Genomic DNA, 132088 nt, shown 5'->3' with positions numbered 1-132088 from the left:
CTGTAGTCTCAGTGTTGCCCTTATAAAACATAGGAACAAAGCTTAAGATGAGTTGGCTCCACTAATTATTGAGTGTACTGCTGTCTGGCCTCCCTGCCTTCTGCTTTACCAGTCTCAGTGGACAGATGAGACTGCTGCTGGTGGCTATTTTGCACTTTTTAAAAACATAGAATCATAGAGTTGGAAGAGACCACAAGGGCCATCCAGTCCAACCCCCTGCCAAGCAAATAAGTAAATAATAAAGAAGATGTCTAGAGGAGCACTGGGCTTCTTTTGGAGGAAGCAAGCGCCAGAGAATGAATGAATGGATGAATGAATGAAAATACTGCTCAATGTTTTTGGCAACAACAACAAAACCTATGTAGTTTACAAAAGTTATAAAATCAAAATATAGTAAATATGATAAAATACAAATAAATATCAGAATAGAATAAACAAAGTCCATTGTTTTAAAGTGCAAGTCAACAACTCAACAGACTTACCAAGGCCATTTTATGTTGGAAAGGACTTGAGGTCACCCATTTCAGCCTCCTGCTCAGTACAGGAATATTTGTTTATATTAGTTAATTTATATTAGTTAGAATCTTGTATATTTGTATTTGTAGTAAACAATGCTTGTATACCACTATTCATAAAAGAAAATCACATCAGCTATAGCATGCTTGACATGACCAGTTTCTGCTTAAATACCTTCACTGAACATGATCCATCTCCATCCTACTTTTCTTCGTGCTACAAAAGTACTGGTAGGTTTTACTTTACTATGTGTGGTATGTGCGTGGAATATTGCTGTGGATTCAGGCTTGTGGGTGTACTATGCAGAATGTAACATGTGACTGGGACACAAATTTTATTGGGGGTGTATATGTCTTGCTTTAACAGGATGCAAGGTGAAAACGTCAGAGATTATTTGGACCCCGATTTTCCTATCTTCCAACTTTGTTTTTACAGCTGTGAATGAGAGATGCAGAGTTGAGTTAAACCTTCCTCAGTTAAGGTTTATCAGCCACACAGGAAAGAAGATTAGATTATGCCAGAGAAGGCTCTTTGATCTAAACAGACATCTTTCTCTCGGGGTTTTTTTTTCTTGCACTGCTCTGGCTACATGGGGTTCCTCTTTAAAAACTTAGCCATGTATACAAAAATGAATTTTCGCACTTAGCAACCAAGTTGGGGCCAGTGGGTCCACTTAGCTGAATACCACCAACTGGGTAGAAATCACAGGGAAACAAGATTTCGCAGTTGTTGGACAGGAAAAAAAGTGCCTTGGGAGGTGGTAGGCTCTCCTTTGCAGAGCAGCTTTAAGCAGAGGCTGAATACCAGCTGATAACTGAAGTTGCTCCCTGCATTGAGCAGAGAGGGTTGGACTTGATGACCTCCAAGGTGCCCTCGGCCCTATGAGTCTATGAAACCTCCCATGTTTATTTGAAAGAGGATAAAGATAATGCCTCAGCCCGGTTTCACATAAGCACGTTAAAACCACAGCATTCAGCAACTTGCGTTTGCTTGCTCTCTTTTTCTTTCTCTGAATGTCATTTTCAGCTCTCTTGAGACTGCAGTGATACACATGAAAGCAGGCAAGGAGCATCCCTTTGTGGGCAGCCTTCTAGGAGCTGCAGGTGAGTGGTGGGCAGGACAATGGATATGACTGTTTCATTTATGCAGTAGGCTACTTTCCTAGCTATGCAAACTTTAAGAGGCTCCTGTGCCTCAATTTCTCCATCCTCTTATCCACACAAGCAGAAGGTGTTATCACAGTTCAAAGCCCTCAAGGAGACCTTGAAGCAGAGATGGCAAAGGAGTATGGCTTGGGCCCTGGCCCGAGATACCCTACCCTCTGATGTAAGTGTTCATTATTCAAAAAAGGGCACACGTGGAACTTTGTTTGGATCGGAGTAATCAACAAGTCAGAATTCATTCTTTCCTCTTTTTTTTGGTGCAGTTGCATGTTTTATTTCTCAGCAGAGAGCACAACACACATCACATCGGCATCTCATTCCCCGTTCTCATCCGACACACTGATGTACCCACTTCTCTTTGTTGAGGTGGCAGAATCTAAAAAGGGGGGGGGACATACTCTCTGCACCACCCACAGCCAAGAGATGATCTGAGAATTCCTTCTCACGCCAGACCAACTACTGACTGTCAGCTGTGGCAGAAGATCCACCTCTCCCCCCCCCAGCCCCACTACGGTTGCCTTGGCGCTCCATCGCATGCCCACAGAAATTAGCTGCTTTGCATACAGCCTGGGGGAAAATTGATAGCTGGAAATACTATTATCAAGGGTGCAACAGCAGCAACAGGCCCAGCCCCTTGCACTGATGCTCCTGCTGGAAAACCCTATTGTAAGCAACAAGGCTGTTGGTGTTCTGTAGCTTGGGCGCTAAAATATGTCCTTGACGGTTCGAAATTGAAGGCCTGTTAATCTTCAGTCCTATGTATGCTCACCCGTTGCTTACCTCTGAATAAACACACAAGGGATTATGCAGTTCATCTCCAAACTAGAGCCATCTAGTCCTTCCAGATGCAACTGGAGACCCGACAGAACCTTAGTCACTGGACTAGACTGCTAAATCGCTTTTGGCATGGCTCATACGGCGAGCCGAGAAAAATGTTCTCGGGCACCATTGACATACCCCAAGCAAGGCTGTGCTGGAAGCTAAGGAAAATGCACTTCCATGGCAGCGTTTCAGTTTTGACCCTTTTTTTAATCCAGTGGAAGATCTCCAAGTTAAATATGCCAATGTTGAGAGGCTATAGCTCAGTAGTAAAGCACATGCTTTGCAGGTACAAAGGACCCAGGTTCTATCGCTGACTTCTCCAGGGAAATCCTCCACCTGAAGATCAACCTGGAGGGACCTTGCCAATAGCCTTGTGGGCCACAACTCCCAGCATCCTTGATCACTGTATTTGTTGGCTGAGGCTGATGGGAGTTGGAGTTTAACATTTGGAGGCACCATGTTGGCTAGAGTAGATAATAAAAAAATAAAAAAATTCCTTCAGTAGCACCTTAAAGACCAACTAAGTTTTTATTTTGGTATGAGCTTTCGTGTGCAAGCACACTTCATCAGAGATAATAACAGACACTGTAGCAATTGTGTCTATTCAGTACTAGGCATTTTTGTGCGTTTACTTACCATTCACAGGTTGACACAGAGGACCTATATTACTTATTTACATGTTCAACCATTTGGAAAGTGCTTGATTCTTTCCCCCTAGTTCCAGAGAACTTTTTTAAAAAAAATCTTTTATTTTACAACATGTGCTTTGATTAGCAAACAATTATATCAACATTCCCACTTGGGCCTGTACGGCAACCAGAATAAGGAAGGAGTCTTGGATGCAGAGCTGTTCTTTGGGGAGTTGGTTTATTATGTTATCTATTCGGTTCTTAGCTTAACGTCCTTTCGGCTTGGCATGCAAATAAAAGAACGAGCACCTAATTTGTGAGTTCCTTTCCTCCTTACACGCAGCATGACTCACATGACATCTCACATGTATACTTGTACCACACACAATAATTTATATGAAAAGACTGTCAACCTGCATGGGCCAGATCCAGTGCGGTAGAAACCTCATGCATTCGCTTCTCCTTTTACTTCCTGTGCAATATTATGCAGCTGTAGGAAACAAACCCTTGAGAAACTAGAAGCAACCATCCTTGATGAACAAGAAGCAGCTATTTGCTCTGTGCTAGGAGTATACGCTGCGAAATGAATGAGTGAATCTATGCTAAGGACAAGACGCACGACATTGCATGAAATGACATTTGGGCTGGAAAAGCTGCTCACTCGTTCACCCTGCTGTGTTTTTTTTTTCATGGGCCCAGTTGGGATCCTTGAAAGAGCTTTGGACAGACACGACATCCCCGTGGCCGTTGTGTCTGCTCGCTCAGCGGGAGTGATCGTGTCATTCCAAAGCAATTTCTTCTCCTGAACTTCCCTGCGCATGTGAGGCTTAAGATATCTGATCCACTCTAGGTGCATCAACACACACTGGACTCTTCATGCCTGGGCACCGAGAATTTGTTTTTGTTTTGTTCTTGGAACATCTTGCAGGGAAGAGAAATGTCTCTTAGAGAAACTGGTTGAATACAGGAACATCATCTTGAAGCCAACCTGCCTCTGTTCCAGTGGGTGCCTTCTGCAATTTGACATGACCAAGTTCAGCCAGTCACCAGCTTAGGGAGGAGAGATTTGCAGGTAAGGGTGGTGGTGGTGCCCTAGGAACATTCCCAGGCACCAACAGTGTTAAAGCATTCACAGGGTAGGGCTTGGAAAGTCCCCTGCTCCTGAGCTGGATGAGCTTCCATAGGAGCACAATAAGAGCCTTTTGGATCTGCCCAAAGGCTCATCTAGTCCAGCGTCCTGTTCTCACAGTGGCTGACCAGATGCCCAGTGGAAACACACAAGCAGGATCTAAGCACAAGAGTATTCTCCCCTCCTGTGGTTTCCAGTAACTGGTACAGTGGTGCCTCTACGTACGAATAACTCTACTTACGAATAGAGCTCCGTCCGCCATCTTGGATGCGGTTTAGATAGGATTTTTTCTACTTACGAATTTTTAGATAGGGTTGCTTCTACTTACGAATTTTTTCTCCCAATGCATTCCTATGGGATTCGACTTACAAATTGTTTCGACTTACAAATGTGTGTTCGGAACGCATTAAATTCGTAAGTAGAGGTACCACTGTGTTCAAAAACATTACTGCTTCCGACCATGGAGGCAGACCGCAGCCATTGGGGATAACAGTCATTGACGGCTAGTAGGCATTCCACTATAAGGCAACTCCTCCTTGGATAAAGGCGCTGGAAAAGAAGAGTTTACTGCCTGTAATCTCTCTCTGGGTCAAAAGAGCAACCGATTGGGAAGATGTGTCACTCCTAAGGCTTTCCAATCTTCAGCGCGTCACTTCAATATGTGCCCAGCTGTAAATTACCCTGTTTCCCCTATTTTAAGACGTAGTCATAAAATAAGCCATAGCAGGATTTTTAAGCATTCAAGGAATATAATAAGCCATACCCCGAAAATAAGACATAGTGATAGGCGCAGCAGCAATGCCAGCCGCGGCAGGAGGAGGAGGGGGGAAAAATCAGACATCCCCTGAAAATAAGCCTTAGTGGTTTTTTTGTTTTTTGAGGAAAAATAAATATAAGACGGTGTCTTATTTTCGGAGAAACACGGTTACTTCTGGCAGAATCAAGAAACGGTTTAGGTCCCAGTTTAGTATACGGTGAAAACTGAAAATGTTATTTATAACAGTTATGTTCTGATAAGGGAGACTGCAGCAAAATGTTGCAGTGCATCTCCTTGCATCCTAACAAGAGTGCTCCTGTTCAGGGTTCCAGACAGCAAGGCAGCTGAGCGTGCTCAGTTCTCATTAGGCTGCTGTTGTTAAGTAGGGGTGGGGCTACCCCTTTAAGTGTTTTTTCCCCAAAAATATCTTTGTTCTGCTACAAACTCCAGGGTTCCCCCAAGCAGGCTGATACTGTACTTCACACTTTTGTGTGCTCCCCTTTTGGCTGCTGTTTTGTCAGCACTTCACCATATAAGTTTGCTGTTAGGAGCAGGGATGTCCTCCAGTTCATAAATGACCTCCAGAGCTACAACTCTCAAGAGCTCCTCCAGGAGAGGGATTGACTGTTAAATCACTATGATAATTATAGCTTGGGGGGGGGTGTTCCTCCCAATGGCCCTCAGCACCACTAACAAACTAGTTTCCATGATTCTTTGAAGAAGGGCATGGCAGCTGAAAGTAGCACGGCACCGAAGCTGTGACCGTTTAAAACGTTAGGATACAAGAGCTACCAATAACAGTCTCTTGACGTGAGCTGAAGACTGATATGATAGAAAAAGGAAGCTCTCTCATCCTTCTCTCTTGATACGGTATATCAGGCACCCCCAAACTGCGGCCCTCCAGATGTTTCGGCCTTCAACTCCCATGATCCCTAGCTAGCAGGACCAGTGGTCAGGGAAGATGGGAATTGTAGTCCAAAACATCTGGAGGGCCGAAGTTTGGGGGTGCCTGCGGTATATCAATCTTTAGCCTCAGTAGTTAATGATCTTTCAATCCAACCATGCTGAAAACCCTCGCAGTTTTAGGAATACAGTATATCCCCCCCCCTTACACCACAAGAGATAACAGCAGCATCCAGGCATTTTTTAGCATTAGGAGCCCCGTCATACTTTTATGTGGCTATTGGGTGCGCTGGTTTCCTCCCCCATTTTGTTGTGGTAAACGCATAACCTGCTTTCAATCCGCTTTAGAATGTTGGTTGTTTTTTTGCTTGGTTTCCATTTTTAGATTGTGTGTCTGTTTGCTGTGCCACGGGGAGGAAGGGGGGGGGCGATTTCGTGCACAAGGGACAACTTCAGTCCTCCAGGCTTCTCTGCCTGGCCTGTGGAAATCTCCTCAAGGGGCAATTCTTCACCAGGCCTGTTCTGCATCCTCCTCGAGTGGTTCTGCTTGGCTGGGAAGTTTCCCTGAACTGTTGAGGACATATCTTGCTCTCTCCTATGTATGGATTGGAGAAACCCCTGGGCTTGTGTGGCTGGAATATGGCCTACTACAGAAATGTAAGAGAAGGGGGTGTCAGATTGGGAGCAGGGAGAGAGAGAGAGAACCTCAAAAAGGATATTGTAGAGCTGGAAACGGTTCAGCAACCGATACGTGATCAAGGGAATGGAGGAACTCCCCTACAAGAGAGCTTGCAGTGTTTGGGACTGTTTTTGTTCAGATTCCTCACCTGCAATACTGTGTCCAGTTCTGGGCACCACAGTTCAAGGATACTGACAAGCTGGAACGTGTCCAGAGGAGGGCAACCAAAATGGTCAAAGGCCTAGCAACGATGCCTTATGAGGAACGGCTTAGGGAGCTGGGCATGTTTAGCCTGGAGAAGAAAAGGTTAAGGGGCGATATGATAGCCATGTTCAAATATATAAAAGGATGTCATATAGAAGAGGGGGAAAGGTTGTTTTCTGCTGCTCCAGAGAAGCGGACACGGAGCAATGGATTCAAGCTACAAGAAAGAAGATTCCACCTAAACATTAGCAAGAACTTCCTGACAGTAAGAGCTGTTCGGCAGTGGAATTTGCTGCCAAGGAGTGTGGTGGAGACTCCTTCTTTGGAGGTCTTTAAGCAGAGGCTTGACAGCCATCTGTCAGGAATGCTTTGATGGTGTTTCCTGCTTGGCAGGGGGTTGGACTGGATGGCCCTTGTGGTCTCTTCCAACTCTATGATTCTATGAAAAGGTGACTAAGTGGTGACATGATAGAAGTTTAAAAGCTTGTGTGTTAAGTGAAGAAGAGAAGTGTCTCTCTCCCTCCCTCTCGCAAGACTAGAACTCATGGACATACATAGAAGCTGAATGCTAGACTATTCCAAGGCAGGTGAAAGAAGCTACTGTACTTCTTCACACCGCCAAGCTAAGGAGCTTGCTCCCACAGGAGACAGAAATGCCCCCCAACCTAGATGGCTTTAAAAGAGAATTAGAAGAGATGATGGCTGTACTCTGGCTCCACAGCTGGAGCCAGCAACGCTTCTGAATACCAGTTTTCTGGAAGCCACAGGAGGGGAGACAGCTCTTGTGCTCGAATCCTGCTTGCTGGTTTCCGCCCAGGCATCTGGCTGGCCACTGTGAGAACAGGATACTGGACTAGATGGGCCTTGGGCTCTCCTTATGACCTTTATGAAAGTGTGACAGACAGACAGACAGACAGACAGACAGACAGACAGACAGACAGACAGACAGACAAGCAGTAGGCCTGCCCACTTTGGTTCCAGCCCTGTTTCGGTTCGTGACCAATGACCCCTGAGGGAATGCGGCCCTTGGCAGAAGAAAGGTTGCCCACCCCTGTCCAAAGGGCCTTTCCTGTCCAAAGGTGTTTCCTGCTTGGCAGGGGGTTGGACTGGATGGCCCTTGTGGTCTCTTCCAACTCTATGATTCTATTCAACCGAGGCTGGACCTTCAGAGCCAATGGGGCATTGCCTCACCAATCTCTGTCTGTCTTTAGCCAGCCCCCATCTGTCTGCCTTCTTGCATACAGCTGGGGGGTGCGGTTTTGGGTGGCGGCAATGCATGCCAGCTTCCCCCTCCTCTGTATCACGGCTGCCCTTGCAGAACTCCGCTGGGTGGAGGGAGAAGCGTGGGGGAAAACTAGCACTGAATCGCTTGCCTCTGACTGCCATTAACTGTGGCTCCACCCATTACTGGGCTCCCACTTTACCACTCACCACTGCCCCTACTGTGCACCACCCTCGCAGCTTCTAGATCTGGAGAACACGGGGCCTCTCAATCCCAACCCTGCCAGTGCTGTACCCAGAACAGGAAGTTCATGCCCACATCGCGTGATTGGGCCCTTCCTGCCCCAGATCGCAGATGGCCTTATCCACTTCGTGGCTGGAAGTGCTTGCTAACTGTAGCACATCGACAGACCCAGATCTAGTGGTTTCCCCACCAGGAAACAGACCACTATCTTTAGAGGACAGAGACGTGAAGAAACCCACGGACTCTCACCTCCACGGTGCTGCCAAAACAGCACACCATTCCAGCATTCCCTCCTTAAGCTCGCCCCCTTAAGGACTTCTACCTCAAACCCTAGCCGCCTCTGGGGGTCAAAATATACCCTCTCCCATGCTGTGAGAAAGCTCCCTTGTTACAGGTACATAACTTGAAAATTGTCTTTCCAGACTGGACTCCTCAATATATTGTTGGACTCCCAACTCCCATCAGCCTCGAGCCAGTATGGCCAATGGTCAGGGATGATGGGAGTTGTAGTCCAACCACATGCTTAGAGATTCCCACTCCCCAAGACGCTTCCAGACCATCGTAGTTTTCAGATGGGGTTTTGCATGTGAAGCTGATTTAGTGACCCTGCATAACAAACCCGCTTCCTCCAAAAGATAGGGGGGCTTGTGAGAAGGAAAGCAATTTGGGAAATGCCGTGGGAAATGCTGGGTAACCCTTGCTTTCGTGCAATGCCATTGAACCTCCCCAACCAACAAACCAGAGTGAAGGCTCATGAAGCAGCCAGTGCTGTCTATTCTCTCCCCCCCCCCAAATAAAGTGTTGGAGACACCAAGATGTAGATTGTGCAGCAAACCAAAGTGGCCTAGTTAGATGCTCTTTGGAAACCCACATGGCAGAGCATATCCAGCCCCTCTTGTTTATTCTGGCAATTAGAGGAAGTTCTATTCTCAGCTGTTCTAGCAAATAGCCATTGATAGACCTATTTGCCATCCTCTGGTTTAATATTTTTTAAAAAACAAAACAAAACACTATACATAGCAGCTGTCATTACAACACCCCTTTGCCAATAATTCCATAAGCTGATTATGCAGCACATGAAGGTGCAAACAAAAACCAACTAGTCCTCAGAATGCCACCTGGCTATTTTTTCTAAACAACCTAGGATTTCCCCCCGCTTGCTTTAGGTTTTTCATTTACTACCTGGCTATTAAAGTTGCACCGTTGCCTCAACAATTAACCGGTTAAGGAAACCCCCAGTCACAATCATTTTGCACAGCAATCGCATCTCTTGCCACCTAAGGAGTCGGCTGCGAATGGAATCTGCATCCCGTTTTCCTCTTCTATATAGCTCAAATGAAAAGCTAGCTGAGCCAATTGACAACGGGTGGCATCTGCAGGATCCTGAGGATCTTTGCCGTGATTTGGATTTCTAGCTCTCATGATTAGGGAGAGCAGAATCTTTAGCTCTGCGTGCAAAACCCCTTGTTCCTTTCCAATAGCCCCACCGCCAGAAGCCGCAGCCTCTTTCCCATGTCTCAAGTTAAGGAGGAGACCAAACCAACTCCAGAAGACCAGAAGAGCGGAGCGGGAGAGCAGGGAACGAAATCCAAGTGCAGCTGGAATGCTCAGAGAAAAACAGCTGCTTTTGGGATTCCGTTGCCCGCTAACACGCTGTCGTCGTTGTCGTCGTCATCATCATCATCGAAGAAGCTGGCTGGCTGCAGAAGGAAGGCAAGGTGGTACTGAGGCCTGGGCAAAGAGGCAGGCTCCATCGCTGAAGGGAAGAAGGTCACACACCGTCAACCCCCATGAGCTGAGATTTATGCAAGGAGCGCGAAGACAGTTCCAAGAGCAGCTATGGGCTGGCTTCTGTGCGGAGGAGCTGCTACAAGTCCTGTAAGGAGAGAAAACCCAGCCAGGGTCATTAAGTCCTCCAATAAGTCAGCAACACGGAGCACATTTTTCCAGACGTCCCTCTTTAGTTCAAGTTGCTGTTGTGTCCTGACTTGGTATCAAATGCTACCTGCCCGATTGTACTTATTTGTCTGACTTTATTTGCCTGACTTTACGACCTCCGCTGTTGGAGGCACTGAGTGGCTGATCCAGTGAGGTTAGTCTTATGTTCTTATATTTTCTCCTGTGCTTGTCTACAAAGGAAAATCATGGGCACCCTGACCTTTTTACACAGAAGCTAATTTAACTGCAAGTGGAACTTAAGCCCACGCAATCAAATAATGATGCCCTGGTTAAGAATGTTGGGCCTTGGAGACCTCGGTTCTACGAAGCTCCCTGCATGGCCTTGGAAAAGTCTCCATCTCTCAGCCTAATCTACTTCGCAGGGTTGTTGTGAGGATAAACGAGAGAGGGATGCTGCCTTGAGCTCTTTGGAGGACAAAAGTATCAAATAAGATAAAAGCGTTTAGGTTCATTGAAGAGACTGCTTAAGGAGACTTGGGGGGGGGGGGCGTGTTTAACAAATTGGGCCGGATGGCACTAAGGTTTTGCACAATGCTTGCGGTCCTTTGTGCTGTTTCTCCTGTATCATCTGCACTGATCCTGCAACTCTGTTTGAACTAAGAATATGCAAATGGGTTAGAATTATTATTATTATTATTATTATTATTATTATTATTAAGCAGTAAATAGATCATAGAATCATAGAGTTGGAAGAGACCACAAGAGCCATCCAGTCCAACCCCCTGCCAAGCAGGAAACACTATCAAAGCATTCCTGACAGATGGCTGTCAAGCCTCCGCTTAAAGACCTCCAAAGAAGGAGACTCTACCACACTCCTTGGTAGCAAGTTCCACTGTCGAACAGCTCTTACTGTCAGGAAGTTCTTTCTAATGTTTAGGTGGAATCTTCTTTCTTGTAGCTTGAATCCATTGCTCCATGTCCGCTTCTCTGGAGCAGCAGAAAACAACCTTTCACCCTCTTCTATATGACATCCTTTTATATATTTGAACATGGCTATCATATCACCCCTTAACCTTCTCTTCTCCAGGCTAAACATACCCAGCTCCCTAAGCCGTTCCTCATAAGGCATTGTTTCCAGGCCTTTGACCATTTTGGTTGCCCTCCTCTGGACACGTTCCAGCTTGACAGTATCCTTCTTGAACTGTGGTGCCCAGAACTGGACACAGTATTCCAGGTGAGGTGTGACCAGAGCGGAATACAGTGGTACTATTACTTCCCTTGATCTAGATGCTATACAGTACTCCTATTGATTCAGCCCAGAATTGCATTGGCTTTTTTAGCTGCTGCATCACACTGTTGACGCATGTCAAGTTTGTGGTCTACCAAGACTCCTAGATCCTTTTCACATGTACTGCTCTCAAGCCAGATGTCACCCATCCTGTATTTGTGCCTTTCTTTTTTCTTTTTGGCCGAAGTGTAGTACTTTACATTTCTCCCTGTTAAAATTCATCTTGTTTGCTTTGGCCCAGTTGTCTAATCTGTTAAGGTCATTTGGAAGTGTGATCCTGTCCTCTGGGGTATTAGCCACCCCTCCCAATTTGGTGTCATCTGCTACTATTACTAGATTTGCATTTATAGTATAAGGAGAGCACTGCAGGATCAGATCCAAGTTCCGTCTACAGTACTCCTAATTTCCTTTTTCTACAGTGGTGAACCAGCTGCCCCTATGGAGCCCACAAGCAGTATCTGAGTGAAATAGCCCTCCACTGCTGTTTGTCCCCACAACAACTGGTATATTCAGAGGTACACTTCCTCTATTTAGGGGGCTCTATTTAGAAAACATGGCTTATGGCCATGGGTAGAGCACAGATTTCTTGAAAGAGAAAAATCATTTGAAAGTCCCCCATCCCACGCCAATCAGCTGGTGCCACATCTCCTCTCTGCAATTTCTGTAAATTAATTAATGTGTCGTGTGAAGAAGAAGCACTTCCTTTCAGAAATCAGCCCGGCCCAGGTGAGAACAGCAAGGTGGGGGTGGAGGGGGGCAGAGAAATGAGAACACCTCCCAGCCTACAATGCACTGTGGCTTGTGAGTGCTGCTAAGCAATGCAGGAAGGTGGAAGGGAGTTGGTTGTGAATGGACCCTGCAAGGGGAGCTATGGTAGAGGAAAAGGCAAACAACAAACAAAACCCCAACCAATTTCAACATCACTTGTGCAAACAGCTTCGCTGGTAATTCCGCCTGGGCATACATTAAATACTTTCCCTATTACCATGCCCCACCTTGGCAGGTGTCCATTTCTCCACCCACCCTCTCTCCACTTCCTAGTCCCTTGCTGGCACACACACTCCGCAAGGAAAGGTGGCATTCCCACCCCCACCCCTTGATCTTCCTTCTGGCTGTTGTGCCACACAACTCCCCACTGTTATTATGCCCCCTGGGATGCAGCCAGGCTTAAAGCTCAAACAAGAGGAGGTAGATTTGCCAGGGTCAAATTTCAAATCTTTTATTGTTATTCCACTTCCTTGTAACCCTTTCCTTTGCAGAGCAGATGCATGCATTGTACTCTAAGCAGAAAATTAGAGAAGGAGAGAATCAAGGTTGGGGGGGGGGAGAGAGAGAGAGAGACTGTCATAGGAAAAGGGGTGGAAGGAAAAGACCAATTTGCATTAGAGTCCGGTGGATTTTGCAACCCACACCTGTTGTTCGTGCTGAAAACACGAAGGCCAACCATTAAAATAATCCGCAGAACAAACTGCCTTCTCTCGAATTTATTTATTTTTTAAGAACCTCCTACAGGGTAGGGTGCCACACAGCAAACCCAGCATCTACACTGCCCACTGGGTAGACTGGACCCAGCAAAACTATTTCCCATGCATGTATTTGCCAGTTAGCAGTGCAGGAGGGAGGGAGGCTGCCCCCCACCCCACCCCTTCTGGTGATTCTGTCCTGCAACATTTCTCTCCTTCTCCTCCCTGGGGCCTTTTTGCAAGCCTCACACTCAGCTGGAGAGGAAGGGTAAGAGGTTGGGGGGTGGCGGACCCTCCCTGCTGCTGAATGTCCCCTGCAGGTATTCCTTGCCCAGCAAAAGAAAAAGAAAACTGTTGCACACAGAGACCCACATCACTCACAATTCCCATCTTTTTCTTGGCAAATAAGCCCAGATGGCCCAGCAGGGGAAATAGTAAATGGGCGCTGCCAACGAGGGCTAAAGGAACACATTCTTCTTCCCCTGCTCTGTTGCCTCTGCTGCCTCCTCTGTGCTGAATCCTAGAATGTAAGCAGCTTGGGGCAGAGACCTCTCTTCTTGTTGTCCCCCTGTAAAGGCACAGTGCACATGGATGGAACTAGCTAGCTAAATAAATAAATAGGCAGGTGGTTTAGACCACAGCACCACCCGCGTCCCGTGGGAAGTGTAGTACAACAACACCCACAGGGTCACACAGGACACACACACCCCATCTCTGTTCTAGCTTGCGTCTGTCAAGGCCCCTAGGCTTCCCTAGGCTTCTTCCCAGACCTCGGCCTGTGCCACAAAGACACTCCTGTCTCTAGATACTGGAAGAGATGTTAATCCCACCCAAAATGACAATGTTCTGCAAACAATCCAGCACCTTTATTCTGCAAGCAGTTTGAAAGATCATGGGCTGGCCATAACATAGAAAGGGAAATGGAAGCTGCCTCATCCATCTAGCTCCTTATTGTCTACACTAAGGGCTTCTCCACACTTAGCTTTTGCCCTGTTCTGACCAGGAGCTCTGGAGCTTTCCCCGCAAAAACCTGCTCTTTAAAGCTGAAATGCAGCCAACAGCAATTTGGGTTTTCTGCTGTTTGCTCTGATTCAACTTTAAAGAGTAAGTTTTTGTGGGGAAAGCTAGCAAAAAAAAGGGGATGGCACTCAGACACATTCTGCCACTGAGCTACGACCCTTCCGTACAACTGGCTTTAGCAGATACGACAACTGACCTTAGCAGTGGTGCCTAGTGGACATCAAAGCTGATGGGGTGACCATTGAAAATAAACACACACTTTTTTTCTGTGTAAAGGCAGTGCAGCGCTGTGGTCTTTTAAGTCAGGGCAAATGTACCTGCACCATTTATCCCATTCTCATGTGACCACTGGTAAACAGATTAAGGGAGAGTACCAAGCACGTTGGGACGCGGGTGGCGCTGTGGGTTAAACTACAGAGCCTAGGGCTTGCTGATCAGGAGGTCGGCGGTTCAAATCCCCGCAACAGGGTGAGCTCCTGTTGCTCGGTCCCAGCTCCTGCCCACCTAGCAGTTCAAAAGCACGTCAAAGTGCAAGTAGATAAATAGGGAGCGCTCCGGCGGGAAGGTAAACGGCGTTTCCATGCGCTGCTCTGGTTCTCCAGAAGCGGCCACATGACCCGGAAGCTGTACCCCGGCTCCCTTGGCCAGTAAAGCCAGATGAGCGCCGCAACCCCAGAGTCGTATGCGACTGGACCTAATGGTCAGGGGTCCCTTTACCTTACCAAGCACGTCAGCCATGCTTCTTACAGCGAATAGTTGGCGGACTCTTCCACCACCTAAGAAAAGCAACTCCCTTCCAGCCAAAGGTCCAACTTGTATTCCTCAATAAAAACTGGCCAGACTCCTTCAGGGAAAGTTTGGCAGCAGTAACTTCACTGCGCCTCCTTTTCTTTCTTCCATTTTGGACTAGAGTGATAGCCATCCCTCCCTCCATAGTCCCTAGGAAGTCAGTTTGCTTTGTGCTCTACATACAATATCTCCTGGTGGCAGGCTCTGGAGTAGGAGGTCGGCTGTCACTTTTGTACGCCAGGAGATTCTAACACCTCTGGAGCCTGCCCTGCTGATTTATATTTTTTACATTGATATCACACCTTTTTTTCTCCAAGGAGCTCAAGGCGGCATGCATGGTTCTCTCCCTCATCGTCAAATCCCCACAACAACCCTGTGAGGTTGAGAGGCAAGTGATCGCTGGCCCCAAGGTTCACCCAGTGAACTTCACGGCCGAGTGAAGGGATTTGAACCCTGGCCTCCCCCACTCTGTTGCTGTGCTGGTGCTTGCATGCTTTCAGGGGAGACGCTACCATTTGGGCCTGCCTCACAACCAAGCCCTTCCTAATTTAAGCGCTACAACGCACACCGCAAGCCTCCCTTCTGCTTCCTACTGCGCTGGAGCTGTGGTTTCCGTTGGGGGCAGGGGCGGCCTAACTCGAAGAACACAAAGGGTGCTGCAATCCTGTGCAGGGTTATTTGGGGGCGAGGCCCACTGAGCACCTCAGCCCTTTCCCCTTAAGTAAATGAGCATAGGATTAGGCTAACTAAAGTTTGTCATAGGTATGAGCTTTCGTGTGCATGCACACTTCTTCAGATGCATGCACACGAAAGCTCATACCTATGACAAACTTAGTTGGTCTCTAAGGTGCTACTGGAACGATTTTTATTTTTTTTACTACGTCAGACCAACACGGCTGCCTACCTGTAAATAGGATTAGGCTGCAAGTAGTGGGTGGGTCAGATGAGGGACAGAAAGGAACCCAGTCCTCATCTTTCCATCCACCCCTCCACCTGCAGAACCATCCGCTTGCCTCCCAAAGCCATCTCAGACAGTGCCCAAACATCTCTTTAACACCCCCAAGATCAAAAGTTAGTTTTGGCTGCGTGTGTGTTCAAGTGTAGGGGGGGGGGGACTTCAGAGGGACAAAAATACACATGTCAGCAGAACAGCAAATGCCGATTCCCCATCCCCCCCATTTCCTCTTTTTTAAAATAAAAAAATGAAACCATAGCAGATCTCTAAACTGCTTTTTGAACCTGTGGAAACACAACCAACTTGTTGCAGCCATTGTCCTCAGAACCCACCAGGTCACCTCATTTTGTTGTTACAGATCGAAACCATTGGCCGCACTTCTGAAAACATAAACCACCCCGATCGGAAGTCTCGGTTGTGCCTCTGAATTCCGATTCAGAGAACCAAGCATGTGATCCAAATACAAGGGTCACACTGGACTGACTGCTGTGTAGGTTTGCCGCTTTTTGCTACAGGACTCTGGTAACCTGAACAGCCACCAGAAACTGAGGCATTGTTTAACAGGTGGCATTTCCCCTTCTTCCCCGCCCTCTCTCTCTCTCTCTCTGCTGGACATGTTTCCCCTCCTATATTCCTGTGTGCCAGCCAGCCACTGAAGGCACCAGAACAGATCCAATTAAAGCAGGGGGATCCCACGAATTCTCGTTTGGAAAAGGAGCAGCTCGCCAATATTTGAAACCCAAAGGGGTTGCTGAAAATAGTGGGGGAGAGGAATCATCTCTCTGTGTGGGGGTCCCAGCTCATCCAGTGGGGGCTTTCCCAGGAAGCAAAGCAGTCCAAACGACTAGGCAACTAAGGGTGGCCTTCAACTCTGAGCAGACACGTTGAAATGAACAGAGCTAACTTAGTCATGCTCATTAGTTTCGGTGGGTCTGCTCTGAACGAAATGATAGCTGAATCCCACCCTAATGCATCAGCCATGGCTGAAAGGATCTGCGCCATTAGCCACTGCATGCCCATGGCATGGTCCAAAGGTGCAAGAGGCAGGTCCAAGTCTGGTCAGTGACAGAGAGCATGTGGGAACCACATGTAATGCTGCCTTGGTTTCCACGGTGGAAGAAAGGCAGGAAGTAAGTAAATAAGCGACAACTTCAAACAGCGAAGCTATTAAAAACAACAACAAAGGAGCAGTAACAGCTTTCCTTGGCAAGGAAACTCCAGGGCGGGGGAAGTTTCACCTGTGGATTTCTGCCTGCTATGCAGGTGTTGAAAAGCTCCAGGACCTCAGTGCACATTTTTTTTCAAAGGACTGGTAAGTTTACCCAAATGGGGTGCAAACAGAAGCGACTTCCACCTGTAAACAGCAGAGAGGGGGATTTTTTTAGGGCCAGTCCAGGAGTTTTCCTTCAGCTACTGCTGCCCCATTCGTTCTCTTCCAGAGATTCTCTATGCTCTGAAAATCCTAATAGGAGAGCTGCAACGACACCACAGAAAAGCTCCGGATTTGTTTACCCGAGAACAAAAAGAGTGGAACAGCAATACTTGGAGAAGGGCACATGAAAGAGGCACAAGAGGTTCACAATCCACAATAAGCCTGCGGTGTGGATGGGGCCCTGAGTTATTCTAGGCTTCAATGTAATTTCAAGATTACTGTGCTGTGCAGGAAGTTGGACTTCATCCCCTCCACGGAGCACCTCTAAAATTATGGTTCTTCTGAAAGGGCAAACCTCCTCTTTCCCCCCATTTCTGGTTCAGATCCCCACCATCCCTCAAAGAATGCCGAGAAAGAAATATAGAAAACCTGATCATCCGACTCACAACATATTGTTTGGCCCTCAACCCTGAAAATTATGGAACAAAGAGGACTATTTTTGGAGGGGGGGGGTGTACCTTCAGTTCTTGCAGAAATTCAGACTTAGCCCAGAATATTTTTCCTGCTAATTTAGATACCTTGGAACATCTTGCGCCATGGGGGAATAAGAGTTGTAGGAACATTTCCTTCTTCCAGTCATCTTTTCCTCAAACCCATTGCCATTATCCCCAGTTTTACAGATGGATAGACGGGGGGGGGGGGAGCAGGACCAAAAGGTTGTGGGCTGCCTGAGACCACCCAGCAAGCTCCTGGCAAAATTGGGATCTCCTTGTTCCTGCTCTCCCATTCTTGGCACCAGTTTGGGTTAGGGAGGGAAATATTTTGTGGCGTGGAGAAATGCAAGGTTCTTGGGAGGAAACTGCCCCCCTTGCTTCCTAGCCACCACACCCAATTCCCGAGGAAAGGTGATTTGCAGTTGGGGAAACCTGGCTTGATGGAACCAGAGGCAGTGACAAGGTAAAGGAGCTACCTGTTGCATTTCTGCCTGTTGCATCTCTTAAAAGCACAGTATACCCAGTGGGGGGGGGGGGCAGAAGGTGGTGGCAGCATACTGGGTCTTTGGCCCGGATGAAATAAGGCCTAGTTTCGCCTCTGCTTTCGCTTGGATCCTGCTCTCTTCCTAGTTCTTTGGCCTCGTTCCTTTCCACCGTGTGCACTGCTTCCTTAGCACAGGCCACACCCTATCTGTGGGGTTCAAGGCAACTGCTTTCTTCCACTCGCACCCCCCCCCCGCCCCCGATCAGCCACACCATCCTGTTACCTGTGTATTTCTGGCCTGACCATTATAACGTTATGATGAATGTGCAAGTCTTTTGAGTTCCTCCGGCTAAGAATAATGTGTGGAGACACTCCAGTGGAGTTTAACCATACACACACCTGTGCAGAAACAGGTGTGAGGTGCCAGCCCTCCTGATGCCCGCTCTCTCCCACCCAGGCGCCCACCCACCTCTCACCTGCCAGTCTGTGGAAGCGGGGCGACCAAGTGCCCTCGCTCAGCTTTGCGTGCCGCGGATCCAGACCACGGCACAAGAGCCAGGCACGTCGGGAGGGAGCGAGCCTGCCTGCCTGCCTGCCCGCCTAATGGGCAAGTCGAGGCCCGGCCCGGCCAGGATGCGTGGGCACAGCTCTGGAAAGCGTGCCAGCCTGTGCGCCCCGGTCCTTTCTGCGCTGCTCCTCGCGGAGCTTACTTTATGCAGAGAGGACCAGCGAATTGCCTCCTTCCTTCCTCTCCTGGGAAGGCCGCCGCAGCCAATCAGGGCTCGGGAAAGCCTGGAATCCCCCCCTCCCCGCGCGCGCACACACACTCGCCTCCTCCAAACGAACTTCTCCTTTCCTCGCGCTGCTGCTCCCGCAGCCGCCGAGCCACTTTCGCTTTTGGTCTTGCTATGGCTAAATCCCTCCCGGGCCGAGCCTGTTGCTTGCTCCGCCTCAAGTGCAACTCTTTCTTTCTTTCTTTCTTTCTTTCTTTCTTTCTTTCTTTCTTTCTTTCTTTCTTTCTTTCTTTCTTTCTTTCTTTCTTTCTTTCTTTCTTTCTTTCTCTCTCTCTCTCTCTCTCTCTCTCTCTCTCTCTCTCTCTCTCTCTCTCTCTCTCTCTCTCTCTCTCTCTCTCTCTCTCTCTCTCTCTCTCTCTCTCCCCTTCCTTCCTTCCTTCCTTCCTTCCTTCCTTCCTTCCTTCCTTCCTTTCCGGGGTGAGCTCCAGAGTAGGACAGACACTCAGACACGCGCGCAAACACACTCCGTCCCCAAGACTTCTGGCACTTCCTGCATACCTACCTGTGTCAAAAGTTGTCTTGTGCCCAAGTTCTTCTGATACAAACCAATCCAAGAAGCACCGCGCCCCCCTCCCCCGAAATAATAACTGGAATCGCAAACCATTTGCTAGTTGCTCGTGGTTGTGTGGTGGTTGTCAAGACTAGGGACTGGGTTCAAATCCACACTCGGCCACGAAGGTCAATGGGTGGGGCTCGGTTGGACCTCTTTCTCAGCCTAACCTACCCCACAGGGTTGTTGTGAATATAAAACAGAGCGGGAGAATAATGAAAGGCACCGTATAAATTGTAATAATAATTGAAAATCGTAATGGTAAGGCCTGCCGTGCTTCGGAGCAAACCTCAGACAGTTTGTGCCAGAGGATTATGCCTCTGTCTGTCAGGTTACAATGTTATGTCCCTGTGACTGAGAGTGAGCCCCGTTGAACTCAGCAGGACTCGCTTCTCTGGAGGCATACACAGGATCGCCGCAGTGTTAGTCACTTTGCCATGCAGTGGGAGTAAGCTGGAGCAAGAGAAAATGGTAACAAATGTATTAAAAGGCCTTATTTAAGACACAGTCCTATCCACACACCAGGAAGTACGGCCCACTGAGCAGTGTCTGTTCCTGGGAATGGTAGTTCACCTCTTACAGAGCTATGGTTCCCAGCACCCTTAGCAAACTACATTTCCCAGGATTCTTTGCGGAAAGCCATGTCCTTTAAATGCATGGCAGCCATAGCTGCCAAGTTTTCGCTTTTCTCGCGAGGAAGCCTATTCAGCATAAGGGAAAATCCCTGTAAAAAAGGGATAACTTGGCAGCTATGATGGCAGCCTGTGACTGTGGCTGTCGGTGTGCAAAGTCAAATGGCAAATTCAAGTTCAAGGGCACGGTCTGGCCTGGACATTGGGCTCGGCTGCTTTCGTCAAGCTGGTGTATAGGTTACTGGGCTGTGGTTGCCTCAGTTTGTGACCAGCTCCTAGCGGTGTGTCCCGTCCCCTCCCACCACCGCCCAATTTATTATCCCTTTGGTGTCTGGGGTGCCATACGATCCTTATTCCACGCAATGGTTTCCTTCTTCCACATCCCTGGGTTTCAGACATCGCAGCTGCAGGGAATCGGAGCAGGCACAACAAAACAGAGCTCCCCGCTCTCACAAACACACACACACCCATCCATACTGAATACAATACAGCAGACCCCAAATAAATTAGCGGAGGGGGTGGGGTGGGGGGCTCTGGTTAATTGCAGCTCCTGGTTGTAGGTGGGGCAGTTCGGCAACAAAGCCTGTATGTGGGGGGGGGGGGGGCGCGGGGAGAAGAGGCGGAGACGAGAGGCGCCGAAGTGACTTCAGCGCCCAGATGAGGCCAGATGGCTTCAAACGATGCCAAGTGGGGGAACAGAAGGCCTGCGCGTCCTTCCCACCCTATTAACATAGAGAAGGAGGGAACCCAAGACCCTCTCCAAGCAGCTTATCGGGGTTGGGTTTCACCTGTAGCTCTGACTCAACATGCAGGTGTGCAGGCTGCTGCCTCCCCACCCGATCAGAGATTTGTTTTGGGGTTGTTGTTTTTAAGCCTGCAAGAGGGATTAAACAGCAAACCTGGGAGATGTGTGTCCTCATCATCAACATCAAGCGATACCATGTTATCACTTGAGCTGTTCTCCCTGCGCAAAAAAATCCCACTGGGAAGGAATATTCTTGCTTGTGTACTTCCCAGGTCTTGAAGCCCGAACACCCCATTGCCCACTTTTATGTACCTATATGGCTTAGAGAGGCAAATAATTAAGCAGCATATAAATGTGTTAAAACAAAACAAACAAACAACAACAACAACATATAATAATAATAATAATAATAATAATAATAATAATAATAATAATAATAATAATAGGGTTTGAGGACAGTTCACAAAGTTGCTTGTGTGGGGGGTACTAAAATCGTATGTTGCCAAATTAGTGTTTTATGTTGTGCCTTCCTTTTTAAAAAATTGGGCACTGCTCCTTTTCAAGGTCCTTATTTCATTATTCATTTCTAAGTATCCTAATAACCGTGCCCTTCAGTTTAAAGCAAAACTTCTAGCGCCGACAGGGTGGCTTATTCCTGATGCAGTTAGACTACAACTCCCATGATTCCGGACCATGGATCAAGCTGGGGCTGATGGGAACTGGAGTCCAACAGCACCTGGAGGGGACCCGGTTGGATATCTCTGTTCTAGAGGGGGACTAACAGTACAGAAATTAAAACAATTTCAAAACAGCAACACAAAAATTACAAAAAAAAATGGCTACTAACCAACTGTGCAGGATACTGTATACAGATAGCAGGTAAAGGTAAAGGGACCCCTGACCATTAGGTCCAGTCGTGACCGACTCTGGGGTTGCGCGCTCATCTTGCATTATTGGCCGAGGGAGCTGGCGTATAGCTTCCAGGTCATGTGGCCAGCATGACAAAGCCGCTTCTGGCAAACCAGAGCAGCACATGGAAACGCTGTTTACCTTCCCGCTGTAGCGGTTCCTATTTATCTACTTGCATTTTGACATGCTTTCGAACTGCTAGGTTGGCAGGAGCTGGGACCAAGCAACGGGAGCTCACCCCGTCACAGGGATTCGAACCGCTGACCTTCTGATCAGCAAGCCCTAGGCTCAGTGGTTTAACCACAGCGCCACCTGGGTCCCTCACAGATAGCAGGAGCCATGTTTAAATCTGAAAACAGATGAAAGGGTATTTCCCCACGTTAGGCATTCAGTGTGAAAGTGCTGTGCTTCGTGTACTTGATTTTTTTTTTACAGGGCATCTGCACATCGGCAACATCAAGTCATCCTGTAACTCTCCTGTGATTCTTCTGTCTTTTTTTGGGCTGTGGTTTTTTAAAAGCACAGAAAAATAGAGCGATCTCCATAGGTGTTAGGTGCCTTTACCATTACTCTCCTGTCTCAAACTGCATAGGGCAGCAGCTGGTGGGTGGCCCTCTAGATCAGGCATAGGCAAACTGCGGCCCTCCAGATCTTTTGGGACTACAACTCCCATGATCCCTAGCTAACAGGACCAGTGGTCAGGGATGATGGGAACTGTAGTCCCAAAACATATGGAGGGCCAAGTTTGCCTATGGCTGCTCTAGATATTGTTGGACTCCAACTCCCATCAGCACCAGTCAGCATGACCCCTGGTCAGGGATGATGGGAGTTGGTAGTCCGGCAACTTCTGGAGAGCTACAGGTCCCCTACCACAGGGGTGGCCAACTCTCAAGAAGTCTGGTGACTTCTGTTTCAGTGTATCTGAAGAAGTGTGCATGCACACAAAAGCTCATACCAATGACAAACTTAGTTGGTCTCTAAGGTGCTACTGGAAGGAATTTTTTATTTTTATTTTTGTTTTGACTACGTCAGACCAACACGGCTACCTACCTGTAACTAACAACTCCCAAGAGACTGCGATCTACTCACAGAGTTAAAAACTGGCAGTAATCTACCCCTTTTTTTAGGGGTTTGGGTCAAAGTTGTTGAGATTTTTTAAGGAAGGCCCATTTCTAAGGGGTTCAGGTCAAAGTTGTTGAGCATTTTTGAGACAGGTGGAAAACCCCGTTTTTTTGGGGGGGGGGGGTGAAGAGCTAAACTTTTGAGCCTTTTGGGGCAGGGCCAAAGTTGTTGAGCTTCTTTGGGGGGAGCCAGTGATCTACCAGAGATCTACCACAGACGTCCAGTGATCTACCACTAGATTGCGATCTGCCTGTTGGATGTGCCTGCCCTACCGCATACGGCTTTAACCAGAACTTCAAATTGTACTCGGATCTTACAGCTGTTTGTGTTTTAGTATTACCAAAAAAACAAATTCAGCAGTTCTGACAAATCATTGTGGCTACTGGCTGGGGGGGTAAGGGCAAGCAGGAAGCATCATTGGGGTCAAAGAGAGATTGCAGTTGGCCCTCGAACCTTCAGTTGTTTCTCCCTGTTTTGATCTTCTGATGCTAGGAACGTCCCCGCAAACACGAGATCACACACAGGTGGGTTTCAGAGTCGGAACAGACATAGATTCAGGTGGGAGGGGGAAGGCTTTAGGAGGAATTGGCTCTGGTGAGGGGCTCTGTCTTGTCTCCGGGACACATGCAAGTTCACGGGCTTGAATTTCTTGCCCACCCCTCCCCTTTGCTGATACCTGGCACCTCCCCTGCCCCTCGAAACATACCCTTTGGCACCTGTTTTCCCTCCCCTCCTTCCAACTTGAGCCAGAATGGCTGGAAAACACCGGTCTTTGGGGACATTGGGGTATTTCCACAAGCACCTGCATGTTAATTGGTGAGATACCAGCAGATTTCCCCACCCTGCCCAGTGGCAGATGGGCAGGATCATATTTGCCAAACCGCAAGGGAATGGCATCCTTTTGCCACCCTAGGGCTAAGAACAGACTCTGTGAGTGTGTGGCTACGTGCGTCTTGCCATTAATCAAAGGCACCAAGCCAAATATAACCCAAAATGTGTCAAATTAATAGCCAGAGTCCTGTTTGCTTGTGCGGCAGGTGATTCCATTAAAACATCAAACCTAGAGAGACATTTTTCATCTTCACATATACTGTACAGTATATGGAACCATAGAATTGTAGAGTTGGGAAGGATCCCAAAAATCACAGCTAAATGATCTCTGGCAGAATGGCCACCCAACCTTTGTTTAGATACCTTCAGTGTCAAATAGCTCATTAAATTTAATATAATTTTAAAGATAATTTCCCCAAGTTTAATGATCTGTTTTTCAAAATGGCATTTTACATGTGAGTAAAACAACCAGAAGCATCACATGCAAGATAACTCAGAACATCTCTATTCCACCTCCCTAAAATTCAGATAAAGACCTCTCCAAGAAAACAGACAATAGGTTAATGACCCTTCATTGTATTGGTAGTTCTGCTTTCTCATTCGCTGAACTGACAATTAATTTTATGCTAGGAGCAAGATCGGTTGTGCGTGTTACATTGGTCACAAAACACATACTCCACCCAAATAAAAAAAATCTACGTAGTTTAACTTTATTCTCTTCTTTGAGTTTCTTAGCATTAAGAAAGTGTGGTTGGACGCTACCCCAAATGTGTTTTCATGTATATCATTTGAACCTCTTTTAGGATTGCAATAATAAGCAGAGGATGGGTGGACATCTGCCATGGATGCTTTAACTGAGATTCCGACATTGCCGGGGGTTGGACTAGATGACCCTCTGGGTCCCTTCCAACTCTATGATTCTGATTCTTCCTGAGAGTTTCATAATTATTATGCCTATTATGCAATCAATGTAGGGGATATTAGAAAGTTTCACAAAAAGAGATGGGTCCCTGCTCCCCAGAAGTTCACAATCTGAAAGGCAAGTCAAACAAGCTATTGCTTTTAACAGAAACATAATATATGTCTTGATATATTTGGGCTAATTATCAGTAGACTTCAACTTTGGTATGTTTTAGGAAAGTGTAGAATTTGTATTTCTCCACTATGCCCCACTTTTTCTTGAAGCATGAGCAGTAGAAACGCCTCCCAACGTCCTCTCAGATGCATGATAATAATAATAATAATAATAATAATAATAATAATAATAATAATAATTTATTTATTTATACCCCACCCATCTGGCTGGGCTTCCCCAGCCACTCTGGGCGGCTTCCAACAGAACATTAAAATACAATAATCTATTAAACATTAAAAGCTTCCCTAAACAGGGCTGCCTTCAGATGTCTCCTAAAAGTCTGGTAGTTGTTTTCCTCTTTGACACCTGGTGAGAGGGCGTTCCACAGGACGTGTGCCACTACCGAGAAGGCCCTCTGCTTGGTTCCCTGTAACTCAGCTTCTCGCAGTGAGGGAACTGCCAGAAGGCCCCCGGCGCTGGATCTCAGTGTCCGGGCAGAACGATGGGGGTGGAGATGCTCCTTCAGGTATACTGGACTGAAACATAAAAAAACATGCACATCCAGACTGCCTCTCCTTAGCTAGACTGACTAGGTGGGCATACATAGAGCAGGCAAGAGGAACCTTTCTGACTCTTAAGTACCACTTCCTGATCAGGATCTCCATCACAGACCAAATGTGACAGGTGGTCAACATCCCATCAGACTTATTAGGGAAGAGGGGGAGAAGCCAGTTCCGCTGTAATTCTAAAGTGAGGGTGAGGAGACTGAAACTCCCAAAGACCTTTGAGAGCATTTGGAAGTCTTCACAGACCACACCAAGATTGGGTTTAAGATTCCCACCTCCCTCGTTATGCTTTATCTTGTTGCAATCTTACAAGCGGGGAAACTCACCAAAGCCTTGGGGAGTCTCCATCTCTAAGATCGCAGCAAGATGGGGCTTTAAAGGGAAGGAGAGAGACTTCTCCGCTTCCTTTTTAGTGCTGAGTTTGGGTGCACCCACAGAGCTCCCGAAAGAGTTTCCTCTCCCTTCATACGTGAAGGGGTGTGTGTGATTCTGCTCAGCGCCAATTCCTGCAGCGCTTTGAAGGTTCCTGGCAAACCAGCAGTTTGTCGGGGGCTTTGCAGACTGTTTCTATTGTCATATTTCATGTTGCTTTATTGTTTTGTGAAGCGCCTCGGGCGTTATTTGGAACGGAAGGCAGCATACAATTGGTTTTAAGTAGTAGTGCAAAATAAAACCAGCCGCCTGTCAGCATGGTCATATGTGATAGGCGTTGGAGTCCAGGATTAGAAGGTCCCTAGGTCTCCTCCTCTATTTTATAGGGATGAAACAGAAAGCTGGTTTTTCTTAGATGCGCCATGCTTTGGCTTGTAATGCAGACTTGAACCCTCAAAGACTAAACCATAGAATCATGGAGATGGAAGGGGCCGCAAGGCTCATCCAGCCCAACCCCCTGAAATACAGGAATCTCAACTAAAATAAAATAAAAAACGAAGAGAAGACAATTTTTATGTATGGTAAAGCCGAAACCCCTTACTCAGAGTAAACCCCATGGGCCTTATATCTGCATAGGAGTGTGGTTTCTGTCTAATAAAGTGACTATCAACTCGCTCGCAAAGACTGTGGCATCATAGAATTGTAGAGTTGGAAGGGGTCCCTCGGGTCATCTAGACCAACCCGCTGCAATCCAGGAATCTTTTGCCCAACAGAGGTTGCATGATGCCTCCTGTTCATTGATCCTCCCACCTGGAAAGGAAAAAAATTGTGAGCCTATTATACTTCTGGTCCCATCACCTTCTGGCAAATAGAAGGGGAAGAAATGGAGGCAGTGAGAGATTTTACTTTCTTGGGCTCCTTGATCACTGCAGATGGTGACAGCAGTCACGAAATTAAAAGACGCCTGATTCTTGAGAGAAAAGCAATGACAAATCTAGACAGCATATTAAAAAGCAGAGACATCACCTTGCCAACAAAGGTCCATACTGTATAGTTAAAGCTATGGTTTTCCCCAGTACAGTAGTGATGTATGGAAGTGAGAGCTGGACCATGAAGAAGGCTGATCGCCTAAGGATTGATGCTTTTGAATTATGGTGTTGGAGGAGACTCTTGAGAGTCCCATGGACTGCAAGAAGATCAAACCTATCCATCCTGAAGGAAATCAGCCCTGAGTGCTCACTGGAAGGACAGATCCTGAAGCTGAGGCTCCAATAGTTTGGCCACCTCATGAGAAGAGAAGACTCCCTGGAAAAGATGGAAAAGATGTTGGGAAAGATGGAGGGCACTAGGAGAAGGGGACGACAGAGGACGAGACGGTTGGACAGTGTCATAGAAGCCACCAACATGACCAAACTGCGGGAGGCAGTGCAAGACAGGAGTGCCTGGCGTGCTATGGTCCATGGAGTCACGAAAAGTCGGACACGACTGAACGACTAAACAACATTACTGTATACACTTGTCACCATCTAGTGGCGATTTTCCGCAGCGCAGTTTTATATCACCGGCTGTGCTCTCTCTCCCTCCCTTCCTTCCCACCAGGCAACCTCCGGCTCCTCCTCTTCTGGGTCCGCTTGCCGGAGTTCCGCTGGCGTCGCTCTGGGTCAGGCGCGCGCTTTCTTGCTTTGCAAAGGGCGCCGCGGTTTGCGCCGCTTCTTCCTCCTCCACGAATGGCTCCGCTCAGGCTGCTTGGGCCAGCGCTGGGCTGGAGGCTCGCTACTGCTGCGAGGCCCGTCTATCTCAGCAGGTAAGCTGCAACGGCAAGCGGGATCTACACCTATGACCGTGACCTGTGGTTCGGGGCTGCCCGCCTCCTTCGCCGTGACTTGGGTTTCGTGCCAAGCAGAAAGAAATCCAACTGGTCAAGCCTATCCCTTCACAGCATCTTCGGGTGGGGGGCAGGGGGGAACTAAAGCTGCTGAGTTTCCGCCTGGCGTGAAGCTTTTAACTGCACCGCTTTCCTGCCAGTAAGAAAAAACTGAGCAAGGAAGCAAGCCCTACTTCTTAATGTTTTATGTTAGTGAGCCTTGAAGTGGGGTGTCTTGGGACGCAGCGGTCACCATCTCTGACCATTGGCTGGGACCTTTTGCCCGTTCTGCACTTTCACCACCCTGGTGACTTCCGGATGTTTTGTTTTAATTTTAAACAAAGTAATTATAATAAATAAAAGTGTGCACCCCACTCCCACCCTTCAGACCACTCCACCCAACTTCCCAAAATTTCAACACCTCTTGTGATGGTTTGACCCCTTTCCTTTTTAGCAATACAAATACTATAAATTCCTTCCATATCTCCTCAAAGTAATTTCTCCTCCCTATTCCCCATCTTACCTTGATAGCACACATTGATTTATCATTAATAGCCATATCCCACACCTCTTTGAACTATTTTTCCGTTTTATATTCATCCTAGCCTTTCCAGATGTTTTGGACTACAACTCCCATCAGGCTGCCTGAGCTTGGTCTAGCTTATGTTTAATAATAATGATGATGACGATGATGATGTGCCCTTAAGTACGTGCAGAGTATATTTTTAATCTGCACGATTAATTTCTGAAACCACTGAGTTGCTGTGTCCAGCTCAAGCATACCCATGAGTGCTATGTTTGGAAGCCAAGAGCAAGAACAGGAATATTTCTGCAAAGCAGCTGCTTTTAACCAAGCTTTTGAAATGGGATGACTTCTGTATTGTTATGATCTTGTGTTCTGTAAGCCTTCTTGAGTTCCCTTCTTGAAATAAGGTGGGGTATATGCTTTTCAAGTACCGTAAATAAAAACGTGGGAAGGGGCCCAAAACATTCAGCAACTGACTTTACTACATTTAAAACATTTAGCAACTGACTTTTGGTTAGCCCCAGCCACTCTGGGTGGCTTCCAATATATATAAAAACATAATAGAACGTCAAACGTTTAAATCTTCCCGATACAGGTGTCTTCTAAAAGTTGTGTATTTCTTTACCTCCTTGGCATCTGACTGGAGGGTGTTCCACATAGAAGGCACCATTGCCAAGAAGGCCCTCTTGCCCGATTCCCTGTAGCTTCACTTCTCGCAGTGAGGGAACTGCTAGAAGACCCTCGGAGCTGGACCTCAGTGTCCAGGCTGAATGATAAGGGTGGAGATGCACTTAAACAGGGCTGAGGCCGTTTAAGGCTTTTAAAAGACAACGCCAACACTTTGAATTGTGCTCGGAAACATATAATTTTATTGAAACTTTTCAGCGTGCAAGGAAAACCAAACTAATCCAAATAAAGAGGAAAAGGGGAAACAAAAAAGAAAAGAAAACGAGAGACAGCGGGAGGGAAGAGAGAGAGCTTAACCCTTATATCGCACAGGAGGTGTACCCTCTGAGCTCTCGCCTCCTCCCAGCAGTGATCCTGAGCAGTGATCCTGTGATTTAGTGATCCCGTGATTTAGAAACAGTTTCCAAGTGCCGCCTTCTCCATACCTCCACCTCCAGGCCACCCCAGCGAGGCCACCGCCTGACACCTTCAGATGACGAGCTCTACCAGAAGACCACCATCCAGCGCTTGGAGAAGGAATCCGAAGACATGATGTTCATAGAAGGCTACAATGAACGAGGATTCACCGTCAGCAGCAACAAGGTGGTGGGGCCTTGCGCAGTCTTGCCACGAGCCATCCTACAGTGGAACGTGAGTTTGGGGGTGGGGTGGGGTCTTTCGATTCCTCAAGTCAACATCCACCCCGATGCTTGGAAATGCGGGCCGTGGTGCTAGGAAGGAGGTTCCCTTATCTGCAGACCCAGCCCAGGGCTGTCAACCTTGGAAGACATCTTTCCAAGTCTTGAGATCCTTTGTTAGATCATTGATGTCACAACCACATCCTGAGCTGTGTAGTGTATTTTTCCTCTTATAAAGTAATTACAGGACTTCCTCTTTTTCTCCCGTCCTTTCCTCTCCTTCCTTTCCAGGTTGGCACACATAAGGACATCACTGCTGAAAGCCTCGTCTTGTTCCGCCTGCTGGAGCCTCGAATAGGTATAAGTGCTCGAATTTCCCTTACGACTGGCATGGAGAACCTCTGGAACCTGCCAATGTTGTTGGATTTTATATCCGATCATCCCCGACTTTTAGCTATGCTGGCTGGGGCTGAGGGGGGAGTTCTTCTGATCCAGCAATATCTAGATGGCCGCAGGTCAGCCAACCCCCACTTACTGTGCTCTTGTAGGGATGGGAAGGAAGCAAATCGCTGGGACGACGGTTTGTGAGCAACCTGGTTGTAATCATCCAGTTTTACACCTGGATATTGCCCCAAAACATGCTTCAAGCTTGTTGCCTGCTCTTCCTCTGAAGAGCAACTTGCCTTGGGTTCCCAGGCGATGTACACAGTCTGCCTGACTTGCCTTGAGCAGTAGACCCCTGGGAAGCCCCAGGAGAGATGGCAGGACTCCTGCAAGGGAGAGGAAGTCCCATTGTGCAGGAAAATGAAGTTTCATTGCACAAATGGAAGCCCTTGCACTAATGGGACTTTTTTTTCAAATTTCATTTATACTTTTCAGATATACACATTTCACTGATTTTACATTCATTTTAACATTTTAAAACTTGACTTCCTTTCCCCCCCTTCTGCGTTTCCTTAAATTTATTTTTATTACCTTCTGCATATCTAAATTAACTTAACTTGCTCATTTATTTATCGTAGATGATATATATGACACACACACACACACACACACACACACTTATATAGCTGCAGGTTATAACAATAATCCTGCCAGTGTTTTTATCTGTTTACAATTTATGTGTAAATATTCAACAAACCATTTCCATTCTTTTATAAAAAGAAGTTTGTTATCTTGATTTCTTATTCTGCCATTTCTGCATATTCCCTAAGTTTTTGTATCCATTCTTCCTTTGCTGCGATAATGGGACAACTTCACTGGGGGGAAAAACCCATCGTGTTTTTATTAAATGATGAAATTAAACTTAAGAGTGGCAAACGGAATTTCCCACCCCTCTCTAAGAAGCTGAGAGCATCTTGCTGCTTTGACTTGTATAATAATTATTTTTTTTAAGTGTTTGGTGTTGGCTTTCATTACTAGGGGGAAAAAACGGCATTAAATCATTTCAGGGAAATTGTTTTTTAAAAAGGGGGGAAATGGAATTGAGACGGCAAATAGATTTCCTAGCAGCTCATCAGAGCCAAATGATGCAGCTGTCCGCTGGCATGCCAGTCACAATGGATCATCTTTGCCTCTCAGAGCCCATACTGTAGGCTCAGGCCCCGAGGCCTATGGCAGGAAGGCTTCTCAAGGACCACAGACTCAGTCATTGGAGAAATAGAAAATAAGTTTATTGCTGGCAGCAATAAGCACAGCGGAATAATTTCGCAAGGCTGAGCATGGGGCATCAGTGCTCTGGATTTATATACACTTTTCAGGCAGCATTAGGCATTACATATTCATATACTGCAGCAAAGTTAAGCCAATAAGCTTGGACACAACCCTGGCTTTGTCCTTATAAGATTACTTCTCCTTTTTCTTGCCAAAGCTTAGCATTTCTGTTATATATCAATATAAGGCACTTCCTTTTTTTAAAAAAATCATTTTTATTAGTTTTCCAATACAAACAGCCAATTAACATATAAGCCTATTCCAATTGAAAACAACAAACTAAAAAAAGGAGCCAAATTGTAGTCCAAATTATTCATTATTATTTTTTCCCCGAGCTTCCCATAGTCTGGATCTCCTGAATAGCATTCTCATGTCTTGTTCCTGCTTCTTCTTGCCGTTCTCCTATTTTCCACATTCCGATTTTACCACTTTAAAGTTCTCCGCCCCTGGCTTTGTGATTCTCAATCATGTCAAAAGTCATATATCCTTACATCCATCAAGTACAGCTTTATTATTTTTCCAACTGTCTATTTACCAGCGCAGCCCCTCCTGACCTCATTCCACTTCCAATCCAGGCTGTTGTCCAAGTCCTCATTTAAGATTTAATGGTGCAGCAACTCCCGTGTTATTAAGTTAAGTTACTCCCATCCAGGCTGTTATCCAAGCTTGATGAAAGGCATACTTTTTGGATCTTGTACTATAAGTAAACTGTATTCCACAGATGTAAAACATTTGACTATCAATTGGCTTTTGGAGACCACACATTCCCCCCTCCTGGGCCCTAGGAGAGGGGCTGCTAGACATCCATTCAGCCTTCTCTCTTGCACTTAATGAAGAAACTCTGCAAACAGCTGCTCTGCATGTTATCCCACATTATTGTCTCAAATCACTACAAAATCAGCCAACAAGCATCTCCTCTTCCTTCGAAACGGAGGAACTCGCATTTTTCTGTGCTGCGTCATTAATGAGCGCCATCTTGTTTCTTCCTTTCTTTATCAAGTCTTTCAAGCCAAATAAGGCCGCGCAGTTGAATATCCAATTATAAATAATCCATCTGTACTCCTCAAAATAAATTAGGTTTCTTAATGAGGCTTTGCAGAAAAACCAATTGTAAGTATTGTGAAGAAAAAAAGATCGTACGATACCTCCTTAATCCAAACACCACGACGAGAATCTCTTTGAAGTTCAAGCCTTGAAGTCCTACCCCCAAATCAGCCCTGAATTACTGAAGTCCTTACCCCCAAATCAGCCCTGAATTACTGGCACGGTTGGGGTCCTATCGTATGGGAGTCAGCCATTTCCCACTGCCGGAAACAGGAAGCCATATAAGGCACTTCCTAGGTACGATGGTAAGTGTTAATAAAGCAAAAAAATCCCCTTTCTTATCAGACATCCTGCTGGGCGACTGTAGAACATCCTGACATCCTGTTGTACAAACGTCTTGTCTTGTGACTATGATGCCCAGAACATTCCTTCTAACAAATTGCAAACTGCAAACACAGCTAAAATATATTGCAAACATCAGCACTAAAGCAAGGCAAGTAAGGCACAGAGAAATGTGACTTTCTAATAAGGCACATTGGCAACAATTAGGCACATTAATGACAACCTCTATTGCCTGCTTGCCACAATACCACTGAAGAATGCTCAGGAGGAAGGTTGAATTGGTGTCCGTTCTAATCGCTTTCTGTGGTTTCATCTGTTGGCTATCCTAGAAATCCTGGTCCTGGGGACGGGAAGCAAGGTGGAGAGGTTGGACCCCGCTATCCTGAAGTTAATGCGTCAGTGTGGGATTGCTGTGGAGGTACAAGATACGGTAAGGCCCAATAATGGGGAAGAGAAGCAAAAGATACCATCTCCTCCCTCAGTTCTAGTGCTTGCTTCATTTGGATCTCTCGCCTTTGTATTTGAAGGCTCTGCATTTAGAATCTGGAGCTGGACAGGATATGCTAGCAGCATGGTGTCGTAGGCTTAGGAATCAGATTTGGACCTAATGTCCCCAGTCCTGCGTGGCAAAGAAATGTTGGCAATATCTGCCAACAACTTAAGGAAGAAGAGTTTGGATCTGATATCCTGCTTTATCACTACCCTAAGGCGTCTCAAAGCGGCTAACATTTTCCTTTCCCTTCCTCCCCCACCACAAACACTCTGTGAGGTGAGTGAGGCTGAGAGACTTCAGAGAAGTGTGACTAGCCCAAGGTCACCCAGCAGCTGCATGTGGAGGAGGGGGGAAGCGAACCCGGTTCACCAGATTACGAGTCCACTGCTCTTAACCACTACACCACACTGAAATTGTATGGAGATTTACTTTATCTGGGGCAAATCTTATCTCCAGAGCTCCTTAGCTGTTTGTTCTTTCCAGCACCAGGTTTCTGGCTGCGAGGCCTCTGGTATATTGGTGTGGGTATTTTTTACCCCTTAAGAGTAGGAACTTCTAGGTATTGATCACTACACTGGTGACATGAGCAGCTTGCTGCAGTGAGATACACTCTCTGTTCATACTGGCTGTTTTTGTTGAGATACACTCTCTTGTTGTTAATTTGCACTCTGCCTTGATCCATTCCCTCCCCAACCCAAACTTCTTCTAGCTCAGTCAGTACAGGCATGAGACTCTTAACTGCAGGGTCATGGGTTTGAGTCCGACATTGGACAGAAGATTCCTGCATTGCAGCGGATTGGGAGATCCCTCACAGTCCCTTCAAACTCTACAGTTCTGATTCTTTTTTCGTCTCATTGCTTTCGCAGCCCAATGCCTGTGCAACATTCAACTTCTTGACAAGTGAGCGGCGTATGACTGCTGCCGGCCTTATCCCACCTCCCGGTGTAACACGTGGCTGAATCTCTGAGGGTAAGATCCAGGGGAAGGAAGAGTTCTTGGCAGGGCAGAGAAAGGGACGCTGTTGTAATGCCCGCCATGTTCTTCGTTGCTGCGTTTGAAGGACCTGTTTGAAGGACCTGTTTGAAAGCAACACAAGCCTTTATGCCCCAAGGCGTATCTCTCAACGTGTATGAATGAGTGACAAGTCTTTTTTTAAAAAATACAAGCACCCCAGCATGGCTAATTCTAGAGACAGCTTACTTAACACTCACTTTTGGGATGGGGCCCTGGGGTCCAGAAATGTAAAAAAAAAAAAGAGAACCGCCTTCAGTTTCATCCACATGCTAAATTAATTAACTTCATGCGGCAACCTGGATTTGAAGATAGAGAGGCAGTCTTTCTTGTGGGGAAAAAATCTAGCACTGTGGAGTTTGCACATTAGATCAGCTGATAAATGGAGATTGTTAGTTTCCTATATTGCGGTCTAGATACTATACTACCAATGAGTGCTGGATATAGCAAGATTTTCAATTATAGCACTCCTCAGTGTCTTATTATGGTCTGCCTGCTTTGAGGGCTACAGACTCCCTCCCCAAATAGTTGGAAGGAATAATTGGATATTCACACAAAAAACAAAACCCTGCAATAATTGAAAAGTAGAAGTTCAGGAACTTAGGAAAGAATGGAAACAGGGAATTAGAATGTATTGTGCAACCTAAGCAATAGAAAATATATTGGAATATATGCAGAATCTTACTTAGATTTGAGATCGATTCAGCAAAAATTGGCATTTTGGATATACAGGTACTGGACTCCACAACTACTCTACAAGAAGGTGCTGTCTAACTCAGATGGACATTTGAAGTGTATTGCTGGAAATATCTGCTTAAGGCATGATATGGGATTGTCCAATGCAACTGGACTTTCTGAAGTGGTTGTATGTAACAAGTTTCCATTAGCAAAATCCTTGATATTCATGGATGTTCATGTACTTTTAAATTATGTTCCAGTTGTATGGGATTAAAGCAGGACAACAAAAATTGATTTTGCAAGCCTTTAGAGAGTCACCGAGTGATTTATACTTCAAGCCTGGAAGGGTAAATACTCACCACCTATTACACAGTTGTCTGAATCCCTTGCTACATCTGAACATACTTTCTAGAAACATCAATTTCATTTGATATATGCTACCGAACCAACCAAGTGGATATCCAGTCTCTATATAAATCACAGCAGATGTAATTGATGCAGGCCGACAGGTGTTCCTCCTCCTTTTTGTCTCCCCTCCCCCCCTTAATAATCTTGCAATAAAAATCAGTAAGAACGAACACAGGACAAGCCAATGACAAAACTTTGGCGATATGGATGGCATCCTTGAGCGAAGTGTGTAATCTTAGCATTTGAGCGTGGACTAGCCCAGAGTGGCGAAGATCCAGAATATACTTGAAACAGAATAACCTGGAACTATATGTGTGTGTGTGTGTGTTTCCCAGTCTGTATAAAGGGATAAGGACCCAGCTGTTATGTGACTCTTTTAAGAAGCAGCTTCTACTGTCTTTTATGGGTTGGAAATTTCTGCTCAAAGGGAAGAAATGGCCATCTTCAAGCCCTGTTGTGTAGGCTTTGAGCCAGCCACCCAGCCTCTCCTCACATTGTGTGCTTTAATAATAATAATATTAATAATAATAATTTATTTATACCCAGCCACTCTGGGCGGCTTTCAACAGAAAAATGAAATAAAATAATCCATTAAACATTAAAAGCCTCCCTAAACAGGGCTGCCTTCAGATGTCTTCTAAAAATCTGGTAGATGTTTTTCTCTTTGACATCTGATGGGAGGGTGTTCCACAGGGCAGGCGCCACCACCGAGAAGGCCCTCTGCCTGGTTCCCTGCAACTTGGCTTCTCGCAGTGAGGGAACCGCCAGAAGGCCCTTGGCGCTGGACCTCAGTGTCCAGGCAGAACGATGGGGGTGGAGACGCTCCTTCAGGTATACTGGACCAAGGCCATTTAGGGCTTTAAAGGTCAGCACCAACACTTTGAACTGTGCTTGGAAACGTACTGGGAGCCAGTGTAGATCTTTTAAGACCGGTGTTAAGTGGTCTCGGCGGCCGCACCCAGTCACCAGTCAAAGGTAGCCCCACGTAGAGCGCATTGCAGTAAGAAGCGTTTTGTGTGGAACCAGCAGCGAATTGCATTTCTGTAGCCCACCTTCCAAGATGCTACAAAACTGGCAGGCGTGCTTTTAAAAACTATTCTCACAACAACCTTATGAGGTGGGGCAGCTATATTATTTGAACCCGGGTTTTCTCCAATCCACCCCCCCCCGGTTTCTGAACACATCCACCACCCAGAATTTTATGAAGGAAACTTGACAAAGTGTAAGCCCAATAACCTTGCACTAGTATGGTGTTTGTGTGTGTGTGAAATGAATGTGGAAACCAGGGGAAGGGAGGGAAATGGTGCGACCATTAGACTCAAAGGAGATCTTGTGGCCATTTCAGGCACACACACCTCTCACAAGTTGAAATACGTCACAAAGGGGAAAGGAAACACTTATGCCAGCTGTTCTCTGCAGAGCCGGCGCTCTTGATATGTCATGTCTTAGTCCCAGCAGCTCCCTTGCATGTTGAAATTCTCTTCCCCCAGATGAAACATGCAAACCCACTGGGCATGTTGCAGTAGAAGCAGGCAAGAGGAGCAGAAATTCCTTCTCTCAACGATGCATTCTCTGAATATGAGGGCCCTTTGCTTGTTTTGGTTTATTCACCAGAAACTGCAGGTCCTCTTTACTAAATATTATAAGCAGAGGGAAAAGAGGTTTAACCTCCTTGAACTGGGTATTTGCTTCTCTGTAAGGGGCCTTCCCGGAAAGATTAGAGTGGCTGTGCTTCCTTAAAAGGCTTGACATCTAAGCATCATTGCCTCTGAACAGGTGGCCCCTTTAAACAAGCCGCAGATCTTTCCACAAGTTTTGGCAAGAGCAGCCCCGTTCTCCTAAAAGGTCATCTTGCGTGCTCAAAGGCTTGGCAAAAGCACACGAGTCTAACTTTACTCGCCCCCTTTACAGTGGGGGTGGTCATTCAGCAGTTATTGAACTACAACTCCCATCCTCCCCAATTATTGCCCTGCTGGGCAGGAGTACAAGAACAGTTGGGGGATGGGCAAAGGTTAGCCACACCTGTTTTAAATGCCAGCTACGTTTGGGGCAGGAATGGAGAATTATTAAGCCATAATTCTGAAACTATAGTTTGAGGAATGTATTAAAGGCATTGTTTTCTGACCTGTTCATCTGGATAGAAGCAGCAAGTGGAATGTGACTTTAGCAGAGAAATCATGTGTGGCACAGCACAGGCTGGGGTGGGCTTCTAAGAATAAAAAGCTATGTCTGGATGTACCTGCGTAGAGGCTCCGCAGCACACAGTTGGAAGGATATCTGCTCTAATCCATGACTGCCAAAAGAAAAGACGCCGAACCCTGTAGTTGCACAAGGAAGAAGTTGGAAGAGGCCCTCTTGCCTCTTTGTTTTATTGTAAAAAAGAAATACACAGAGACATACACAGGACCCCTCTCCAGAGCCTCGTTCAGCTGACACTTCTGGAATAGGCTGATGTGTTTTACCTTCAGCCCCTTGGTCAAAGCGGCTGATAAAGCAAAGGGGGAGCAGCAGGCAGCTCCACCCCTCCGGCAAAATGGCACTTCTGTGAAGGGAGCAGTTTGTGACCATGGCAGCAAAGGTCAGGCACCACAGGGCAAAATGAGGCTCGGGAAAAGTGCAAGGGACTTTCATCAGAAAAGGCGTTTTTCATACCTAGGCATGAGAAGGAAAAGAAAGCTGAAGTTGCGCGCTGTTCACCGGAAGGAACAAATTATTGCTCTCTTTTACCAAATGGAATTAGATAGGGGTGTCCACTTTAATTCACGACCTCAGGAGCCCTTTTAAAGTAAAGGGAGAAGTGGGCAGCGTTCTGGCCCTTGTCCTCAACTCTCCATTCACAATGTTAGCTTGAACCCAATGATTTTTAAATTCATTTTCTACTCGGAACTAATTCCTGCCATGGGCTCCATTCCAGAGCAGAAGCATGCTCCGGATTCAGACCCTGTAGCTGCAGCTGCTGCAAAAGAAAGAACCCCACTGTTTTTACTACCACAAATTTGCATGGTCGCAGCATGACTGTAGGCTTGTTTTAGTGCAATGAACTTTGACTGTGTCTTCATGTGGTCTCCACCTCCAATTACGTACTAGTATAGGGTGTAAGAAGGAACACCCTCAAGACCCGTAAACCACTTACAGTGGTACCTTGGTTTGCAACCGTTTTGCATTACAACCACGTCAAACCAGGAAGTGCATGTCCCCCCTTTTTTATTACAACCCATTTTTTTTGGAATACAAGCCATTTTTTTTGGAGACCCCATTAGCGAAAGCGTGCCTTGGGTTACAACCTGTTTTGGTTTACAACTGGAACTCCAGAACAGATTATGGTTGTAAGCCAAGGTACCACTGTATAGTGCAGTTAGAAGTACAGCGGTACCTTGGTTCTCGAACTTAATCCATTCCGGGAGTCTCTTTCGACTCCCGAAACCATTCAAAAACCAAGGCACGGCTTCTGATTGGCTGCAGGAGCTTCCTGCGCTCAAGCGAAAGCCACGTCGGATGTTCAGCTTCCGAAAAACGTTTGCGAGCTGGAACACTTACTTCCGGGTTTGCGGTATCCGGGAGCCGATTTGTTCGACAACTAAGCCGCTCGAGAACCAAGGTACCATTATACTCCACAATTCTAAAAAAATCCAAACATAACAAGGGCCCAGCCTCAAGAGGAAAGAGACTATCTGGCCCTCTCTGACCAGTTCAGGGTGTTTGTTAGAAAACGCAGCCTCTTGATCTTTTCTGCTTTGATATTTGTCCGTAGACGCAAACACGGCCTTGTGCTAGTCCTGCTTCAGAAGGTATTAAGAAGCAGCAGAACTGAAAGCAATTGTTGGGCTGTCCCTTCTTGGAAGTATCTAATGCACCTCAGCCACTTCCCTGCACTCAGGATCCTTTGGGATCCTAATTGGTTCTGGCCACAGGCTGCTTTCACGCTGGCAGCCAGGAGACACACTTCCCTGCTTGCTAAGTGCTCTGCTTACTCAAGATGTATCAGTTGCACATAAAAACTTACGAATGGAGGCCATGAATCCCTCCTTCTACTTGGGCAGATGCCGTCCTCTTTTCAAATTTCAGCTCTCCAGAATACATCATGGCCCTGGCGATGAAAGTCAAGAGAAGGGTGAGAGTGTATTCCTGTTCCCCCAATAAGAGCCGCAGTCTTGCAACAATACAGGATGGGAAGCATGGTGTGGGCTGACCAACCCATGGAAGTGAGGGGCAGGCATGGTCTGCCTGGTAGATTGTGTGTTGGCTTCCTCACATTTCTTCAGCATACATTATCCCAAAGTATACAAGATTGGCTTGTTGGGGAGGGGAGGGGGAGGCGTGGGGTGCTGAAAGCTCTCACCTCACTTGCGTTAGACTCTTGGCTCCGATATCCTGGCAGGAGTGCTGGATGCCAGCAATCAGGTACGGCATGAACTTGTGAATGGAGCCCTTGTCTTGCACAGCGCCGGAGACCCCCTGTGCCACTTTAATTTTATCTGTCTCGCTGAGAATCACAACAAAGAACAGGAAAAGGCTCGTGAGAAACGCAGAACCGGGCTTCCAAGCTTTTTCCAAAGAGGCGGAGAAATAAATGTTTGTGGTGAAAACAAGGAAGGGTGCACTGCAAGTCCTCCGCCTAAGTCGCCAGATGCCCGCCCCAGATAGAAAAATCTGTGCTTGCTTCTGAAACGCATCGAAGCGAGAGTGTGAAAAGCCTCCAGTGGGAGAAAATTCCATGGAAAATTCCACTGGAGAAAATTCCAGTGGAGGTGAAGCGGCAGCGGCGAATGCCTGTTTTTATTATCTTCCACAATCTGCATGCATTATTTTGCTCATGCAGCCCAGCCTGGTGCCAATTCAAGCAAGTCTCCCTGTTAAGGATACACATCTCCTACCTGAAGTATCTATTCTGGCTGCCCAGGTTCTTGTCCATGGCATCGAGTGACCCCATGCCCCGGTACTTCTTCAGCCTGATCCCATCAGAAAAGAAATACTCCCCAGGGGCTTCCGTTGTGGCGGCCAGAAGGGAGCCCATCATCACTAAAGCCAACAAAGAGAGCAAAAGCAGTGGTGAGACGTTCTAAGGGGAATGGGCTTGCACTTCCAGTCTGCTCTAGAGGGGTTGGGGGGGTAAACTTTGGTGCTGGCTAGGTAAAACATTCATGTGATCTAGCCCCTTCGTGTGTGTGTGTGTGTGTGTGGTTTTGGACAGAGCTGGGGATCCAACATAACAACCTCCACTTCCTTTATGTACTTAAGGAGATGCTACATGCACCACAAGCCAACTTGGCCCCGATCCAGCCTCCCACTAGCTCCCAAGGGAATGGGGCTTCCTTCGCCGAGGAAAGCCCACTCTGAGCAATGTTGAAACACTGCTGCTGCCTAGGACACATCCGCATGGCAGCTACCTGTGCTATTTAGAGCAGGCATCCCCAAACTGCGGCCCTCCAGATGTTTTGGCCTACAACTCCCATGATCCCTAGCTAACAGGACCAGTGGTCAGGGATGATGGGAATTGTAGTCCAAAACATCTGGAGGGCCGAAGTTTGGGGATGCCTGATTTAGAGTATTACAGCTCTAAACTGAAGCTGCTTGTGTGAACTACATGGCTGCTGCCGCTGCCGGCTCTACTGCCATTTTTGAAACCTTTCTACAGCTTTATCAGGCAGGGCTGGGAACCTGTGGCCCCCCAGATGTTTCTGGCATCCTAATCCCAGCCCATCTGGCTTGGCCAATGGTCAGGGATGACAGCAGCTGTAATCCTGCAACATCTGGAGGGCAACACATGCCTTAAGGCATTACAATCACTGGAGGAAACTTTTTAAGTGTCGCACAAGCCTCTCTCTCTTTTTTATTTATCACCTGCCCTTCACTCTAACATCCCGGGTGGACCTTATACGGCCATTCACACACCTCCAAGCACCGGGAAATCTTGCCCAATCTGGTTCCCCAGAGGTACGCCAGTATTCCCCACAGCAGTGCATTAATGCAACACAACCTATAGCTGTTTCACCTGCTCTACCTAGTAACCACTTGCCCCATGCAGGACAGATGTGTCTGGCACAGCACATCTGGAGATACCACTGTGGCAGAGTTCCCTGGTGCACAACCAAGTGTTGCAAGCTCTCAGTGAAATCCAAGTCGACCGCCATCGCCATCTCACCTGTGGAAGCGCCAAGCGCCAGAGCCTTGGCGATGTGCCCAACAGTCTGGATGCCGCCATCCGCAATCACCGGCACGCCAAACCTCCGGGCGTACTCGGACACTTTGTAGACTGCTGTGGCCTGAGGCCTTCCACATGCCAGGACTAAATCCAGAGAGACAGAAAAAGAAGAAGCAGAAGAACAATCAAGAGTCTGGCCAGAGGCAGGCCCTTGGACGGAATCCCCATCTTCAGCACGCAAAGTTTTAGAAAGGCACATGGCTTCTTTCAGCTACTGCCTTTGAGTATGAGGCAGAGTAAAGCAAGTCAGCCTGCAGGGGAAGCACCCTCCAGATCTTCCTCCCAGAATGCAACTAAAATTGAGATGCGAAGGCATGGGGGGGGGGAACCCTCACGCAACTAAACTATGGTTAGTTAATCTGGTGAACCGGGTTCACTTCCCCGCTCCTCCACATGCAGCTGCTGGGTGATCTTGGGCTAGTCACACTTCTCTGAAGTCTCTTAGCCTCACTCACCTCACAGAGTGTTTGTTGTGGGGGAGGAAGGGAAAGGAGAATGTTAGCCGCTTTGAGACTCCTTAGGGTAGTGATAAAGCGGGATATCAAATCCAAACTCTTCTTCTATGGAGCACATGTGTGCTGCTCCAATGGCTAGGGAAGGCTTCTGGAACAGCCCACAGGGCGACAGCCCACAGAGCAGATAAAAATCCATGCAGTCTTGAGTCCCACTGACCTTGCATGCGTGTGACATCCAATCGGAATACTAGAAGAATTCGGAATATAACAAAAGCCCTGTTTATGCTTGGTGGAGGGGACATGGGAGCTCACATGGGAGTTATTATCAAGCCAGCTATCCCCTGGCACACAGGGCGGTTGTGTATAGGCCTCACTGTTTCCATCTAAAGCACAAGATGGTACAGGAAGTGAACATTCCTCAAATGAGGGTTTCCTGCAGAACACACCCTGTGTCTCAATAGGAGCTCTTCTGTGCTCAATTTCATCAATTTGTCCCGGATTTGCTAGCTGTTTCCACCCATGTGCCGCTTTGGATGTGCATTCTGGAAGCAATGCATACTGCACAGCCAAGGACATGCAAAAACTCTTGCCAGAAGTGTACCACCCTTTCTTCCAAAGAGGGCTTCCTCCCCCCCCCCACTTCACAAATAACTGGGAGGCTTTTCTTTGCCATGATTAGAATAGTGTACCAGATGAGATTGTGACCATGCAAGATTAGTCAAAGAGTGCAAACTTCCTGTTGAATGCAGGGTTTCAGGGTTGCTATCTGCACCGCCAAAGCTAACTCAGTGCTTTACCAAGAAACCGAGCCAGACACAAGCCACTTTTTGCACCAGCTCATCTGTCGTTTCATCCATCCCCCTTCACTTTCTAGGGCTCAGTACAAGCAGCCCGGAAAGGGAATCTCGTCCGTTCTAGGAAATGCGAGTTTCAAATTCACTGAAATCAACTGCATTGAACTGGAACTCAAATCAATCATGAAATGGGCTGCCAAAAAGATGAAACGGTGTTAGTGCTAAAGAGGTGGTCTCACTTTTGCCGAGGCTGCTTAATGTTGAGAGCAGCGTTTCCATTTTATGACCAATAAGCCGATGAAGCAATTTGTTCCATACATAAACACCCACTCTGGTCACAGGAACCAGGTCATGTGCGTAACTGACCTTTGCAACAATGGTGTACAGAACTGTACACTGAGACCAGCCCTTTATGAATTAACATGTTGGCACCAGGGAGCAAGACACAGTCCTACAACCTAGTGCCTTGCACAGGTGTTGACTTCCAAAGCAGGGTTTGAAATTTGCCGTAAAAATTTTGGTACGGTAACGTCGCTGCCATTCTGAGTTCCACAGAATAAGAGATAAAACTGGTCTTTTATTAGACAAACTCATCATTGTCGTAAAGCAGGGGTGGGCAACGTTTTTGAAGTCGAGGACCATAATCCCTTGGAGGAAGAGTTCCAGGACCACATACTGGTTGGGATCAGGCCTAAAGCAGATGCAAACACCCCTTTTCTCGCTCTCCCCTTGAAGCTTGCCACCTTGCTTAAGAGAGTTGCCTGGGAATATATGCTCGCAGACTCTTACTGCATTTAAGAGCCATAACAGATTAAAATGAGATTGGTAACCCTGTTAGATAGCTAATTATATTATCTTAAGGCTGGACCTTTCCTACCATTTGTTGTCTATTATTATTAGAATTTATATACCGCCCTATACCCGGAGGTCTACACTGACCGGTAGCAGTTTTCCAGGGTCTCAGGAAAAGGTTCTTCCTAGCTCAGCTTCTCAAAGCTCCTTTAATACAGAGATATCAGGATTGCAATTGGAACCTACAATATGACGGTTCTGCTACTGCAACTAGCAACTTCGTTGTATAGCTATTGCTCCGTATCATGAACTTTGACAGTTACAATAACGCAAAAGCAATTGCGGATTTGCGGAATGCTCACCCGGGGTGGCGTGGGGGTTGCTTGCCTGGAGCCTTCATTACATCTTTGGGCACCAGGTGAAAATGTTCCTCTTCAACCAGGCCATTGGCCGATTAACATTCCATGACCTTGTAAATGTGTTTGTGGGAGGGTGTGTGTTTGTTATTGGTCTGTTTCTGTTTCATTATGTACAGTGGTGCCTCGCAAGACGAAAGTAATTTGTTCCGCGAGTCGCTTCGTCTTGCGATAATTTCGTCTTGCGAAGCGCGGTTTGGCGCGGCAAAAAAAAAACGTCTTGCGAAGCGCCAAAAAGATCACAAAAGGCTTTCATCTTGCGAGTTTTTCGTTGCGCGAGGCATTCGTCTTGCAAGGTACCACTGTACATTGTGTTCTCATTTTGTATTTTTATGTTGTGAACCGCCCTGTGATCTTCGGATGGAGGGGTGGTATACAAATTCAATAAATAAATACAATTAACAAATTGTCACTTTCTGGGCATGTGAAGTGGACACGAATGTTTAAACCGTCACAAAAAATATATATAGTGGCTTTAAGGCACTACAAGTCTCTCTGCCGCCTTCACGTTTGTCAAAGTATCCAACTTGGAAGCAGGTTAATATTACACCATGCATATATCAGACATTTGTTGCCGTACTGGCCTTAAAGAGATAAGAGGTCAAGAGTGGGCAATGCTGAATTTTTATTGGACTAACCTGCCCACAGCCCTGATTGCAACTCTGTCAAAAACATCAAAGAGACATGTAAGGGATATAAAGTCCATAACTGTGTTGACTACCGCAGCTGAGATCCAAAAAAAAGTACACATGCACATGGAAAAGAAACCTGAAAATGCATGTGGGAAGCTGTGGTTGCTGTCTGTCAGGTGAGCAGAGATCATAGTTCTTGGGCTGTTACAGAAATCTGGCACCAAATGCTCCCCCCCCCCCAAATCAGGCGAATACCTGAAATGACTTGTTTTTACTTTTAAAAACAGCAACTTTGGACTTCGTAACAGATATAGCTCTCTGAAAGAGAATGAGCTAGTTCTGGATGGGACAAGAAAGTGTCCCAAGTCTTCTCATGGCAACCAATTGCAAGGAAAAATGAGCATATCTTCCCTATGGATCGCCTAGCAAATGGCTACTGGCATTCCCTGTGGCAAGCAAACAGAAGAGCAGCCAGTGTTCCGGGGGAAAGGCTATTCCCACTTCCCATGGGGAATCTCCATGCTCAAAAAGGAAGCTCTCATTCATCTGTGTGGAACGGTAGCTAAAGCCCTTTTCCACATGGCTACTTTGGGGGCACTTTAAAGCTGCATGGACAAGCCTGTAAGTTGGGAAAAAACAGCTACCATGGACTAAGAATGGGGAACATACAGGGCAGGGACTGTGGTTTTCAAATACTTAAGAACAGGCACCCCCAAATTTCGGCCCTCCAGATGTTTTGGACTACAATTCCCATCATCCCTGACCACTGGTCCTGTTAGCTAGGGATCATGGGAGTTGTAGGCCAAAACATCTGGAGGGCCGCAGTTTGGGGATGCCTGCTTAAGAAGCTGCCTAGAAATGATCACCCAATTTACTCACAATAAAAGCTTAGAATTACCTAAAGTAAGCTGAAATCGAGCATCGTTAAAAAGGTTTCCTAGCCATTATGCTGCAATATGGATATGGTCAGTGTACAACAAGTGACCATCTTTATAAAGGAAAATACTCAGGCAAGCTCAGGCTACCCTGCATGAAACTGGGGGCTTCCTAGTAAATGTAAACAATCCCCACCAACCCTGCTGGTAACAGCAGTCAATCCAATTAAACACCCGAAAATTACAATTTACCTATTTTGTATATCTGGTTGGAATTTAGTTAATTCAACTTGTAGAGTCACAGCGGCTGCCACATGTGCCGTTTAATTACGGCACCTTTGCCCACCGAGAGAAAGGAAGCAGGCAAGGTAATTAAAAAAAAAAAAAATCCGTACAGTCCTGGATTTAAGAGGAGAGAAAGAACTCCAGCTAGTACCATTAAGGGCAACTTTGAAACCCTGCTTTAGGAAAGGCTCAGAATCAAAAGAGTGTCTCAGCTTTAACAACCAGTATCCAAAGCCACAAAACCCCAAGTGCGTCTACAACTAGATTATTCTCAAAACAAGCAGGGGGGGGGCGGGGGCGGGGCAATGGGCAGCCAATCAAAGCCTTGCTCCAAGGCACAAAATTAAGGGGTGAGGGGAAGGGGGGGCAATGACTTACTATAGGTGCCAGTGATTGTGGAAGGGCATTTGGGGCTGTGGGACTTTAGGTCTGGAGGGATCTTTGGAGCAGCTGAACAAGACAAAAACACATAACAGTTTAGAGGTAAGAGGAAAGCAGATCAAGAACCAGGACGACGCCCTGAAGAGCTGACACAATGCCGGCATGCTGGCCCTGTGCAGTCGGGCTGCGCTCCATTAGTACAAAATGGGCCCTGGGCCTGGCAGCCCAACACATCTCTCCTCTCTGTTCCATTGGTGACAATTAATCTGCTGCATGCTCAGAGTCACAACTCCTCTGTGCTGGTTGCTCACAGGGGCAGCCTCTGTACTACTGGCATGGCAAAAGGGCAAAAGCCCACCTCAGTATCGGAACGACTCAGAGGACCGGATACAATCCCCCTCCTTTCCAGGCACTGTACAGATTCTGGGCTAGTGCTTCGGGGGGGGGGGGGCAGAGCTAGGATTAGGTTCCTTAAACAAGGCACTGGGGAAGAGAATGTGTTAATGATCTGCAGTGGGAATTGAATACCTTCCTGCGTGATGCAGATCGAGCCGCTTCCCATGCCAACCCTCAGGGCATCGGCCCCGGCGTCAATCAAGTTCTTCGCCTGAGCCGCCGTCACCACTAGGAAAAGGAGGGAAACATGAAACGGGGGAAGGGAGGGGGAAGAGATAGGAAACTGGTCTCCGTCACCCTGCGCTTGCGACAATGACGTTTCCCCTTCCAAACAGATGGGACCGGCTTCGCACAGAGGAAGCCGCTGCAATCTCAGCTGAAAAGGGCAGGCTCAGATTCCAATTCTTACTGGCCGGCCTTGGGCCAACTCACCAATGTGAAGGTGTTAACAAGAGAAGGGAACAACCTGAACAACCAAAGTGCCTTCTTTTGTTAATTCAGAGGAGGAGGTAAGTAGTTAGGGCATGCCAGGTGTTTGACCTCTGGGTACACCACAGGTTTTGTCTGGTGTGAAAAGTGTGTCTTGTTTTTATTTGTGGCATTCTAGCAAGTTTAGGATTTGGAGATGTCAGTGGTTGCACTCATGACTTTAAAGAAAGGGCTTGGAGCCTATTCTTCTGCCAAGGGCTGCAATTCCTCAGGGGCTGAATGACAGCAGAGAGTTGCCCCAGAGCCAAAAGTGAATGGGGAACCCCCTTTTTTTGTCTCTCTATCACTGCCAGCCCATGGGCTATTAGAGAAAGCCCTTAATCTCTCCTCTGCCAGCCTCCAGCCAGCTGGTGGTTTCTTTTTGGGGGGGGGGAGGGAGAGCAAAAAAAGCTAGAAACTTCTGTAGATTTATTTACAAGTCTGTTCCACAACCCAAAGAACATGACCGCATTTCAATGTTTATATTAGCAAGCATCTTCTTACCGTTGCCTCCAATGACCTGCAGCTCAGGGTATTTCTCCTTGATGTATTTGATCATGTTGATTTGGAAGATGGAATTCCCCTGAGAGGAATCCTGGGATTGAAAAGAAGAGGAATGAGGTCTAGAAGCTTGCTCTTCATCAGAGTAAACGTCAGTGATCATAGAGAGATGTAACAGCTACAGCAGGCATCCCCAAACTTCGGCCCTCCAGATGTTTTAGACTACAATTCCCATCATCCCTGACCACTGGTCCTGTTAGCTAGGGATCATGGGAGTTGTAGGCCAAAACATCTGGAGGGCCGCAGTTTGGGGATGCCTGAGCTACAGTCATACTTTGGGTTAAGTACGCTTCAGGTTGAGTACTTTCAAGTTAAGTATTCCGTGGACCTGTCTGGAACAGATTAATCCACTTTCCATTACTTTCAATGGGAAAGTTCGCTTCAGGTTAAGTATGCTTCAGGTTAAGTACGGACTTCCGGAACCAATTAAGCACTTAACCTGAGATAGCACTGTACATTGATTATTGCCTTCATTTTATGGATCAATGGTCTCATTAGACAGTAAAATTCGTGTTAAATTGCTGTTTTAGGGGGTGTTTTTCATCGTCTAGAACAGATTAATCCACTTTCCATTACTTTCAATGGGAAAGTTCACTTCAGGTTAAGTACGCTTCAGGTTAAGTACGGACTTCTGGAACCAATTAAGTACTTAACCTGAGGTTACCACTGTATTGAGATTTCTAGACAATACCCCCCTCTGCACACACTCAAACGCAATCAGCTCCACATAGAAAAGTCCAGATTCCACCAACAAGGCATCACCCCTACTGCATACCAACAAAACTCGCTTATCACCCCTAGGACTCACCAGCACAACAACATCCACACCAGCTTGCACCAGTAAGTCGAGACGGTACTTGTCATCTTCATGGGTCCCTATGGCAGCCCCACAGAGCAGCTGCTTCTTGGCATCTTTTGACGCAAGCGGGTAGTCCCGATTCTTCTTGAGGTCCGTGCGTGCAATTATGGCCACCAACTCCCCCTTCTCGTTAACAATGGGCAGTTTTCCTGGAAGCAAACAGGAATGCCGAAAGTTATCTCTTGAGTTGAAATTTTAACTCTTCTCGAAGGTTTTTCACCTGCTTTTGTTTTTTCATTCTCCTCGATTCTTCAGCAGCAAAAATAACAATCAAAGTAAACTGGAACAATAAATAAATACAAAACCTGAAGTCCAAAAGCCCATTAATCGGTCTGCTTTTTCAGGCACCAATTCACAAAATATTCAAATGGACCAAAATACAGAAAGAGAAAAGGGAAAATGCTGCCCCTTATTGAGAATCCAAGCCGGAAGAGGTCATGACTTAAACAAGGCTCTTGAACAAGTCCACTGCGGAATAAGGGTTTAAGCCTGGAAGCTGCAAGCTCTTTACAACTAACCATACTGACGTTTTGATTTCCCCCCACAAGGGGAAAGACAATTTTTTGAGCCTTTGATCTTCTCCACTTAAACCAAACTGGGCTTAGCTCAACGTACTTGGAGACACCTCTGGATCACATTATAAGCCTTTGCTCAAGACACTGGTAAAATTCATGCCCTAGGAGTGGAAAGTAATTGTGCCATTACCATTGGCACATCAAATTATGAGGTTAAAACATGGGATGAGCAACATGTTCGCTGATTTAGCATAGTATGCACAGAATACCACACATCTATTCCCACTGACCTTTTTTACTCCTCTGCAGGATTTCATTAGCTTCTTTTAACGTAACTCCTGCAGGTGCTACAACAAGGTCTTCCCGGTTGGTCATGATCTAGGAAAAACCAAAGAGCAAAGTAAAGACACTGTCCTCTGCGCCTGGGCCAAACTGAGCCGTTCTGAGTAGCAGATGAACAAATGTTCAGCTGGGGTCTCAAGGAGCGAAGAGAGCTGCAGGAGAGTCTCAAGCAGCAGCAGAATTTTAATTTTGTTCACAATTAAAGGAGGGTTGACAGCATGCTGATCAGACTAGGCACAAATTGCTAGAGGGGGAAGGGCAGTGGTACTTGAGAACATCATAGTGCAGGTCAGAAATATTATTTATTATTGTTTAAAGCAGGCATCCCCAAACTGCGGCCCTCCAGATGTTTTGGCCTACAACTCCCATGATCCCTAGCTAACAGGGCCAGTGGTCGGGGAAGATGGGAATTGTAGTCCAAAACATCTGGAGGGCCGAAGTTTGGGGATGCCTGGTTTAAAGCATTTGTATCCCATGTAATAACCATGTTCTCTGGGCAGCTTACAACAATAAAGCATTTAAATACGGTATCAAACAACCACCTAAAAGCAACGTAATGTCAGTGGCAGCAAATAAAAATGTGTTTTTTTTAAACCAACCAGTTTTATTACTATGTTATTAAAGCTTTCCCTGGTATTATTGTAGCAGTGTGTTTTTATGCTCTGCCCTGCCTTGTTGTATTTTCCATGAAAGTGTGGTTTATAAATATTTAAAGAAAGTAAATCACACAATCCCCCAACTGTAGTCTGAAAACACTACAACCCACAAACATTTGCAACCTCAGTGGCTCATGTGCCCTACGTTTGCCAGGGGTCAGCAAACCTTTTCAGCAGGGGGCCGCTCCACTGTCCCTCAGACCTTGTGGGGGGCCGGACTATATTTTGGAAAAAAATATGAACGAATTCCTATGCCCCACAAAAAACCCAGAGATGCATTTTAAGTAAAAGGACACATTCTACTCATGTAAAAACACCAGGAAGGCCCCACAAATAACCCAGAGATGCATTTTAAATAAAAGGACACATTCTACTCATGTAAAAACATGCTGATTCCCGGACCGTCTGCGGGCCGGATTTAGAAGGCGACTGGGCCGCATCCAGCCCCCGGGCCTTAGTTTGGGAACCCCCCTGGTTTAAAGTATGAGTGGTTGCACTATCTGCCATTAAGACTCAACAATTATTTTCTAGGCTTAACTGTATTTGTGATCCCACGGCAAGTCCAGTCCTCAAACTACATCCTATCAACTTCCACACATGAGTAAGAAATCTGAGAAGAGTGGCCTTAAAGTGCCTCTCACAACACTGAACCCAGACAGGAGCAACAGAAAACCAAAGATTCCACCCTTGCTCAGCATCTCTCCCCGTCTCTGAAGTTCACATCTCTCCAGAGCTCTTTTCATGTCACTCGCAACTCCCACTTGAGGATAATCAGAGATGATTTAAAGGCCGCTCTTGGGCAGCATGCATACTGCTGGTTGTGCCAGCAGAGCCTAAAGATAGCGCAGGAGAGCAGAATGGGCTCCAAGGCACTGCGGAATGTTGCACTGCTGAAATACGATGCCCAGCTATATACAGTGGTTACACTAATGCTAGCTCTAGAAGGCTTTCATTATGCAACGCGAGGGGAAATGGGCCAAGCGAACAGGAAAAGTTGCAGGGGAAAAACCTGTGCTATGCTCTAGTGCTCCAAGACATTAAACATAAATTCCTTTGACCAGTGCAAAAATAACAATAACGCTAGAGGTCCACACACTGCCCCAGCACAAGTTCTAGTCCTGCTTACTGATCCCAGAATAACCCCACTGACCTCGCTGAGAGGCAGGTCATGCTCTTCTTCCTTCAAAAAGTCGATGTCTCGGGATGAGATAATCCCCACCAGTTGGCTGCCCATCTTCCCATTATCTGTTATAGGGATGCCGCAGAACCCATGGCGGGCTTTCGCTTCGAAAACATCTCGCACGCGATCTTTGGGGCTCAGCACTACTGGGTCCGTGATAAATCCTTGTTCATATTTCTGGAGCAACACACGAATTCAGAAGGAGAATTTTGAGCCGCATACAAAATAGTTACATAAAGATATGCAGTGCGGGAGCAGATGTCTGGACTCTCTCGGGGAATGGCCATCAGTAAACTGCAGCAGGGTAGTGCTGTGGCTTTCAAACATGATTAGGGGCTCATCCAGACAGCTGCAAGTACAGAAATAAAGAATAAGACAGGTAGCTTGCTATGCCCAGTTCATCCGAATGAGAGAGATCCAGGAGACCAAAGCATCTTGCCTGAATGTACCGAGGGTGTCAACAGCTACTATGGGCTAATGCTAAAACACCAGTCAGAACTTTCTGTATCCCTCAAATGCAATAGGACCATCTTTTAAGCAGCCAAGATTCTTAGTGAACGAACAGCACGGATTTCGAAGCATGGCTACAAAGTGAACTCTGTTCCACATTAATCACCATGAACGTGGGCACAAATGCAACTACTGTATTAACATAATTAGAACCAAGGGAGGTGACGGGGACTTGTACACAAGAGGGGAGAGGGCGTGTAATCATACAGCCATACGTTTGTGGTAAAGGCACAAGTGAGTAGACGTAAACTATGTCTACAGCAGAATACCCACCTCACGAAACAGTGCTGGGCAATACCCAAACCTGTTATCACACCCTTCTCCCCAGGGACACTTGAATACACAGAAACATTGGTTGAAATGTTGGTTTTACCTTAACTTTCCGTACTTCGTTGGCCTGGAATTCTGGGGTACAATTATGATGAATGAATCCAATTCCACCTGTGAGCTGAGAATATATAGAACGACGCTTAAGTTGGAACAGAATAATACAGTGGTATCTTGGTTTAAGAACAGCTTAGTTTATGAACAACTTGGATTAAGAACGCTGCAAACCCGGAAGTAGGTGTTTTGGTTTGTGAACTTTTCCTTGGAAGCAGAACATGTTCCGCTTCCTGTTGAGTGTGTTCCATTTGTAAATTGAGTCCCCTGCTGCTATGGGAAAGCACGCCTTGGTTTAAGAACGCTTTGGTTTAGGAATGGACTTCTGGAACGGATTAAGTTGGTAAACCAAGTACCATTGTACTTCTTTGCTGCCTTTGACCAAGGGCAGAGAGGAGGTTAGCAGGCATGGCTCACAAGCCAAACTGTTGTTTTTGTTGTTGTTGTTGGGTAGCATAAGGCTTTGCATTAAAAAACAAAACAAAACTCAAAAAAACCCCAGCAAAGAACTGATATACTAAGAATTTTAAATACTGTAGGGAATAAGCATAAAAGCAGAAATGGAAGGGACTACTACTTCTCTGGCTAATATTAAAAAACTGATTACAGGCACGGCCATATGTTTTTAATAGCACAATGCCATGCATGTTTAATAAGAAGTAAGCCTTACTGTGTTCAACAGGCCTCACTCCTAAGCATGTGTGTTTAGGACTGCAGATGAAATGTTTTAAAGAAAAATGCTCTTGATACCCCATAGGGATTTACCAAGATACCAAGCAGTATTACACACACACACACACACACACACACACACACACACACATACCGCACTGTAAACTAAGGTAAGCTCTCTCTCCCTTCTTCCCTGGTTTCTTACCGCCATTGCAATGGCCATGCAGGCCTCTGTTACAGTGTCCATAGGGGAGGATACCAAGGGAGTCTTCAGGGTTATCTTCTTGGTCAGAGCAGAAGTCAGGTCCTTAAAATAAAGAGAGTTTGGCTGAAACAGCAGGCTGCTTTATTTGCGATCTTTGCAAGCACTATTGTCATCGTACCTTCACACACTTAGTGACCCACCAGAATTAAAACTGCAGAACTAACACTGCAGATTCCAAAACGCTCAGTTAGTACTATAAAAAGAGGCAAACAGAAAGGAACCTCCTACAGTGCAGAAAGCACTTGCTTCATGACATTGATTTTATATATTAATTATACAAACTTTAGTCTCATACTCACCACTTGGCCTGCAGTAAAGTCTATGTAGCCAGGGAGTATAAGAAAATCGCTGAATAACAAAGGAAAGAAAAATGATATTTTTAGAAGCCTAAAATGGAACTTTGCTGAGATAAATAACGTATGTGCCTGTGTGTGAGGTATTCAACTAAGTTTTATTCAGAGCAAACCCACTGGAATTAATGGAACTAACTTAGTCATGGTCATTAATTTCAGTGGGTCTTCTCTTGAGAAAAGTTCAGTTGAATACCACCCAGGGAACCTCCTGAAGTTCTGTGATTGGAACCCCCAACAAAATTTCCTCCTTTAAGAAACAGTGCCTTCAAGGGGAAGATTTGGATCAGGAACATGGCTCAGGGAAGAGAAAGGGTTTTAAAAGTGTAGGAAACATTTGGGCCTCCCAATGTTGATGAACTACATCTCCCATCACCCAAGAACATTTGACAATGCTTGCCAGGGCTGATGGGAGTTGTAGTTCAGCAACTGATCTGTCGAGCCAAAGGTCCCCCACACCTGGTTTAAACCTTTACCCCCAAGGCAAGGCAATTCCTCAAATCTCTCCCAAGCTACTTTTAAATTTGTAGGAGAAAACATACGGTCACAATTTTAGTGTTAATATGGTTTCCCTTCCACATCCAACAGCACTCTTGGGAGGTTAAGGGATTTGAGTCAGGGCTTTGGTGCAGAGGGGAAACATCAGACTGCCCTTGCTCCTGTGCCCCTACCTCATTGGCTTCATTTTTCAGAGGGAAATCAAGTGGAAAGTTCTAGTCATACAACTTCACATAATACACACCTCTGGGATGGCTATGAGTGGGCAGAGGTAAAGTGGTTTGATTGCACCAATTGCCTTCTGCTTGAACTTACTGCTTCTCCCAACCAAGTCTATAACCTCGTTTAAGAGGTTTAAGAGAGGGTCTTGTAGCACAGCAAAACGTTTCTGATTCACTGCCAGGAACCACCTCATTAACAGAGTATTGGGTTGCAGAGATGGGCAAAATGTCTTGCTTGAGACCCTGGGAGAGCTACTACCAGAGAGTAAATAGGACTGAGTGAGACAGACCAGAGGTCTGACAATGTAAGATACTTTTGCACGTGCAAACCAAAAGCAGGAATCTTCCACAAAGGTTTGAACCTTTGGCATCTCCTAAGTTTTAGAAGTTAGAAGAACCCCCACCACATGCATGCCCAGCTGTATTTAGCTTCTCCCACCCCCCAGAAAGTCTCCAAGAAAGCAAAGTTGTGAAACTCCCGAGCAAAATGTTCTACAGGAAAAAGTTAGCTGATGTTTAACGAATGCCATGTCCCCAACTTGGAAACCTTCCAGGAGACCTGTGAAAACCTTCCTACTGCATTGACTACCTCTCTATCAACAGCTATTAAGTCATGAAATCTAAATGGAATTTCCACATACCAGGGACATGAGACAATGCTGTTGCCCTCATGCCTTGTTTGCAAGCCCCCCCAAAAGCTTGCTGCTGTTGGAAACGGAATGCTGGATGAGATGGGACTCTTGGTCTGATCCTGAAACATGATTCTTATGTCCCTATGTTGGTGGACCCGAGACACAGTTTAAAGGCATCGGTACAGTATATGTGTGCATTAGCTTGTACCATTTTATTTTTCCAGAAATTGACTTTCAGGAAATGGGAAGAGCCATAAACTCAGTAGCAGAGCATCTAATTTGCACGCAGGAGGACTCTGGTTCAATCCCTAGTATCTCCAGCTAGGGCTAGGAGAGAGACCCTAGTTTGAAATGCTGGAGAACTGCTGCCCCATAACAAACAGACAATCACGGAAACAATTGCCAAACACAGAATAAGCAAAACCATGAAAACAATGAAAAATATGGAATATATTGTAACAAAAATTAGCATAAGACAATCATTTAAATGGCTGTAGCCTGTGGCATACATTCCAAGGAGAATCAACCCTAAAGTGCAAAAGTTCACTCAAAAATCCTGTATGGTGATATGGTGATTTGTACAATAAACACTCATGGATTTGATGTTTAGAACAAAGTTCCTCAGTTGTCCTCGTCTGTCCAATGGGTTGCTAGCTGGAAGTCTTCCCGTTTCACTGGTTGGACCCCAGTTTCTTCAAAGGAACGGACTCTATCTTCAATAACAATTGAAGATTGTCCTTATGAGCCCTAGCTTTGGCGAAGGGGTGTAGCTCAGTGGTAGAGCGTCCGCCTTGCATACCAAATGCCCCAGATTCAATCCCTAGTATCTCCCAAGTTGGGAAAGACTCCTAACTGAAACCAGGGAGAGCCACTGTTAGTGTTGGCAATGCTGGCCTAGATAGTACAAGGCAGAACCACCCACTCCATCTTGCCAAGATTCAAATTGAGTTTGTTTACCCTCTAGTTACAGGTAGGTAGCCGTGTTGGTCTGACGCAGTCAAAACAAAATAAAAAAAATCCTTCCAGTAGCACCTTAGAGACCAACTAAGTTTGTCATAGGTGTGAGCTTTCGTGTGCATGCACACTTCTTCAGATGCCCTCATCCTTTATGGCATACTTCACTGGGTAGGTGACCGCTCGTGTTCCTCCTTAAAAAAAAAAAAAAGCTGCTTCTTCAACTGCAAAGTTTGTTTCCAAACAGAAATAATTTATTTATAGATTGCTGTTCTCTAAAAGGGGAGGGGTGAGGGGTTGTGGCTGGTAAAAAGAGGGTCAGCTTTCCTGTGCAGGAATTATTTCCAAGTAAGTTTCTCAGATGGTTCATATTGCACGTCGAGTTAGGGAGGAACTCGTGAAGCCTGTGTGCAACCACACACACCACAGATCATTTGGCATCACGCGAGTCTCCACATGGATAGGGAGAGACTGAGCGGAGGAAGAGACAGAAAAATGGAAATAAAAAGCTGGCCTTTCTTTTGCCAAAACTCAAGGTATACAACTCTAACAAGATAGCAACTTTATACTGCCAATTCATGTTCTTAAGAGGTTGGATCAGGGGTACAATCTATGCTGCTCAAGGCTTTCTTCTTATAGAAGGATTATGACTAAATACGCTCAGACTTGTCATATGGACCAGCAGGTGGTTTAGGAACATACACTGATACACAAGTGTAATCAGAGAATCTGTTACATGATATTCTGGCTCCATGGTCTCTTGCAAGGGCTGGAATCATCTGCGCAGTTACTAGATAAAAAACACAAAAGGTCTTGCTGGGTGTGGGATTCAACATACCCTGAGGAGGACTGACTATTCTGCGGAATTATGTCAAAGGTGAAGAGTAAGAAAAGCAAGGGCCAAGGAGGGGAGGGAGAGGAGCAGAAAGGATTCTCAAACATGAGCTTTCAGGGAATGTCTCGCACAGGAAGAGGGATACTTGGCAACAGTTCTACTTATGCAGTACTAGCCAGCAGACACATTCCACTCACCCAATGAAGAACTGAGAAAGGTGATCTCATATAGAATCAAAGAACTGTAGAGTCGGAAGGGACCCTGAGGATCATCTAGCCCAACCCCCTGCAATGCAGGAATCCTTCATCCAACATGGGGCTTGAACCCACAACCCTGAGATTGAGAGTCTCATGGTCTTACCGACTGAGCTATCTGCACTACAATGCAAAAAGAAATCAACCCCAGGAGATTGTTAGGGAAGTTCCAGAGGGGGAAAAAGTAAGGCCTGCATGTTCAGGCCCAGGGTTCTGCCTCTCAGGGCTCTCTTTCTGAAGTTGCAGGCCGAGAATCTGTGCTTCTCCATAGGGAACAATGGGCAGAAGGACATTTGCTCCTACTACTGGAACCAGCATCACCCTCGGCTTCAAAAAAGAAAACGTGTGGGGGTGGCGACAGAGGGGGAGGAATCGCCCAGGGGCTCGGCAAATCCTTTTTCAAAGACCCAGAGGAACCCCTGGGGTGAAAAGGTTAACTCGAGAATTCATTTGCGCACCCCAACCCCACTTTCCTTCACCCCGTGCCAAAGCCATCATTATAACCTTCACTTCCCTCGGGTTATAATAGCATGCCGCGGGTGCAATACACACACACGCACCCCTCCCCCAAATTCCGCGTGCGGGGTCCAGAGGGGCATCCAATGCCGCCCGTCGTCCCCCAAAATTAAAAGAAAAATAACCTGTGGCAATTCCTCGAGGCGGATTTCCTGCGGGTGGAGACACAGCGCCGACCACCCAACCCCACACTACCACCCGCACCCCCACCCCCACGGCCTTCCCAGGCGCCTCCTCACTTGTAGGTGAGCCCATCTCCGCAGTTGAGCATCTGCTGCGCCGTGAGCCCGTCGTCGGGCACGTAGCCGGTGCCGCCGCTGATCAGGTAATCGGCCATGGATAGATAACGCGCGCGCGCGCCGCGTGTGCTGCTTCTTCTTCCCTCGCGGCCTCAGAAGCAGAAAGCGCACGAGGCTCCCTTCGCGCACCGGCCTGCCTCTTCGCCACGCGCTCTAGCCGACAGAGAGTCAAGCGTCGGCGCCGCCGGGTACAAGAACGCGGAGCTCGAGGAAACCCCGCCCCCAGACGACGACGACGACGCGTCCTTGCGTCACGCGGCTCCTTCCCTCCGTCCGCGAAGCGTAAAATCCCTTGTCGGAGGGGTGGGGTGGGGACGGGCTACGGCGGCCGCGCGGGCTCATGCGCGGCAGGCTGGACGGGCTTCGCCTCCTTCCTTCCTCTTACCCCTCCCCCTCTCACCTCGCTTCTTGCCCGAAGTAACGAGTTAAGAGCGGGAAAACGGAAGACGTTCTTTTTCCCACTCATTTTCTTCGATTCTATGAGGTCATTTGGGCAGAACAAGTTTAGTAGCCCCTTTTGTCTTTTTAAAAGAGCCCCTCTTTTTAGCTGCGCTGTGTGCAGAGAAGTGGGCCAGGCCCCCAACAGGTGTGGGTGTGGCAGTGTCGGTTTTACGTATAAGCTAAAAAAAAAGCTATAGCTTAGGGCCCCGCTCTCTTGGCCCCCCCCCCAAAAAAAATTAAAGGGGAAAAAACTGGATGTACATTTCCAAAATATAAGATAAAAAACAAAACCTACACACAGCAACACTGTTTTGTGTTGTGTAGGCGCCTATGATGTAAGTAATTATGGACCCCGCCTGCTAGCCTGCTCCCTAAAATATCACTAGTTAGATACAGTACCTATTATGTCCATAAATTACCATATAGCATATATTCAACACAAAAAAACAGCGACAATTTGTTGTTGACAAAGGAGAGCTGGACATATAAAGGGACCCATGACCTTCAGTAGCTTAGGGCCTCACCAAACCTAAATCTGGCCCATGTTTGGTGGTGGGGCACCGGCTTCTGAGGAATGGTGGTTAAATTACTTATTTTATTTTTTTAAAAAACCAAGGCGAGAGATTCTCGAAAAAAACTGCCATGGGGTGCCACATGTCAAGCAAGCTGTGCCAACTTGCCTTGGCAGCAGAGCGCAGGCGCCAATGCTCAGCCACTAGCTGCCTCCTTCCCTTCAAACTGGGGAGAGGGAGGGTATCCACTTCGCTTCGCCATTACTCCACTCCGACTTTGGTCCAGAGGCAACCTCGAGAAGTCTTGAAGTAATCCAATACTGTGAACAGCTTTGATGAGCTGTTTTGATGGATGGCCGGGGGTGGGGGAGAGAGATTTAGTGGAAAACCAATTTGCAGTTTATCGAGGTAACAGTACTTGGCACTTTAAAAAAAAAGAAAAAGAAAAAGGAAAGGCTGCTGGGAGGGAGAAGGGAACCACCAGGAGTGTTTTGTTGCTGTTGCTTGAGTGTAATAGCCCCCCTTTCCACATGGCTCCAGATAGCCTACAGGGCTCTCTTCCCATTTTGCCCTCGCAACTGCCCTCAAAGTAGGCTAGGCTAAGAGTGAATGGTGCAAGGTCACCCAGGGATTTCCATTGCTGGGTGATGTGAAAACCCTGGTCTCACAGTTCTTCCTCGAACAGGCAAAACACTACTCCAGCCTGTCTCACAGTTCTGGTACTGAAAGCCAAATTCCTGGCCAGAGTTGTGCTCAGAATTAAGGAACAAAGCATGTCCAAACACTGTTATGTAATTATTTTGGCTCACCTTAGCATTCTTGAAAAAGCAAGCAGCTTACAAAAGCCTATACCCTTGGTAAATTTGTTATGTCATTTAAAATTCCACAACTCATTCTCTCAACCCCCCCCCCCCGAAAAATACTCTGGTCCAGAAAAGAACCTCAGCATCAAAACTTACCATATTGAAGCTGTAAGGAATTTTATTTTTCTCATATGCTTCCACAAGCAGCTCACATTTCCTTTCATCATTAACCACTTTGAGGTGAGCTGAAAAACCATGGGCTTCATATTCTCTTCCCCACACCCGACCCCTAGCTAGATACACCAGTGAAGTATGAAACAGGTCTTCAGAGTTCTCATGAGGAAGTGTAGTACAGATCTATATATTATTATTGTTTATTTATTTATACCCCACCCATCTGGCTGAGTTTTCCCCGCCACTCTGGGCAGCTTCCAACAAATACCAAAATACTTTAAAATATCACAGATTAAAAACTTCCCTAAACTGTGCTGCATTAAAATCTACCCCAACTACCTTCATTTGCTTGCATTTACATAATGTACTATATTCTATAGCCCAGTTGAATTGTGAAATTTGATATGCAAGCATGCCTACATAAATTATGTTGCTCTAAAGTTCAGGGAATGAGATCAGGCAGCACTTAGAAATTACTTACCCCTTTTCTAAATTCAGGGATTAGAGGTGCTGTTGAAATAGCGTCCATAACAAAGGGTATGTACAGTAGTTTGAAAGCACATCAGTGTAAGTAGATAGGTAGCACTGCGACAGGAAGGTAAACGGTGTTTCCGTGCACTCTGGCACTCCTCATGGTGTCCCATTACACCCGAGGTGGTTTAGTCATGCTGGCCACATGACCCAGAAAGCTGTCTGCGGACAAATGCCAGCTCCCTTGGCCTGAAAAGCGAGATGAGCACTGCAGCCCATTGACTGGACTTAACCGTCCAGGGGTCCTTTACCTTTTATTTCATACATACATATGAGGATGTTAGACATCTCTTTTGGTCAAAGACAACCCCATGAGAATTTCATTGACCCAGGAAAACACATCTGAGGGTCAGGTGTGTTTGAGAGCGGAGAGGGGAAAAAACAATTTCCTGGGATTTGGGCTCTTGACCCTCCATGCACGGCTATCTATTTTTCAGGCTTCATGTACTGTACTGGCTATTTTTTCCAGGTCTAAAAAGTTTTTTCTCCCTCATTCCAAATTCTGCATTAAAGGAAGGAGGGGCCAAGAAAACCTTTAATAGCTAGTAAAGCTGCCCTCTGCTGCAATGTACCTGTAACTGCAGCCTTAAATTTACACACTGTTCAGAAAATGTGGGGATTATAGTAGAGGATTAGAGACTTTAACTCTAATCCAGTGGTGGGAAACCTCTGGCCCTCATGAATTGTTAGACAGTCCAGCCAGCATGGGCAATGGTCAGGGATAATAGCTGTAGTTCAACATTTCCCCAGACCTTCCTTAACCCCAAACCCAATCTTTATATTACACTTTGCCACCTTCTCTGCCAAGATTTAACACCAATTTGGAGAAAGGAGATCTGAGTTGTGCCCAATGATATTTATCCTATGTGCCAACCTTTATCCCCAGCACAAAATTTGATTTTGGTAGTTAATACAGGCATCTGTGGTTATCTGAAAAATACATAGGAGCTACTGAAAGTGAACACACATACAAACGTAAAATAGAACTAGGGAGTGGGTCACAGGATTGTGTGCTCCCAGCTTTCCTGCCCTTTCCAAGTTCAGCATTTCATGCAACTGTTGTCAAGGAAGACAACAAAGTGGAGTTTCTAAATGCAGTTAATCCAACCCTTGATTAAAATATGATTTGCAATGGCTATAAAAGGTAAAGGTAACCCTGACCATTAGGTCCAGTCGCGGATGACTGGGGTTGCGCAGTCGCTCTATAGGCCAAGGGAGCTGGCATTTGTCCACAGACAGTTTTTCCAGGTCATGTGGCCAGCATGACTAAGCCGCTTCTGGCGAACCAGAGCAGTGCATGGAAGCACTGTTTACCTTCCCGCCAGAGCGGTACCTATTTATCTACTTGCACTTTGACGTGCTTTCGAACTGCTAGGTTGGCAGGAGCTGGGACCAAATAACGGGAGCTCGCCCCGTCGCAGGGATTTGAACCACCAACCTTCTGATCAGCAAGCCCTAGGCTCTGTGGTTTAGATCACAGCACCACCCGTGTCCTTGCAGTGGCTATACATAACGCCAAATTCAGATAGAAAGGGGTGCAATGGGAATAGAAGTGTATAGCAAAATAGCAAAAGCAATTGAATGCAAATAAGCATGATGTGATGCATACCAGGGTGTGTGTGTGTCTTAATTTTACATACATTCATGGGTCTGAACAATTTAATAATTTCTAAAAAAATGAAGATTTTGACTCATTATGCTGCAGCGGTGAAGAGGGTGGATTCCATACCAGTTATCATTTGGAAATGAAACGAAATTAAAACTACTTATATCATGACATTATACAAATCTGTGGTGAAACTGCTTGAAATACTGTGTACAGGTCACCTTACATCAGAAATATACTGTAGAGCTGGAAAAGTTTAAGAAAGGGGTAACCAAAATGCTTTAAGGGCTATGGCAATTCCCCTGTGAGGAAAGATCACATTGAGGCTCACATTGAGCAGGAGATGTAATAGAAGCATGTAACATTATGCTTCTATTATGGTGTAGAGAAAGTGGAAAGGAGCATTTCTGCCTCTCTCATGATACTAGAAGTTGGGGATACCCAATCAACCTGAACGCCGGAAGATTCAGGAAACATCACAGAATTCGAGTATGGACATCACTCCCACAAAATGTGGTGTGGCCACCAACTTGGATGGCTTTAAAAGAGGTTTAGAGAAATCCATGGAGGATCAGGCTATCAACAGGTACTAGTCATGATTGCTGTGGACTACTACCTCCAGTCTCAGGGGCAGCATGCCTTTGAACACCAACTGCTGGAGCAACACGAGTGGGGAAAGCACTGCTGTACTCATGTTCAGTAGCAGACTTCCAAAAGGCATCTGTTTGGCCACTGTGGGAGCAGGATGCTGGGTGGTGCTGGACTCTTCACTCTGATCCAGCAGGACTCTTCTTAAAATAACAAATCAGTTACAGTGGTACCTCAGGTTACAAACACTTCGAGTTACAAACTCAGCTAAACCAGTAGTACCACCTTGGGTTGAGAACTTTGCCCCAGAATGAGAATGGAAATCACGCACCAGCAGCACGGTGGAAGCAGGAGGCACCATTAGCGAAAGCGCGCCTCAGGTTAATAACGGTTTCAGGTTGAGAACGGACCTCCAGAACGAATTAAGTTCGTAACCTGAGGTACCACTGTACTAATCTTCTGTGGACACCTTTATATTTGTTCCGCCCAAATAAACACACATTGTTCAATGGCATGTTGAAAAGACGTGCTCGTCATTCTTAATAAACAACTAGCATAAGAATACATTAAGAGAAACAGGGTGGTATCTTTATATGATACACAAGTGTATGTTACAAGAATTCCATCAGGCACAGGAGCCTCAAGGTTTTAAGGCCTCAACATCAGGCCAAGAAAGAAAGAAAGAAAAAGAGAGAGAGAGATTGATAGAGAGATTGAGAGAGAAGTGTGGTAGTTTGTACTTAACATCTAAAAATGTCACTTTTAAGTTCTTAATAGAAATTGTTTTTCTTTTTCCTTATAAATCATAATTGCAGGTCACTCTCCTCTCCCCTCCAGATCATGTCAGTTTCTGAGCACAAGGAAACTGCAAACTGCCTCTCTTGGCCGATATCCACCATTTTCCGTTCTTTCCAAGTGCATGAGCTCCAAAGTAATGGCCCAGCTAGGCCAAGTCCCTCAATTAGATTTGTTTCATTTTCTTCACATCATAAAAAATCCCAAAGTCAATCTACGGCACCTCACAGCTCCCAGAGAAAGAACGCAGCCCTCAATGCGTCCAGAAGGCTGATGCAGTTGGGTCAGATACACAATGGGGAGGGTCTCCTTTAAACAGAAGAAGCCTAAAAGGGCTTCATAACTACACCAATTAAAAAAAAAACCGAAAAAAACCTTAGGCATCTCCTTTAGTGTAAAAGGCTGTACAATTGATCCTGGCCTTATGGCCTGGCCTCCCTTCCCACCCTGTCCTACCCTCACCCTTTTTCTGAGTTGGGAGGGATGCCTTAGTGCATGGTGCTGGCATTTGCCACAGCAATAGCTGCCTGAATCTCTCGTATCACCAGAATCCGGGTGAGCATCTGCTCCATCTGCTCTCGACTGATTGGCTGGATGGAATACCAGATAGGGCTGTTGGGAGCTACCACTGGTTCAGGAGTCAAATAGAATGTATCGTTCCGGCCTTTCACACTCTGGGGGCTGAAAAGACAGAGAATATCGTTAAGCAATTACTTTGACAGCATACACTTGAAACAGCTATGAACGCTATCTTACAAACATCTACGTTTTTTTTCTGAACCTCCAAAGGATCCACATGTAACACAATACAAAAAGTGACGTCCTGATCATTTCAACTTCCATTTTACAACAGTTTAAGCTGGCTGTGGCATTGAAGACTAAAACTGGAGAGTTGGGACAGGCCTTCCCATGAGGTTTTCTGCTCTAGCACCTGTCTCCCCTCTTATGTCCACCCCCCTGTATTACATCTGCAACCCTAGCCTTTGGTAATACATTTCAAAGTATTCAAAAAAGGGTGAATTGTGAGTGCAGAGGAATTCAGGTCTTATCTGAAATGCTCAAATTGTATAGTGCATTCTTTACATTCTACACCACAGACTTCTCACACTAACTTGGGGATTTCACCAGGCTTTGGAAATGAAGAGCAAGTCCAAAAAAGTTTAAAGACCAGAAACTGCCAGTCACTAATCAACATGCTGGGCACCCTTTCCCACAGTGCCACACCAGTATACTTCCATCTATTTTATAGACCTCTGCCAGGGATACCGAGTTCCAGTTTACTCAATACAAAGTGTTTGCCGACTTCAAACACACTATGTTATATACCCAAACTCTTTCCAGTAAAACACAGTGTCAAGAATTATGCAATGCCCAGCATTTAAAATAAGCCACACTACAAGCCTCTGAATATGCATGCCATTAAGTTTGCATTTTTGACAATTCAAGTAGGAAGCATAAGGTAGTCTTCTTTATACAAGGTCATCACTCCAAGAAACAGATAGATAAGTTTGATTAAAATAGTAGAAAGTACACACAAACCCTGAACATGCAGATAAGTTATCTTTCTGTGGCTCTGGATGTCAGGAACACTTACCATTTGAAGAGGTAGAAGTCATAGAGCTTTATAGGACACCTCAATGGATTCTCTGGGTTCTCTGTCTGCTCTGCATACATGTCATCAGTAACTGCAAGTAAATCCCAACAATACAGAACATCAGAAACCTTGTAGATGAAGTTGATGTCAGTAAAACCTAAGTAAACCCACAATTTGAAAAGATGGTACACAGCAACACCAATGGCCTTCTTGCTGCAGATGGACAACTGTTACCATTAAAGAAATAACACATCCATTGCAACCTGTACTTTTTTTGTAGTTCTGTTTACAGTGGTACCTCGGGTTACAGACGCTTCAGGTTACAGACTCCGCTAACCCAGAAATAATACCTCGGGTTAAGAAGTTTGTTTCAGGATGAGAACAGAAATCGTGTGGTGGCAGCACGGCGGCAGCAGGAGGCCCCATTAGCTAAAGTGGTACCTCAAGTTAAGAACAGTTTCAGGTTAAGAACGGACCTCCGGAACCCAAGGTACCACTGTACATTCAAACATAAATATCTCAGTGTGTTGTCTAGTTCTTGGCAAGGAGATAGGAGTCCTACTTATCAAAATCATTCCAGGAACAGTTTGGTGGTCAAAATTTCACCTTCTTTGCAGTAGGATCCATGGCAGTATCATTCATGAAAAGGTTTTTCAGCTGGACTAAAAGGTCTTCAGCTGTTTTGTGTACTGTTTTAAAACTATTTATAGCTGTTTTTATGGTATGTTTCTAAACTGCCTTGAGACAAGTGTAAAAGGTAATAAATAAATAAGAAGGAAAAGCAACTGGGGCTTCATAGAGAATCTCTGAATAGATATAAATGCATAGTAACAGAACTGTGCCCCCAAGGGCAGTCCAACATAAGTTCAGGGGCATATAGAGCAAGGAAACAAGCACCACTACAGTGTCATCTCAGAAGCTTGGCATACCGAAAGCTTTTAGATGCTGTTTTGATACATTTGGGACGCGGGTGGCGCTGTGGTCTAAGCCACTGAGCCTAGGGCTTGCCAATCGGAAGGTCGGAGGTTCGAATCCCCGCGACGAGGTGAGCTCCCATTGCTCGGTCCCAGCTCCTGCCAACCTAGCAGTTCGAAAGCACGTCAAAGTGCAAGTAGATAAATAGGTACTGCTCCAGCGGGAAGGTAAATGGCGTTTTCGTGTGCTGTTCTGGTTTGCCAGAAGCGGCTTAGTCATGCTGGCCACATGACCTTTGGGGAAACTGTCTGCGGACAAACGTCAGCTCCCTCGGCCAGTAAAGCGAGATGAGCGCTGCAACCCCAAAGTCGTTCGCGACTGGACTTAACTGTCAGGGGTCCTTTACTCCCCCCCCCTTACAATTAATTAATATTGCATTTTCTAAGCACAAACAACTAGCTTTGATATAACCCAATTAATAACAGTAAGCTACACACATGCACTCATTTCAGTAAAAGTCAGGGTAAGACAGCAAAGGACCTTCAATAAAATGTATGAATGCAAAGAAATATTTTTGTTTGCAGAAAGTAAGAGAAAAGCATCATTACCAAAAGAAAAAAGAAATCCCCACTGTGTGCTACAGTTGATCTTCAGGGATGATTGCATCTGCAACAGGACTTGCATCTGCAGATCAAATACCTGTGATATCTCATAATAAAGTTCCATGATATAGTAAGTCCAAGTCCCAGAAGGTGGCTTTGTAGTCAATCACCATCAGCACCAGAAATTCTCTATCCATACTCACCACCCAGGCTTACTGGGCTGCAAATTTAATTATGAATCCCATTTTTTTGTCTTCCTTTAATCCTGTGGTTCTTTCTCCATCTCCCTCCCTCCCCCCCCCCAGCACTGCAAAACAAATATGATCAGCTACTTAAAGCACAGCTTTATTTTTCCATGTTAAGTTCTACCTTTCTGGCCTGCCTGGTGTATGCCAAGTGCCTTCAGGTACCGGATGCTCGTACTCTTATCCTTGGGATTGGAAGGGTTCTTCTTGGTCTGCCTCAAGACCTTTGAAAAGGCCAACTTCATATGCTGGTCTACTGTTTTCAACAGGAAGTATCTGAACATCAAATGGAAAAGGTGGAGGGCACAGATCAGTTAAAGATGCACAATAAATCTTAACTTTTCCAACACTGGCAGAAAAACCTTATTTCCTATCAGGAACAAAACAAGGCTGTTAATAGCCAACATTTGATGGCATGTAAGGTTTTTAAAACGTGCATTTATTTCAACAGACATATGAAGTTCAATAGACAGCTCATTTGGCATGTTTTATAAGCAATAGTTAGCTTCATATGGGCGATGTGAACTGAGAAGGTGGTCATACAAATCCATGAAGGATACAGCTAACAATGGCTATCAGTCTCAATATCTAAATGGAATCTCCATATTTTGGGACAGTATAACCCAAACAACAGGAAGTGGTGGCAGGATAGAGCACCAACATCATATGCTTGTGAACTCCCAGAAGTCACTCTGAAAACAGAACGCTAGACTGATTGCTGTCATGCATTCAAAGATTGATTAAACTTACACACATACAAACATGTACGTGTGAGTGAGAGAAAAGCTTGGAACCATGTAAATAAGTCAGAACTATGACCATATTGCACACTGGGAAAGACTGATTTTCCCATGACCACCTAGTAAGTTCACAGAAGGGAAACTGGAGACCTGCTGGTTCACTGGTTCATCTTGTAGTTTGTTGTTGTTGTTTAGTCATTTAGTTGTGTCCGACTCTTCGTGACCCCATGGACCAGAGCACGCCAGGCACTCCTGTCTTGTACTGCCTCCCGCAGTTTGGTCAGACTCATGTTGGTAGCTTCGAGAACACTGTCCATCTCATCCTCTGTTGTCCCCTTCTCCTTGTGCCCTCCATCTTTCCCAACATCGGGGTCTTTTCCAGGGAGTCTTCTCTTCTCATGAGGTGGCCAAAGTATTGGAGCCTCAGCTTCAGGATCTGTCCTTCAAGTGTGCACTCAGGGCTGATTTCCTTCAGAATGGATAGGTTTGATCTTCTTGCAATCCATGGGACTCTCAAGAGTCTCCTCCAGCACCATAATTCAAAAGCATCAATTCTTCGGCGATCAGCCTTCTTTATGGTCCAGCTCTCACTTCCATACATCATGTAGTTAACTATGCTAAACTTGCTCTGATACCTCATACCAAAATGCATCTAAGAGATTCTTCACTGGTAGTTTGTGTTCACATGTGCACATTAATTCACAGTTCACTAAAGAAGAGGCTTCCACGAAGACGGCATATTTATTAGTACTTACTTTGTGTTAAAAAACATAAGCGTTGTCAGCAAAGTGGCAGGAGAGTGAGCTCCAAGCTGCTTACACTCCCACAACATCTCTTCTGTCACATGGTTAGGAAGAACATAGCCTGTGAAGATCAGAAGATAATTTCAACAGATGTATGGAAACCAAGTAGCATTTCCAATCAACCACCCCAAAGTTCCTATTAAGAAAGAAAACTGATTTACAAAGGTTGACTAGCGACAGCAACTCCTACATATATAGCATACATTTCAGTTTACAATGACATCAAGTCTAACTAGCTGGTTTGATATTTCTAACAAATAGTTTGTAAGTATAGCTTATTTGGATACAACTCAGAACAAACCTAATGACATTGATGGACCTAAGTTAAACATGTTCATTACTTTTAGTGTGTCCGAGTAGAATGTTTGACCTTATGTAGCTCTGTATCATTATACACTCAAAAATACTTCATGTTATCTTGTTGCAACTACTATGCAAGCATATCATTACACAAAGATGAAGATAAAGGCAGACATTGGCTTGCCTAACTTATGATGCCCTAAACATTCTAGATCCAGTTCTCACCGAAAATGCGACCTCCTCAAAAAAAAAAAAAAACTTCAAATTCCATCTCACCAGAACAGGCTTTACAAGCAGAAGACTTTCTCAATTAGCACCCCAAAGCTTTGGGACACTTTCAATAGTTGTTCATTTGTGCTCCCGCTCTCTGGAAACAGATGAGGACTATTCTGTTCTGCTTCTGAATGTTAGCCTTACCATACATTTTCATTGTTTCAAGCTCTGTTATAAAATTCCACCATTTGGCATCAGATCAGTAAAGAGTTTGGGCAGATGTAAGAAGAGAACCAGATGGCTGGGATGAGCCAGGTAAAAACTACAGCAAAGGCTGCACAATGTGTGCCCAGATGTGGTTCCATCCATATTGAATAATGCAAGCCTGCACTTTGTACTATAGACAATATATTGGAAAGTGACAATATGGGTCCAGCTATACGGTGGTACCCGTACTTCTCTGCAGAAAAGCAAGGACAATTTGGGGCCTAGAAGTCTAGTACAAAAAGCAATTATTTGAAATTATTGCAGATTCTTCCTAGGTCCATTAAGGGAGCATTCGTATTCAAATGTTCTCTGAGGACCTTTGTGTCTAGACAGCGGTTACCAAGCCTATCTGTGGACTGAAGAGTCTCTTACCAAGAGGAGTGACCCGAGGCTGCACCTCCTTGAGCACTTCATGTAACCACTCAGTGAACCGTATGTAATATAGATCAGAAAAAATGTCATCGACTCGCCCATTTTCAAATAGATACTGCAAGAAACAGTTACACAGAGGTCAGGCAAACCTGCTCCTCATAGAATTAATTTTTTAAAAATAAAAAACAATCAGTTAGTCAGACTGTCTGTGTGTTTGAAGTGCACATGTGAAACATGAGGATTAGAAATCCTTCACCCCCCTGCTGACAATAGAGATCAGGAATCATCTAACAAACTCAACATTAACTCTCTAGCTTCAGTTTTACTTATCACGCCTTCCTATGTAAATCCTATAGTGCACAACAAACACATTTATTCAAAGAGCCTGAAAGGCTAGGCCAGGCATCCCCAAACTTCGGCCCTCCAGATGTTTTGGACTACAATTCCCATCATCCCTGACCACTGGTCCTGTTAGCTAGGGATCATGAGAGTTGTAGGCCAAAACATCTGGAGGGCCGCAGTTTGGGGATGCCTGGGCTAGGCCATGAAGCATCTGAAACTCAGATTAATGGAATTACCATTTACAAAGCATTAAAGTGATACTGAGCTAATTTCCAGAATTTGCAGCTATTAATAGCCTGTTTCTATGCATAATGATGATTAGAGTATGTTTAGTAATCTGCCGTTCTAAAGATCAGAACAGAATCCAGTCAACAGTTCTCAAGCCAAAGAGAAAACCAAGGATCTCAGGAGTGGAAGCAAATGTCTGCCTCTCTCACTCCAGCCTTGCACAAGAATCCTCCCAGTGACAACATATGCCCAGCATACCACTTTTAACATTATTTATAGAAAGGGCTTCCAAAATACCATACCTTTTGAATACACAGGAAGATATAGTACAGAACCTCTGGATCATAGGGTTCACCTTCACTGTTGCGAGCTTCACGAGTCATTAAGCACAACCCATAATTCAACTCTGCTACAGCAGAGGATATGAGATCTTCCTGGAATCTCAACAGCTGGCGTCCTGCAAATCATAGCACAGAAGGTTATTAATTGGCATTTCTCAGCAGAGATGTCTTTTTGTAGACTCAATCATGCTTTCCTGCTGCAACCTTCCCAATAAGCCTATACTGGCACTTCTCATTGTCCCCAGCATATACAAAGGTACCCCAAAATTTGCTTGAAATGGAAACTGAATAGATTTCAAACACACAACTTTCCACTCAGAGAGTAAATTGACAATTAACAAATGCCTGAGTATTCCTCAATAACAATGGGAAGGAGTCTGAGGTCAGAGTACCAAGAGTCAATTCAAAGCAAGGCTGACATTAGTATCCTTTTAAATTCATATTGCTGTGTCAATGAAAAAAATCCTGGGTGCCACAAACATTGCATATAAGCTGAACTGTTTTTAAAGTTAACAAGGCTTTCATATTTTTATTTTAAGCTGAAAACCTAACATACATAACGAAAGTTTGCCTTGCTTTATAAACACACCAAAACAAATTCAAGAAGGCAGCTAAGAATGAAATCAGCAAGAAGAGCAGAGACTCCATTACTTAGCAGAAAAATTATTAAAGAATGAGCTGAGCTGCCTGAAGGGAAAAGTTAAGCCCTGATCATCAGCAAGAACTCTAGAAACTGTTGATTATAGTGACTTACACACACTCACTGTATATAACCCACCCAAAGCCCTTGTAATTCAGCAGCCTATAACACTCTAACTAATCTTTACAAAGCAAAAGATTCCTATTGTTTGAAAGATGGAGCAGTACTTCCCTGCTCACAACACTTACTGCCAATAGGTGCAAGTCTGTTCTGAGACTCCTTCTCTAGCTCTGCGTTTTTAGTCTGTGCCCAGCTCTTCCACACTTCTAGTCCCTCTTCTGGCTTGAGAGAGTGTGGAAGGAGAAGTTCAGGTGAAGGCTGAGGCTGTGGTTGCTGCTCAACTTCAGCAACCTGAACAGTTTGAGCCTGTGGAAGAAAGTCAATTCTGATCACATAGGTATGAAAAGCTTTTGCTTACCAGTACTGTAGCATCTTCCTGCAGCCTCTAGAGCTACTCACCTGACTTCAGTTCATTAGAAGAACTGTACTATATTTGATTTACACCCTGGCAGTTTTAATTGAACGGTCCTCCAGGTGGCTTATAAAGTATTTCAATGAAGAGAAGATAATAAAAATGATAATCTTCATAGGAGGTGGGTTCAGGCTGTTTGCTCTTCATTTAATTCTAATGCTCAAAAGCCCCTGATATTTCACTACAAATACTGATCATTCTCAATTCCATGTACAGTGAAACCTCGATTTACATACGCCTCGTCTCACAAACGTTCCAAGTTGCGTCCACAGCAAACCCGAAAGTAAACACCGGGTTTGCCACAGTTCGTGCATGCGTGGAAGTGGTCTCTGCCATCTGTGCATGCGTGGAAGTGGCTGCCGCTGTCTGCGTGTGCACAGAAGCGCACTACCGCCATCTGTGCGTGGGCACAAGATGCCTCTTCTAGTGTACTGTTTCAACCAGCGGACGGACCTCTGGTACTGATTATGTCCGTAAGTAGAGGTTCCACTGTACAGTCATACCTCGTGTTGCATTCCGCTCATTATAGACTTTCAAGCTTACAAACGTGGCACGCTTTGCGCACGCGAAGCACTCAATCACACTGCGCACATGCGCAGAAGAGGCACTCTAGCTGCAGATTTTTCAGGGTGCAAACAGCACCCCAAAACGAATTAAGTCCGCAACTAGAGATACCACTGTACAGTATTTAGCTTGCTACCTCATTTTGACTTTACAAAGTCAAAATGCATAATCAAAACCCCGTGTAACATAGTGTCTACTACCCTTTGTTAGTTTGTTGCAACTACTGAGGTCTAGTTCAGAGAAGATAAGCTCCCCCCCCCCGCAAAAAAAGACCATGGTTTGTTGTCATGTGAATGGGTGGCAAGTTCAAGCATTCCTTCCTCTTCTAATGAGGCCAGCTGCAAAGCAGACTGCTAATTTCTTAAAACCAGTTTTCCATAATGTTACTTCAATTCTGGTTTGTTGGTTGCTGTCAAATCAGTTTCCTAGTTCAGACATTACTGTAAACTGATTTAGGAAACCATCTTTGCAGCTGGGTGAAAGAGGGAGAAGATGTCAACAAACCTTGAATAGAGATACAACAGAGTAAACAGATTGCCCTCTGCTGGGGGAAAGCTGAATGCTAATCATTTTAGCTAGCAAACACAGGATCTGAAGGTCACTGCGTCATCGGTTTGCCCACAGTTCTAAGTGCAATATTTCCATTAGAATAGATTTTTGTACAAGAAGGCCCTGTGTCTAAGAGTAGCATGCTATAAAGGTGCCCTGCCAAATTGTGATTTTGTATCTTAGTGCAGGCCAGGCAATTATTCAAGTTTTCAGTTACAATCCTTTTGATAAAACAAGACAATAGTAATAAAACCAAAAATAAGGCTGCCCACCTACCTGGATGTAGACTACTATCAGAACAAAACAATATGATAGCAAAACATGAGAATGCTTCGATCATTGATTATACACACTTACCTAAAGTCTTACCTAACCAAAACAACATGGAATAAGGCTAATACAGTAGCTTAAGTTTGTAATTTTTAATACATGACCCCCTTCCCATATTTGACATGCCTAGCAGTGCGAGGGCGAGAAAGCATAAACATTTAGAAGTTTGAATAGCACAGGCACCCCCAAACTTCGGCCCTCCAGATGTTTTGGACTACAATTCCCATCTTCCCCAACCACTGGTCCTGTTAGCTAGGGATCATGGGAGTTGTAGGCCAAAACATCTGGAGGGCCACAGTTTGGGGATGCCTGGAATAGCATAACTGAAACCTATACAAGACTGATAGCAGTGCCCTGCTCCAAATTTCCTATAATCAATCCTTCTCTTCTACTTTTTCCTTCCCCCCTTTTCATATCCCACAATTAACATACAATTCATTCGTTTTAAATGGTGCATTTTCAGTTCAAGAGGAATTGAGCTAGTATTTTTGACGCTATGATAAAAGCCTCTAAAGCAGGTGTGGCTAACCAGTGGCCCATCAGATATTATTGGGAATACTTCCATCATTCCTAACCATCAGTCACAATGGCTGGGGGCAGTGAGAATTGTTATCTCAGCTGGGACACATGTTAGCTCTAAATTGTGATCAATATATGAGATCTTATAGTAAGAATACCACAGAAGATTTAAAAAATAAAATAAGAAGCCCATTCCACATTGAGCCTCAGGGTCAGCAAATTCTGCCTGCAACAAGAATGCTGAGTCACAATACCTCCACAACCAATCTCTGTGCTTGGTTTGAGCAGGCTGAAGTACGGTATTAGCAATTTTGAAAAAAGGACTGGCTATAAATAGAAGATAAGGGCAGTAACTGCCATGTGATTATGCCAAACGTTGCCTTGATTCTGTGACTTCTATTGGCTTTCTTCACCATGCCTCATTATTATTCCTTGCTTTTTTCTTCTTGCTTATCCTTTTGTTAGTCTCAAGAGCCATTCAGTTTTAGCTCCCAGTTTACTGAATATATAGCTGGTACTTTACCAAGCAATACAATTTTTCCAGTGGGGTAGATGGCACACAGAAAGTAGTCTTGTTGAAGACAAAAGAAATGCAAGAAACAACATGGGAGTTGAGAAAATTTGGTGATGCTACTGGACCCAACAAGGATTGGCCTCAGTAAGTCTAGAACAGGGGTCGGCAACGTGCAGCCCATGGGCCAGATGGGGCCCACAAAGACTGTTTTACCGGCCCACGAGCCACCCCTGAACCAAGCCACCCGCTCTGCGAGTCCTCCGTGTACTGCGCTAAATCGGCACGGCGACTTGCCGAGCGGCGCCAGAAATTGTGTCTGCGCATGCATAGATACTGAAAATTGTGTCTGTGCATGGCCACGGAAATTGTGTCTGCACAGGTGCAATTTTCGGTGTCTAGGCATGCGCAGAAGCAATTTCTGGCACCACAGACATGCACAGACACGATTTCCGGCGTCACGCTGCGCCAGTCCGGCCCATGGACGATCTCCATGGGAGTGATCCAGCCCATGGCCAGTAAACCCTGCCGACCCCTGGTCTAGAACAAAAAACTTGAATCTTCTACATGCTCTAAGACAACACCAAAACCCTCCTATAATCCTATGGGCTAATATGAGAGTAGCCGTGGGAACCCAACACTCTCGCAAGTCAGGCTGCAAGGTATGTTAGAGAACCACAAACATGCTACATTTTGCTTTCTAGCAAAAATTTGGGACAATAAACAGAGAATAGAGAAATCCAATTAAGTTTATATTTCACTGGAAGTACTTAAGAGCTTAGAACAAAGGAAATTCTACATGTCATTTCATAACTGCATTTGAAAATTTTGAACCAGTGGTAATCACTCCTAACTAACTCATAGTGGAATATTTCTGTCAAAGTATTCCGTTATAATGGCAATTGTAGCCACACCCATTTTTTTACCCATACCCCACATTGCTGTACGGACAACTGAATTATGGAGTGAGTTTAGCATGAGTACAGCATGCTCTATCATATGCCATTCCATATTTGGGGTGAGGCGCATTTTCAAAGGCCACTTCACCATGTATTTACTAAAGAACCTGTTTTTACTTCAACCAAAACACCACAACCCTGGTGGTACCTCACAAGATGAATGCCTCTCGCGACGAAAAACTTGCTACTGCGTTTTGCGATGTTTTTAGACTAAGTTTTTTTTGCGAGTTTTTTTTTTTTTGCCACAGCAAACCACGCTTCGCAAGACAAAATTAACGCAAGACGAAGCGACTCGCAGAATAAATTACTTTCGTCTTGCGAGGCACCACTGTATATGAACCTCACTAACACGTACAAAGGAGGGACTGCAGTTCCAACAGGGATATGCTTTGTATAAAGTTCCAGGTACAACCCATGACAGATTTCAGACAAGAATGTCTCTCTCCGTAATGGCACCTGACTCTAGAGTTAGTGTTTTGCAAATCACTGATGTGATTTAGTCTCAATACAACCCATTATAATGGCAGCTAATAAAGCTTAATGATTAGCCCAACGGAAGATTTAGCATAAATATTAAGAGATTGGAAAGGCTTGCCTTATGTACACCATTAGAATAATGAAATACTTAAATGCAGGGTAGGAAGAAGTACAACACTGTCCTTCTGCATCCTAGTGTAATATTAACCCCTACCCCATTCTGCCATCCCAATATAAGAACAAAAAATGTTTCATTCACCCTGAACAGTAATAGATGTCTAGTCCCAGTCCAGTTTCAAATCTGGGAATCAGTGGAATTTGTACGATTTCAGCATTTCTGATAGTTAGCACCCTGAGGCAGGAACATTTACCTTTTGCAATTTACAGAGTTTGGTCCAATAGTCTTGACTGCTCTTTTTTTTAAAAAAACCACCCTCTAGTTTGTTTTTTGCAGAAAACCATTTGCAGAAACACAAGTATATTACATAGTTCTCAAAAGGGAGAAGAGGGGCATATAGGCATTACATTTCAAAATGTGCAGACAAGTTTCTGCATATTTCTTTACAGCAGGAAAGAGCAGAATATATGTGCCCCATGCTGCTACCTGAACCCCTAAAGCTCAAAATCCTCATCGTATGCCCACCCTTCCATACAAAATTCTGGAAGAACATATAGGTGCATGCAAGCGGAGTACCTTTACATAAAAACAAGGTATGCATTACTCTGAGGAAAGGTTTGCTGTCTTTGACACACTTCAGACAGTCCTGCTCTTGGCTAAGCTACTGCTCTCTACATTTGGAACACTCCACATTTGGTTGTTCATTAAAGTAGTTTACTTACAGAGCAAGTAACTTGCAGCTGCTGGTGTTGCTGCTGCTGCTGCCCCTGCTCTTGCGGTGTGGACTGCTGCTGCTGTGGGTCCCATATATGGACCGTCTGGGCTGTATTCTGATATGTCCCTGCCACTGCTTGCACCGCCACTGGAATGTGGATATTGCCATTCATAAACTGTGCTGGGAAAAGGGAGTTGGCAAGGGTTTGCACCACTTCCTCATGAGAGTTTTTCACTACTGATGCACCTCCCACCATCTTATCCTTGTCATCTTCCAGCTTCACAGTGGCTAGGGCCGTCGGGGAGCCACTGACATGGACGGCATTGTAGGCCTCCTGGGGGATGGCAATGTGGGTTATGTTTTGCTGCTGCAGGTCGCCACGTGGTTGCGCAGAGTAAACAGGGATGGTCCAAGTCTCTCCAGTAGGGCTGGTTATGGTCCCAGTGGCACTGTACAGGTGGGCACTATCCACCGTTAACAAGTCCGGCCTTAACGATACATAACTCTGCTGCTGGCCTTGGGGGATGGCCAGGACTGTGGCAACCGGCTGCCCTGAAATAGCATATGACACAGTAATAGGCATATCCACTTTGCGCTTCTTTACTGGCTGGAGGACACTGGCGGTGCTGATCCTTCGCTCGCCTTCGCGTGGTGAGCCCTGTTGAGATTGAGGAGGGGAAAGCGCCCCAACTGTCTGGATCTGGATCTGCTGGCCCCCAGCAATAGCCTGTCCTGCCACAAGCTGTGCCTGGATTTGCTGATGCTGCATATGTTCCTCCTGTATTTCGGCACCCTGGATTTGCTGAGCAGTCTGCACATGCTGCACCTGGATCTGAGCCGCCTGCAACTGAGAAGGGCTAGGACTCTGAAGTGCTTGACCCTGTATCGTCTGAGGTGTCGGCTGTTGTGCCTGACCTTGGATCTGCACTTGTACCTGTATGGGCTGATCTGAGGCTTGGTGAACAGTGAGCTGGGGAGAAAGCTGCTGAGTGGAGACTTGCTGAGGGGACTGCTGAACCTGAACTTGCACCTGTAAAACAAGGATTCAAAAGTTAGCATTCATTAACTCCAAAACCTCTGAACCACTGACTCTTGCGATTATAATATAAATGAACTGTCAGTTGGGTATCAGAATGTGGCCATACATAAAGAGCAGTCATTTCTGTACACTTGGGGACCACCCAATATTTCAAATTACTGTAACTTGTAAATTAAGGCAAGAGAGAAAAACTGACAATATCCCAGTGAAGAATGAGCACTCTCAGTGGCCTTCAACAGCCACAGAATATTGAAGGCAGCTGTACATCAGTTTTTGGCTATGAAAGAATTTAGTGTAGTCAAGCTTGTAAACAGGTCACATGCAGCATCCTGGAAAGGGGCTGGTGGCACAAATTGGGATCGGAGAATGTGCATCTGAGGCTAAATAACTCATCTTCCCTGCACTATATGTGGAGGTTTGGGAAGAGAAGTTGGGAGAGAATAGGCACTTTTTCAATTTCCCACTCTCCAGAAAAAGAACTCTGGTTTGAAGCAGACAGTTAAATTTCTAGTGATATACAGAAGAGCAAGGGATGTTTTCAGAATGATAAAATGAGACTTTTCCCCAACCACTCCAACCATCCCCAGGAGTCCTGAAAAGCACTATGAATCTTCTGTTCTAGGCTGGCTTGAGATCTGAATAGCACCTTCCCAGGATACCACAAACTTATTATTCAGACAACATTTTCTTACAAGTGTGTGTATGTAGTTAGAACTTCTCAAAAAGGCTTAATAGTGCAACTATAAGAAAATGGAAGGAATGGATTTCCTACAGAGGCATCTTGCTATACTGGAATGTTTTTGAATGAGTATAATGCAATAAAATTGCAGTAAGAAGTGATAGCTGAAGCACTCAATAAAACTTAAGAAATTCTTACTTTCTTTTAGTGATAGTAACACATATAATGCTTTAAAGCCTGCAACAGAGGCAGTAATACTTTCCAAACTTCACATTATTGTCCTCTTGTTAACACCAAACTAGGGACAAATTCTTACATGTGTTTCTAGCACTGCATACTCCTATGGGAAATATAATAGTGCACTTTTGTCTGAAGTCACAAATCTAAGATGGTAACTTTATGTGTAAAACCTGCGAACAGATTGATCCCCAAATTAAACTGAGGTGTGTTTTTTTAGAAGATTTTAACATTTACAGGTCTTTAATTTACAAACTACTAATTTTTCTGCAAATGTGTTGAGTCCCACAAATATGCAGATACTACCCACAAAAATAACTATGGGTGGAAATACTAGATATGAAAAATTAATATAGTAATGAGGACATGCTATCACTCAAAACTCTTATATGCTAATCTTGAAATGCAGAAAAGAGAAACAGTCAAAAGCAGAAAACAGAAAGGATAGCTGATTATACAAAGACCAGCTAAGTTAATGTAGATATAAGTCAAAGCAAAACCACATTTCTAGATATGATTAAAAAGTGCTCTAAGTCAGTTATGAAACTGACGAGAAGCAGCAACAAATTCTGACTTAATCCCAGCAGTTTCCAAATTCCGTAATAAGACACAAGTGTTGAACTACATTCAATATACTCAGTTAACTGAGCATGCTTGAAATCTAGGTTTATCCCAAATATAAATTTTGGGATTACCGCTGCAGAATTCAGGAGCTCCTTTTTAGAAGCAGTAACCTCTCAGTGCCACATGTATCAAACGGTTTACCTTTTTTTGTCCAGCATGTGTTGTCTAATTTAAACATCATTGACCATTTTAAAAGAAAGTTTAAAAAAGTTTTTGTTTTCATATGTTATTTGTTGGAAATAAATAAAAAGAAGAAGCTACCAAGCACATAATTACATTCCTATCACACACAAGATTTGTGAAGCTCCCCTCACTCACAAAAAGGCTTCAAATAGTTTTCTATGAAGATTAAAGCAATCTGTATGTAGAATATGAACTAATCTCACCCAAACTCTACACAGGCAGTAGAAAGGAATGTGTCTGTAATAATCCTGCTGGTCAAACCAAAGCATAATCAGCAAAGCAGACAGACTTCTCTCATGTCCACTGATATAATCAATACAGAAGCATTTGCTTTTAGTTTCCAGCTATATATGGAACATAGAACCAAAGTGGTGGTGGTGAATGAACATGACAAAAAAGGTCTCCTATTGTTTCAAAGATACAGTCATACCTCAGGTTACAGACGCTTCAGGTTGCGCGTTTTCGGGTTGCGCACTGTGCCAAACCCAGAAGTACCAGAATGGGTTACTTCCAGGTTTCGGCATTCATGCACACACAGAAGCACTAAATCACATTTTGCGCATGTGCATAAGTGCCAAATCGCGACCCGCACATGCGCAGAAGTGGCGCTGCCGGTTGCGAATGTGCCTCCCGTACGGATCACATTCGCAACCCAAGCGTCCACTGTACTCTCAAAGTGTAAGGCAAAGGGGGTGGAGTGACAGAAGAACAATCTAAGCATAGTTCACAAATGTATGCTTATCACTCATGGTTGCAGCATCAAAGATCAAACAGATTGACCTTTGTGTTACCTCGAACAATGTTTTTAGTAAATAGAAATTCAGCTGAAAACCAACAAATTTGAGTAATTAAGCAATGAGAAACCAAGCTATGTATATGCATGTATGGAGCAGGAATACTGTGTAGTCAAACTGTTTGGGGTAGCCTATCAAAGCAAACAAGTTAAAACTTCCTGTGCTTTATTTTCATAGGTGCTAACTGCTTATCTTGTTCTTAAAATTAAGACAGCTTCTTGTTAGTTTAATAAATATTTAACAAGGCACCTTCTTACTCCTCCTCAAGACAAAGCTTTATATTGTTTAAGCTCCTTGGTGCTGGGGCATAGGCTTCCTGATAAATTGCTGGCAGCTACTTATATCTTACATTTAAGTGTATCTCAGGAAGGTAGTGAAACTGGTTTCTTCTGAAGCTTACAAAGGACTACCAGCAAATATCACATTGCAGGCTTGTTTGTTTTTAATGCTGTGCTTCAGGGCAGACTGCGGGGTGGGAGATACCTTAACTGCATATACCTTGGATCCTGAATGCCTTGGTACTCAAGACATTTTGGCTCCCAAATGCCACAAACCCAAAAGTGAGTGTTCTGGTTTGCAAACGTTCTTTGGAACCCGAATGTCCGATGGGACTTCCACAGCTTCCGATTGGCTGCAGGAGCTTCCTGCAGCCAATCAGAAGCCGTGCTTTGGTTTCCAAACTTTTTGGAAGTCGAACGGACTTCCGGAATGGATTCCTTTCTACTTCCAAGGTAAGACTGTATAGATGTCATTCAGCAGCTTTAGTGCTCATCTGTGAAAACGTCCTTTCAGGTACCTGACTAGGAATGCCTTACATGCACATGGAGAAAAAGTATAGAATCATATGAACTAAAAAGGAAGACTAGTTTGCTTTAATTCTCTATATGATACCCAATTCGTACTTTTGATAAAATTTGGTAACAACTTATAAAATCATTTCGCATTGGTATGCCTCATTTCTATTATGCCTTACTGCTAATATGCAAGTGCCCCCCCCCCAAAAAAAAATTCTTCGGCAGCCCACAGGTGCTTTTGTGAGTTGCAACAGCTTTCATATTTGAGAAATAAAATGTATTTTATCCAGAGACAAGTTTAAGTGCCAAACCAGATATGCAGTTGGACACTCACAGAGCATTTTCTTAGTCACATTTAGCTTGGCCCAGAAGATATAATGGCAAAAATGCTACAGATCACAAATTCAGAGCTATTTATCTTTCAAAAAAAAAGTCCCATTTTTTTAGTCATGTGAAGGCAACCCAACTCTGAACAAAACAGCTCTGACAATATTTGTGTGTCTGGAATTGGACGCATGCGCTAATTTTCCCAAATGCACATTTCTATATCAGCCTCTCACATCATGGTGATGGTAACTATCTGTCCATAGAACTCTCTTGCCACACAGAGTTGAATCAATTTTAATTTCATATTTGAGGGCAGAGTAAGAACATTGTAGTTCAATACTTAAATTAAGTTCAATACTTAAAGTGATTAGAGTTTTATATCTCTTGTGTTTAAAAAGAAGAAATATAATATGCAACTAGCTAATGCAAAATAGATATGTAGAGTAGTCAATACATTGCTTATGCATTGCTCACAATGAATGAAATCCCCAGTGCTTTCTTCAGCGTTTCTCAACCGCTGTTCCGCGGCACACTAGTGTGCCGCGAGACGCTAGCTGGTATGCCGCGACGTGCGGCGACGAGAAGGGCTATTTGCATTGTCACGTGCCTTGACCCGCGGGAAAGGAAGCCGGCCGGGTCACGACGCGGGGCGAGCGCAGCTCTCAACAGCCACCACCACGGGAGGGTGGTTTTAGACAAACTTAAAGAAGCTGGCTGGATGAGCTCAACCTGAAACTTGCTGAGCAAAGGATTGTGCTGGCAGAGAAATCAGCGGCTTGTGAAGCCTTATTACAGGAGATTGCAACCAACACAGCAATTGGCAAGTGTTTCTTACAGTCATAATTATATAGTCAATATAGGGCGGCACAGAGTTAATTTTTTTAAAACTTTTTAATGGTGGTGTGCCTCGTGAATTTTTTCATGGAACAAGTATGCCTTGGCCCAAAAAAGGTTGAGAAACGCTGTTCTACTTTGTATTGCATTATACTTCAGTGCTGCTGTTTTTAACTAGATTGTATTCTTTTGTTAAAATTTATTTTTAATGGTCCGAAGAGGTTTAGAACAGCAATATTTGGGATACCTTCAAGCTATACCAGGTCCGATGGAAAAGGTTCGAATAATTAGAGTATTGTTCAACACCCTCATTATTTCATCTATAAGATATTTCTATATTCTGTGCATCAATAGGGTTGTTGTTTTTCTATATAAATAAAAGACTGGCCTAATCCTAAATTTAAGCATTCAGTATACCACAACTGATTCTTACACAGATTCTATCTATATATCAGTGCCAGGAATATCATATGCTAAGTTCACTATTACAGATGGATGGTTGAAAGTGCAAATAGCATCCAGGTAAGGCAACATAGTTAGAACTATCTCCAATGGAGACCTACAGCTAAGTGTTATGCCTAGGTATTGTTGCATTTAATTAAATGTCAGGGGCACCTAGGTTTGCTGAACAAGTCTTGTTTTTCTAATGTAAATAAAACTCTTTGAAGAAATTCAAATGAAAGCGCTAGCCTGTAACTGTTTACACAGTAGCAAAGAGCCATGTACTTTTGAATCACATTAGGTTTCATAATACAGAGAAATATAGGATTAGTTTACTAACCTCTGAAGCATGACTACATTTTCTGCTAGTTTGTTATTGTCTGTACTTCAAGTTAAACACAATATGGCCACAAAACACAAAATGGCCACAAAACATGTGTTTGCTTCAAGTAGTATAATAAAGTAAGCTCTAAATTCCTCAATGGGGAAAAATAATTCCTAAATCAAGGGTGAACTAAACTGCTCACTGTGTTTCCAATTACTGGGGACTGGCAGAATCAAATATTAGGAGTCAGTATTACAAATCTAAGGTTAATCATCCCTGTTACTCAGATCTATGTATGTATGCAATTATGATTCCATATATAGTTGGAACTGGCAACCATAAGGCCACAAGCAGAATTTGGCCTCAGGTGACTGCCAATTGATTCCAGGAGTCCTACTGCCAGTGCTGATGCAGAGCCTTGAAAGAATCTCTCTTTACTATTCAAAATGTAAAGCTCCATGATGGCAGACTCAAAACTTTTGTGATCAGGTTTATGTTAACTGAATTCAGTAAGGGTTGAAAGGGAAAGGAAGAAGACAGAGAAGTTATGAACCTGACTGCTAGACAAGCCCTAAATGGCTGGGATCCAGGCTATCAGAAGGGCTGTACCTCCTTGTATGAGCTTGCCCAGGCTTTATCATCTTCAGGGGAGACCCTGCTCTCGGTTCCACCACCATCACAGGTAAATTTAGTGAAGGCACAAGAGAGGGCTTTCTGAGTGGTTGCTCCCAGATTGGCCCCCTCTCTGCTTTCCTTTCACCAGCAGGCAAATGCAAAGTGCCTAAGGAACGCATGACCCAGTTATTAACGCTGAATCATGTAAGTTACAGTAAGCCATTTGTTTACCATTAGGTATTCACCAGAATGATGGGTATTATTGGTTTAAATGAAACACTAGAAGCAGTCAGGAAGTTTTGTGCAAATGTGCTTTAAAAGTCACTTCTGCAGAAGAATATGTCTGAAAATTCAAGATACACCAGGCCTCTAGAAATATGGATACAATGTTTGAAAGAATGGCATTTGGGAAGTAAAGTTAAAATTGATTTGCCTTATTATTGTGCTCTTTGGACTATACAGTACTCTTCTTAATAATTTACCGTATCTTATGGTCATGTTTGCTTTTAAAGAACATTCACAGATATCCAACACTGAGAGGACTTTCCCCTTCCTCTCCTCTGCAGCCCCATGCATGCCCAACATTTGGACAGCTGAATATCACCCAAGTACTTAACACAGGTACTTTATGCACTATGAAAAGAAAAAGAAAAATTAGCAGGGTGGAGAAATTTAAATTAAGTTTCCCATTTGAATTAGATTGGTCCATGTAACAGAGATATAGAAAACTAAACAAAATCTTTAACCTATCTGAATGACGAGCAAAAACATTTGAACCTAATAACCACGTTCTTTTTCAATTATTTTGTTTTGGAGGGGAGGAAATGCAAGGAGTATGTCTCTATAGTTGTCTATGAAAGCTGCCCAGATCTCAAATTCCTGCATATTTTTATGTATGAAAGCAGCAAAGAATAAGACGTGCATCCTTTTAAAGATTACCTGAACTTGCTGGGGTTGCTGCACTTGTATTTGCTGCTCTTGCTGTGTTTGCTGCTGGACGCTTGTTGTAACTGGGCAAGCAAGTTCAAGCAAAGATCCAGCCACTTCTGTGCTATCTGTGTAGATGCAGTTGCCACCTTGCTGGTATACCATGGTGGTGGTAGCAGCCGTCTGCTGAAACTCCTGTAAGGCTTCAGGGCCCTTGGAGGCAAGGGAGTCCAGGAATTCCTTCATCCTATGCTGTGGGATTGTTCGTGCTTTCACACGGATGTATTCTTCAAAGGAAATGGTGTTATCCAAAGAATTATTCATATTGCAAGGTACTCAGGATTCCTTAAAAGAAACAAAGCAAGCCATTACAATTACACTCTAAGCCACTCTCTTTACATTTCTGATGTCTTTATCAATAAGGTAGAAATATTATTCAGGTCATTCTGACTACTCACCACAGGTTAATTTATTGAAAAGTCATGCATAACAGACACATGCAGCTTTCTATTAAGATCCACTAATCTACAAATCCATTGTCTTTCAATGAGAACCTCAACTCAAGGCAGTCAAGCCCAATCCAAATCAGATGATTAAAGTCTCCACTGATATATGGTACCCTCTGTAAAAACTGGGAAGTTCCCACTAGGCATGGAATAAATTTTTTGTTGTTGTTTTTTTAAAAAGGTTCCACAACTCCAATAGGCTACTGATTCCCCTGAAATGTTTGTCTCCCTGTGCATGCAAAAAAGGTAACCATTCCTTGCAACGTAGCGTAACATTACTCAGCACACAAAACCAAGCCACAATGGTGCAAGAACAGGAAAATCTGAAAGGAAGTTGGGTGGGAGGAGAGGAAAGATGGGAGAATCTCTCCAGGAGGTGGAGGTTCCCAATTTCCAAAAGGGAAACATTCAGGCTCTGCACAGGTAATTCTGATTCAGAGAGTAAGTGGATCATTGCTCCAAGTAAAGAGACCTTCCTTTTTGTGGATGCTCTAACACATTATTTCATGGCTTCAGTATCAACCACACACTAAGTAGAAATGATTCATCAGGGCCTGGAAATTTTGCACAAGTGTACAATTTAATGCCTTAATGGTCTTAGCTTCCACTAAACATGCACACCAAGTTTCTCTTTAAAGTGTGGAAATTTCAAGAACTGGGAGAGACTAGTAGGACCTTATTGTTTTGCCTAGTATGTATCCTAATGACTAAAATAATTATGCGAAGCAAGGTAATCTGCATAGCTCATACAGGCTATGGTATTTTTTTTCGTGTATACCCACTGAGCCTTGCATAGATTCACTAAATCTGCAGGCTGAAAGGCCTCCATCAATTGGTGGGCAGGCCACAGTGGTAAAGTTTTCATTAAGCAAAATTAATTGTTTTGGCAAAGGCTTTGCCAAATCTATTGACTTACAGTTGAACAACATAGGCCATTCAAAAAGTCAAAAGATCTTAGAAAATAAATTCAAAGTAAATATATATACACATTAGGTTGGCTAATATTTTTCATATTACAGTCGTACCTTGAAAGTCAAATGCCTTGCGAGTCGAACATTTTGGCTCCCAAACGCTTCAAATCTGGAAATGAGTGTTCCGGTTTGCGAACGTTCTTTGGAACCCAAACGTCCGGTGCAGGTTCTGAGGCTTCCAATTGGCTGCAGGGTGCAGGTTCTGAGGCTTCCAATTGGCTGCAGGAGCTTCCTGCAGCCAACTGGAAGCCACGCCTTGGTTTCCACACATTTTGGAAGTCAAACGGACTTTCAGAACGGATTCCAATCGACTTCCAAGGTACGACTGTATAAGTACGGAATTTGTGTTTCCTTATGAAAAATATGAAATGGGGTGAAAAATGTATACAGAACACACACATCCCTGGTCAATACGCATAAATCCTGAGAAGCAGTCTTTGTTTTTTAAACAACATAAGCGTCGCTAATAATTCTGAACACTTAACAGTACTGAGTTACAAGGCATAGCAACGTACGAACTAGAATTTCTCACTCATAAAGCATTATATGTAGTTTCCACTACCAAAGAAATTCTGCAATTAAAGAGAAATGAAAGCTCAAGAGATACACCACCAGTTACTACACCGTGAGAAAGCCTGAGGGGAGAGAAAAGTCATCACTTCAATAGCCATTGAAGTGAAGCCACCCAGCACCTAGGCATTTATTTGTTCACATTAATATATTTATTGTACAAAGGTAGCCCTTTGTACAATATTATTAATAATAATTACCTGCAGTGGACTACTGTAGGACTCAAATAAAAGTTTCAGATTTCAGCTACCATTGAGACCAGAGGATGATGTCTGGGCCCTCTATCAAATTTCTTGTTTTTGAAAAGTCAAGCAGATGTCTCTGGCCCTGGCTACATATTATTTGGAGCAGCATGAATGCTGCTGCCCCATGGGTGCTCCTGCACTACTCTTGGTATCATCTGCAACTTCCATCTACATTATTAGGATGGAACACACACCATGCCAGCAATGCATACCCAAATTGGGTCAGAAATTGGCATCATGGTATAACTATATGATTCTAACTGAGAGGATGCGAATTGCAGTTACTACCAATCGTCATGTGGCAGCAACCATCAGGATGGCAGCAAATGCAGGACTCCGTGTATAAATGAGGCCTCAACAATTACCATATTTTTCCATGTATAATTTAACCCAAAATTAAGAAAATACACCATGCACTATCTGTGTATAAGACGACCCCCTTATTTTAAACTTCAAAAATTTAGGGGGGAAAATATTATCTTATACATGGAAAAATACGGTATGGGGATTTTCAGGGGGGATCCTATGCAAATTAGAGAGTGATCTAATTTAGAATACTTATTTTACTTGTATTTAGAGAACAAAGCTAAAAACTTTGAAACTGCCACACTTGCATAATATTGTATCTGTAATTGGCACCCGTTCATTGTTACTAAAGAATTTATGGAAAATTTTCTGCAGAAAAGTAAAGCACTAGAAACTTTCCCACAGATCATGGGCATCAATATCACACCAAGCAAACCTAAAGGAATCAGACAATTACATTTAACATATACGAGGCCCAATTGCTACAAGAATAGTTGCAAACTTGCCATGCCAGATACATCATCAGATGCAGATGGATCCAAAAATAGACCCAAGCCAAAAATGCAATTATGCTTTTAAAATAAGAGACATAACATGACTGCCACTGTAACAGAATGTTTTTCAAATCAGGCCTATTTAATAGTTAAAGTTTGGAGGGGCAAAATCTACACATTGCCTAGAGAACTCTTTATATTTAGCTAGTAACTCTGATCTACTTTTTCTAGAAAGTTGTAAGTGAAACATATTGCTCCCATATTTTAGCCACTTAAGTATTCAAATTAAGATGCTTAATAAAAAAGATCCCCACTTTTCCAATCAAGGTTCCAGGTGGCAAAAATGTTCTGCCTGTGCAAGGCAGAACTAATGATGCTATTCCCTTTGCTGCTGACCCAGTAAACACAATTCCCCAACAGCAAAGGAGATTAAATCTAACATATTTGACACACCGCTTTTTCCAGCAGAAAAGCATTTGGTGGCACTGGCTAGAATCAGCTGATTCTAGCCAAAGAAGTAGCCTTTTCAAATGCATTGCCGTCACAGAATGGGGTAATAATTCTCAGGTTTAATACTGTATTGGATCTCACACTGGAATAAAATTATACTCCAATTCCAAACATACTGCTAAGCCCCACTGGTACTCAAGGGAATTTACATCTAATCAAGCTGCTAAGGATAGTCAGATTCTGTAAAAGTTAAAAGAACAGTCTGTGTGTCTCCCCTGCACACCACCTTAATTTTGCAATTTGTGCAAATTTTAGGAATAGCTAACTATGGAGACATACGGCTGGATTTGAGGAATTAACCATTCTATGTTCCTTCTTCCCATAAGTCCTAGGTGCAACCTGAAACCTGTATACTGTAGTATCTAGAAGAGATTTAAATGTTTACTACCTCCCACATTCCATTTAGGACTCTGACCAGATGCAGACACAGTAGCTTCCCCAATCAAATAACCTGATAAACACTATTTTGTGGGCATTTGGGTTGGTCTAATGGAAGGCAATATGGATTCTGGAACATTATGGCTATCAAGACACTGAAGGAGTCATCATTGTTTTCAAATCAGTGGATTTTGAAATGCAGACCCTTTTAGTTTGCCTCGATCTTATGTACACAGATAAGATTCTAAGATACTTAATAAAGTATTATTATAACATTGGGAAATATTCATGGGCCCAGTTTTCTAGGGCAAATATGATTTCCACAAATATACTAGCTAGAGAATGCCACACAATATTCAAGAGCCTTCTGTCTCCTGCATTTTGAAGTACCTTTACATACAATTAGGACTTAAGATCTTAATTTCTATTTCTATGAAGCTATTAAAGGATGGATCACACAACTCATACTTTTGAGAACCAATGATTAAAATTGAAATAAAAATCTGGTCTAACATTATAACTGTTGCCTTTTTCTGCCACCACTTCAAAAAGAAGCAACTGCAAGTTTAAATTGTTTCACAGACGTTATCCAGGGTGTCGCTGTGGTCTAAACCACAGAGCCTAGGGCTTTCCGATCAGAAGGTCGGCAGTTTGAATCCCTGCAACAGGGTGAGCTCCTGTTGTTCAGTCCCAGCTCCTGCCCACCTAGCAGTTCGAAAGCACATCAAAGTAAATAGGTACATGACCCAGAAGCTGTCTGCGGACAGACGCAGGCTCCCTCAGCCAGTAAAGCGAGATGAGCACGCAACCCAAGTCATCCGCAACTGGACCTAACAGTCAGGGGTACCTTTACCTTTACCCAGAAATATATCTTTCCTTTCCTGTAAATCTAGGCACATTATATAGTAAGGGTTGATAACTCTCTACCTAAGAAGATTTGACCAACTCATGAAATACTTTACCACTGCTTCCAAGATCCTTTTCCCAATTAAATACTGGTGAACAGTTGAAATTCACATTTTTCCCTACCTTGTCCACACCTCTGTAACCTAATGTTACTGGTAGGAAACAACTTTTCTTTTCACAGGTGCTACTGTCACTACCACTGTTGCATAAAACTGGGGCAGATTAGTAGTTAAACATTTGAAACTTTCATTTACCAAATATTTTAGCGGTAGCAAGACGAACTCTGGGGGAAGCTTAGAGTGGTATAGGACAAAAGTTGACAAGAATTCTACAATGGAAATTTGCCCATCCCAAGTTGAACCATCACAAGCTGTTTTACCTCCTTCGAATCTTCCAGTCTTCTGGAAGTCTTCTGTTATATAAGTTACAAGCACCAGTGAATTGCAGGAGATATTCTTCAGCCTAGTGTCACTGTGCCAAGATACCATCCAGAAAAAAAGTAATGCACATCAAGTGTGTTAATGCTCTAGCCAACATCCATAAATATAGAAATGCAAAATAAAAAATTCCTTCCAGTAGCACCTTAGAGACCAACTAAGTTTGTCATTGGTATGAGCTTTCGTGTGCATGCACACTTCTTCATGTTAATGATACCATTGCTGCAGAAATCATATATGAATCAAAGGTCAGTTGTTTGTTTGTTTACTGAGCTTTCATCCTTACATGACCTTGGTATAATGTGCATTCCATCAACTTTCAGGAAAAACTGAAATAAATTATATGTAAAACAACAACTCCTGCCTAAGGAAGCAAGTATTCCTTTATCTGCATTTTCATGTAAATATTAAATCTGGAAAGTCAGGCCAAGCGGATTATCAAGCAGTTAGTTCTGAGAACTTAAACATTATTGAAAGCACACACATTTGTAGTATGCAGACAATCTAAACTCACCAGGCACCATGCTGTATGTATTTCTGATATTCATGTCCTGAACTCTTAGACTCGTGACATTCTGGAGAAGACAGAACAAAGAAACCCTTTCCATCCCCACTTTAAATGTATTTATTGAAGAAATATAATGGGAGAAGACAATGTTATATGACAAAGTTGGTAGAGATGTGAAGCACCCCCCCCCCAAAAAAAAGTCCAATCCCCCACCTTTCCCCAATTTTTTCACATTTCTAGAGACTCCATTGTTTTAAAAAGGCATTTCAGAAACCTTGAATGAGGTAGCAAGTGAAAGAACACAGGCATGGCTGCAGTAGATACAGGAAGCATTGAAAGTCTGTATTGTCTACACCAGGTGTGGGAAACTTCTGGCGCTGCAGATATTGATGGAATTTCCACCATCCCCAATCAACACAGCCAATGGGTTGGGATGAAGCAAGTTGTAGTCAAGCAACAGCTGCAGGACCGCAGAGTTTCAGAATAATGTAACTTCCAGCCCTATCTGGAGATTGTGGGGGCTGAACCTGCAACCTGTTGTATATGTGCACCCACCCACTTCAGTTGTTTATTACTAGTGCAGCACAAGTAAGCAGCACAAGTATTTGGTCCACCCTACTGATCAAGACATGTTTTTGACATTAGGCACATGCTAGCGTAAAAGTAGATTAGTATATTTCCATAGTACTGGTAGCATACTGTGCTTTACATTTAAAAATGCTCTAGCTAAGGGTCTGAAAGCCTAGAAGAGCCCTAAGAAAATGCACAGGAACAAAAGGTGCTCTTATCCACAAACACCTAGGTTTTAAAGTACTACAAAACTCTGTGGAATGCTAAAGGAATACTGTAGTTCACATGACAGACCCACAGAAATTGCAACCCAAGAAAGGGCCCACAATAGATTCTTTCACCCATCTCTATCATTAGTAATGATAAATAGGGCAAATAATCCCAGTCACTGGTTGCAGGGAAACAGCAGTGTTAAAAGGTATCTATCGGTTTTCAGGAAAACGAAATCTAGAGCTGCAATCAGCTGAATAGGGAAAGTTACTCAGCTTGGGGGGGGGGGGAGAGAGAGAGAGAGAGAGAGAGAATCACTCAAGTAAGCCTAACTGTCCTGTCAGAGGTATTGTACAATGCTACACTCAACGGTCCACTGTAATCACAGCATGAAGCGCTTTCAGATATTGTAAATATTGCAGGCTCCTAGACAAGGCCCGCACACCGAAAGGCCCCGCCTTGATCCGCCTCGCCTCCATTTATTATAGCCTTCTGGCAAAGGGTGGGGATGAGCATCCTTGTTCGCGCGCAAATGGCTAGGTGAGGCGGAGGAAGAGAAGCAACGGCGGCGGCCGAAGGGGTAGGGGGTTCGGGAAGAGTGAGGAAAATTGGCCGCAGCCGTGGCAGCTCACCCCGCCTCCCCAGGGTCTCTGCAGCACTAGGGCCCGCCGGCCTCATCCTGGAACTTCGCCTACTGCTGCTGCACCCGAGTCCGCGCCTTTGAAGGAGAAGCGGCGCGAGCGCGCCCGCAGCAGACCAAGGCGCGCGCCCGGTCCCACGGCCCTGGTGGACTTCCTACCGCGCGAAACACCGGGAACGCGCGCGCCTGCCGCCTCTGGAACCGGGGGGGGGGGCTGGTGAGGGGAAGAGTCGGGAGCGCAAGGCGGGGCCGCGGGCACCGTGGAACGAACGACGCAGGCCTCGAAGTCTGCGCGCCGCGGCCCGATCCCGCCCTACGAGTTTCCTATTCCAACACGCACACGCACGCAGAGATCCTCTCCCACCACCACCACCACCTGCCCCCCACCGCGGAACGCGCGCACGCGCTCCCCAGCGCCACACACAACAGCCGGGTCCGGGCTCGCGGGAGCGCGCTTCGGCCCCGCTACCCCTCCCCCTCCCCGCCGCCGCTATTCTTTTTCTTCTCCTTCGCCGCCGCCTCCTCCTCCACCCCGCCCGGTCTGAGGCAGCTCTTCTTCTTCACCAGCACCAGCACCCGCCCCACTCCAGCCCTCCCGTCCGCCACACGCCCGCCGCTCGGCTCTCCGCGTCCCCGCCAAGCGCCGCCTCACCCCGGCCCCTCTGCCGCCTCGCGCCGTCGCCACCTCAGGCCCCGCGTCTTTTTTCCCCTCACAGGTCCCTGGGCGCCATCTTACATTCAACCCGCCGCAACCAATCGGCGCCCGGGCTCGAGCTCGCGACAGCTCCGCCTCCAAGCCGCGCGAGAACTGCGCGCCGAGTAGACGCCCCTCGCCTTAAAGCGGACGACGGAGGGGACGGGAGGGGTAGGAAGGAGGGAGGGACCAGAAAGGGGGAAAGAGCGATGGGGGTGGAAGAGGGTGCCAGGGCAGGGCCCCAGGGCCGGATTTACGTATAAGATAAACAAGCTATAGCTTAGGGCCCCACTGTCTTGGGCCCCCCCAAAATATACTTCGTCTTAATTGCATTTCACTATTAATATACTTCTTCATTGTATTTCAGTTCAACAGTTACTTTGATAAAATACTGTACATATTTTGTTATGTGCAAATGGCTTGAGATACCTATTAGGTCCACAAATTACCATATAGCATATATTCAACACAAAAAACAGCAACAATTTGTTGTTGACAAAGGACAGCTGGACATATAAAGGGCCCCATTACCTTCAGTAGTGTTATGCTTAGGGCCTGGTCAGGGGGCCAAGGGGCAGGTAGTCTGGCTTGGCTGCCCTCTGCCTGCTCTTGCCCATCTCTAGTTCAAGGACCCACTTCAATCCTACAGCTCTTCCCCCCCCCAACCTGGGCCCCTCCAGAGGTTGTTAGATGCCAGTTTCCATCAGCTGCAGCCAGCAGGGCCAGTGGTTAGGGACAGTCCTGCATCATTTGGGGAGCCACAGGTTCCCCTTCCCTGGCATACTGTGCCCCCTTCCCCCAAAAGGTTAAACTCTGCTTCACCCCTACATAGGGCTCCTTTGTGACGCTGGCTCAGAAAAGCTTGCGGCACCAAGGAATTTAAGGACACTTACTCCTAGGGCAGATATGGCTGGGTCAACGTTCCAACAGCCAGACATATGGCTAATAGTCGCAGATTAATAAGAGTTGGTGTCCCACAACAAATGAGGAATCGTACACAACCTTACAGACTAATAATATTTTTCTCTAGTAAATATCCTAGCAAGAATAAGCAGTCCCTTCTACAACTGTATAAGCCATTACAGAACTTTTTTGTTAGACAGCACTGTCCCCGCACACCCCTCCATTGTAACCTGACATTTTTCTGCAGTATATTTTTGCATAGTTTCCAGTGCAAGTCCCGTGCTTCTGGGCAAGCCTGACAGAGTCTAGGAAGCTTTGAAAGTATTACAGGAATCATTCCTAAAAGAAAGAAACACTACCTAGGGCCAGGAAGAGTTGTTTAATAAAATATACAATGTTTTTATTCAAGAAGAAAGGTGCGAACTAACCTTGTAGGAAATTCTCAATTAATCACTCATCTTTATGTATTGTATTATAAAAGAACCTTATATAAAAGATCTAGATTTCCATAGCACACTGGTTCAGATAAAATCCCAAACTCATACACTGTTTTCATTTCATGAGTAGCAGGCAATATGCACATTTAGATTTGAAATACCATTCTGCAGAGCAGATTGTTATTCTTTTTCAGTTGAAATGAACTCCAATTTGGAGTGAAGGAAAAGCCAAGCAGCTATAGGCTTCTGTCTGCAGCTTAGGTAAAATGCTGTAATATCCAATCAGCAGCTTGCATAGTTGCACCCCTTTTGAAACTTTATAGCTACTGGTAGTTCAAAGAGGGAAAATCCTGCTATCACAAATTTAAAGCTGCCTAGCCATAGTTTGAAAACTCACAGTTTGAAGCTACAGAAGCATCCCTTTAATTTGAGGAAGAATAAGCCCCTAATTTTCAGCTAATACAAAGTTATAGATAAATCTTAGAAGAGTTCTCATGCTGAAGCAGCTGAAGAGTTCTCTAGGGCACAGGTCAGTAGAAGAGCTTTCAGAATAGCACAAAACTTTTACAGCTATTGAGAGATCGGATCATATAATAAAGGAGGCTAACACCTGCTCTGGAAACACTTTTGCAGACACGGAGTCTGTTCCAGGAATAAAGAATTCAGAGAATGATCAACACAGTGTTCCGCATCTTCCCAGCAAGTCCACGAAACATAGAGCCGCATCTCAAGCAATCATCACCATCCAAAAACTTTCCCTAGGCTTCAGCAAAGTTTCTCTTAAGAAATTCAGAGAAATAGCCCCAGCTTGGTTCACACAGAACTCCGCCCTTCCCAATGCATGTTAGCAATAGAAATAGTTTACAAGGAATCTTAATAGCAGTAATGCAGCTTGCTCATTTGAGATTTATGCAAATATGTGACATTCAGATGCACAAACTTAATTTGTATGTAATAATGTAAAATCTGTTCTGAATTCTCATTGCATTCAGTGGGACAGACAAGTGGATTCAGGATTGCAACATTAACTTGATTTCCATTTGTTCCCAATAGCCTTATTCAAGTGAAAAGGGATTAAGCAGGGGGAGACTGGCAAGCTAATAAATAATAATTGATCTCCAACAAAATCCCACAGCACAAAATGGAAATTAGAAAGCACATTCTTTTATCACAAGCACATTTCCTCTCCTTTCTTGCAGAGTAGTTATTTCACTATTGTTCCCCTTGAAAACAAAGGTAACTCACCTAGCAATATCTCTCAGATGGGCTAATTGAACATTTAAGCAGTTCCTGCTGTTAAATTATGCTGCCAGTGGCTACTGTCTCTATTATCTGAAATGACAACAGAAGCAGCTGTGGGCTCAGCAGACCAAACTGAGTCCACCTGAACTTGAAGCCAGTTCAACCAAAGGCTGAATATTTTAGTTTCACTGATACTATTCAGAAACATCACACAAGTTATGGCTGGAGAGAGGACTCTAACAATCACATGAAAGCAACCGTTCTCTCCCAAACCTACAGTAAAGCTACTCTCTCTTGAAGAGTATCACATTATTGACAAACCAAACCTAGCCAGCTCACTGGCCACACAGAGACCAGAGAAGTCAGTACAGAGAAATTAATAAACATGTCCAAGTTTGGTTTTTTGCTTAAAATGGGAAATGATTTAGCATCTGGATGCACATGGTCCCCCCCCCGTGAATGCTGGGAAGTGTAGTTTACCCCTCATAAAGGTACAATTCTCAGCACTCTTTTAAAAACTACCATTCCCAGGATCCTTTGGGGGAGCTCATGTGCTTTAAATGTAAGGTAAGTACATAGTTTGCTAGAAAAGTATCAATTATACCTTCTCTCCAGTATGGAGGAAAACCTGTATGGTGGTCTGGTCCATATCTGGGGACATATTTATACTACTACTGGCATTATATCTCTCCGTTTCTCCTCTCCTCTACAATGAGAATAAGAGGCCTACCTCATAGGGTTGTTGTGAGGTCACATTAAGTGTGTGCAGTTGGGTACTGCCGCTGACATAGCTGAAAACAAGAAACCAGCTCCCTAAAATACAAGCTGGCAATAGCCCATTATGTAGATCAGAGATGGCTCTGGTGAAAGTTCAGCTTTCCTGCGTGTGCCCTGCGGGACGATTGCCACGAGGCTTCCGGCAGGTGCTTCACCCAGGGCCAGCGCTGGAGGGAGAGGGCCCAGCCTGCCTCCATCTCTTATGGCCCGCACCCCAGGGACCAGGCCGGCTGTGCCAAGCCTGCAAAGGAAAAGCACGGGCTGCTTTAATATCCCCATGTGCTTGCTGACAACCTCCCACTCCACAGCACCAACAACCGGCCCTTAAGGTGGCACGGGCCAGCAGCAGCAGGTGACACAACTTCGGCTGCCATCACTCCAGCAGAGCGAAACGCCGCCGCTCGGCTTCCTCCGGCCAAGCTTCCTCGGCAGCCCCTGGCGCGCGGGTTTTGCTTTCGCGCTCTTTATTTTTTATTTTGCACCAGCAGCGACCTTGCTCAGCCAGCACCCGTCGCGCGTGGGTTGCTTGGTTGGTGCGGGGGGTGGGGGAGCGCACAGAGCGACCCGCGCGGCTTTCCGAGCCAACCCTCCTCCAGCCCACCTTAACAAGGGCCTAGGCTTGTTAACTTTGCGGCTAGACCTCGGTGTTTGTACACACTGCAGAAAATGTGCAGGACTTTAAAGGTGCAGCGACCCTCCCGCTTCGAGCCTTTCTTTTTGGGAGACGAGGCGGGCGAGTCACCCGGGGAAGAGGGAGCGAGCGATGGCCCGGGATCAGGCCTCTCCGAAGGGCCAAAGGTGAACCGAGGGAGGGAGGGAGAGAGGAGCCGGCCTCTGCGCAACCGATGTCGGATCCCTAAGCCTCGTGCGCAGCAGCGGCTCTTACGCGCGCGGACCCCGCGATGGTGCTGCCGGTGTCTTGCGCTTTGCTTCGTCCAAGCGCCGACCCTGTGGCTTGCTCCGGGCAAGGCGAGGGCGGAGGGCGGGGTGCGGAGAAGCAGTCGGCATTTCCCAGAAGCAGCAAGCGCCGCAATGGGTACTGCGAGCCAGACAGGCCTTGACAGCGGAGGGCGGGCTCGATTCGGGGCTTGGCGAGGAGGAGAGGGAGAAAGCCGGAATTGTGCAGCCGAAAGGGCACCGCGCGGCTGGACTGGGTTGCAAATCAGGCGCTTGAAGCGGTTGCCTTTTGCAGAGCCGGACAGACGCTGAAGGAGCTTTTCCTGCCTTTGTCATTGATAAAGGGCTTGCAGGGAGGTGGGGGCGGCCCTTACGGACACCAGGAATTGCTGGCATCCGTTTATCTAAAGAGACAATGGCGTGCACCTCCGGGGCTGAAGCCAAAGCGCTGCGTTAGCAGCACCAAAGTGCAAGTCTGGGTGGGCAGTGTGTATGGAGGCCCAGGCGTCAAGACTTGCTGATGCGGTCCAAAGGAAAGCAGAGCAACGCACCAGCTTGGCTGCAGGAATTGCCAACCCTCTTAGGGATTTGTGTAGGGTTTATTCCATAGGGGTTTCCCTCCCCCCCCTTCTCCAGAAGATGTCCCGCAAGGCAGAGGAGGTTTAGGATCAGAGTCTGCCTTCTCCTGGATGGGCTATCTTCCCAGGTTGACAGGCCCCCACCTACCCCTCACTTCCCACCTGGTTTAGCCAGCAAAGCTGTTTGCTGGTTGTGTCACAGGTGGGAGCTGAGTGCAGGGTAGGGATCCACTTCCTCCCCTCTGTCCCCCAATATTGCTTCTGCTACACCCCCCCAAACTGCTACACCCCCACCTCCCAACACAGATGGTATTCTGTCATCTTCCTTCTCTTCTATCAGTTCAGTTAATTTATCCATTTCTGCCTGTTTTGAATATTTTAATAGCCGCTCTCAGTCCGTGAGGATTTGTTGACATTTCCGTTTTCTAGCCCACATATTTTTTTACTAACAATTTTGAGTATCTAGATCTAAATCATGGGGGACAAGGCTGTACCTCCACAGTTGGGGGCAGTATGCCCCTGAATGCCAGATGCTGGGAATCACAAGTGGGTAGAATTCTGTTGCGTTCAGGCTGCTCAAAGGCCTCTCTGCTTGGCCACTGAGAACAGGATGGTGACTATGTGGAACCCTGGATGGATGGAGCAGGCTTGTCTTACGTCCTCAGTGTTGATTTTGTTTAATTTAACAAAATCAACACTGGGCCAAAACTCAAGGTTCTAAAGATAAAATGGAGAGTTGCAGGGGGAACTATCTGTGCCACCTGGCGCTCCTTATAGGGCTGCCATCTTTTGAAGAGCAAAAAATAGGACACTTTTGCAGACTTCTGCTTTTAATTATGGATCGCTGTGACACAACTCTCATTTTACATATCCATGAAAAAAGAGGATGTGTCCTGGAAAAAAGAGGGCATGTGGCCAACAAATATCCTCCCCTGTAAAAGCAGAGCTACGAGGTCAGACCTTGGTTGCCTTCTTTTACAAACACTATTGAAAACAACACTGGTTGAAAGAGTGGTCTGATTTAAAATACCGATGAGAAAGGCTCTCCCCCCCCCCATTGCCCATTTCTGATCCATTGTTACTGAAGTCCAAGGCAACTCTCAGATGGAGATAAAGTGCGGAAAGACTGCAAGGAGGGATGGGGGCTGGAAATAATCTCTGAAAGAGATGAGGACACTCTTTAAAAAATCATTCATACCTTTAGCCCCATCTAAGTCTGGGTGGTAGCCTCATCCTTAGTCCTAGACATACAACCCACCTAGAATCTTACTGTGGGTTGAGGAGGTGTGGAGAGGCCCAGAATCGGATGTGGCTCATCTGGCCATCAGGACTCTCTCCACGACATGCCCCCCTCTCCAAACACACCCCTCAGGTATGTGGCAACCACCAAGAAATTGAAGGGGAGCGGGGGAAATCATAATTCTAGTTTGCAGCCCCCCTTCAGAAGGGCAATAAATATTATTTGAACCTGCAGATTCAAATCAGCGTACATACACACACACAAGCACACAAACCTTGCATACAATAGCCAAGAACACGGGAAAACATAAAGAGGCTCCTCTTTTATTGATGTGATGGATCTGAAACCAGGATGCATGTTAAGGCAACTGTGCTGGCGCTGCATGCGACCATCACCCCCTGCCATGCAGGGGAAGAAAGGGGGAGGAACGTGACTCCTGAGCAACTTGGGGCAAGGTGAGAAACCGCCTGAAGAAGAAGCATCACACTTTCCCAGGATCCTCCTTCAGAGTCACCGTCCGGTTGAACACAAGCTGCGGGGGGAAAGCAAGCGACATTAGCAAGAGTCCTTTGCCAGCCAAGTTCTTCCTCCCATCACCCATTTTAGAGAGCGGCTTTTCTCTCAATAATCTGAACTTGAGGTCTTACAGCAGGGGTCCCCAGACTTACCCGGTTTTGGGCCGGTGCCCGCCGCGCCGATTGCCTGGAGGGCAGGGGAGTGCACACGCAGTGGGCCGGAGGGCGGGGGAGTGCGCGCCCATGCGCATGCGCACACACACTTACTGGCGCGCTTCCAGGTCGGAAAAATCGCCGAAAATTGTTTGTGCGCATGTGTATGGGCCTCCCCCCGACCCGGAAGTGCACCGGAAATTACCTCTTTTGGGTTGGGAGAGGCCCATACGCATGTGCACAAATGATTTTCGGCGCTTTTTTCCGATCTGGAAGTGCGCCGCCGCGCTGCGCGCCGTAAGAGCGGGCGGCGGGAGTCGTCGCGGGCCGGATTGGGAGGCCAATTGGGCCGCATCTGGCCCGCGGGCCGTAGTTTGGGGACCCTGTCTTACAGGAACCGTTAAGAGATAGAAGGAACCTCAAAGGCAGGTTCCGGGAACATTTGGCCTTCCGGACGTTGCTGAATGACTCCCATCAGCTGCAGCAACAGTGGCAACACGGTCGGGTGCAATGGGAGTTGTAGTTCAGCAACACCTGGAAAGTCAAAGGTTCCCTGTCAACACAGGGTCTCTACTGGTATATCATCCCTGGCAGGAGGCCCCATTCAACCTCTGGCTGAAAACCTCTATCAAAGGAGAGAGCCTGACATCTTCCAAAGCAGTCTGTTTCACCATCAACCGCTCATCCTGTCAAGAAGTTATCCCTTCTTGTGCAGCTGAATTTTCCTTTCCTTGCCATTTGAACTGGGGTGGGGTGGGGGGGTCGGAGGAGAGAAAAAACCCTTCCAGGTTTTTGCACCTTTTGGGAACTGACCTTTGCACCCGTGCTGTCAGGATCGACTGAGAAATAGCCAAGCCGTTCAAACTGGAATTTGGTAAAAGGCTTGGCTCCACACACAGACCTGTCCACCAGAGCCTCTTCAATCACAGAGAGGGAGTTCTGGAATGGGAGAGAGAACAGAGAGAGAAAGATGGAAAGGAGGGGGCAGAGAAGACTAAAACAAGGCAACAGAACTTCTCACAGATGGGCGGGCCAGAGAGTCTTTAGTTCTGATTAAAATATGCAACAGTACTTTACTCACCAAGGATACCCCACCCAAGGGCAAAGTGAAGTGATCACCTCAGGAAACGGGATCCACAGGGACAGCAGATCCGGCCTCCAAGGAACACACTACCTGCTGCTGCCACGGTGGCAGCAACGGCTGTGGTGTGATCCTTTTGAGACCAGATCTGCCACCTCCTTGGAAGCCCCCCACCATGCTGCCTCTACAGCAGCCTCTTCCTCCTGCCCTTGTTCCCGATGTAGATCTTCACTCAGCCCTTCTTCCCTGGCCCGGAATGGGGGGGGCGCCATTCTGCGGTTCGCCTCAGGTGCCAAAGTGCATTGGGCCGGCCCTGCTCCTCACGGGTGCAGCGCATGAACTCTTGTGGTTACCTGCCTTCACCAACTTTTGCATGGCTTGCTTGAGAGGAGATGCCCAGGTTGGCAGGCATCCGCACACTCCAATTCACTTATATACTTCCTACCAAATTGCACGGCCGCACGCAGAAGGTGCTGGCCTAGTAGCAGGAACCACCTTACAAAACTCCTTAGCAAGGTGTACATTGTTCGTACAAGGAGATGCTTCCCTGGCAGTTTCTTAGTGCCTTATATTAACCTTACCTTTTAATAATAAAAATGTCAACTTCTACTATTTTATGCCCTCTCGTTCCTCTCCTTTAATCTTGTCATATTATATAACGGAATGCGATGCCTTCTTGTTCTTGCAATTTTATCCTTTTCCATTTTTTTTAAAAAATGGAGTACCCCCTGCTTCTCAAGCATTTCCTTCTCCCAACATAGCTCCACCTCTTCCTCCTCCCTGTTTCTGTCCTCCCTAGTCCAAGGCATTAATAATAAAAAAAACACTCTTCTGGGTTCAGCACTCACAGGATTGACGTCGCTCAGGAAACCCTGTGGCACCTCTGCGGGATCTTCGGGGTTCTTGTGCAGGAACCTGCAAGCCAAAAAAAGAAAATAAAAAAAGGTTTATAGTCACATTGAGGATGAGGTTCAGCTGCCGGAACAAAAGACAAGAGGCTTCTGCTGCCCAGGCCAGCCAATGACACTCTCGTATCCTAAGCGTGGCTCTTCCAGATGCTCTCTGTAGGCCCTGGGGAACGAGCCAAGCTCAATGTTCCTTCTACCCACGGTGGAATGGAGAAAGCTGGGCAATGCAGACGGCCCGCCTCACAGAAGGTCCAGCCCATGTTCAATGAGCTCATCTCAGCCCTGACTTGGCAGGAAGCAACAGCAAAACCGTTATCTCGGGGAGAAACTCCTGTTTTGTAATGGGGCGGCTGATAAAGTTGATGTAAACTCCCCCATTAGTTACTAAGCTGATGGAGCGGAGACACTTTGCTTTAGGTCGGGAGGCAATTAGCCTTGCCGGGTTGGGTTTTCTCTGCCAAGATTAGTGTCTGAAGTCTTACTTTGCCAATCTATGGAGATCTGCACTGGTTTCCAGTTCATCTCCAGGTGCTTGTTTTAACTTTTAAAGCCCTGCATATATTTGGGCCCAGTGGCCTCCAAGACTGACTTACTTCCCTATGAATCTGAACATAAAGCATGAAACATGATGATCATCTTCAGAGGCCCTACATTGTGTGTGTGTGTGTGTGTGTGTGTGTGTGTTTTCCAGTAATAAGCTTCTTTCAGCTGTAGCATCTGGAACACCTCCCCCCTCCCTCCCCTGGAGACTTCTGAGGCACTGAGCTGAAGTCTTTCTGGTGCCAGATAGCTTTCTTTTTACCCAGGCTACCCAGAATTCCACGAGAATTCTGCAAGGTTTAAACCTGACTTTTACTCTGGCAGAGTACAGATTAGTGAATCTTGGTTCAATAAGGCTACGTCTATGCGTAGTTGCTTCGCTGCTCCCTTCACGCGACTGAGCAAACAACCAGGAATCCATAGTTAATTGCAGTCAGAACTGGGAAATGGTAGCTAATGTCTTCCAAGCAAGCTGGTATCTGAAGCCATGGTTTAAAATTGGCCTGTGGTTTCTGGCTTGTTCAGAAACCATGGTTTCCTAGTTTGAACGTAACAGGAAACTATGGTTAGCTATGGCTTCTTGGCTTATTTTGCTACCCCTGCAAATGGAGAAGCAAAGCAGCCGTGTACAGGTTCCTGAAGCTTAGTGCATAGTTCATCCAAACATGGCTGTCATCTCTGCTGTCTCTGTTTTTATGAGTTTTATAACTATTTTAGTTATTTGAACTGCTCTGAAAGAATGGTCCTTAGAGCAGCGTACAAATTCCCCAAGGAAACAAGTAAATAAATTGGAACAATATAATCAAGTTTCCCCAGAACCACCACCCCCTTTCCGGATATAGTTATGTTTGATTAAAACAGATGGCGTTTCAAGATAAACTCAAAAAGTGTTGGTACGTACTCTGTTTCCCCGAAAATAAGACGCTGTCTTTTATTTATTTTTCCTCAAGAAGACACAATATGGCTTATTTTCAGGGGATGTCTTATTTTTTAATTACATGTCCAGCCTCGCCTCTTCCTTGGCGCCCTCCAGAACTGTGCCTATCACTATGTCTTATTTTCGGGGTATGGCTTATATTGCGCAAATGCTTAGAAATCCTGCTACGGCTTTTTTTATGGGTATGTCTTATTTTTGGGGAAACAGGGTAGTACTGTCAACCCTCCTTTGATTACATAATACCACCATGCAATGCTTGAATATACAGGTGAAACTCGGAAAATTAGAATATCGTCGAAAAGTGCATTTAAAAGGTGAAACCAATATATGAGATAGATGCATGACATGCAAAGCAAGATATGCCAAGCCTTTATTTGTTGTAACTGTAATTATTTGTCATTAGGCGAGTCAATTATAAATGGAATGTAATTAATGAAATGTAATAGCGATGTTTATTTTTGTTTATTTTTGTATTATTGTAACTATTTGTTTTATTACTGTGGAATTTCCAAAAGAAAGCATTTGTAAAAATTAAAAGAAAAATAAAAAACAATAAGTTGCATTACTGAAATAAATGCACTTTTCGACGATATTCTAATTTTCCGAGTTTCACCTGTATAGCATCTGTGAGCTAAACCCAGGGGAGGAGAGAGACAAGATAAGGAAGTGGTTTTGACCCCTGTTGCTTATTCTTCTTCCCAGGATAAATAAGATCCAAGGTCAAGAGACGCATGGAGAGCCTTCTCAAACAACAGATTTGCAAAAGAGGGAGTGGTCCTAATACTCACAGTCGCTCATACTGTCGAACCTCACACACGAGAGGATTTGACACCCAGTGGATAAAGGCTTTGGGTTTCTCTGCTGCCTCCGACTTTGTACAGGTCACCTCTAACTCTTTCACACGTCCATTGGTGTCCTAGGCATGGATATGAAGGTCAGTTCCATGCAGCCACCCAGCCACTTTGCCATCATGCTTCGGGTATCTAGCTCCTTTCCCAAAACACTCCCTTGCAATGTGGAGCAGATTGCCTTCCTCATCTCTTCTGCTCAGTGCAGAGGAGAGGAATGAATTCGCCACGACCAGCTCACTTGCTCTTGCATGACCTCAAATCCATGGCTGTTATCTCCCTAAAAGTTCATTGCAGTTCCATTTAAGTGACTGGCTAGCTCATCTGGCCAGTTGCAGAGAAGTCAATAAATTATTTTCCAACTCATAATAGAGACATTTTGGTTGTTTCTTCATATCAAGAGAGCAGCCCAAAAGCTGATTCAGAGCTGATCTGGCACACATATAAGCTATTTCAACAGGACACAGAAGAAACTAGGAATTTACAAATATGAAACACTTCAAGACACTATTCATAAAAATCACAACCCAACAGGAACCAAAAGCAAAATTACCAGGCCACAAAAATATATCATGTTTGGACATACAGCACTTTCTTTCAAAAGCATGGGATGAGGTTGGGAAACTCCAATAAACAGACTTGGGCTCAGCTGAATTTCATTTGGAAAAATGTAGAGGCCACCACAGAGAAGGCCCTGCTGTGCTCTTGCAGATAACACATCATAGTAGAAGAGTTTGGATTTGATACCCCGCTTTATCACAACCTGAAGGAGTCTCAAAGCGGCTAACAATCTCCTTTCCCTTCCTCCCCCACAACAGACACCCTGTGAGGTGGGTGGGGCTGAGAGACTTCAGAGAAGTGTGACTAGCCCAAGGTCACCCAACAGCTGCATGTGGAGGAGCGGGGAAGCGAACCTGGTTCCCCAGATTACGAATCCACTGCTCTTAACCACTACACCACACTAATACTGGTTTATGCAACTGCATAGGCACCAGAAAAATGGATTTCCCCCTCTTTTACTCCAATCTCAGGAATGAAATATTCAACTGGAACAGGATGTTGGGGCAGATGAGCTTAATCACACAGTGCCTGCAGCAACTTTGGGTAGTTCCAGCCTTAGCAAGAGAGATAAACTTAAGCTTCAGAAAACACTGTGGAGGAGAACCAGGGAACTGGTGTGTGTGTGTTTTCTACTACTGCAAGCAACCGCAAAGCTTATTTGATCAAAACACAGGTGTGAGATCTGTTGGGTTTTTTTATTTTATTTTAAAGAATTAGATTTCACCACTTGCAAAAGACAAAAACCACTAAGCAGGTAGAGAATTGGGAGAAGGACCTAGCAGAGCCACAGCTGGCTCAAGGGGTGTCCATCCAGAGCTGTAAGCATAGCTGCTGGAACAGTCCATGAGGATGATCTAAGCTGGGAGCCACAACCGATGCTTTCTTTTATGGGAAGTTCATGGGCCCTGATCTACAGGGATAGCTGCAGAGCTGCGGTAAGAGGGCTGTAAGGAGATGCCACGGCAGACTCACCTTAATTATGTTCTGGACAGCAATGACGTAGCCCGTGTGCCTCAAACCCACTGGCTGGCCAGGCGCCAGGCGCTTGTAACCTTTCTCTGGCACCTGGCGTGGAAGTGGAGACCAAACAAGGGGAATCAAATCACTTTAATCCGCTGGCACATGGATGTAAAAACGTTCTGTACTAAACTGCCAGTTCTTATGAGCCAGTTCTCCAGGGACCTGCAACATAGCTCCTCGTAGCTATTCTCACAGATCCCCATAATAATAATAATAATAATAATAACAACAACAATACTTTATTATTTATACCCTGCCCATCTGGTTGGGTTTTCTTAGCCATTCTGGGCAGCTCCCAACAGAATATTAAAAACACAATATCTGAAAAAGTGCATGCACACAAAAGCTCATACCAATGACAAACTTAGTTGGTCTCTAAGGTGCTACTGGAAGGATTTTTTTATTTTGTTTCAAAAAAACGATAGAACATCAAACATTAAAAACTGCCCTAAACAGGGCTGCCTTCAGATGCCTTCTAAAAGTCAGGTAGTTGTTTATTTCCTTGACATATGATGGGAGGGTGTTCCACTGGGTGGGTGCCGCTACCGAGAAGGCCCTCTGCCTGGTTCCCTGTAACCTCACTTCTCTCAGTGAGGGAACCACCAGAAGGCCCTCGGAGCTGGACCTCCATGTCCGGGCTGAACGATGGGGGTGGAGATGCTCCTTCAGAAGCATCTCTCCACAGGGCATGGCAGCCTTGGCCAGAACAGCGCAGCTAGCAATCAGCTGGGCACCTGAACTCTTGGCCCACAGCTCCAACGCTCTGTAGGGACAGATCCTGTCATAGCTCAGGATTCACCCATCACAGGAAGGGGGCAGAGTTAGGGCTCCTGCTGAAATCTGGCCAAGATGATGACCTGGTTAATATGCCTGCAGAATGTTGCCTGGTGTGGGCGGTCAGAGAACAGCCCTTAGTCCCAAGTGGGCATGGATATTCCAGGCAAAAAAGGCAAACAATTTGCTTCCGGTTGTTTAAGAGACAGTCAAATGAAGCTCAGACAGAAAACAAGAGGAGAGGGAAAGGTGTGCCCTTAGAAGATTGGCAGGGGGCGGGTTGGAATAAGCCTCATTATAATATGTTTGCACGACAAAACATACTTTTTAATAATATAACCATGTGTGTGTATACAGTGGTACCTCGACTTACAAACAACTTGACACCCGAATTTTTCGACTTACGAATGAAAAAAATGGCTGCACGCTTAAAAAATTTTTGAACATCCGAACGAAAACCATTGGCGGTTTTAGATGCGGTTTACTCGACTTACGAATTTTTAGATGCGGTTTCCTCGACTTACGAATTTTTTCCGAATATTTTCCCCCCAATGCATTCCTATGGGAAACCGCTTTTTTTAGACTTACGAACTTTTCGACCTACAAATGTGCATTTGGAACGGATTAAGTTTGTAAGTCGAGGTTCCACTGTACAAATACTCAGGAACATATTAGTGTATAACATTTATATTGGGCAGTGCAGTGATTTTTTTAATATTTTTTTTATCTCAAATGTAGTGTTATTAGGACAAGGAGCATCTTTCCAAGTAAGACAGGTGCCAATTACAAGCTGCCAATCTGTCCAAACACAGAGCAAAGGGCATGGATCTGGGGTTCAGCTCATCTACCACCAGGCCTAGTTTTGGCAGGAAAGCCAGCCTACATGAACAGGGCCCCTTTGGGTGCCAAAAGATGTTTTCTTGTGTGCATGGTTCTCATTTTTAAAACCTGCATTTTCAAAAGATCGTGCAGAGATGGTCCAGGCCAGTAGAAGTGGCCACAAGGTGGACTTCTAATACAAAGAGCCAATGACGGATTCAAAATACACTCTCCGAGTCAGAGGAGCCGGCGCTACAAAGAGAAGTGAATTAATCTGCAGTGCAGGCATGGCTGCCGTCCAGAGAATGCAAAAGCTACACAAAATTGCTGGGGGGGAAAGAAAAGGTGGAACGGCAAATGACAATGGTGACGGCCAAGACCACCAGGAACTATGGGCAACTTGAAGATACATACCCTAAAACACCCTCCCATACAGGGATCAGTGGAGACAGCAAAGTCCCTTTAAAATAAGAGAGAGCCTTTGTGCTGACCGGAACGCATTTTACAAACCCCGTTTTATAGCAAGGAAGAGATTATGCCAGACATCCCCAAACTTTGGCCCTCCAGATGTTTTGGACTACAATTCCCATCTTCCCCGACCACTGGTCCTGTTAGCTAAGGGATCATGGGAGTTGTAGGCCAAAACATCTGGAGGGCCACAGTTTGGGGATGCCTGGATTATGCCTCATCCGGTCCAGAGTCCTACAGCAGGATGAAGTACACCCAGCTGGCAACTGGTTGAGGCGCCCACAATTTTTTCAGCACCCCATTTTGTGCCCCCAGCATCACAAATATCAGCTTTCTTCTCTTCCTCAATGCATTGCCTCTCCCTCCTTCCCTCCCCGCACCACCACCACCCACAGGCTCACCTCCCGGAAGTCACTCTGCTCAATATAGACGGTTGGCTGGAAGGGGACTTTGTGGAAACCTTTGGTCTCATCGGCGGGGAAATTGGGTACGTCGATTTCTAAGGCCTGTGAGGAAGAAAGGAAGGGTTGGTGCACACTCGCCGGGGGTGCTAAGAGAGGTCTAGATTTTACAGGTAGGTGGGCAAGGTGGCAAGCCGCCCAGCCCCCACGCTGCAAAGACCACAGGCTTACTTTGTGCGGTGCAGGAAAATTGACGATGGTCACGCACAGTGGTTCCAGCACAGCCATGACACGGGGCGCCTGTTCGTTCAGCACATCCCGCACACAGGCTTCCAGCATATGAGGCTCCATTGTGCACTGGGCGACTGTCACGCCCACCTGTCGAGAAGAGGTTGGAGTGAGCCAAGCAACAGGGAAAGGCCAACCCACTAGCTCCAAGCAAGGGGTGAAGGACATTTCCCCCCCCATCTCTCTCTCCAAGGGCTGAACTCCCTTTGGGGAAAGTGGTCCCCAGGGGAAATGGGGGGGCCTACACACTTGTGGTGGGAGGTGCCAAAATACGCACACCCCATCCACTCATCACAAACTTTCCTCTGCTTGGCTTCCACACAAAGACAGGGAACTGAAAAGAAAGGGATCTGATGACATGGGAATAAATCTCTTCTTGAATGATCAGCTCACTGAGCAGAGGAACGGCGGGGGGAAAGAGGCACGGCTTGGAGGGAGTGCGGGGCAGTCTCGATGAAGATGCCTGACAAGACAGATTAGGCCCACGGAGCAGGGATTCTTCATCCCGGCTCTAAGGGGAAGATAGCCGCCCTGTAGCTCAGTGGCAGGGCATCTGCTTTGCATTCAGAAGGTCCCGGGTTCAATCCCCAGCATCTCCCGAGCAGTGCTGGGAAAGACTCCCTGCCTGAAACCCTGGAGAGACGCCACCAATCAGGGCAGACAATACTGAGCTAGATGGACCAATGGCCCAACTCGGTTTAAGGCAGGCTCCTATGTTCCTATGCCAAGACCTAGGCTGTTTTCAGGGGCCACAATCCCAATCTCTCCAATGCCCATATAGCTCCAGGGAGATGGCACTTTCCCCCGCTGCCTCTGGAGGCAGCTTAGCAGGAATCCAAGAGGTTCTTTAGTCAGGTCCGCGTTGAAGCCATGTACAGTAAGGGGGGGGGGAAAGTATTTGTTCCCCTGCTAAATTTGCCCGTTTGTCCTCTGACGAAGAAATGACCAGAGTGGATCTGCAAAGAGGACAAAATACCTCCTTGAGATGTGTGCAAACCTGGTGGCCACCTACAAGAAACGCCTGACCTCTGTAATTGCCAACAAGGGTTTTGCCACCGAGTACTAAGTCGTCTTTTGCAAGGGGATCAAATACTTATTTCACTCATTATAACGCACATCAACCTCTTGACTTTTGTCTTCTGGATTTCTGTGGGCTTTCCTGCTGTTATTCTGTCTCTCACAGCTACAATAAACCTACCATTAAAATTATGGACTGGTCATTTCTTCGTCAGAGGGCAAACGGGCAAATTTAGCAGGGGATCAAATTCTCTTCCCCCCCTCACTGTAACTGAGAAGCATCTCCACAACAAGGGTGCTGGGAGTGCGTACTGCTGCTCACGCCATGCCCCAAAGGAAAAAGTGGTGCGTAAGCTCCATGACGCATAAGCAAAATCTGGAACAGGGCCTGAACTCTATACCCAGCACCCCATAGCATTTAGGCACCCACACTTTCCCCTTGGCCGAGCTGCAGCGAACCCCAAAGGACATGTCTTTACCCTGGCACAGAAGTTGTTGATTGCCTCTGCCGGGAACCCCCGGCGCCGCAGAGCTGTCAGCGTAAAGAGTCGTGGGTCATCCCAGTCCCTGGAATGGCAACGGCAGCAGTGAGTGGCAAGAGGCAAAAAGAAGCCTTGCTCCAAAACATACCTGCCCAGTCCCTTCCCAGCATGCTATGCACACATTCCCTCGTCCCCTGCAAAAACAAACAAACCTGGGACTACAGTACTGAAGTGAAAAAGGGCCTTGTGCAGCAACCAAGGGACTAAGGGCTGCTTGGGTGGGTGGGTTTGGAATATGCATGTGCTAGATCAGGGTTCCCCAAAATAAGGCCCGCAGGCTGAGGCTCATTAGAAACCCCGGGGATTCTTGCTAGCCGCTACCGCTGGCCGCTCTCACTGGCACGGCACGGCTGCCCACTTCCGCATCGGAAAGGCGCTGGAAATAGCTTGTGTGCATGTGCAAGCGTCATTTCCGGTGCACTTCCGGGCCGGAGGAACTATTTTTGGCGCCTTTCCAACCCGGAAGTGGCCTGGAAATCGCGTGTGTGCATGCGTATGGGCGCACGCACCCGCACGCTCCGGCCCGCTGCGCAATTGGTGCAGCGGGCACCAGCCCAAAGCTGGGTAAGTTTGGGGACCCCTCTGCTAGATTCTCTTATAAGCCACCTTGAGGATCCTTACATCAAAAGGTGGGATTATAGATCTTCTAAAATGTCTGAGGCCGCCAGAGGGAGAGGACGCAGTAGCAAAGCACCCCTCCATCCAGCTGAATTACTGCCTTCTTAGGTGGATGTGAAGGGCTTTGGTGTTCAGAAAGCCCTCCAGGTGTTCTTGGACTGCTATTCCCACCAGCCTCAGCAAACACGGCTAAATGGCAAGGGATTATGGGAGCTGTAGTCCAACAACGTCTGGAGGCACCTGGAAGGGAGTGCTGCTCATATTACAAAAGCCCTTTCCGCTGTTCGAACAAAACTTCACAGGCTGAGGCACTGGGCCATCCAAGGAGGGACGTGAACCCAGGGTTGTGGGGAGGGGCAGCATTAAGGGCTGGGAACAACCTTGGGGATGGATCAGAGATTTTGCCCAGAAATAGGTAAAAAAAAACCTCATTCAGGGTATCTTGCAAGTGGATTATTCCATAAAATTACTTGGGAGCCTCATGTTCCTGTTATGGACCTGAGGCCGATTATATTTCGTGAAGTACCTTGGCAGTGGTGCTTTGCCCTGAAAGGGGGCATACAAATACTTCAAATAATAATAGTTTAAAAAATTCAAACCCTGTCCCTCACCTGACAGCCCCTGAATCTACCAGGCGAATGATCTTGCGTTTGGAGACCACTGTGTAGAGGAGATTGAGGCGCCCGTATTCCCACTGCACGGGGCAGTAGACATCCAGGGCGTTGCACAGCCAGAAATAGGAGGAGCGTCTGCCGAGAGAAGAGAGAGAAGCAGCTATCAGAGCAGCAATGGGGAACCTTTCTCTGGTCCGGGGGCTACATTCTGTGCTGGGCAACCTGGCGAGGGCCGCGTGGTGGATGGGGTCGGAGACAAAACTGGTCACAGGAACATCTGGAACATTTTGCCTTCATACAATAGTCTGTTTTCTACACTGTCACACAGCTTTCCCTATCCTCCTTACATGCCGCCAAGAGGTTCTATTCGAGTTCAACAAGGCTTGCGTTTGGCTTCTCTAACTTAAGCCCATTAGATCTAGTTTTCTCCTTTGCCATGAGGACTAGAAGCTTGCGGTCCACTAGAGGTAAAGCCAGAATCCTCAGGATAGGATACCCAAGTGGCAGATTCTGCCCCTGTACAGATGAGGAGTCTACACATCCATAGAAATCCAAGCCTTCTAAACCTGGGGTTCTATTTCTCCTCATAGGATAAGGGATTCCGCTATATGCCTGTGGTTGCTCCCCACAACAGGAGAGCGTCGCAGCCATTTCCCAATCGAGCAAGGAGCTCTGTGCCTCTCACCTGGCCTGGAACTCTTTGGTACAGAGCGAGTGAGTGATGTTCTCTATGGAGTCGCAGAGGCAGTGTGTGTAGTCGTAAGTGGGATAGATGCACCTGGAACCCAAGGTACAGCCGTGAGGTCAAGACCTCCAGAACCAGAACCAGCCCACCTCTATGCAGCTCAACTCTTCCCCCCCATCCTACCCAGCCATCAACCCCTCCCTCAAAATGCTCTTGCAGATCCACCGTCCTACCATGGCGTGTGCCCTTGCTTTTAAGTCTGCTTGGGGGAAAAGCCAGCCTTCCCACCTGAGGAGAGCAAGGGTCGACTGTGGCCAAGGGGATGGCATCCTGCTCAAATTCAGAAGCACTCTCCCTCCCCCCCTCCCCAAATCCGAGAGCCCCAGCATTATTATTTATTACTTGTACCCTGCCCATCTGGCTGGGTTTCCCCAGCCACTCTGGGCGGCTTCCAACAAAAATTGAAATTATTATTTTATTATTATTTAATTTATCTCTTTGACATCTGATGGGAGGGCGTTCCACAGGGCGGGCGCCACTACCGAGAAGGCCCTCTGCCTGGTTCCCTGTAGTTTTGCTTCTCGCAGTGAGGGAACTGCCAGAAGGCCCTCGGCGCTGGACCTCAGTGTCCGGGCAGAACAATGGGGGTGGAGACGCTCCTTCATGTATACTGGGCCGAGGCCATTTAGGACTTTAAAGGTCAACACCAACACTTTGAATTGTGCTCGGAAACGTACTGGGAGCTTCTGAGCCATAGTTGCCAAAAATGTTTATTGGATTTGTGAGCCGCCATTTTTCCAATGCCCCTGAGGTGGTTTGTAAGTTTTAAACAGCAAAACAGACACACGATATGAAACGTAAAAGGGACAAGAGTCCCATGGGGGCAACTGGGAGCCGATGGAATGGGGGCACCCTTGGCCTGGCCTCCCTCGCTTCCACCTTCCCTCAGAGCACGCAGGTCTTTAGCAGGCCCAGGGAAGGTTCTCGCCGCAATGGTTCTCCTCAGGCCATGGATGGTTCTGTCAGGGCCTGGTGGTCCATGTGCCTAGTCTCCCTCACTTCCATTTCCCTTCAGGGCATGCAGGGCTTTCTTAAGAAAGCCCTGTGGCACAGCCATCCATCCCAACAGAAAATGTGGGCCAGAAACACCTTGCTTTGCCTAACCCGTCTCTGCACCATCAACCCCAAGCGAGATGTTCCACAGGGTTTCCACCCAACCCAACCCTCCATTACTCGCACCAGACACCCCCCGTCTTGCGTACCACTTGTCCCCGGTGCGGTGATGTGGGGTGTATTTGATGCGGTAGGCAACGGGGTCCATCTTCCCGTCTTCCATCACCAGCTTCATGCGCAGCGTGGCCTCGCCCTCCGCAAACTTCCCCTTGCGCATGTCCTGCAGAGGAGGAACCCATGCTGGAGCTTTGAGCCAGTCAGATGTGGAAGCTCACCGCGAGGTTAAAAAATGGCAGCTTCTGCTGCCTCAGTTTCTGCCCCGGCAGGAGCAGCCTTCTAGTTGTTCTGCTCTGCAGGCAGACACATGTATATACTGTGCACAAAGGCTGCTCCCCAAAATGCCAATGAAGCCCAAGGAATGCAATCAGAGCAACATATTTTTAAAAAAATTATTTTACAAAATCCTGCTTCCAAGATTCGGTTGTTTCAATGAGTTTTTGACCAGTAATGAAAGGAAATAAACTGAGTTGAAGGGCCCATATAGAGGTAGTCAACCTCCAGATATCTGTTGGACTACAACTCCCATCATGCCCAACCATGGGCCACACTGGCTAAAGCTGATGGGAGTTGTAGCACCATGTTGGCTACCCCCAAATTAGGACAAAGGACAATAGCCATCTAAGGAGGGCAGGGAGAGAGGTGTACAAAATAAGGACTTTGATTGCTGGACGCACACCTGTATAATTACTACAGGCATAACCATGAGGGCTAGAAACTTGTTGTAGTGGTTGTTTTTTAAAAACCCCAAAAAGACAAGGCCGAGAATGCTGAATTCTCTAGCAGGGGAAGCCACCCTAGATTGCGCACATGAAATGGGAGTACCTCAAAAAGCAGGAGCGATTCCTCGACCGGTCGGTCTCGCCATGGAGAAGGGGGTGGATTATGTCCCTTGATTTCTTCCACCTTCTGGTGGCAAACGTAAGCATGGCCCCTGACGGAGGGAAAGGACACAACCCGTCACAAGGGAAGGAAGAATGCACCTGTCAGATGTTATTTTAAACCCTTTCCCCCATGTTCTTTTTTTATATAATTACGTTATTTACAACACAGTCCACAACAACTCATACATACAAACAAACAAACCCACCACCATTGACAATTTAATTATCAAAATTAACTTCTATCCCCTTACACAAAGAAAACATGACATAAAAATAAAAGACTTCCTTTATCCTGTAAATGGCCTCCTTATTTACTTCTTGTATACTGTTTCTTTTATATGTGATCATTACAACTTTTTCTAATTATGACTTAAAAAACCTCAAAGTCTCCTGTAGAAATTAATTGAAACAAGTCCAGGTGTATATTTTGGGGCACTGTTTGGTAAAGTACTCTCTGCATTTCCCCCATTCTTTTTGAAATTGTTGTCTGGGTTGTCCCCTAATTGTCTCTGTTAATCTGGCCAATTCAGTACAATCTAGTAATCTATCCTGCCATTCCTTTTTTGTTGGCACAAATTCTTTTTTCCAATTTCTGGCAATTAAGGTCCTCGCTGCACCTGTGGCATAAAGGAATATTTTCCGATCTTCTTTATTCCTGTTATTCCTAATAGGAAAGCTTTCACAAAGTTATATTTAAACATTTTTTAAAAGTTCATTATATACTAAATCCTAGAAGCTTTTGGTTTTTTTCACAGCTCCACCAGATATGTATAAATGTCCCTTCCGCTTTATCACACCTCCAACACAGGTTAGCTTTTGTTTTATACATTTTAGCTATTTCCTCCTTTTCATCATCTACCCTCCTCACCTCCAGATGAGATCCACTGCCCAGGTGTACAGCTGGTCAAAGTAGTCGGAGGCGTGCGTCACCGCACAGGGGGTGTACCCTGGGGAAAATAAGGCTAGGTCATAAGAAAGTGTGCACCCTTCATGCCGTCATTGGCCCAGTCCCCACCGCTCCCCTCAAGCCCACATCTTAGGGCAACAAATCCCCGAAACCCACGCTCAGACATCAGGTCGGTCACTGTGAGAACAGGATGCTGGACTAGATGGGGCCACTGACTGCCTGATCCAGCTGTCTCCTCTCGTATAACAAGGTGTTGCTAGTCCTAAAAGCTTCATGTAAACAAGCCATCCGTAAGGGCAGAAACCCCCAAACTGCGGCCCTCCAGATGTTTTGGCCTACAACTCCCATGATCCCTAGCTAACAGGACCAGTGGTCGGGGAAGATGGGAATTGTAGTCCAAAACATCTGGAGGGCCAAAGTTTGGGGATGCCTGCGTAAGGGCCTCATTGTTGCACTTGAGCTTCTCACCGTGGTGCAAATTGGACTAACCAATTTGGTTGTTTTTTCTGTGGTTACCAGCACCATTTTTTTCTAGAATAGTTGTAAGGGGTTGGGCTTACAGGGAACAGCCACCCCTCATCAAATCCAGCTCTTCGAACGGCTCTGACAACAGCAGAGGGGCAGGAGACAGGAAGGAGGAAGTGAGCGGAGCGGGGCCGGGCTCAGGCAGCATCCAAGAGCACTACCTGCAGCCTGTGATACCAGCAAGGGAGGAGGGGCCAGCAGGGGTTTCTAGCGGGGAAACATCAGAGGGGCGTCCTTTCAAATTCACCCCGGAACTGAGGCGATCAGCGGCTCGCAAATGCAGGGGGCGGAGATTTGGGGGTCCCAAAACTACTCTGCTGGGGGAGGAGCCGAAAAGTGCCATTGGGAAAATCTGAGCCGAAAAGTGCCATTGGGAGAATCTGATGATACTGAGTAGACATGTTTTCATGAAGCTCTTGCACTGTAAATAATATCCACAATAAAAGTCTTAAAGACAAGGTGGTTTGGAGCAGGCATCCCCAAACTGCGGCCCTCCAGATGTTTTGGCCTACAATTCCCATGATCCCTAGCTAACAGGACCAGTGGTCAGGGATGATGGGAATTGTAGTCCAAAACATCTGGAGGGCCGAAGTTTGGGGATGCCTGGTTTGGAGTGTCGCTGCTCGAGGGTAGCCAGCAACTCCCCTGACAATAATAATAATAATAATAATAATAATAATAATAATAATAATAATAATAATAATAATATTGGACAGTGTTCTCGAAGCTACGAACATGAGTTTGACCAAACTGCGGGAGGCAGTGCAAGACAGGATTGCCTGGTGTGCTATCTTCCATGGGGTCATGAAGAGTTGGACACGACTAAACGACCCAACAACAACAATATGTTATTTATACACCACCCATCTGGCTGGGTTTCCCCAGCCAATCTAGGCGGCTTCCAACAAAAGAGAAGAGAAGCTGCTGGCTAAAAGTGTGGCACTTATTGTAACAACTTCATGGGGAGTACCAACATCTGTTTCTCTAGAAGGAAAGCACTGGTGTTAACCTACCACGGGGTCCACAAAGCCAACAGCCTCCCCACCCCACCCCCTGGCCCATCCAGAGACAGAGCTCTCTTTCGCCCAGGCAACATTTCCATATTTTGTAGCACAAGATGCACATACCTAACCATTCCACTATGTCCCGGATGGCCGTGAAGTACTTCTCCTCCTCCTTTTCAGGATTTGTATCGTCATAGCGCAAAAAACAAATCCCACCATTTGCCTGGTTGTAGGGAAGAGAAATTAAGCAGCACAATTAAGCCACCCACGAGTTCAGCAAGATGTCAACTTGGTAAAGTTAAAGGACCCCTGACAGTTACGTCCAGTCACAACGACTCTGGGGTTGCGGCGCTCATCTGGCTTTACTGGCCGAGGGAGCCAGTGTTTGTCCACAGACAGTTTTTCCGGGTCATGTGGCCAGCATGACTAAGCCACTTCTGGCAAAACCAGAGCAGCGCACGGAAACGTTGTTTGCCTTCCCGCCGGAGCAGTACCTATTTATCTACTTGCACCTTGACGTGCTTTCGAACTGCTAGGTTGGCAGGAGCAGGCACCGAACAACGGGAGCTCACCCTGTCGCGGGGATTTGAACCGCCGACCTTCCGATCGGCAAGCCCTAGGCTCTGTGGTTTGGAGCACAGCGCCACCCGTGTTACCTAAAAGTAATTCTGTTTGTCATTCCCCTCCCTCCCCTCTTCCTACAAATCCCTTTAAATCAGGCATCCCCAAACTGTGGCCCTCCAGATGTTTTGGCCTACAACTCCCATGATCCCTAGCTAACAGGACCAATGGTCAGGGATGATGGGAATTGTAGTCCAAAACATCTGGAGGGCCGAAGTTTGGGGATGCCTGCTTTAAATTATAATAATTACTGATACAAAATATATTTTCCTTATGGCAGCCAATTTAAGCAATGCATGTTGCTATATATAATTTCATATCTGTAATAAAGCTGATATATATACACTTCGACGCAACTTGGTCTATATATTCGGAAATGTTTATCTGAGTGTTCACTGTTTTTTTAATTTTTAGTTTTCATTTTATGTAATAGTTGCATGTGATATGCTTTAATGTGAACAAAGATATAGCTCAGCTCAAACGTGTTAAAACAGTTTAAAGATGAAAAAGAAGAAAAATGATGTTACCTCAACAAATAAATAAATAAATAGAATTGACATGTTCCAATTTGAAACTTCAATTTAACGTGTAGAGAGTACATTGCACACTAACGATGTATAAAATGCTGAAGCAAATTAATAAATGCCTGCTTTCAAACAATAATCCAACTGTTATGTCTTCTGGCTTATTCATCTATCATATGTCCTATGAGCCACTTTGGGGCCTATCTTTTTTTGAAAAATGACACACACATCGCCAGATGAAGATGAGGCTATCCCTCCCCCCACTAACTATCGTCTTCCACCCCAACCCCAGTTCAGCAAAACGCTGAGTTTGCAGCAGGGCAGGGTGTGGAAAAGTGCCCAGTCTCTCACCTTGGCAAAGCCGAAGTTAAAATTGATGGCTTTGGCGTGGCCAATGTGCAGGATGCCATTGGGCTCTGGAGGGAACCGAGTGCGCACCTGTGACAGAAGACATTTTCAACACGGTTAACTCACATCTCCTTGGATGCGCCCCCCCCAACCCTAAAAGACACGCCACACCTAGCCACACCCAAATGCCAGGGTAGCCCCCCCCCCCGGATCATAAGCTATGACAAAAATGTAGGTAAAACGGGAAAGGGAAAGGACCCCTGGATGGTTAAGTCCAGTCAAAGGTGACTATGGGGTTGCGGCACTCGTCTTGCTTTCATGCTGAGGGAGCCAGCGTTTGTCCACAGACAGCTTTCTGGATCATGTGGCCAACATGACTAAACCGCTACTGGCGCATAGAAAACCGTGACGAGTGCCAGAGCACACGGAAACACCGTGTACCTTCCCGCCGCAGCGGTACCTATTTATCTACTTGCACTGGCGTGCTTTCGAACTGCTAGGTTGGCAGGAGCTGGGACAGAGCAACGGGAGCTCACCCCGTCTTGGGGATTTGAACCGCTAACCTTCCGATCAACAAGCCCAAGAGGCTCGGTGGTTTAGACCACAGCGGACCCTGCAGGAGTCTGCAGCAACATCCAGCTCACTAAGCAACCATGGCTGTGTCCTCTTTTCTTATACTTGACATCACATATATGCTAAAGGCAGGAGGGGAGAAAATTTGGCTGTCTACGAGGCCTCATATGCACGGCTTCTGGTCCCTCTCCCTCTCCTTATGCACAGTACATCCTTAGGGATTAAGGACATGGAAAACAGCAGCTTCACCACTAAGGAAGTGAGGACCAGGAAAACAGAGATTGCAGTTTCTCAAAAACTTTTGCAAAGGCGAACCCTTGTTCACCTGCCCATGATTGGCATCAGATCTATTCTTCCAATGGAAACAGTTGCTGGGCAGGAGAGAGTAAATCTGGCACCTGGAAAATGCCGAGTTTTTGCTCCCATGCACAGACACCCTTGTCCTAAAGCCTGCTAGAGTCATGCATCTGTTGCATCTCACTGCTTCCCCAAATCTCGGTTTTGCTGTAGCAGGAGCTCGGGGGGCACAGGGTTTCAAAGGGAGTGAGAGATGCAAGTTACAGGGGCCAGCTGCTCCGTGAACCCAGCCTCCCAAAGGAAGAAGGATGGAAGATCTCCACCACCCCAGAGCACCTGTCCGCCTGTTATCTCCAGGTGCTGCTTCAGCAAGTTCATGGTGTTGGGTGTGACAACGTAGCCTTCCGTTTTGTAGTTCTCACCTGGAAAGGTACAAGGGACATGATCAGCACACGGTATGCAAATCAGCGAACGGCAGGCAGTGGCGGTTAGAGTAGTCTTCTGCATTAAAATCTAATCTCTATGCCCAGAAGGAACAAAAAAAACGACGACACGACACCAGTCACAGAACCGGGATAATTTTGCATTCAAGTTTCTTCATTGTCATTCTTTAGTTGATCATTTGCCCAGGTTTGTGGGGCTTAGTAATGTGGGGGTTGTGGCTTCATAAGCGACCTTCCCTACGTACCACCCCCAAACGCACTCGTATTTTTGGGCAGAGTCAGGTGCTGTTGGGTGCCACCTGGTGTCAAGTGGAGCAAACTCCACCTACAAGAGATAAGCCACCGAAAGCCTAAATATAAGCAGTGTCACCATCAGAGCAGGACTTGGAAGCAGGGGTCCGGGTCCAGGTCCACACTCAAAAGCACAAGCAAGGCCACAGCAATTTTGCCCCAAAGCAGATTGTGCTATGGTGCAGTTTTTCTGCTGTTTTGTTTTAAATTCTGTGGCGATTTAGCTTCTATATATAATAATAATAATAATAATAATTTTATTTATACCCCGCCCTTCCCAGTCAAAACCGGGCTCAGGGCGGCTAACACCAATAAAATTACAATAAAACATAAAAAGCAATTAATTAAAATACAGATTAAAATACAATTTTAAAATTTAAAATGCAGCCTCATTTTAAGTAGTCCATAAATCCAAACCATGAGGGAGGAAAAACACAGGGGTAAGACTAAGTCCAGCCCAAAGGCCAGGTGGAACAGCTGTCTTGCAGGCCCTGCGGAAAGATGACAAATCCCTCAGTGCCCTGGTCTCCTGTGAAAGAGCGTTCCACCAAGTTGGGGCCAATACTGAAAAGGCCCTGGCCCTAGTACAATATCTGTACGCCTGTAGACACGTATTAAAGTTTTTATTGGGGGGATGGGACGTTTCCGTTACATCAAAGATAAAACAGCAACCCCATACTGACCAACACTATACAATTTTGTTTTCATCTGTCTTTATAGGCCCACCACAGCCTACAATGATAACATCCACGGATTTGTACAGTAAGCTGCCTTGAGTTCTGTCTTGCCATGGAAATGCAGGGTGCAAATATACCCCAATATATAAATAAAATGTCTCCTAAACCCACAGGCAGGGTCCTGGTGTGCCATTTCCCATAACCATACGCGTGAGCACAGCACAACTGGATACTGGCCCTCCCGGCACCAATCACCCCTTTCCTTGACATCAGGCAATATCTGTGGTTTCCACAGGCCCTGGAATATCAGGAAGCTCATCGGTGAAGGTGAGAACCTGGCTGGAGAGAGACACGACCTTCACGGCAGCTTACCTGGCTTATGGAATTTAAGCGCTTCGCCCCTCAGCTGCTCCATAAGAGATTTCGTCTCTTGGCCTGCATCGCCTGGAGGGAAAGCAGTTGAGGTCAGGATTCTACCACTGCAGAAGCCAGGGACGCAAGAAACAGATCTGCCAAAGCAGCAACTGGGATAACTTCCTTCCCTTGCAATCTTTTAGCATCAGGTTCAATCCCTGCCATCTCCCCATACGGCTAGCAGTCTCCTGCCTGAAATTCTGAGCTGCCAGTCCGTGTAGACAATGCTAAGTTGGACAGACCAATGGTCTGGTTCGGTATAAGGCAGCTTCCTATGCCTTTCCTCTCCTCCCGTTGGAAACTCCTCCAGGCAGGGCTTCTCTCTCTTGTTGCTTATCACTCGGCCACATACCTTAACTCAGTCTTTCCCAACTTTGGGTCTCCAGCTGTTTTTGGACTACAACTCCCATCATCCCTCGCTAGAAAAGGCACTGGTTAGGGATGATGGGAATTGTAGTCCAAAAACAGCTGGAGACCCAAGGTTAGGAAACACTGCCTTAACTAACACTAATACTGTAGAACAAAGAGCCAGAATTCATAGTGGGGGAGGGAGACAGGCAGAAGTAAAAGGAAGGCCTTTGTCGTAGCCCTTGTTTCCAGCTGTATTACGTGCTACAGCCTGAAGGACTCACATCAGAGGTCATGTGGTGCAGCAAGCTCCCTAATGCAGGTCTGGGTCTGCTTCGTGCCTACGTTGATCTCCCTACACAGGAATGTAGGAAGCTGCCTTGGACAAAGGCCACTGGTCCATCTAGCTCAGTACTGACTATACTGCCTGGTAGAGCATCTCCCTTTCCAAGCCCGACCTGGAGAAAGTCATGGACCGAACCTGGAAAATTCTGCATGCATAGCATATGCTCTACCACTGAGATACTGTCCTTCCTATATATAAACCTTGGGAAATATATAATAATAATAATAATAATAATAATAATAATAATAATAATTTATACCCTGCCCATCTGGCTGGGTTTCCCCAGCCACTCTGGGTGGCTTCCAACAGAAAAATAAAACACAATAATCTATTAAACATTAAAAGCCTCCCTGAACAGGGCTTCCTTCAGATGTCTTCTAAATGTCTGGTAGTTGTTTTCCTCTTTGACATCTGTTGGGAGGGCGTTCCACAGGGCAGGCGCCACCACCGAGAAGGCCCTCTGCCTAGTTCCCTGCAACTTGGCTTCTCGCAACAAGGGAACCGCCAGAAGGCCCTCGGTGCTGGACCTCAGCGTCCGGGCAGAATGATGGAGGTGGAGACGCTCCTTCAGGTATACTGGACCGAGGCCATTTAGGGCTTTAAAGGTCAGCACCAATACTTTGAATTGTGCTCACAACAGGAGCTCACAACAGGAGAAAGGCAGAGAAGAAAACCAAGTTTTGTCACCCACAGCTGCAGAAAGCCTTTGTAAGGCTGTAGTCACAATGAATTACTTCTTGAGAACACTAGAGGGCACACTAGATCTCTGCCAAAGCTCATCACATGAAGGTTAAGAACCACCCGCTGGATCAGCCCAGCGACCAGAGCATGAGCCACAAGAGCACGCTGCCCTCCTGTGATTTCCAGCAACTGGTACTCGGAAGCAAGCACAGCCATCATGGTTAGTAGCCACTGACAGCCCTGCTTTCCATGAAATTCTCTCGCCCTCTTTTAAAACCATCCAAGTCAATGGCCACCACTGGGGGAGCGAGTTCCATAGTGCACTGCGTGATTATGATGTTTTAAAAGCGACACAGCAAACACAATGAGAAGATACTCTTAGAATTTTGAAGTGTCAGGCATAGCTCTAGTGGCATTAGCCCAAACGTAGCAGAGTTTTCCTGCACAGAGCAGAAGCTAGTTGAGGTGGAAATGACTAGTCAGCTAGACGCAGAATAACTATTTACAGGATTTATTAAAAGAAAATAAAACCAGCAGAGTTTCTGCATACAAAGCAAAGCAAAATAAATCATCTCTGTCTCTCTCTCTCCAACCATACACAGCACTCCTACTCCTAACACCCAACAAGAAACAACTGTGCTAGCATTCCTAGATAACATAGTTCAGTGCTGGTCATTAACCAATCAGAGAGCTGTTTCCAGGTCAGGCAGACCTTGGCTTTCTGCCAAGAGTAAATTGACACTGCCTTGAGTTAATTGTATGAAGCAAGAATCTGTAAGTTTCCCATGAGAAAACCGAACAGATACTGCGGCCAGCAATCTACCCTCCCAGTCCTCTGTGTGCCCTTTCCTAAGAGAGGAGGGTGCTTGGGTCCGGGCAGAGCTGTGTGCTTGCCAGGAACAGGCAAACATCCAGAGCAGCTATGAGGCCTCCAAAACAAACACAAGGGAGAGCAGGTTCAGCCAAGGACTTACCGTTTTCCACCACTGCTGCCTTTCCCTTCTTGTCTGGCTCAGTGGCATGGGACTTCGGGGCCTGACAAAGCAACAAGGAAGAGCTGCTGAGTTTAACTGGACCTGGCCTTGAGGGCCTCCGTGGTGAAGAGGAGCCAAGGTTTTAAAGGCAGCCCTGCACACGGAAACCTAGCAGCCAAAGCTCTTCCTGGTGCAGAGACAAGCCATGGAAGAAGCTTTATCTGCTGCTCTTATCTTTTTTTCTTTTTCTTTTTAAAGGACTAGGGAAGGCTGGGGGGAAATGGCAGTGAAAGGAAGAGTGGGGAATTAAAGACGAGGAGGCCAATGTTTTCCTAAAAAAAACTTTGCCCTAGACCAGGCATCCCCAAACTGCACCACTCCAGATGATCCCTAGCTAACAGGACCAGTGGTCGGGGAAGATGTGAATTGTAGTCTAAAACATCTGGAGGGCCGAAGTTTGGGGATGCCTGCCCTGGACTCTCAACCTTTGCCCTAGAAAACCAAATCCCTATGTCGGACTACACAGAACTGGATAAGAAGACAGGGAGAATTCGAAACTGACGGGATTGTACTAAATTTGAGAAATATTTGGAAAACAATTGTAAGCAACAAATTACACTAGTAGGTTTGCAGGAATTTTTGTAAGGAGAATTGAATGAAATATTACAAGATAATTTAGGAAGATAAAAGTAAATTAATGGTTATTAAAGTAATAGTGATGTATGAAATACAAGAGGTTAAATTTTGGGGGGGAAATCTCTAGACGTGGTTAACGGAAGTCTAAGAAATATTGCATAAGATATGAATGATTGTTAAATGATATATGGAAATTATATGCAAAAATTTAATAAAAATATATATTTAGAAGAAAACCAAATTCCTACGTCAAGTGACAATTCTTTGCTCTCCCCGGCTTACTGCATACAATGGAAATCACAAGTTTGCATTGCTGCCTTATTCCCAGATTCAGAGACACGCAGGCCAAAATAAATGGGAAGAATCAACAAAGCATGCTTTTAAAGACTGGGAGGTGGTATGGGGCAGATGTTTCATTGGCCCCCAGACACCACTTCCTGTCCTGAGCATGGGTGCCACTACCTACGCACCCCGAGGGAGCAGAGGTTTCAAAGAAAGGCTCACACATCCCCACCCTTAATGGCTTGTGCCCGTATTAGACAAGGTTGGAGAGAACTTGTGTGGCCTCCAGATGTTGCTCTCATCAGCCTCAGGCGGCATGGCCAAGAGTCAGGGATGGTGGGAGTTGTAGTCAGCATCTGGGAGAGCCGATGGATTGGGAATTTTAGATGAATCCTCTGCGCTCTATTGCACACTGGAGTGGAAGCCACTAACACACGCAAGGAAGGAAGGAAGGAAGATAAACACCTTTGATTTCTTTTCCAGATCAGCTTCTGTCTTTGGGCCCAGCAAGTGGAGCACCTGCAGGAAAGGAAAATCACAAAAGGAAGGAATTCATAGGTTGCCGTGGGTTTGACCTGGCCCTCTAAGTTCCTTCTCTCGACCTCCCCTCCCCGGGGAAGAACTCTTCTTATGTCAGAGATGGGGAACCAGATACTGCTGGCCTCCAGCCCCCACTATCCCCAGTCAGCCTGGCCAATGGAGTTCAGTGACAGCTGGCCCAACACTGCCTTACAAAAAACACACCAGGCCACAGCAAGAGAGCAAATCCCACTGATCTGGCGTAAATGCCAGCGTGCCTCTGTAGGAACACAAAATTTAGTCTGGTGCTACAGCCTCCTTTCCCGATTCGAGCCTGCATAGGAGGATATGCAGTTGTGGTTCCACTGTGAATGCAGTGTTTCTGCTGGGCAAGGAAGTACCATATTCGGTAGAAAAAAACAGCATCCTGAGAATGCCAGGATTTTTATTTTTTGTTTAAGTTTCCAGCTACAAAAATAGACCTGGAGGGATGTGGGTGATGCTGATGAAGATCTCAGAAACCAAGGCAGTTGTCTTAGCACAGTGATGGCCAAACTTGGCCCTCCAGCTGTTTTGGGACTACAATCCCCATCATCCCTGACCACTGGTCCTGGTAGCTAGGGATGATGGGAGTTGTAGTCCCAAAACTGCTAGAGGGCCAAGGTTGGCCATCACTGTAGACTTAGCAGGAGTCCCAGTGTGCAAAGGGCACCTTGGCCCCTCCCAAAAATCTGAGAAACGGATATGCAATACAGGGGCATGCAAATGTAGTTACATAATATATACAGGCCACAGGGCAGCACTGCAGGAGAAATTTGCAGCGCCGAGTCTTGGTTATTGAACCTTTTTTTTTAAAACGTGTTTTTAATCCTACCCTTCTTCCAGGGAGCTTAGTGGTGCACAAGGTTCTCTCCACACCTCATATTATCTGCACAACCATCCTGCGATGTAGGTTAGGCTAAGATAGATCAACTGGCCCATTGGGCTTCACAGCCGATGGGGGATTTGAACCTAGATCTCCCCAGGGCTGACCCTTGGCACTTAGCCGCCTCTGCATCACCCTGGTTCTTTAAGGGGGAGGACCTGCTGATTCTGTTGCAACGACCCAGCCAATCCCCACCTGCCTTCTCCAAAATCCCTTGTCCAGATTTGCAGGGCCCCCCCCCTTGACATACCTGAAGGTCCACCTCGTTCTTAATGGTTTTGCCATCAGCCCACTTCAACTTGCTCCGCGCCTCCCCTGCAAAAGAGAAAGGAAATCAGAGCAGTCGTTGACAATCCGCTGAACTCTGGGCAGGACTCTGAAGCACAAGTCCAGGGCCCAATGGAGCTCCCCCCCCCCCGGCCCTGCTTGCAGGCTCCCCAGAGGCATCTGGCTGGCTATTGTGAGAGCAGGATCCTGGAATGATGCCCTAATCCGGCAGGGATATTCTGGTGTTCTTAGGGCAGTTGGGAAACATGGGTGGGAGATGGCTGTTGCCCCCATGCCCTGCTTGTGGCAAGAGGCATCTAGCTGGCCACTGTGGGACCAGGGTGATCAACTAGAGGGTCCTTTGGCCTGGCCCAGCAGGGCCCTTCATACATTAAGAACACAGGAAGCTGTCTTAATCGGACCATTGGTCCATCTTGCTCAGCGCTGTCTGCTTTCCCAAACCGGGGTCTCCATCTGTTTTTGGACTACAGTTCCCATCATCCCTGGCCCCTGGTCCTGCTAGCTAGGAATGATGGGAGTTGTAGTCCAAAAACAGCTGGAGACCCCAGTTTGGGAAAGCCTGGTGTGTACTGATTGGCAGCGGCTCTCCCGAATTTCAAGGCAGGGAAGCATCCTCAGCCCTACCCTACCTGGGGTGGATTTAACCCGAGACCTTCTGCGTGCAAGGATGATTTTCTACTACTGAGCTACAGCCCCTTCCAATACAGGTGAAACTCGGAAAATTAGAATATCGTGGAAAAGTGCATTTATTTCAGTAATGCAACTTTTTATTTTTTATTTCTTTTAATTTTTACAAATGCTTTCTTTTAGAAATTCCACAGTAATAAAACAAATATTTACAAAAATAAACAAAAATAAACATCGCTATTACACTTCATTAATTACATTCCATTTATAATTGACCCGCCTAACAACAAATAATTACAATTACAACAAATAAAGGCTTGACATATCTTTGCATGTCATGCATCTATCTCATATATTGGTTTCACCTTTTAAGTTGCATTACTGAAATAAAAGTTGGTCTTTAAGGTGCTGCTGGAAGGAATTTTTTATTTTGTTTCGACTACGTCAGAAACAATAGTTTCTGTAGGTACCTGTAAGTTGCGTTACTGAAATAAATGCACTTTTCCCACGATATTCTAATTTTCCGAGTTTCACCTGTATGTTCCTGTGTTCACGGTTAGCCCTATTGCGGAGTGCACTGCCTGAGTTTGCAAGGGAGCAGGCGGGTTTAAGAAGAAACGAGCAGAGTCTGGAAAAGCGCACAAGGCCAGGTTGCAGAATGAGCAGAGTGGCGTGCCAGCAGTAAGCGGGTGTCTCACAATGGGAACGTACTTGCAGGCTCCCCTGCCCGGCCTGTCACTCACCCATCAAAAGCCCCATGTTAAAGCGGTAACGCTCCGAAAGGAGCTGGGCTCTGTGTTTGCTGATGGAAGCTTCCACCTAGACAGGAAAAGATAAATTCTGATTTTAAAATGAGAGAGAGAAACTAGAGCCAGTTCAAGTGGCTTCCAGACGAAGCTAAATACAAGGCAATGAGGCGAGGTGGGGAAGGTCTTTCTTTTTTGCCGAACATCAGAGCCTCTTCCCTGCTAGACAGAGCCCCCCCCAAAAAACCCTCCCTGACACTGGAGGGATGTTACTGAGCCATTAGGACAACCTCCCACCTTTGGGCAAGGATGCTGCCTGGATATCTGAGTCTTCCTAAAAGCCCTGATCTTCTTTTGGCCGGGCAACTACCCAAGTGGATGTGCTTGGCAGGATTCTCTGTGATTCAGGCTTAAGCAATGTCACAGGCTTGGCAGGATTCTCTGTGATTCAGGCTTAAGCAATGTCACAGGCCTTGCACATGTCTCTCTTGATAAAAAAAAACAAAGACACACAGAGGCCTGGGTAGGCACCCTTTGCCCAGCTCCAAGTGTGGAAGATGGGCCCGGGATGGGGGCATGGTGCCACTTGCTGCCCCTACCAAGGGCTCACACTCACCGCCTCTTCGATCTGCTCTGGCGTCACAATCACGCCAACGCCACATTCCCTGGCAAAGTCTGCTGCATCAATGGGCGCCACAGGGTGGCTTTTGATGTACTCCAGAGCCGCTGCAGGCACAAAGAACGCAGGTGTATTATGAGAAGGAATGGCTGTGTGTTAAGAGTGGATAAAGTGGACTGGGGAGAGACCTGGGTTCAAATCCCCACTTAGCTCTAAAGCTCATCTGGTGTTCCTCTGCCAGTTAGTGTCTGTCAGCCTAACCAACCTCACAAGGTTGTTATGATGATAACATCAGGGTGGGGAGAGAGGAACCGCCAATATTCATCACCCCCGACTCCTTGGAGGGTGAGACTACAATTAAATCATAGGAACACGAGGATCACCTGGAAACAGAGGAATATTTTGCGCAATGTGGGGCTCGTACCAACATCCCTATGATTAAGACAAGTCTCATGCTCTACCAACTGAGCTACCCCCAATAAATCAACACATTAACAAATCAAAGGAAAGAGAAGTCCTTGGGAGGAACAAGCAGCAGCCCTGGCCCTGCAAGACAAGCCTTCTCAATGTAAGGCCTGCAGCAGCATTTTGCATTATACTCAGGATTCAGTTCCTTTAAAAAAAAGCTTTTTATTTACACTTTTCAAATTTATTCATTTCATTAGATTTACGACCATTTTAACATTTCAAAATTTGACTTCCTTCCCCCTCTTTCTGTGGTTCCTTAAATTTATTTTTTTAATATCTTCTGCATTTCCAAATTCATTTAAGCTGCTCATTGAATTATCTACTGTAAATATATACTCTCATAAAACTGCAGGTTATTACAATAACCCTGCTAATGTTTTTGTCTGTTTACAATTTATCTGAAAATATTCAGCAAACCATTTCCATTCTTTTCTGAAAAGTTTTTTATCTCGATTGCTTAATTCTTCCAGTAAGTTTCGCAGCGTGGGCTCAAGGAAGGATTTGTCCACAGGCAAGACTAGCTAGCAGCCTTGGCAGGTTCTTGTGCCAGGTTTCCCTGTGACAGTCTGTGTGAGCCACCCAGACTGTTTTACTAAGCCACTTTCAGAAGCCTCTGGCATGGGAGGACCAGGCCAAACGCTGCTATCTGCATGGAACACCCTGGGTTCAAGAGGCTGTTAGGATAGCCAGTGTGCTGGCCTCCAGATATTTGGGCGACCACTCCCACCATCCCTGACAATTGGCCACATTGAGTGGGGCTGGTAAGAACTATAGTCTGAAGCATCCAGAGGGCACCATTTTGACTACCCTAGGATTAAGCTGCAGGAGAAGAAAAGTACTGGTGGACTGTGAATTACATTGCCAGAGAACTTTATTGTTCCAGAAACTCAAACACAACCCTAATATACCGACAGCCAACAAGGTGCCTTCCCAATGTTTTGGACTACAACTCCCATTCATCCTTGCCAATGATCAGGAATGATGGGAGTTGGAGTCCACAACACACGGAAGGCAGCACGTCGGCGACCTTTGCCCCAATGCCTGGTTGCGCGTTCAGCGCAAGGCTTGGTGATTTAAGAGAGAGCCGTGTAATTAAAAGGGTGAAATTTGTGAAGGGGGCATCTTTGCCGTAGCCAGCATAAACCCTAAATGTGTACCGTTGAGCTGCAGGTCTGTAACGATCTTCTTGGTAGCGATATACTCCACAAGGAAGCCAAGGTGCTTTGGGTCCTTAAGCCTGGAGGCCACATTGTATAACAGGGTGCCAACTGTCTTGTCAGTAGCTGAGCCAAGGATTCCTCGAGCCTAAAAGGGAGAGAGGGGTCAACAGGAGAGTTAAAAGCTGGCCTGGTATAACAGCTGGTGTCCATCTAAATATGTTAAGAAGAGGTGACAGGAGAGGATACTGTAGAATGAGACACAGGAGCTCATAGGAAGCTGACTTCTACTGTCAGACCACTGAGGTCTATCTTGCTGAGTATTGTCTACACTAGCTGGCAGCAGCTCTCCATAGTTTCAGGCAGAAAACGTTCCCCATCCTCCCTTCAAGGGATTGAACTTGTGTAGATGCTCTGCCACTAAGCTATGACCCTTCTCTTCCCTGCTAACGTCTTGTGCAACAGCAGGACACCACCTCCCCCCTGCCCCATCCCAACTTAAGAGCCAGCATTACAGAACTGCTCTGGCTGCAGAGGGGAAGGTCCCAGCAACCAGCAGAGGGATTCTTATGTAACGCCCATGTCGTTTCATTGGGTTGCTGCACCGTTGTGTTTGGGTGTCTATGCACAAGGGATATCTATGCAACATGCAATTCCCAGCATGCTGTTGCATTACGACAGCCCCAAACGGATACGGCTTTGGTTCTTTAAACCCTGTGAAGAAACTCTTGCATCTCTCTGCAGCAATGTAGGTTCATCATGTGCATTTTTGGAACTGTCATTTAAACAGTCTTCTCTCCAATGACAGAAGAAATGGGTACACCCTGCTTTGTAAGTAGACACCAGCCAATCCCACCCCACTCCAATGATTTCATCCTGCTCAAGAAAAACAGGAAACAAGTGCAAAAATCAGCTGACTTCTTGCTCTCGCCTTTATTCTCAAGGAGCTCCTCTCAGCACCAGCAGGACTTTCACTTTCAGCTTCTTGGAAATCGCTGCAGAAGAACAGGGCTGATGTTGCCTGAAAAGTCACTAGTTGCAATGTGATAAGCTAGAATATGTCAGAAACATTTCCACCAACCTTACTTTTATCGCATAAATGTGGAAGCATATGCTGCCCTTAACAGTAAATCTGGATGCACACCTGCTTTTTAGTCCTCCTCCCGAAACTGAATTAAGCCCAAGTACATATAGCTCCCCTTCTCTCTCCTTCCCATGTCACCACAAACTGCAAGCTATGCTACAAGCAAATGAAATGTATCCTTCACGTAGCAGCTGGAAAAACTCATAGTAACTTGATCATCTGAAACAACAACTGAAATTGGTTTATTTGAAGCATTTCTACCTCTTTCCTCAGCCAAAAAAAGTCCCAGAGTGGCTTATGTAGGGCCAATAAAAACAAGACAGTTCATTAAATGGGGCAGAAACGGAACCACAGCTAGAATTTGAGTCCAGCCTACAACAGTAACCAAGTCAGAGGACTTACAAGAGGCTCCTCAGAAGTTATCTGTGCTTTGAATCGCCCCCATTGGGGACTCACAGGAGGCCCTAGCAAATTCAGTTCCAAAACTCAGTTCCATACCCAACTGATAATACTTATTAAACATTTGATATTATTATTATATGAGTTTGACCAAACTGCGGGAGGCAGTGGAAGACAGGAGTGCCTGGCGTGCTATGGTCCATTGCGTCACGAAGAGTCGGACATGATTAAAAGACTAAACAACAACAAATTATTATTCTGTTTTTCCTTTTAATTCTTGGGAGTTTCAAACTGCAGAGGTATAGCCCTGCTGAATTCAATAGTAGCCACATCTGAGTAGGACAGGACTACATGCAGGCTTATTCAGAAGTGAGTGTCATTCAGCTCAATACTGTAGGTCCAACTGCCCAGGAAGTGTGTTTAAGATTGCATTGTTAAAATAGCTAGGAACAGCTCCTGAGACATGATGGTGCAGCAAATTCAGATTTGAAAGAAACCTTTAAAATCAAAAGATCTTCTCGCCCTTTGCAGGAGATCACAGGACAGAACACTGAACTTGGAAACCATCCTCACAACCTATCCTCACAATCTCACAATCTATCCTCTGCCCTATCTTTGACGAAGACTTGCAGATCTCCTAGTTTTAGAGGGTTTGTCGAACTGTGTTATTTGTCTCCGTGAAGACTCACAGAAGCATGATAAAAATGAGAGATCATTCAGAACTGTGCCATATATAGAGGAATGGAGGAGAATGAAGGGTTTTTTGTTTTGTTTTGTTCTTTTGAAGGGGTAGAGTCCCCCCACTCCTTCGAGCAGCTATATGACAAGCAAAACTTCAACCCCTCTGCAGCATTTTCTGGCCTGGCAATGCAGTGATGGGGGTGGGGGTAAGCTACACCTGTTGGATTTCAGCCCGTCAGGTTGCTCCCAAAGATACAGGAGCACTACCGGTGGGGGGGAGAGAGACTACGATACCTGCAGGACGGCCTCGCGGAGCAGCGCGCTGAGCGCCTGGTTCCGAAGGGTCTCGCGAGCCTTGCTTTCGCTCAGACCGATGCTAACGAAGAGCTCCAGCGCTCCCGTCTCGTCGGCCGCCATGCTGCTCCTCGCAGCCGCTTCCACTTCCGCCCGACGTAGGGCGCGCCGGCTTTCCAGCCCGATCGATCCAACCAACCATGCGCAGAGTGGGTAGGGGGCGGGACGAGGAGCGGGGAAAAGCCAACCCGAGCCTGCCGTCGGTCTTTGCGACCAATGGAAAGCGCCGCCATGAACGCCCGCCTCCCCATGGCCCCGCGACAAATCGGAGAGAGGCGAATGTGGCGCTGGGCGTTGCGGTGGGTTGCTTCTCGTTGCATCATCACTCGAAGGTGACGTTTTTTTGAAGACCAAGGGATCAGGTGGCCATAGAGTTCGAAAGAGGGTAGACCTTGATGTTGGGAAAGATGGAGGGCACTAGGAGAAGGGGACGACAGAGGACGAGATGGTTGGACAGTGTTCTCGAAGCTACGAACATGAGTTTGACCAAACTGCGGGAGGCAGTGGAAGACAGGAGTGCCTGGCGTGCTATGGTCCATGGGGTCACGAAGAGTTGGACACGACTAAACGACTAAACGACAACAACAACAAAAGATCGAGCTTGGTGTACAGATTTTTACATTAAAAGTTACTTGTAATAAGATGAAGAAGGTTTTAAAATTGGATTGTTTATAAGGTTTTATGGACGTGTATAAACAAGTATATTATAATGAAATCAAGACGGAGAGTGGAGAAAAGTCGATCAAAATTTATGGTTTAATTTGGTTATGATTTTTCCCCCTGGTTTTTTTTATTGTTATTTCTGGAAAACCAATAAATTGTTATCAAAAAAGAAAGAAAGAAAGAAAGAAAGTAGAGAGAAAGGCAGCAGAAGGTCCTGAGTTCAATCCCTGACCTCTCCAGGTAAAGGTAAAGAGACCCCTGACCATTAGGTCCAGTCACAAACGACTCTGGCGTAGGTTTGCCCAAAATCCCGAAGGACTGCTGCCGGTCAGTGTAGGCAATACTGAGCTAGATGGACCAATGTTTTGACTTGTGTAATCATAGGATTGTAGAGTTGGAAGGAACCCTGAGGACTATGCAAGAACAGGGATCGAACCTGCAACCTTGGCATTGCACCACATTGTCACTTAAAAACCTTTTATTATAAAGAGGTTTATTATGGGAAGTGTTGAGTGTTGTGCAAGTAAATGGTGCATGGGCACAGCTACCTGCTTTTTGAGAGCTGATGTTGGGTTTTTGCAGCAACCTGAGGAATCGTCGGAGGAATCCTTTGCAGCAGTGTTTTCAAACATTAGTGAAGGCAGCAGTTTAAACTCTGAAAACAGCGCTAATTTTCTGTCTCGATAAGGATGTTCTTTGTTATGTATTACAGTAAGGAATAATAATTCTGGACTACATAGCATCATCTCTCTCTTATCACGAACTCCCCCTCCACATCTGGAAATACAGATAATTCTGGCCTACCCACAATACAAATAACTCTGCACTACTCACAATATGGCCACATGACCTGGAAGCTGTACGATGGCTCCCTCGGCCAATAAAGCGAGATGAGCGCCGCAACCCCAGAGTCGGTCATGACTGGACCTGATGGTCAGGGGTCCCTTTGCCTTTACCCACAATATAGAGATAATACTGTTGAACCTTTTTCACTCTATATCCAACAAGAATTATTTTAATTGACCTCTTAGTCAGGAAGCATTTGCAGGGCTTAAAAAATATTTATTCATTTATAGCGTTTTTATCCTGCTCTTCAGTCAGAAAAGGCTTCCAGGACAGCTTACAAATATCAGTGATAAAACAGCCCCTACCCTGAGGTTAGACATGACACAAAAGGAAAAGTGATTGAGAGGGCAGAGGGGAAAAAAGCAAGCTTGGCAACTCGTTCTTGTAATGACCAGTTGGAATAGAACCATTTGGAGAAAAGGAGCCAAAAGTTGTTGATCTCTCATCAGAGCTGACAGAGATGCCCTGCAGTCTCATCTCTCCATTTGCTAGAGGCTGATGGAAGACTGTGGAAATGTTTTACAAACCAACAAAAATGGATTTCTCAC

At 45.9% G+C, this 132088-nt stretch overlaps 4 protein-coding genes across 12 annotated transcripts; 1 reads left to right on the top strand and 3 right to left on the bottom strand.

Annotated features, from left to right (window-relative positions):
* The first annotated feature begins 27256 nt into the window (after nt 1-27256).
* Nucleotides 27257-34907, top strand: NDUFAF3 (NADH:ubiquinone oxidoreductase complex assembly factor 3). 2 transcript variants are annotated; one of them, XM_035106833.2, is made up of 6 exons: nt 27257-27431; nt 29142-29334; nt 29613-29679; nt 32750-32850; nt 33780-33882; nt 34657-34907. In XM_035106833.2, exons 1-5 carry the CDS (start codon nt 27355-27357, stop codon nt 33870-33872), a joined length of 531 nt encoding a protein of 176 aa, XP_034962724.1. In that variant the 5' UTR covers nt 27257-27354; the 3' UTR covers nt 33873-33882; nt 34657-34907. The 2 variants fall into 2 exon arrangements, with proteins under 2 accessions (XP_034962724.1, XP_034962723.1); XM_035106832.2 differs by lacking the exon at nt 34657-34907 and having other exon boundaries at nt 33780-34236.
* A 2427-nt stretch (nt 34908-37334) lies between these two features.
* Nucleotides 37335-57430, bottom strand: IMPDH2 (inosine monophosphate dehydrogenase 2). Of its 5 annotated transcripts, none has more exons than XM_035106835.2 (16): nt 57147-57430; nt 55306-55496; nt 52947-52995; nt 52588-52689; nt 51703-51777; nt 50790-50996; nt 48932-49019; nt 48076-48275; nt 47211-47301; nt 46371-46466; nt 45840-45911; nt 41153-41296; nt 39885-40029; nt 39350-39493; nt 39014-39097; nt 37335-37662 (listed from the first exon to the last, which is right to left on the bottom strand). In XM_035106835.2, exons 2-16 carry the CDS (start codon nt 55449-55451, stop codon nt 37641-37643), a joined length of 1665 nt encoding a protein of 554 aa, XP_034962726.1. In that variant the 5' UTR covers nt 55452-55496; nt 57147-57430; the 3' UTR covers nt 37335-37640. The 5 variants fall into 5 exon arrangements, with proteins under 5 accessions (XP_034962726.1, XP_034962725.1, XP_034962727.1 ...); XM_035106834.2 differs by lacking the exon at nt 55306-55496 and adding an exon at nt 56039-56092 and having other exon boundaries at nt 57147-57429; XM_035106836.2 differs by lacking the exon at nt 55306-55496 and having other exon boundaries at nt 57147-57427.
* Nucleotides 57431-62373: 4943 nt separating this feature from the next.
* Nucleotides 62374-91402, bottom strand: QRICH1 (glutamine rich 1). 4 transcript variants are annotated; one of them, XM_035106843.2, is made up of 11 exons: nt 91255-91339; nt 89189-89249; nt 83364-83696; nt 75540-76562; nt 70507-70684; nt 69580-69734; nt 68708-68822; nt 67508-67616; nt 66137-66288; nt 64251-64341; nt 62374-63337 (listed from the first exon to the last, which is right to left on the bottom strand). In XM_035106843.2, the coding sequence occupies exons 3-11, from the start codon at nt 83673-83675 to the stop codon at nt 63145-63147; spliced, it is 2328 nt and encodes a 775-aa protein (XP_034962734.1). In that variant the 5' UTR covers nt 83676-83696; nt 89189-89249; nt 91255-91339; the 3' UTR covers nt 62374-63144. The 4 variants fall into 4 exon arrangements, with proteins under 4 accessions (XP_034962734.1, XP_060127254.1, XP_034962733.1 ...); XM_060271271.1 differs by lacking the exon at nt 89189-89249 and having other exon boundaries at nt 91339-91402; XM_035106842.2 differs by lacking the exon at nt 89189-89249 and having other exon boundaries at nt 91255-91348.
* Nucleotides 91403-97677: 6275 nt separating this feature from the next.
* QARS1 (glutaminyl-tRNA synthetase 1) lies at nt 97678-130134 on the bottom strand. The gene is made up of 24 exons (XM_060271270.1): nt 129972-130134; nt 127514-127661; nt 125886-125995; nt 125267-125342; nt 123859-123923; nt 122630-122683; nt 121247-121307; nt 118856-118927; nt 117409-117494; nt 116206-116292; nt 114833-114932; nt 113142-113220; nt 112215-112323; nt 111422-111552; nt 110160-110252; nt 109472-109609; nt 108180-108267; nt 106627-106773; nt 106396-106500; nt 103886-103978; nt 102293-102420; nt 99968-100034; nt 98852-98977; nt 97678-97902 (listed from the first exon to the last, which is right to left on the bottom strand). The coding sequence occupies exons 1-24, from the start codon at nt 130092-130094 to the stop codon at nt 97852-97854; spliced, it is 2337 nt and encodes a 778-aa protein (XP_060127253.1). The 5' UTR covers nt 130095-130134; the 3' UTR covers nt 97678-97851.
* Nucleotides 130135-132088: the final 1954 nt, after the last annotated feature.

Source organism: Zootoca vivipara, chromosome 2 (genome assembly GCF_963506605.1).
Source record: "Zootoca vivipara chromosome 2, rZooViv1.1, whole genome shotgun sequence".
NCBI classification, from domain to species: Eukaryota; Metazoa; Chordata; class Lepidosauria; order Squamata; family Lacertidae; genus Zootoca; species Zootoca vivipara.
This window is presented reverse-complemented; position numbering and strand designations above follow the sequence as displayed.

Bases quoted from the DNA above. Each gene is read 5' to 3' on its own strand.
- NDUFAF3 (XM_035106833.2), top strand. From the start codon at position 27,355: ATGGCTCCGCTCAGGCTGCTTGGGCCAGCGCTGGGCTGGAGGCTCGCT. The intron at 29,335-29,612 runs GTGAGTTTGGGG...CTTCCTTTCCAG, and splicing joins GAGCCATCCTACAGTGGAAC to GTTGGCACACATAAGGACAT. The intron at 32,851-33,779 runs GTAAGGCCCAAT...TTGCTTTCGCAG, and splicing joins CTGTGGAGGTACAAGATACG to CCCAATGCCTGTGCAACATT.
- IMPDH2 (XM_035106834.2), bottom strand. From the start codon at position 57,244: ATGGCCGATTACCTGATCAGCGGCGGCACCGGCTACGTGCCCGACGAC. The intron at 51,778-52,587 runs GTAAGAAACCAG...ATATATTCTCAG, and splicing joins GCATGGCCATTGCAATGGCG to CTCACAGGTGGAATTGGATT. The intron at 41,297-45,839 runs GTAAGTCATTGC...CTCTGGATTTAG, and splicing joins CACAATCACTGGCACCTATA to TCCTGGCATGTGGAAGGCCT.
- QRICH1 (XM_060271271.1), bottom strand. From the start codon at position 83,675: ATGAATAATTCTTTGGATAACACCATTTCCTTTGAAGAATACATCCGT. The intron at 68,823-69,579 runs GTATGGTATTTT...TGTTTCTTGCAG, and splicing joins TCTTCCTGTGTATTCAAAAG to TATCTATTTGAAAATGGGCG. The intron at 66,289-67,507 runs GTAAGTACTAAT...TTTGATGTTCAG, and splicing joins CTTATGTTTTTTAACACAAA to ATACTTCCTGTTGAAAACAG.
- QARS1 (XM_060271270.1), bottom strand. From the start codon at position 130,094: ATGGCGGCCGACGAGACGGGAGCGCTGGAGCTCTTCGTTAGCATCGGT. The intron at 106,501-106,626 runs GTAAGCCTGTGG...TCTTCCTCACAG, and splicing joins ATTTTCCTGCACCGCACAAA to GCCTTAGAAATCGACGTACC. The intron at 98,978-99,967 runs GTGAGTGCTGAA...CTCCCATTCCAG, and splicing joins TCCTGAGCGACGTCAATCCT to AACTCCCTCTCTGTGATTGA.